The 139,712-nt window shown below is 42.0% G+C and overlaps 18 protein-coding genes and 1 pseudogene across 23 annotated transcripts in view; 10 read left to right on the forward strand and 9 right to left on the reverse strand.

Moving 5' to 3' along the window:
* Positions 1-1,186, reverse strand: part of LOC127760719 (DNA replication complex GINS protein PSF2) — a 4,093-nt gene extending 2,907 nt beyond the window's left edge. For 2 of the 3 annotated variants that reach the window (XM_052285025.1, XM_052285019.1), the window contains exon 1: positions 937-1,186. The gene's annotated coding sequence lies outside the window, so the exon portion shown is untranslated. Of the gene's footprint in view, positions 1-778; positions 836-936 lie in introns of all 3 variants that reach the window. The other variant, XM_052285033.1, reaches the window with a different exon arrangement.
* Positions 1,187-8,544: 7,358 nt separating this feature from the next.
* Positions 8,545-9,977, forward strand: LOC127768165 (geranylgeranyl pyrophosphate synthase 7, chloroplastic-like). The gene has a single exon (XM_052293705.1). The coding sequence runs from the start codon at positions 8,553-8,555 to the stop codon at positions 9,801-9,803; it is 1,251 nt and encodes a 416-aa protein (XP_052149665.1). The 5' UTR covers positions 8,545-8,552; the 3' UTR covers positions 9,804-9,977.
* Positions 9,978-10,824: 847 nt separating this feature from the next.
* LOC127759878 (uncharacterized) lies at positions 10,825-12,136 on the forward strand. Its single transcript, XM_052284093.1, has one exon. It carries the CDS (start codon positions 11,061-11,063, stop codon positions 11,697-11,699), a length of 639 nt encoding a protein of 212 aa, XP_052140053.1. The 5' UTR covers positions 10,825-11,060; the 3' UTR covers positions 11,700-12,136.
* Positions 12,137-13,538: 1,402 nt separating this feature from the next.
* LOC127763455 (expansin-A8) lies at positions 13,539-14,770 on the reverse strand. Its single transcript, XM_052288161.1, has 2 exons — positions 14,577-14,770; positions 13,539-14,455 (listed from the first exon to the last, which is right to left on the reverse strand). Exons 1-2 carry the CDS (start codon positions 14,701-14,703, stop codon positions 13,827-13,829), a joined length of 756 nt encoding a protein of 251 aa, XP_052144121.1. The 5' UTR covers positions 14,704-14,770; the 3' UTR covers positions 13,539-13,826.
* A 6,447-nt stretch (positions 14,771-21,217) lies between these two features.
* LOC127782411 (expansin-A9) lies at positions 21,218-22,319 on the reverse strand. The gene is made up of 2 exons (XM_052309596.1): positions 22,174-22,319; positions 21,218-22,062 (listed from the first exon to the last, which is right to left on the reverse strand). Exons 1-2 carry the CDS (start codon positions 22,304-22,306, stop codon positions 21,431-21,433), a joined length of 765 nt encoding a protein of 254 aa, XP_052165556.1. The 5' UTR covers positions 22,307-22,319; the 3' UTR covers positions 21,218-21,430.
* A 1,197-nt stretch (positions 22,320-23,516) lies between these two features.
* LOC127782422 (germin-like protein 5-1) lies at positions 23,517-26,627 on the reverse strand. The gene is made up of 2 exons (XM_052309605.1): positions 26,377-26,627; positions 23,517-24,321 (listed from the first exon to the last, which is right to left on the reverse strand). Exons 1-2 carry the CDS (start codon positions 26,513-26,515, stop codon positions 23,777-23,779), a joined length of 684 nt encoding a protein of 227 aa, XP_052165565.1. The 5' UTR covers positions 26,516-26,627; the 3' UTR covers positions 23,517-23,776.
* Positions 26,628-32,013: 5,386 nt separating this feature from the next.
* LOC127764707 (uncharacterized) lies at positions 32,014-34,643 on the reverse strand. The gene is made up of 7 exons (XM_052289624.1): positions 34,487-34,643; positions 33,266-33,374; positions 33,063-33,125; positions 32,934-32,981; positions 32,769-32,831; positions 32,566-32,626; positions 32,014-32,472 (listed from the first exon to the last, which is right to left on the reverse strand). The coding sequence occupies exons 2-7, from the start codon at positions 33,368-33,370 to the stop codon at positions 32,432-32,434; spliced, it is 381 nt and encodes a 126-aa protein (XP_052145584.1). The 5' UTR covers positions 33,371-33,374; positions 34,487-34,643; the 3' UTR covers positions 32,014-32,431.
* Positions 34,644-39,841: 5,198 nt separating this feature from the next.
* Positions 39,842-44,278, reverse strand: LOC127759868 (uncharacterized). The gene is made up of 13 exons (XM_052284085.1): positions 43,653-44,278; positions 42,691-42,784; positions 42,459-42,601; positions 42,108-42,382; positions 41,896-41,992; positions 41,560-41,687; positions 41,387-41,468; positions 41,131-41,242; positions 40,874-41,025; positions 40,319-40,754; positions 40,175-40,228; positions 40,023-40,093; positions 39,842-39,935 (listed from the first exon to the last, which is right to left on the reverse strand). Exons 1-13 carry the CDS (start codon positions 44,276-44,278, stop codon positions 39,842-39,844), a joined length of 2,364 nt encoding a protein of 787 aa, XP_052140045.1.
* Positions 44,279-56,669: 12,391 nt separating this feature from the next.
* Positions 56,670-58,022, forward strand: LOC127760363 (heavy metal-associated isoprenylated plant protein 2-like). 2 transcript variants are annotated; one of them, XM_052284600.1, is made up of 3 exons: positions 56,670-56,801; positions 56,950-57,025; positions 57,120-58,022. In XM_052284600.1, the coding sequence occupies exons 1-3, from the start codon at positions 56,793-56,795 to the stop codon at positions 57,497-57,499; spliced, it is 465 nt and encodes a 154-aa protein (XP_052140560.1). In that variant the 5' UTR covers positions 56,670-56,792; the 3' UTR covers positions 57,500-58,022. The 2 variants fall into 2 exon arrangements, with proteins under 2 accessions (XP_052140560.1, XP_052140561.1); XM_052284601.1 differs by having other exon boundaries at positions 56,953-57,025.
* A 1,984-nt stretch (positions 58,023-60,006) lies between these two features.
* LOC127760362 (heavy metal-associated isoprenylated plant protein 8-like) lies at positions 60,007-60,993 on the forward strand. The gene is made up of 3 exons (XM_052284599.1): positions 60,007-60,099; positions 60,249-60,324; positions 60,581-60,993. The coding sequence occupies exons 1-3, from the start codon at positions 60,091-60,093 to the stop codon at positions 60,991-60,993; spliced, it is 498 nt and encodes a 165-aa protein (XP_052140559.1). The 5' UTR covers positions 60,007-60,090.
* Positions 60,994-61,746: 753 nt separating this feature from the next.
* Positions 61,747-63,253, reverse strand: LOC127760361 (probable transcription factor At3g04930). Its single transcript, XM_052284598.1, has one exon. It carries the CDS (start codon positions 63,195-63,197, stop codon positions 62,034-62,036), a length of 1,164 nt encoding a protein of 387 aa, XP_052140558.1. The 5' UTR covers positions 63,198-63,253; the 3' UTR covers positions 61,747-62,033.
* A 412-nt stretch (positions 63,254-63,665) lies between these two features.
* Positions 63,666-67,112, reverse strand: LOC127765482 (uncharacterized). The gene is made up of 3 exons (XM_052290399.1): positions 65,273-67,112; positions 64,325-64,489; positions 63,666-64,225 (listed from the first exon to the last, which is right to left on the reverse strand). Exon 1 carries the CDS (start codon positions 66,863-66,865, stop codon positions 65,438-65,440), a length of 1,428 nt encoding a protein of 475 aa, XP_052146359.1. The 5' UTR covers positions 66,866-67,112; the 3' UTR covers positions 63,666-64,225; positions 64,325-64,489; positions 65,273-65,437.
* A 4,570-nt stretch (positions 67,113-71,682) lies between these two features.
* Positions 71,683-72,425, forward strand: LOC127771793 (uncharacterized; annotated as a pseudogene).
* An 11,494-nt stretch (positions 72,426-83,919) lies between these two features.
* LOC127759882 (uncharacterized) lies at positions 83,920-84,705 on the forward strand. The gene has a single exon (XM_052284096.1). The coding sequence runs from the start codon at positions 84,316-84,318 to the stop codon at positions 84,703-84,705; it is 390 nt and encodes a 129-aa protein (XP_052140056.1). The 5' UTR covers positions 83,920-84,315.
* A 2,469-nt stretch (positions 84,706-87,174) lies between these two features.
* LOC127766694 (uncharacterized) lies at positions 87,175-96,171 on the forward strand. 3 transcript variants are annotated; one of them, XM_052291828.1, is made up of 17 exons: positions 87,175-87,603; positions 87,862-87,959; positions 88,901-89,020; positions 89,258-89,347; positions 89,434-89,549; positions 89,631-89,730; positions 90,521-90,592; positions 90,667-90,714; positions 90,806-90,883; positions 90,985-91,104; positions 91,209-91,314; positions 92,287-92,450; positions 93,116-93,250; positions 93,479-93,609; positions 94,580-94,642; positions 94,732-94,810; positions 96,129-96,171. In XM_052291828.1, exons 1-17 carry the CDS (start codon positions 87,258-87,260, stop codon positions 96,141-96,143), a joined length of 1,881 nt encoding a protein of 626 aa, XP_052147788.1. In that variant the 5' UTR covers positions 87,175-87,257; the 3' UTR covers positions 96,144-96,171. The 3 variants fall into 3 exon arrangements, with proteins under 3 accessions (XP_052147788.1, XP_052147777.1, XP_052147785.1); XM_052291817.1 differs by lacking the exon at positions 96,129-96,171 and adding an exon at positions 95,000-95,178; XM_052291825.1 differs by lacking the exon at positions 96,129-96,171 and adding an exon at positions 95,185-95,676 and having other exon boundaries at positions 87,176-87,603.
* LOC127766713 (protein TRIGALACTOSYLDIACYLGLYCEROL 4, chloroplastic) lies at positions 96,160-100,745 on the forward strand. The gene is made up of 5 exons (XM_052291840.1): positions 96,160-96,499; positions 97,263-97,494; positions 97,744-98,101; positions 98,572-98,909; positions 100,111-100,745. Exons 1-5 carry the CDS (start codon positions 96,234-96,236, stop codon positions 100,306-100,308), a joined length of 1,392 nt encoding a protein of 463 aa, XP_052147800.1. The 5' UTR covers positions 96,160-96,233; the 3' UTR covers positions 100,309-100,745.
* A 2,283-nt stretch (positions 100,746-103,028) lies between these two features.
* Positions 103,029-107,904, forward strand: LOC127760591 (50S ribosomal protein L3-2, mitochondrial). The gene is made up of 5 exons (XM_052284874.1): positions 103,029-103,458; positions 104,309-104,518; positions 105,572-105,676; positions 107,123-107,236; positions 107,329-107,904. The coding sequence occupies exons 1-5, from the start codon at positions 103,093-103,095 to the stop codon at positions 107,491-107,493; spliced, it is 960 nt and encodes a 319-aa protein (XP_052140834.1). The 5' UTR covers positions 103,029-103,092; the 3' UTR covers positions 107,494-107,904.
* Positions 107,905-109,330: 1,426 nt separating this feature from the next.
* On the forward strand, positions 109,331-114,087 carry LOC127754328 (E3 ubiquitin-protein ligase hel2-like). Its single transcript, XM_052279818.1, has 6 exons — positions 109,331-109,721; positions 109,842-110,162; positions 111,718-111,926; positions 112,002-112,050; positions 112,361-112,450; positions 112,558-114,087. The coding sequence occupies exons 1-6, from the start codon at positions 109,368-109,370 to the stop codon at positions 113,746-113,748; spliced, it is 2,214 nt and encodes a 737-aa protein (XP_052135778.1). The 5' UTR covers positions 109,331-109,367; the 3' UTR covers positions 113,749-114,087.
* A 3,352-nt stretch (positions 114,088-117,439) lies between these two features.
* LOC127766212 (MFS18 protein-like) lies at positions 117,440-118,268 on the reverse strand. The gene has a single exon (XM_052291298.1). The coding sequence runs from the start codon at positions 118,164-118,166 to the stop codon at positions 117,804-117,806; it is 363 nt and encodes a 120-aa protein (XP_052147258.1). The 5' UTR covers positions 118,167-118,268; the 3' UTR covers positions 117,440-117,803.
* Between the last annotated feature and the right edge of the window lie 21,444 nt (positions 118,269-139,712).

Below are 139,712 nucleotides of genomic sequence, written 5' to 3' on the forward strand. Positions count from 1 at the left end.
CCTAAACGTAGAAATATCTGAAGTTATGAACTGAACAACTGATATGGATTCAAAAGTGTTCTTTCCACATGTTTTGTCAGCATAAGGTGTTCTTACCTGATCTACTACACTATTATAACAGGAGATCTAATTGAGAAACTCAGAAGATCAGTACACATTTCGTGTGGAGAAATCGGACAAATTTTGAGAATGTCTTGCCCCTGGGCTAGGGTATAATTCTTAACTTGCATTATCTCCATGACAGCCATCACCAGTCCAATTAATAGAACTTTGGGCGCCATAATAAGGATACAAGTAGATGGGAAAGACATGGGACTAGTATGTTCCTTAGGTCTGGCTTCAGATGGTGACACCAGGAGGAACCAAGGAGCCAATCCTGCCGCCACCACTGAGGGAGGCTGTACCCCTGATGGGGCCGGAGCAGTGCACGGTCCTGTCGCCATCCGTGATGGGGGACGATGGTGTACGACCATCCTGTCATTGTCGACGGCGTCAGGCAGCAGGGGCAGTGGCGTAGCCATGAATTTTACGTTGGTAGTCCTCGGTTGCGTAGCCAAGAAATTTTCGTTGGTTAGTCCTACTTCACAAGTTCAATCACATACCAAAATTTTTCGAATACAGCAAATCTCATATACGGGTACAAATTTAGTTAAATAACAATAATATCTCATAACATCAATGATCGACTAATTTATAACAAGCAAGTTCAAAATGTGCAAATATTACAATATTATATAGATATAGTTCAAATACAAAATCCTACAAAGCGATGTAATACCCCCATTCATCTTCGTGTTTTACAAATCCTACAAACAGCGACTCCGCAGCGCATTCACTGATTCATAAATCAGAAATCACAAATTGGCAATGGAAAATACTTCAAAGAAACATAGACTCATTTCACCATCATAGTTCTAGTTCACCATTTCATCTCACCTGAGCAAATGGGAAAGGGAAACCCACAAATCGTCAAGCAGCCCGGCCGCTAGCAGCCAGAAGGGGCAGGCAATAAACCGGGGCCAGCCAGCTAGGGTTCCCGAGGTCCCGGTGCCCGAGTGCGGCTGCCTCGCGGTGGCAGTGGCCCGCGCGCGCCTCCACCCTCTCCGCAGATTGAGCCGGAAAGACGAGGAGAGGCGGAGGCTGCGAGGCGAGGGGAGGAACAGCGGCGACTCCAACCCTAGCTGCCGCCTGCTTCCGATTTCTGACTTCTTGCTTGCTTAATGGGCTTGCTTCTTGGGCCTCATTGAGGATTGGGCTGAAGTTTATCTGGGCCCAAATTAGTCCTCGGGCCACTGATGACCCCTAATAGAAAGCGGTGTTGGGCTCCATGTAATTTACTAGTAGTAATTTGGTCATAATAAAGCTCAACTATGGGTTCAGAAACATGTCACTCAACCACAAAAATTGGCAAGAAGCGTTGCCTAATTTTTAAATCAAGACATGTAAAGTGAACTTTTTCATAATTTCGTAGGCTGCGGTTTGACAGAGGCATAGCTGCGTCCGCTGAACAAATCTCTCGAGTATCTAAAATAGGGATTCATTAGCTTATAATTAATTAAGTATTATTTTTTTGAAAGTATTAATATGAATTTTGAAAGCAATTTTCGTATAGAATTTTTTTGGACAATTTTGTTCCTACTCCTACTCCTACTTCCATATCCAATATTGATTTAGGGTTTTCGTTTTAATTTTACCCCCACTTTTTTCAATTGAGTGAGGCGTTCACCCTGTTTTTGATGGAAGGGACTGGAGCTAGAGTTATTGAGGTAAAATAATAGGGAAAATAATTTTTCAAAATATTGATTTACCTTTTTGCCCTTAGAGAATTTGGTACTACTGTGATTATCTCCCTCCACTCCACGAACTCCGACTCGAATACTATTCCCTAACCTAGCGGTGGCGCGGCGACCCGTGCTTGCGGTGGTGGCGACAGGCGGCAGCGGTGGGCTGCCCAAGTGGCGGAGAGCAGCAGCCGTCGGCGGCACCCTGACCCGAGGCAGGCTGGAGGTTGGCGACAGGAAACAGCGGGGGAGCAAGCTACACGGCAGGGAGCAGCGGGCAAGGCGGCGGCCTGACCTAGCCGCGCCGAGGAGGAGACCAGGTAGCAGAGAGGAGCTGAGGAGACCGTGCGACTCGGTTCAGCTCCAAGCAGGCGGCAGGGGAGGAGGTGTGGGGAGGCGGCAGCAGCCCAGCAAGACGATGCGGCGGCGGCGTTGCGACACATCGAGGCAGGCGCAAGGCTGCGGTGGGTCTCCGTCCAACCATCGTGGCGTGCACGGCTTCGGCGTGGCCTTTCCTGCTAGGCGGCGCGATGTTGACGAGGCGTCGTGCTCAGGGGCGGATCCAGGAATGAAAAATTGGGAAGGCTCAACATACTGGGAACACCGGCAGAAGCACATAATGTCTCATACAATACTCCCTCCGTTTCTAAATATTTGACACCATTGACTTTTTAGCACATGTTTGACAGTTCATCTTATTCAAAAACTTTTGTGAAATATGTAAAACTATATGTATACATATAAGTATATTTAACAATGAATCAAATGATAGGAAAAGAATTAATAATTACTTAAATTTTTTAAATAAGACGAAGGGTCAAACATATTTAAAAAAGTTAACGCCGTCAAATATTTAGAAACGGAGGGAGTATTACAATAGCATAATATTACTCTAAAGAAGTTTCATATGGAAACAGAGAGATAATAATGAGAAATACATCACAACTTCACAAGACAATTGGTTATTTCTCAGGCGTGACGCAAATTATCCTTCATGAGGCAAAATCTTTACATGAGAGTATGAGACAAAACATTGCATACCTTGTATTTTGCACCTGTCGGCCAGCTGCTCGCCTGCGGCCTGCCTCTTGCTCGCGTGCTGCCGTGGCGTCGCCGGCGCCGGCCTGCAGCCTCCGCCGCCGCTGGCCTGCTGCTGCTCCTGCTCGGCTGCTCGCGCTCGCGGCGCCGCGCGCTTCCGCCTGCTGCCCTGCCGGCGCGCGCTCCGCTGCGCCGCTCGTCGTTACCTCGCCGCCGCGCCGCTCGCCTCTTGCGCCGCCGCACGGGGAGCTCACTGCCTTGGCTGCTAGGGCTTTGGGGCTAGGGATTGGGGGATTAGGTATTTGGGCACTTGGGCTGGGCTGCTGGGGGCTAGATGTGGCCTGTGGGCCTGCAACCTATTCTCTAGGGGTAAGTCCACTTTGCCTCCCTAACTAGTAGCCGAATCTAATTCATACTCCCTCAACCACAATACCGGATATCACGACCCTCCAACTATTAAAACCGGTCTAATTTGGCATCCTTAGCGATTTTGGAAGGCGGTTTCGCTGATGTGGCGCCTACGTGGCGGTGTTGACCTGATCTTCGTTCAACGTGGCGTTGACATGGCACTTATGTAGCATTAGAGTTAAAATATATATATTGTGGGACCCACCGCCATGTGGGCCCACCTGACATGTGCCGGCCACCGCGCGGGCCATGGCCATGCCAACGACACTGCGGCTACTCCTCTCGCCATGCCAACAACAGCCGAGGGAGTCAAATTGTACCGGTTTTAATAGTTGGGGGTTGAGATATCTAATATTGTGGTTTAGGGATACGGATCAGATTCGGCAACTAGTTAAGGGAGTCAAAGTGAACTTATTTCTATTTTCTAAGGCAATTCCTTTTCTAAGTGAGCCTGGCCCAACTACGTTCGCCAGCCTAATTTCACGCTTTCTTCAACCTCTAGCCATCCAGAGACTTTGATCACCTCATACTCTATCATCCATGCCGAAATTTTTGAAGGGAGGCTCTATAGGTCCGGAGAGGGTAGGGGGGACTCAAGGCCACCCTGCTCCTACGTTGGATCTACCTCTGGTCGTGCTGTTGTCTCTCACAGCCTCACGGCATCGCCGCCAACACCCAACTGTCTTGCTGAAAGAGGTGAGTTGCTGCTGCTTGCTTGCTAGCTCAAGAAAAGAAGATGTAGAGCTGGTGCTTGCTTTATTGCTTATGCCACTTATTGCTGCGTTACAGTCAATCAAAATTTCGTTGATTGATTTGAATATGCCAAATTTTGGAACATACAATAGCAAGTAAGGGTACGGATGTCCTTTTACTAAAAATTTAAAACCATTAGTTAACATCTCCATCTAAAGTAGTGGTAATACTTGGCTTCGCTTAAAAAACCAGGGGCATAAAAAAAACCCTAAAAAAAGCAAGGACAAACTCAATATTGAACATTAAAACAGGGATAAGAATAAAATTGTCCTGATTTTTTTTTTAAAACCACAACATTCGGTAGTTTGAGAAATGCACATAAAAAAACAAGATAAGTTGGGAAGGTCGAACAAAATAACACAGCTATAGTGATGGTGTCTATACCTTTTTCTTTTTTCTCTTTTAAGGGGCTCCTTTGAATTGGAGGAAAAACATAGGAATTTTAGATAATTTTAATCCTATAGGGAAATTTACTATGAAGCCCTTTAAATCAAAGGATTGAATTCTATCCAATCCTTTGAAATTCCTATGGAATAGACGATCCTATAGAGATTTTGGAGGAAATTTAGCAAGAGCTTCAACCTCTTGCTAACTTTCCTTTGAGTTTATCTCTCTCATCTAATTCCTGCGTTTTTCCTGCGGTTCAATCAAACGATCATTCCTGTGTTTTTTCTGCATTTTGTAATTCTCTGTTTTACACTTACATTTCTATTAAATTCTATGTTTTTTCAATCCTGCGATTTAAAGGAGACCTAATTCTGTCCTGCCCGTGCTGCTCGGTACAGGCTGCTATCTAGCCTACAGTGACCCTCGTTGGCTCGTTGAAGAGTAGTATAATTGTACGTGCACAGTGACCTTTTGGTGGTGGAGCACCGGACGTACAGCGACGTACGACCCAGACCTTGTCGCATGCATCGGCGGTCGACAATATTCTATGCCTGCACGCGCACGGCAATAATCGATCGATCGACCGCGTGTTCCGCGTGATCCACGCAACAACATAAAAAAAACAGAGAGAGAGATCCATCCATCTGCAGCTAGCGACGTCCTACGTAGTACTACTCGATTGTCACGACTCAGGACACTTGACTTGTACCTCGATTGGTATCGATTGTGTTAAATTAATATACTTCCAGAATCACCAGACCTTAGATCCGTCACTGCATCATGTAAGACAAAACCAAATAAATTATACACATGCATGCAACAAATCCTCTCTTATTATAATAAAGTTGTAACCCACTAACTCCTAAAACTTAACATGTAAAGATACCACATCATTATCCACTAACAAGATGCCACATCATAATCCACTAACAATCATTAAATAATTTAAACACCATACAAACATGCTATATTATCTATAAATTTATAATTTATTAAATTTTAGAGGTTTTAAAATGCACGCATGTTAAATCATCATCGCACATAATTCGCGTATTATTTTAATTTATATCTTCATTATTTTTTCTAATATGCTATGTACCTGTATAGTTCATCATCACTAACTACTTAGTTAATGTTGTTTCTTTCTTCTTTTATTAAGCCATATCACACCAATTTTTTAGTGCTTAAATGATTAATCTATGTTTCAATTTATCTCTCTCATTTTCTTCTCTCATTAATTCATATCATCTCAATTATTTTTACCCTTTAGATAATTAATCTACGGTCCAAATTATCTGAGTACTTTTCTTCTTTTATAAAGTCATATCACCTTACTTTTATATTTGAATCATCATTCTATATATTATTCAAATTTAAATTATCATAAACCACGTTAATTTATATAATCTTATGTTGTTTAGCTATTTTACATATTATTTTTACTTATTATCGTACTCAACTCCCGCAGCAACGCGTGGGGTTTCACCTAGTTAATTTAGTACATAAAGACTGCAAATATACAAGATGGGTACCCCGCGTTGCTGCGGGAGCATTGTGTGATAATATAATAGATATGGGTTTTAAAAAAAAATTTCTTACCTACTGTACGATTTTTTTCATGTGATTATATATATTTTTTACCTTTATCAATTATTTAAATGTTATAAATGATTGGGTTATATGGTGTGCTTTTAGGGAAAAGAGATGCAATTTACATCCTTGATGTATCATCCAAAGGCTAAAAACAATTAAAGTGATGTGGCTTCATCAGAGAAGAGAGAATTAGCATTAACTATATTTAGTGTGGATAAACTTTACAGATATATGAGATATGTTTTAGACCTTTAGAAAAACAAAAAAGCGAAATACACCTAATAGACCTTTTGAAAGGGAGGAAGTACAAACCGCAGCACATGCTCAACTGATGTCAGCCGAGAGCCACAAAGCTACTAGAGGTCAGTAGCATGCATTGCACGTTTGCAACCTCGCCGGTTTAAAATTCGCACTGCACCGTGGGACCGTGGGTCGTCGTCCGACTTAGGCCTTGGCCAGAGAGGACCCACCGGACGAGCGCGACGCGTGTGCGTATGGGTGGTCGGTCAATCGATGGAGAGGCGAAACATAATAGTAGCTCACCTCGGTACAGGACGGAACCCTGAGAGACCGACCGAGTGCGAACGCAACGTAAGGTGATCGGCCTTCGATCGGCCGACACGAACCATCCATTTATGGCTCTCTTTATTTAGGTTTATAAGCTAATTTTTAAGTCAAATAAAATAAGCAGCTTTTTTATTTATCTTTTTTAAAGCCATAAGTCACTCTAACACTATTAAGCCAAAAGCTAGATTGGAGAAGTTTTTTTTTACTTATGTGAGGTAGACGTATGACTTCATCACTAAACTTAGGACATTAAATCCACCGGCTTATAAATCATATAAGCCAATAAGCTGACTTAAAAGTTTAGGCTAATAAGCCTAAGCCTAAACAAAGAGGGCCTATGTGTGCGGCGCGAGCGACGACTTATTAATTTATCATTTCTGATATTTATCATGAATACAATTCATTATATTTTTTTTGAGGGAACAATACAATTCATTATATCAGATGCTCATACATTCATTTTCTTTTAAACTAAGCACTTTATGAGAGTTATTGATAGCTAGAATTTCAAAATTTTAACCGAATTTTTCATAATCGGAAGGATTACTAGGTCATTTCCATTTATTCATACCGTGAAGATACTACACTTAGACCCTCTTCTAACCTCAAACTCCAAATTACAACTTACTCAATTTTTTTTAACATGTTTTCCTCTTCTTCTTTTTTTGGGTGTTAACATGTTTTCTAAACTGCTGGTTTTTACAAAAATTCTATATCAAAGTTCATTTAAAAAATCAACCAAAATCCCTTTTCAATTTTATAATAATTAATACTCGATTAATAATGTGCTAATAGGATGTCTTGTTATGCGACATGCCGCAAAACCTAACCTCTAACTAATACAGCCTTAGCTCATAGTACGACACAGTAGATTATTTAGTACAAGCTTAGCTTGTCTCTCTTTCTTTCTTACTTTTTCGTTGCTTGTCCTTTTAGTAGCAAGTACTAAGCTGACGTTTTGAAGAACCAATGATCAATCCTCTTCTTCGGTCCTCCGTCTCTTGAGTAATGTAACTAATTAGCTCTTATTGTCTCCTTGTTGATATATTAGTTATATCTAAAATTTAGATTTTGAAATAAAGTTAATTAGAATTTTTTTTTAACATTCAGTCTATTTTTCATGTCACTTTTCCACTAATAATACATATATAAAAAATGACTCTTACTACGGTGCTCTCTACTGATAGTAGAAACAAATCTAAACAATTTATCTGTTTTTATCTAATAGTTCAGATTTAATTATACTACCACCTAATAAATTTATAGTCATAAAAACGTAGGAGGGTATAATCATCCATAAAAATAGTGATGTGGAAGGGGTAGAGTTGTAATTTTGCATATGTAACAAACCCTTCGATTTTTTGCCCGTGCTGGCCGAGCTTTTTGGGTGATCATTCCTGATGTTGCAATTGCCATCCTCCGTCACCCATTCACATCTGATCACAGCTGCAGCCTCCCCATTTGCCCGAACACACACCGCTACGACATCGCCCTTCCTTCCTCTAGATGTGGCATTGGATGGTACCTTCACTCCCAATCCATCCTCCTCGACAACATCCAATGACATATCTAGAAGAAGGAAGGGTGACGCTGCAGCGGTGTGCCTTACATTTTTTGCTATCATTTTTTTGGGAGGCTTGTATGCCATCACGTTAGTCACTGAAACGGCGGATCGATGCTACGCTAGAGCCTAGAGATCGAGTATATTAGCGATTAAAACAACAACAAAATATTATGAACACCAAAATTACCCCAATCCATTTACTTAGGGAAGCACTAATATATTCTCATAAATCGACGAGTCAGATCATTTATACTGATAGTATAATATTATTAGTAAAGGGCACCACAATATTTTGACTGTTTCGTTAATTTTTATGCCGTTTAGCTAACATTCAATCGATCACAAGGTCATGTACTGACAGTACTTGCTCAATCCTACGCCACCGGGCGGCGGCTGCGCGAAATTAAACCTCGAAATTGACTTTCAAATTTAAAATCCGTACTGACTCATCTACTCCCCTTATGACTTTTCTCTATTTAAACACCATCCCCGACTCAGTGATACCCGCCAAGCTCACCCCAAACTCTGAGCTTTCTTCCTTCTCGTGTCGTCTCGTCCCCTTCCCGCGCGCAGCAATCGACATGCACGTCCTCGCTCAATCCACGGCCGTGGCCAAGGTCGCCGCCTCCGGCTGCCTCCGACGAAGCCCGAACCCCTCCGTGACGTTCCAGAGATCCCCTTCCCTTCTTCTCTCGCCGGCCGCGTGCCGCCGCCGCTGCCGCCGCGGGTGCTCCGTCTCCGTCGACGTGAGGTGCGCCCTGGGCGCCATGGTCACGCCGGAGCTGAAAGGCGGCGACGTCGGCGTCGGCGTCGGCGGTGGTAGCTTCGACTTTCAGCAGTATCTGTCTGCCAGGGCCGACGCCGTGCACGACGCGCTGGACCGGGCCATGCCACGCGGCTTCCCGGAGCGGCTCTGCGAGTCCATGCGCTACTCCGTCCTCGCCGGCGGCAAGCGGGTGCGCCCCGTGCTCGCGCTGGCCGCGTGCGAGCTCGTCGGCGGGGACGCCGCGGCGGCCACGCCCGTCGCTTGCGCGGTCGAGATGATCCACACCATGTCGCTCATCCACGACGACATGCCGTGCATGGACGACGACGCCCTCCGCCGGGGCCGCCCCTCCAACCACGTCGCCTTCGGCGAGTTCACCGCCCTCCTCGCCGGCGACGCGCTCCACGCCCTCGCGTTCGAGCACGTGGCGCGCGGCTGCGGCGACCACGGCGTCCCCGCGGACCGCACGCTCCGGGCGGTCGCCGAGCTCGGGAGCGCCTCGGGCACCGGCGGGGTCGCCGCCGGGCAGGTCGCCGACAAGGAGAGCGAGGGCCTCCCCGTCAGCCTCGCCATGCTGGAGTACATCCACGTGCACAAGACGGCGAGGCTCCTCGAGGCCGCCGCCGTGTCCGGCGCCATCGTCGGCGGGGGCGCGGACGCCGAGGTGGAGAGGGTCCGGCGGTACGCGCGCTGCGTCGGGCTCCTCTTCCAGGTGGTCGACGACGTGCTCGACATGACGAGCACATCGGAGCAGCTCGGGAAGACGGCCGGGAAGGACGTCGAGGCCGACAAGGCCACTTACCCGAAGCTGCTCGGCGTCGACAAGGCCCGCGAGTACGCCGCCGACCTCCTCGCCATGGCCGAGGCGGAGCTCGACGGGTTCGACGCCGAGCGCGCCGCGCCGCTGCGACACCTCGCGCGGTTCATCGCCTACAGGCAGCATTAATTGATGGCTCGATGCGGCTAACAGTGCAACGAAAATTCAGCGCTTTCAATGATTTGAGCGACTCAAATCGAGACATATTTGTCAATTTCTGTACGTATATGATGGTAGCTTGGAGTACGGTGTATTTGTATACCGTTTGGTTGCTCAAGGAAATAAGTTCACTTTAGGTCCCTCAATTTATCACCGAGTCTCAAATACGTCCCTTAACCGCAATTTCAGATACTTCCTCCATCCCAAAATATAACTATTTAGTATGGGATGTGACATCACCTAGTACTACTGTCCAAATTTGTAATACTAGGTGATGTTACATCACGTACTAGGTAGCTACATTTTGGGACGGAGGTAGTATGATGCATCCCTCAACTTTCAAAACCATTGCAAATAACGTCCCAAAACGGTTTGGACTGTAGTTTCGGCTACATGGCTTCTACATGACATTGACAAAGACAGAAAAAAACAATAGGACTTATATGTCAGTGAGTGTTCGGTTAAAACAAGTTTTACAATGGGATTCTCTTCTCTCCCTCTTCTAGTTGGATCCCCTCTCTTTCCCCTTTTCTCTCCCTTCCTCCTCTCTCTCTCCCTCTTCTAGTCAGAGGAGAGCGAGGCACGTCCACATCGCTACGGCCTACGGGAGACTGGGAGAGGACAACGTCTACTCGCTTGTGTCTGCCTCTCGGCAATGTATGATTTGATCGTCGGGGGACGGCAATCCTGTAACCATGTTTTGCTGAGTGCGAGCGGTTCAGGGACCACCGTCCAAACCGCGGTCCATCGTCTCGGCAACAAATTGAGAGATCAAAAGTGAACTTACCCCGTTGCTTAGAGACGGAGATTTTCGTGTAGTTTTAAGCCCAAATGGTCAAAATGGACTGTTCCAACCAGCCCATTTTCTGCATTGTCTAGCAAGTGTCCCCAAGAGGTCCATATCATTAGCTTCTCACTGGCCCAGCACAAGTGGGTTTAATTTGTTGTCCCTGATCAAATCAAAGCTGCCTTAGCTTTTCTTCCGTTTAAACACAACAGTGTGCTATATTGCACTAGGCTGAGTACAAGATTCTTCTATCCTCAATTTGCAAAAAGCAAATGATGCAATGCCCCGACACATTGTGCTCAGCGAATATGATTCTCCTCCATAAACCAACCATTACGCATTGCATGCACGGCCAATTTCGCGAAGCTTAACACAATTAATTTCCTCGCAAAACATCTCACGAAGCAGCAGCTAGCAAGCTAGCTTGCCAAGCCACAGCCATGGCGGCTTTGCTCGGATCTCTCCGCGGCAAGCTGCACGGCTGCGCGCTGCGCCTGCGCGGCGATTCGCTGCCCGTCGTCGTCTCCGTCCTCGCCGTGGCTGCTCTGTGCGCCACCGCTCTCTCGAGGGTCGTCGTGTTCTTCCTGCCGCTCGTGGCGTCCACCTCGCTCTGCTGCGCGGCGGCGTACCTGCTCGTCGCCGCCTCGGAGCCGGACCAGGAGGGCGCCGCCGGCGCAGCGGCGGCGAAGGAGGTGGTGCTCGTCCGCGGCGACAGGGCGGAGGTCGGGGTGCTGCAGGTGTTCGACGGCGCGAACGCCACCGTGTACGCCGCCGCCGCCGACGCCGACGCCATGCGTGTGGGCTGCTTCCTGCACTACAGGCCCCGCGGCGCGGGCGGCGGCGGCGGGTGGACGGAGCGCGGGGTCGACGAGGACGGCGAGGAGGTGGTGTTCGCCGGCAGGCTGACCGCCGTCTGCGGCGGCGACGGCGACGATGTCGAGGAGGAGCTCGCGGCGCTGCGGGTGGACCGGCTGGCGGAGGGCGTGTGGGACAGCTACTTCGGCGGGTGGTCGAGGTGGAACTACGTGACGGATGGGCACTACTACGACGAAGACGCCACCATTTTTCTGGACTCTTAAGCACCCCTGAGCTGATGTAAGTAGTGGCTGGCCATTTCGGACTAATTAAATTTTGGAGCTAATCTGAATTTTGAAGCACCATATGCCTAATACTTTGGTGGCGTTTGTTTCTACTGATGATGAAAATAAAGTTAGGGCACGAAAAAAATCATTAGCGTATAATTAATTGAGTTTTGATTGTCACAAACTTGAAAAATAGATTTATCTGGTATTTTAAAGCAACCCTATATATAAATTTTGCATACAAATATACAGTTTAACAGTTTAAAAAACATACTGATGAAAACCGTGGTAAAGTCTGTATCTTAATCAGAAAAAACATAGCCTTTGTGAGTTTATTTTTAACAAATGCTCGGGTGATATTTTTACAGATCCAAAGCTTTGGCTCCATCGTTAACAACAGAATTTATACATGAATGATGTAGGTGCATTGTTATACAGAGATGTTTAGATTGGTACAACATATATCCGGTCAAATTTGGCTGTGTACATTTGATTGGACGTAGAGATCGTGTTTATCCCATTTTCTAAAATCTATCCGGTCAAAACTCAAAATAACAACCAGTGCACGTGGAGAACGCAAGTACGGAGACCTTTGGGCATGATCGAACTACGATGGCAATGGTCGTGCGTACGCATCTGCAGGAATCGGATTCTTTTAAGCGCCTTTCTCTGCAGAAAAAGAGAGCAGTGTCTTCACAGCTTCAGCACCCCCACAAATCACATCTATCAGCTGAACGTAAACCTGAAGCCTCTCTGCCTTTATTCTTCCACAAACTGCACTCTTCGCACAAATGTGTGCCATGAAAAGCTATATGAATCCAGATATTATCCAAGTAAAAAAAAAAAACGGTGAAAGGAAAACAAAATTCTACTGCAACCTTTTGCCCCCTTTTCGCTTGCCGCGGGAGGCCGAGGCGTACTGCTTGGGCCGGGCTCGTTAGATCTGACAAAATTGGCCTGTTTCCTTTGCTTTTCTTTTTCCCTTTTTTCAGGTGGAGTGGGTCGGAGTTTTATACGTACTTCTCCAAATAAACCAACTTCTCACGTCTAAAATTTATCCTAAAATAAATCAACTTTTACCCTTTAGTCCCTCCATACCATTTTGGTCATCCCATAAGGTTTTTAAGATCTTCCAAAATAATCATCATCTTTTCGTTTATTTGTGCAAAAGTAAATGTGCATCATTGAATGTGTTGCATCCGACCAATGAGATTAATTTCTATTGGTGCAATGGTATGCAATATTTAAAACATGAGTAGTTCACAGAAGACGAAGCGGTAGAGCACCTTAGCCAATAAGGATTAATTTGAGAATAATAAATACTCCCTCTATTTCAAAAATGATCATCGTATATGTTTATTCACCAAGACCAATGATAATTTAAATCGCATCAATTAAGACACACATTCTCCCACAATGCATGCATCGATTAAAATACCATACCAATTACGCCATAAGATGCACATATTCTCTCATGCTGCATTATTTGTATTCCGATGAAATCCATATTATGTGGTTATATAATGATTAATTTAAGAAATTTTGGATTACATTATATGATGATCAATTTAGAAATGATGGAGTATTTTGGTGTCATTGATTTTTGTGCTCTTTGCTAAGAGATGATCAAATTGGGATGGAGGGAGTACCTACCGCCAATTCGCAAAACAAGAAATTTTATTACTTTAATATCTCTCACGTACCATCAACCCATACAACTTTCACATTAACTAAGGATATTATGGTTTTTATTTTCTCTCTTTAAAATTTTCTTGGAACGTTAGGGTTTGAGTTTTCTTAGAGAGGGAGTATGCCGAATGTTTTTTCCCCGAACAATGCACTGCTTAATTCAATGTTTTCTGACTGGAATTAATTAAAGCAATCTCCACACGATACTTCCATGTGCCAATACAAATACAAGAAAAAGCACAACTTACGTGCGTATAGTACAGTAGCAAATCAAAAAAGAAAAAAACAAAGTGCGGTACAATGATATATACACAAGTCCCAAATTTTCTTCGTGGGCGGCCTCTTCCATCCTATGCCACGTCGATCAAAGCATACAATATACTACATCGAACGGTCCAGATTAACTAAATGAGATAGGCATGCAATTAATGCTCATCAGTAGAACTGAGCCGAGGAGGTGTAGGTGGCGCCGAACGACCACCCCGCCGGCGCGACGTCGGCCGCCGTGACGACGCGGCCGTCGTCGGCCTGCACCCGGAACGACAGCGCCTGCCCGTCGAGGCGCGCGTTGCTCTGCCAGTTCGCGCCCCAGTTGCGGCTCATCGCCATCCACCCCGTCCCGGACCCCTTGATCCACATCTGCGCCACCGCGCCGCTGCCGCCGACGTTCGTCACCAGCACCAGCTCGAAGTAGCTGTGCCCGTTCACGGCGAACCGGATGCCGCCGCTCCGCTGGCACGGCACGCGGCGGTAGTTCACGGGCACGATCCCGGCGCGGTACACCGCGATCGTCTCCCACGCCGGCTGCGACATGTCGAAGTGGCGGCGCGGCGGGTTGCACCACCCGCCGGCGTCGCCGGACAGGGCGTAGTTTGGAGGGCAGAAGTTGGTCGCCGTCACGGTGATGGACGTCCCCGGCTTGCACCACTGCGTCTTGCGGGTGTCGCAGGCGATGGTGAAGCAGGCGCCGCACGACGCGCCGCCGTTGAACAGCGCCGTGCTCAGCGCCGCCGTCCGCGTCCCGTACCCGGCGCCGTACAGGTCGCCGTACCCGCATGCGCCGCCTGGATATCACACACGAGACGAGAGAGAGACCAAACTCCATTATTGTAAATGCCAATTAAACTTTGCAAAAGATTAATTAACACATGCATGGTGATTAGCTGAGCTTAATTTGCTACTAACCCATGGTGCCGGAGGCATCGCTGCCGCCGTAGAACGTCGCGAAGGCAGGAGTCCATTTGGCCGCGGACGCCGTGAGCAGGAGAGCGCAGAGAGAGGCCAGGAGCACGAGCATTCTGGCGGCCGCCATTGTCGCGTCACTGCAATGCAAGCTCGGTACAGTTTTTCTTTTGCTTCTAAATTATTGTAACTGGCTTCTTGTGTTGTGTGGAGAAGTAAGCGTCACCACACCTCGGTATTTATACTGTATTTGGCTGCAACTGCCGTGCTAACTGATTCGGTTGATAACGGCAGAGATTGTGCCTTTGATAATTCAGGAGGCTGTTCATATTCAGAATGGAAGATTTGCAGTGAGAAAGCGACTGGTATTTTATCCGTTAAAATTCCTTTGAGTAGGGCTTGATTAGCGTGTAATGGTTGGCTAATCTTGACTTTTGCGCGCATCTGCACGTTGTGTTCATGATTGGGTGTCGCGAACTGATTTCTTCAAGAGCAAAATTTGTTCTGAAACTAGTAGTAGCTGACTAGCTCGGCCTGCATTTGCTGTGTAATCCCGGTGCTCATGTGGCATGTGCGTTCCCCTGTTACGGCGATATTATATAGTATCACCCTTCAAAATTGACGTCATTTCAGGATGAAATCACTTGGACGTAATGATCATGTCATATATATATCGTACGTGCCTTTGTTTTTCGTCAGAAAAAGATCGGCATGTGTGCACCAGTGATCTTCTTCAGAAATCGCACAAATTCTACATTACAAACTGGAAATGCTTAAGAAAATCATTGTGAATTTTCAACGTTAGCGAATACTGTGTCAGATCATGGAAGCTACAGTGGTAACACTGTAACACTACAGGAGCATTGTACTAGTAGCAAGTATAGCAAACTAGTAAGATCTTGTTTAGTTTCCCAAAATTTTTTCCCAAAAACATCACATCGAATATTAATCGTTGGACACATGTATAAAGCATTAAATAAAAATAAAAATAAAAACTAATTGCACAGTTAGGAGGAAATCTCGAGAAAATGATGGACTAATTAGGCTCAAAAGATTCGTCTCGCGGTTTCCAGGCGAGTTATAAAATTAGTTTTTTTATTCGTGTCCGAAAACCCCTTCCGACATCCGACCAAACAAATTTTCTTTTCACGAACTAAAGAGGGCCTAATCTAATGCGTTTGCCTAACGATCGGACGGCTCATGACATGAACGCCTAAATAAAGTCAAACTACCTTCCTTCTAATGCGTTTCTTAGGCAACTCAGATTAGTCAGCTTTTCACTGCCCTAGGGTGCTGCATTCTTGGTTAATACTCCAACTGTCTTGCATTACGTTCTTGGTTAATATCACTGGTCTGCTCCTAGTGTGTTGTGCGAGTTATATGTCACATTCCATGCGTTCTAATACTGTATCGAGTTGACACTTTGTCAGAGCAATGCATGCAGGCAATCGAGGAGAGAATAATATTCGATCTCTGCCATGATTCAAGGGCCGGCCGTACCTAATGGTACCATCTGAAACCGTTGATTTGATTCCTTACACGAAACCGCCATTCTTGAGATTGGCAGAAAACAACGATTGATAATGTAGAGATGAAATTGTTTATGGAGAATGCAATGTTTGTCAGTTAGGTAGAACATGCTCATGCGGAAAACACGGCCGCTAATCACCCGTGATGAACACCATGCATCTAGCTAGGTAGTAGTTCGTTCGTTGGGTACGACTTGGTGTTTAAGAAATTTTTAATCTGCTTTCATGCAACTGCCAATCACTCAGAGAGACGAGAGATTTTAAGGTCAATTACGCAAAGATTTTAGTATAAGCAACACCCTGTGCACGTTATCGAATCGATGTTTCAAATATTTGAGAACCGCTACAATTCCCTTAAAATAATATTTGAGAAACTACTTTTGGTTGGGACGGTAGACAAACGGATTGGATGATGAGATAGCGTTTTCTTTTCTGAAGTTGATACGATCGATTCTTTGGTTTATCTCACTATTACAGATTGTGAAGTTTACAAGTACTCCACTCATGTCTTATGAATCCTGGATGGGTGGATCAAGATACAGTCGTTTTTTATTAATCTTAAGGCATTACTGATGTGGCAAACATTCTTCTTCTCACTTTCTTGTTAACTAACTAGAACATGTTTTATTTTGAAAAGTTAACAGGAGTAACATGCTAAACGTCCTTAAATCAAGGTAAGCATAAAGTCATAAGCATGGACAATTATTTTCAGGTCAATCGGATAGAATAAAAAAAAAATCCTCCAGTTATTCTAAGGGTCAGGCATGCATGGTGAACTGCAGATATAATATACTCTGCTTTTTTTCCTTCATCCAACAAGAGATTAACCAGTCTAAGAAAATATAACAATAGCCATGTAGAGCCCCCCACATTGAGAGAGAGGCACAGAGTAGCGTTTGTCACTGCCGAGAACATAATCCATGTGAAAAATATAAGATAACTCCTTTTGCAACCAGGAACTTTACCGAAAGGAAATTTATTGTAGTTAAATTGATCCATAAATTCAGAAAAATTTCTGTCTCAGTTACAAGTTTGAAACATAATTTAGAGTTGATTTTTTTTCACCAGTCCATTTTCAGCTTTTATTTTTTAACTGTTAATACTTTTTATTCTTTAATTATACTCAATTTTTATTTATTATGACTTATTAGCTGTAATTCAATTGATCCGAGGAATAATTAATTATTTGCCACTCTTACGGATGGTGATAAAGGATGTGCCACTAGACCCACATCATATGGGCCACATGTCATAGTCACATGAGGACCCCACATGTCATAGACAGCGAGTGGAAAATAATTAATTGCCACATCTTAAAAGTGGCAAGAAGTTAAATTTCCCTTGATCCGAACCCAAGGCTTTGAGCAACCATGTGAGAAATCAGCACTGAGAATGATACTCCATCCTAAAATATAAACACTTTTAGAGCTTTTCACATGAAGATTAAAATGTTTGTAAAATTAAACAAGAGAATTATAATTGGTTGAGATAAAAAGGTGCAAAAATTAAATGATACTCCATTTGTTTGGTTGAGAATTTGAGATAAACAAATGAAGAAATAGTGTTGGCCCAAAATACTACTTATTCCCTTTCACATTATAAGTCGTTTGACTTTTTAAAGTCAAACTTTTTAAACTTACAAAACCAGAGAGGAGAAAGGAAGAAAAGAAGGGGGGAGAGGGTGGTGATGACTGTTGAGTTGTGATTCAAATTCATTTGCATTTAATAAAGGCCAGCTTCTGCCGTAGTGGAGTGAAGGCTGAAGTTGGCCCATTGGGCTGTGCGCCTGGGGACGCCCGGGGGTGCGGGGGCGGAGCCCCCGCGGTACGGATCATCATCCCTTTTAAGGTTCCACTATATATATACCTCTTGTAAGCCGTCGTATGGCGATGAAACCTCACCTCAGATATAGTGAAGATATTTTGCTGGCTGGCGCCCGTGGTTTTTTTCTCTCCTATTTTGGGAGGGTTTTCCACGTTAAATCTCGTGTCTTTTGTGATTGATTTATTGTTCTTTATCGTTTGTTCGCCTATCGTTACCTAACAAGTGGTATCAGAGCTGGTTCCCAGATTAGGGTTTCGCGATGGCATCGATAAAGTATGATCTACCGCTGCTAGACTACAAGACGAGATTCTTGCTGTGGCAAGTCAAGATGCGGGCTGTTCTGGCGCAAACTTCGGATCTTGATGAGGCGCTGGAAAGCTTCGGGAAGAAGAAAACGACTGAGTGGACCGCTGAGGAGAAGCGGAAAGATCGTAAGGCTCTGTCGCTAATCCAACTTCATCTATCTAATGATATTTTGCAAGAAGTGTTGCAGGAAAAGACTGCCGCAGAACTTTGGCTCAAACTGGAATCGATCTGCATGTTTAAAGATCTAACCAGTAAGATGCATATCAAGATGAAGTTGTTCTCGCACAAGTTGCAGGAGAGTGGTTCTGTGTTGAACCACATATCGGTCTTCAAGGAGATCGTTGCCGACCTAGTGTCGATGGAGGTACAGTTTGATGATGAAGATTTAGGTCTTTTACTGTTATGCTCACTGCCTAGTTCATATGCAAATTTTCGTGACACCATACTTTTAAGCCGTGATGAACTAACCCTAGCGGAAGTTTATGAGGCGCTCCAAAATAGGGAGAAGATGAAAGGTATGGTTCAGTCTGATGCGTCGTCCTCTAAGGGCGAAGCATTGCAGGTCAGAGGTAGATCTGAGCAGAGAACCTACAACGACAGCAATGATCGTGACAAGAGTCAGAGTAGAGGCCGTTCTAAATCCAGAGGTAAAAAGTTCTGTAAGTATTGCAAAAAGAAAAATCACTTCATTGAAGAATGTTGGAAGCTGCAGAATAAGGAGAAAAGGAAATCTGATGGTAAGGCCTCTGTTGTTACCAGTGCTGAAAACTCTGATTCAGGAGATTGTCTTGTTGTTTTTGCTGGTTGTGTTGCTAGTCATGATGAATGGATACTTGATACTGCATGTTCGTTTCATATCTGCATTAACAGAGATTGGTTTAGTTCTTACAAGTCTGTGCAGAATGGAGATATTGTGCGCATGGGAGATGATAACCCACGTGAGATCGTGGGCATTGGCTCCGTTCAGATCAAGACTCATGATGGCATGACACGCACGCTGAAAGATGTGAGACACATACCAGGGATGGCGAGAAATCTCATCTCTCTCAGCACACTTGATGCAGAAGGATACAAATACTCCGGTTCAGGTGGAGTTATAAAGGTATCGAAAGGTTCTCTTGTTTACATGATTGGTGATATGAATTCTGCAAACTTATATGTCCTTAGAGGAAGTACATTACATGGTTCTGTTACCGCTGCTGCTGTTACTAAAGATGAACCTAGTAAGACTAACCTGTGGCACATGCGTCTTGGACATATGAGTGAACTTGGTATGGCAGAATTGATGAAGAGGAACCTGCTGGATGGCTGCACTCAGGGTAACATGAAGTTCTGTGAGCACTGTGTTTTTGGTAAGCACAAGAGGGTAAAATTCAATACCTCAGTTCATCGCACCAAAGGTATACTTGATTATGTACATGCTGATTTGTGGGGGCCTTCTCGTAAGCCCTCTCTTGGTGGTGCTCGTTATATGCTTACCATTATTGATGATTACTCTAGAAAAGTGTGGCCTTATTTCCTGAAACATAAAGATGATACATTTGCTGCTTTTAAGGAGTAGAAAGTTATGATAGAAAGGCAAACTGAAAAGGAGGTAAAAGTACTTCGCACTGACAATGGTGGTGAATTTTGTTCGGATGCTTTTGATGATTATTGCAGGAAGGAAGGCATCGTTAGGCATCACACCATCCCGTACACTCCAAAGCAGAATGGTGTAGCTGAGCGCATGAACAGAACCATCATCTCCAAGGCTCGTTGCATGTTGTCCAACGCTTGCATGAACAAGCGTTTTTGGGCAGAGGCTGCTAACACCGCCTGCTACTTGATCAACAGGTCGCCTTCTATCCCACTTAATAAGAAAACTCCTATTGAGGTATGGTCTGGTATGCCTGCTGATTATTCACAGTTGAGAGTTTTTGGATGCACTGCTTATGCTCATGTTGATAATGGAAAATTAGAGCCTAGAGCTATTAAGTGTCTATTTCTTGGTTATGGTTCAGGAGTAAAAGGATATAAGTTATGGAATCTTGAAACAGCCTGTTGTTGCCCAGTCTACCACTGAAGCAGAATACATGGCTATTGCTGAAGCATGTAAAGAATCAGTTTGGCTGAAAGGATTGTTTGCTGAGCTTTGTGGAGTTGATTCTTGCATTAACTTGTTTTGTGACAGTCAAAGTGCTATATGTCTCACCAAAGATCAGATGTTTCATGAGAGGACAAAGCACATTGATATCAAGTACCATTATGTTCGCGATGTAGTCGCGCAAGGTAAGCTAAAGGTATGCAAGATAAGTACTCATGATAATCCTGCTGATATGATGACAAAGCCTGTTCCTGTTGCTAAGTTTGAGTTTTGCTCAAGCTTAGTTGGTATAGTGGTTTAGCCCGAGAGGCTATTTGGCGCCGAAAGTGTTTTTTTTTTGTCTTTGTTGTGTTCAGGGTGAATGATTGATTCATGCTACAAGAAGGAATTTGTCTCAAGGTGGAGTTTGTTGAGTTGTGATCCAAATTTATTTGCACTTAATAAAGGCCAGCTTCTGCCGTAGCGGAGCGAAGGCTGAAGCTGGCCCATTGGGCAGTGCGCCTGGGGACACCTGGGGGTGCTGGGGCGGAGCCCCCGCGGTACGGATCATCATCCCTTTTAGGGTTCCACTATATATATACCTCTTGTAAGCCGCCGTACGGCGATGAAACCTCACCTCAGATATAGTGAAGATATTTTGCTGGCTGGCGCCCGTGGTTTTTTTCTCTCCTGTTTTGGGAGGGTTTTCCACGTTAAATCTCGTGCCTTTTGTGATTGATCTATTGTTCTTTATCGTTTGTTCGCCTATCGTTTCCTAACAATGACGTGGTCACCCTGACGCGTGGGGGCCACATGGGTCCCACGCAGACTCAGCCGTCACGTTGGACAAAACCGGGGTCAATACCACCTAAGGACCCGGAGTGACCTGGTTTTGTAAGTTGAAGGATCACATATATCCGGTTTTTTGGTTGATGGATGATTTTGTAATTCGGTGACAAGATGAGGGATCTTAGATGTACTTTTTCCTTTGAGCAAATCAAGATCGACCTTGCCGTCCGGCCCAAACTAAAATACAGGCTTTGAAATAAGCGTAATTTCCCGAGTTGCGAGGCCCATCTAATTTGTATACCTGAACTAAGCCCAATTTGGCCCAAGAAAAAAATTCCTTCACAGGCCTAGTAGGAGAAGTTGACGTCGGATTGGTAGGTGGACCCGAACTGCCAGTTCGCCGGAGCGACGTCGTACGCCGTGACGACGCCGCCATCGTCGGCCTGCACCCTGAACGACAGCGCCTGGCCGGTGAGGTACGCGTTGCTCTGCCAGTTCTCCCCCCAGCTCCGGCTCATCGACAGCCACTCCGTCCCGGAGCCCTTCACCCACGCCGCCGCCACGGCGCCGCTGCCGGCGACGTTGGTGACGAGCACCAGCTCGTAGTAGTCGTGCCCGGCGATGCCGAACCGGATGCCGCCGCCGCGCCTGCACGGCGTCCGCGCGTACCTGACGGGGACGATGCCGGCGCTGTACACGGCGATCGCCTCCCACGCCGGCTGCGACATGTCGAAGTGGCGCCGCGGCGGGTTGCACCACCCGCCGGCGTCGCCGGACTCGCTGTAGTTGGGCGGGCAGTAGTTGGTCGCCGTGACCGTCACCGACGTGCCGTTCTTGCACCACCGCGTCGCCGAGGCGTCGCAGGTGACGAGGTAGCACGCGCCGCACGACGCGCCGTCGCCGTACAGCGCCGAGCTCAGCGCCGTCGTGTTCGTCCCGTACCCGGCGCTGTACATGTTGCCGTACCCGCACGAGCCACCTGCGTCGCACAACACAGAAAGCAGCTAAGCTAAGCGATGCGTGCTGCATTTGCTAAGCGATGCGTGCTGCATTTGCTAAGCGATGCAGTCGAGGTGTTCGTCCAGGTTACCCATGGTGCCGGACGCGTCGCTGCCGCCGTAGAACGTGGCGGTGGCCGACGTCCACTGCTGCGCCGCCTCGCCGCGGAGCCGAGGCGAGCAGCACAGGCTCAGGAACAAGACGACCAACAGCTTCTTCTCCATCTCGCTGCTGAAACTTGACCTGAAGACCAACTAGCATTTCTTCTCCTGCTACTTATAAGCAAGCAAACGTCCAGCGAGCCGACGGGTTGACGACGAGAGATCACGCGCGATACGCGTGCATGTGGACCTCTCCGTTTTCTTTCGATCAATCATGGTTGTCGTCAACTCGTCGTGGATCATCACGCATGGTCACATTCTCTTATTCTCTCAGTTCCATAATGTAAGTCATTCTAGCATTTCCCACATTCATATTGATGCTAATGAATCTGGATAAATATATATGTCTAGATTCATTAGTATCAATATGAATGTGGGAAATGCTAGAATGACTTACATTGTGAAACGGAGGAAGTAGCTAATAATCCTACACAGGACGGCATATGGGAGGAAATTAATCAGTAGATGATCAACTGATGAATCTTCCTGACGTGACATGATTAATCCTTCTTGTGAACCATGATGTGGTTTTTAGAGTATGATCGATGTCACGGCCAGGTGGTTGTTTCTTGGAAGGGAGTTTCACCGGTGCTCATCACGGGAGGCTGATTTTAGGAATTGTACAGTTTCAGACGAGCAGAGTTTCAGTCCGTGACCCCTGCTGTCATTTTATTTTTGGCCAAATTGGTCTTTTGAAAGCTCAGGATTCAGTAATGCATCCTTCCGATTCTTTGGAAAATGTGCATAATGCCATATCTAAAACAGAAGTGCAAGTTCAGAGTTTAAGAACTACTGTTACAGACATTGTGAAATGTTCGTTTTGTCTTCTCCCCTGTCTGAAGAACATCCATATCTGAAATTTATATAAGCACTATCCTTTTCTTTTTTGTTTTGCTAAGCAAATGTTACATACCTTTGCTAACAAATGCAGGTTCACATGCTCATTCAGCTTACTGGGGTTGCAATTACAGCAACCTAGAAGTTCAGACGTGCAGCAAGCCTGCAACTGAGATACTTGTCATGTCGATTCTCCAGACTACTTCAGTTATCCTCAAGTAATTAGAAAAAAAACATTGTAACTGGAAGACACGTTTTACTTCAATCATTTCCTGAAGATAAGGATTCTGCTGTGATCCTCGGACATTCCAGTGTTGCAGGAGCAGTAGACAGCCATGAAATTAATCAACTATGCAATGATCGAATCAAGCTGAGCTGGACTAAACAGGGAAAAGTAAAGCATTTCATATGGTTCACAGATAGAATCTTCCTCATCTTCCAGCCAAAATGATTGTACTAATCATTAACAAATCATCATCGTTCTCCCCAGCAACTTATTACAAGAAACTTCTCTATTACTACTACATTTTGCATGTCGCTCTTACACAAATAAGTGTCATCAAGATGGCATTATATCATCGACAAGTACATATAGTTAATCATCAAATCACAGACAAATCAATTCAAATTTTAAGATAAGTTTAAAACCTCAAATCTCTCCAATGTATACGTCGTCTTATAGTCTTATACTATCTTCTAGGTCTTCTTGGGGGCAAACTTGGCCTTGATCTTGTCCACCTCCTCGTCGTCGATCTGGAAGGCCTTGGCGAGGACGGCGTCGGGCACCGCCGGCGAGGCGGCGAAGAGCGTGGCGGCGATGGACTGCGTGCCGGGGAGCTGGCTGTTGAAGGCGGAGACGACGGCGGCGGGCTTGCCGCCGGTGTTCCTCTGGAAGTGGACGAGGCCGCGGGGGAAGACGAAGACGTCGCCCTGGGAGATGGTGCGGGAGAGGAGCTTGTTGGCGGTGGTGACGAAGCCGACGTCAAGCTCGCCGTAGAGGACGAAGACGACCTCGGTGGCGCGCGGGTGGGTGTGCGGCGGGTTGAGGCCGCCGGGGGCGTAGTCGATGCGGGCGAGGGAGACGCCCAGGGTGTTGAGCCCCGGGACCTTCTCGACGTTGGCGCCGGTGACCACGGCGCCGGTGGTGGTGTTGGCGGCGGCGCCGGGGCTGGCGAGCACGCCGGAGAAGAAGTCGTCCGCCGTCGCGTTCGCCTTGCACGGGAACCCGTTCACCTTCACCTCTGTTATTGATGATAATCCCGTTACGTTACAGAGAAAAACCGGTAAAACTTGTTGGTCAAAAGAATTTTACTGAGATTTGGATTTTTTGGTTTGAGTTTTTTCTTTTGGACTGGGCCGATTTACCGAGCAATTTGTCAATTCGCACAGATTTTTTTCAACACAATACAAATGTAAGCACTCACAACTATAAGGTTTTCCTTTACCGTCGGAGATGGGATTACCGCACCCCAATGGTAAGCACGGTTACCGCGTGGTAACCGCGATAGCCGTATAAAATTTATCAAAATTCTCACTATTTTTAAATTTATTTAGATTTAATAGGATTACCGCGGTTTTACATTTATCGTCGGCGATAAGCATGATTACCGTCAATTTTGTAAACCCTGCTCACAACGCGCGTATGCTTATCTCCTATGAACGTGCGCGCACATATGCATACAACCTATCCCCTATGAGCACATCCAAAAAACTGAGTTGGTATATTTTGAGATTAATAAAATCATCATTAAAATAAACCTAACCGGTTACGTTCATTTTACGATTTATTGATTCATACTAACTCAAAAAAACCGCTAATCCTAATATCAAGCGGTTGCGATTACATTTTAGGGCTTGTTTAGTTTATTGTCATTGTGAAAAAAAAATGGTAAGAATTAGCGAGGCTTCGTTTTGTTTTGTTTTAAAACACACGGCACAAAACCATTAGCGTATTGAGTATAAACTATTTTAAATTTTAAAAATAGATTAATATGATTTTTTAAAGCAACTTTACTATAGAAAATTTTTGTAAAAAATACATCGTTTAGTAGTTTGGGAAGCGTGCACGTGGAAAATGAAGTGTTTTCTCACCCTATCTCACACAAACGAACGCAGTTTGGGCACATGGTCTGTACGGTTCCGTGTTCAGTAGGCAGGGTCCATTGACGCCTTTAGCAGATGCACTAACAATAAATTGGCAGATTATGGATGGACTGATGGCTACCCCTAATATGCTCTAATAACTAGTAGCTAGTATTCCTTTTTCTTTTGAAAGAACTCTAATAAACTAGTTTCTGGATGGACTACATCAATCTTAATTGTATCCAATCGACCAATTGTTTGCAGGATCTACAAGGAGAGGCAAGAAAACGCATATATAGGTGATAAATTATATTTTTAATTTAAGAAGAAAATGAGTCTGAAATGGAAATGCAATATATAGTACACCATCCGTCCATGAAAATGAGTTGGCGTTGGATTCAGCAATAACTACGAAACGTGCGTGGAGTCTAGCCTACGCAAGACATGACAAAATCGTAGTACTAGCACGCTGTATACAGACATTCTACCCATCGATGGCGAGCTTCGATTCTCTTTATTTTCTTAAAAAAAGATCCTTACTCTCTTTTTTCATAAAAACATTATTTTTTTCAAAAAAAAGAAAGTAATTAAACGCTGAGTAGCAATAATGTAGCATATCTCTAGCCTTAATCTGAACCATCGTCAGGCAGCTCCAGTTCGCAAAGCCCATGCATAAGCAGGCTAAGCAGCAGTCGATCGGTGATCTTCCCATCAGGGTTTACATTACTGTACCGCGGTTACTGCCCTTGCCGCAGGGTACGGTAATAGAAATATTACGGTAATCTTCTTAAATTTAAATAAATTTAAAAATTAATTTAAATTTTTGATAAATTTTAAATGATTTAGTATCGTTTTTCACAGTTACCGCGGTTACTGTGTTTACCATCGGGGCGCAGTAACCCTGGCCTCGACGGTTTGGGAAACCCCGGGGTACGGTAATAGAAATATTACAGTAACCTTCTTAAATTTAAATAAATTTTAAAAAAAATTTAAATTTTTGATAAATTTTGCATGATTTAGTACGGTTTTTCACGGTAACCTACCGCGCGGTAACCGTGCTTACCGTCGGGGCGCGGTAACCCTGGCCTCAGCGGTTTGGGAAACCCTGCTTCCAAATTAAGATCTTGCCAAAACACACACACACACCCCAACACACACACACACACACACCCCAAATTAAGATCTTGCCAAGAACGTGGACAGATCATACTAACCGGAGTTGAGGTCGGCGACGCAGATGTCCTGGAGGTAGTCCGGGTCGCCGGCGAGCGACGGCGCTGCGGCGACGGCGAGCGCCACCGCCACCGCTCCGAGGAGCAGAGAGGACCACGACGACCCTGCAGCCCCAGCCATCCTGCTCGCTGATCTCTCTCGCCTGCTAGCTGCGCCTCTGCTCTTCTTCTGCTCGCCGATGGTTAATTGATTGATGTGTGTTGACCACTTGTCGTTGAGCAATCAGAGAGGAAGAACCCGGTGCTACTTATAGCTGGGGAGGGGGTGAGACGAGGAGAAAAGATTAGGCTGGTGATTAATTACCGGAGTGATTGATGATCATCAGCTGTGAGTGGGTGAGAGTGTGTGTGGGTCAAGGAGGCTGACTGGCTGCTGGTGTGTGTGCTTTGCAAGTGTACTTGATTTCATGTCAAGCAAAGTGTGTAGATTTAGGGTTGGTGATGGGCAGTAGATTATTTGACTGCTTACCGCGGGATTAACTTCATGCATGGAAAAATAATCAATCAGCCATTGTTATAAAGAACAATGGCAACCATTTTCTCATGTAAAAAATTGGGTGAATAGATAGGGTCTCTAACGTTTCGCTTCGGGCTCAATTTAGTTCTTAATATTTCAAATCGTCGAAACAAATCCTCCAAATTAATTATTTAGGGTAATATAGTCCTTGGACCTATAAAAAATGCCACATGAGCATGCTAAGTCATCCTCTCATGCAGTGGTATGAATAAAATGACCATTCTACCTTATATACCATATAAAAAAGAAAGAAAAGACACAGACAGAAAAAATAACGGGCCAGCCCAGGCCCAACATTGTTGTGGAGAAAGGAATTTATACGATCAGTGCTTGGTTGCAGCAATCATAAGTGACAATTCTAAAACGATCATACACGTGTGAAACATTTGTTTTTTTTTTCTTTCTTTTCTATATGGTATATAAAGGTAGAATAATTATTTCATTCATACCGCTCCATGCGAGGATGACTTGGTATGCTCACGTGGCACTTTTTCTGGGTCCAAGGACTATATTAACCCAAATGATTAATTTGGAGCTTTGGACGATTTGAAACCTCAAGGACTAAACTGAGCCCGAAAAAAACTTCAGGGACCATATTAGCTATTCACCCTAAAAAATTGGCATGATAGACGTGATTATTTACCGTCGTCAGATAAATATGATTAGAAGGAGAAATAACAACCCAATATATGATATATATTTTTGATTATTTACTGTTTATTCATATACGTAGTTAAATATTGCTATAATCTTTGGAGGAAGTGGATTTTAAATTTACATGACGTGTAAATTATTTGTCAAGACATACTCTCCTGTCTAAAAAAAAAAACCTTCCAGATTAATAAAAAAAACCTTCCAGATTAATAGTAATAGAAAACGTCACATCATGTCTTTGGATTGGTTTTTATGGGACGGGGGATCGGAGTATATATGAAGCATGGTTAATCTAGAGAGGATAGAAATGGGGTACCATGGAAATCAAAACGAGATTATTTCTTCCTATAGTACTCTCTTCGTCCCATAAATAAAACCAACTTATAACAGATGTATACTCTCTCCATTTCAAAATAAACCAACCTCGTATACATGCTAGTAGTGCTAGAATGTACCCCATTCTTTATGAGGCTGGTTTATTTTAGGATGGAGGAAGTAGTCAGAATTTAGTTTTTTTTATTGGAAGAAGAGGGTACTTAAGAGAGGAGTGCTTAATGCGGATTATCACTCTGCTAGTCTTTGCGATTAGACTGATCAGTTAATCCTTTGCCAGAAATCCAGAATGCCCATCGTCACTAGTCACATGATGTGACGAAACCGAGGTTTTTCTCTTCTGTTCTTTACGGAAAGCTCTGGTTTTCTTGCTTGGTAGAGGCACCCGTGCTGCAGAAAGAGCTATGCAACGCCCTCTAGTTTCCACTTCACCTCAATGGTTGGAGAGAAATGGCTCTCCATGAGACACTGTTAGCTCACATGTCACTAATCTTCTTTCTTTCTGTCTCTGTCCTCTCCTGACGCCTAATGCATATGCTCCTACTAGAAAATGCATATTGTATTCCTGTTGAAAGATAAGGCCTATCTGAGCTAACCGAAGTTCACTAGAAGAGAACATATCCTGTACACACAAGATTTTCGTGCACACAAACTAGCAAATACTAAAAAATTCTAGAAAAAATTGGACACATCATTTCAATAGTAGTACATCTATTTGTGAAATTTCATGTTTAAATTTATTATAATTTAATCATAACAAAAAAGACAAAATTCTGACATATTTTTATTCTTAAAACTATTATATTTTTCATTTTTTGTTACAGCTAAAATATAATGAATTTGAATATAAAACTTTGTAGATATGTGTAATACTATTAAGAGTACATGTTAGATTTTTTTCTAAAATTTTCTGTGATATTTGGTAGTTGGTGTGCATGTGCACGGGAAATTTGTGTGCATAGGATATATGTTCGCTCACTTCAGTTCCTACCATTTTGCATGACATGTATGGTTGTGTGCATGTTTAATTGGTGCAGACATTGCAAGTTATCACTTTCATTATCTAAAATTTTGCATAGCACAAGCTTCTTTGATCTCACACGAGGAAAAGAACTCTTTCTCTCTGCAGGAGAGCCAAAGTTTAGTATGGTTGTATGTTAAAGAAAGAGCACTTGTGCGATATAGTGTAAATGAAGAAAAGTAGGAGGCTTTACCACTTTTTATTGAGAAATTTGAAGATATGCCCATCCCTAATAAGATGCTTTAGGATTTGCCATCCAACATGTTTCTATGACATTATGGATCCTGGTCATACACGTCATAGACACATGAGTGGCAAATCTTAGATTGCAATTAACTAATGGAGTTGCAAATTCTCAAATCCCCTTTTTATTGGTTCATTATTTTGTATGGCCCAATTATTGTAAATTAATCTGCTGGAACAGAAGGGGATATGATCAGCCAAGTAGAGCTCTCAGTCTCAGACCTAACGCGAAAGCGAAAGGGAAATACTTAAATCTTTATGGAAGAAAAAAAAACTAGACTAGATTGGACATCAAGATAACAATCCAACATCCTACCTACTCAAAGAAAAATCCTTTCTTAACCTAACCTTGATTGATGCAAGTCTCCTATAGCAAGGACTGATGGCCCTAGAACAGGACAATGAATGAAGGAGCCCGTCGACAGATACTTGGGTAATTGGGTTGGGTTGCTATGATTTGATGAGTTGTTTGCATGGAGCATCATCTGCCTCTCTGATTATTATTTCATCACAATTTCAGTCTGTCACACTCGATGTGTTTCATAACTGGACAAAAAATCAACCATGGCTTATTGTGAAAAAAAAGAGGAAACGAACAATGCAAAAGTAAATATCATACATCTCTTTTTACTTTCCGGGGGCTCCTAATAGGCGCGTGTGCGCCGGCTGGCTTGCTCGCGCGCGCCCCATCCTGCTTAGTGTTTAGAATTAATGACACTAATTAGTTCTAAGTATAATTTTAGTAGTAGTATTTCTTTTAAAAAAATAATTCAATCAACATTTGAAAACTTTCATGTTGAAATTTGAAACTTTAAATGTGGATTTGAAAACTTTCAAATCAAGATTTTTTGAAAACTTTCAACTCAAATTTGAAAACTTTCAATCTAGATTTAAAAAAACTTTCAACTCAAAATTTGAATCTTTAAAGTCAAAATTTGAAAACTTTCAACTAGGGTTTGAAAACTTTCAACTCAGATTTGAAAACTTTTAACTCGAGATTTAAAAACTTTCAACTCGAGATTTTGACAACTTTCAACTCGAGAATCAAAATTCGAAAACTTTCAACTCAGATTTAAAAACTTTCAACTCAGATTTAAAAACTTTCAACTTAAGATTTGAAAATTTTCAACTCAGATTCGAAAACTTTCAACTCGAGAATCGAGATTCGAAAACTTTAAAATCTAGATTTGAAAAATTTGAAAACTTTTAATTTGAGATATGAAAACTTTCAACTCAAGATTTGAAAACTTTCAACTTGAGATTCGAAAACTTTCAAATCAAGATTTGAAAAAAATTAAAAATTTTCAAATCGAGATTTGAAAACTTTCAAGTTCTGATTTGAAAATTTTCAACTCAAAATTTAAAAACTTTCAAACTCAAAACATGCTAAAAGATTAAAAAAATAATCAGAAAAAAGTGGGAAAAAACGGAGAAATCGCTAAAGTGGGGAAAAAGAGGAGGCGCGCGCCGCCGGCGCGCGCGTGCGTTAGCTTTTCCGTTGGTAGGGTGAGTTACTATTCAAAACGTTTCACGGATTTGCCTCTCCCTGCGGCGCAAAAAAATCGAGCGAGAAAAAAGGGAAAAGGAACAGATGGGCTGCGCGAGGGGTGGGCCGAATGCGACCATGGGCCAGAAACGCGCGTTGTTAGCGCGTACGTGCTAATTAGGAAATCTGCTATTTTCCTCCCCGAAACTGGTCCAAATTATGAGGAATGCAACCATCGGGGCTTGTTTTGGTTATATCCCGGCCGGGCCCAGCCCAACCCAGAAGACATGCTATAACACATGTTTTAATCAGCAGAATAGCGCACAAATAATCAGCTGTTGCTAGCTTTACATTGGACTGTAGGAATGAAAATAGTTTGGAAAGTTTTTGGTTTCTGTATGTGTCTTTGGAAACGAAAAGTATCGGTCAGAATTTTTTTTGGAAATTTCTAGAAACGGAAATTAATTCAGATTTTTTTTCTCGGAAACAAATATGGTAAGAGAGTACTGTCTGTCGGAAACCAAAATCGATAGGAACCTTTTTGAAATGAAAACTTCTCATATATATAGCTGCTTAGATTTGGCCTTCTCTACTATTCAGATTTCTACTGAGGTGGTTAGCTGAGTGGAGATATTTTTTTTTTCTATTGCGGTGCTTTAGATATGTTTTTGTTTTGCCTAATTACTATTTTTACTAGGCCATGCCATACTAATAATAGTTACTTACTCCGTTTCACGATGTAAGTCATTCTAGATACTTCTCGTTATTCTAGGAAGTGAAGCGTAAACTAGTTGTATTATTATTAGAACTGATAAAAATTAGAAGTGTCGAATTATTATTTTTTAAAAAATAACGAGATGCATCTCTTCATGGATTCGAGAAGTTCAGTTCGAGGGGTTTTATATTCTGATAAATATTTGTTACCGTATTCATTATGATAATATCCAATTCTGTTTTTCTATCCGGGATTTTCGATTTTTTTTTTTAAAAAAAACAGAGACGGTAGAGGTGGTTTCCGTCCGTTTATCCCTAATGGATCTGGATTTAAAAAAAAATTGCAATATTCCTTGGTCTTAAACTAAAAATATATTCTTGTACTACTCCTGCATACATTTGCACTTTCTCCAAATAAAATATTAAGGGTTTGGTCAACAAGTACCAATGTACCATCGACTAATTAAGCTCCTGCCTCCCAACCTGTTGATCACAGCCTCTGATGATTTCAAATGCAATTATTTTTCGAGGCTCATATATGATGCCTTGGCAATCACACGAACGTCACAGATACGTGCTCATATAATTATTGACCCTGAAAGACGATTTCAGCTTTTCCTTTTCCTTTGTCAATTGATGGATCAGTTCGAGTTCATCACAAGTCACCTTTTATTTTCAATCACATGCTGCCCTGAAGGCAACTGCATGTTTTCAGCAAGTATTTGCGTTGATATCCAATTGTTTTCTGAAAGCATGGGATGATCCCATCTAGAACACTGTAGATTTGCCACTGTTTTGTACAATACAAACTTGTTTAAAAATATCCATTGACAAATAGGCCGTAGCACGACTGGAGTGCAACGCCGTATGCAAACAATGGTTTAGTCTATGCTGAAATTTGGCACAGATATAGGTAAGCAGTGCGATGAATTAACATCGGTCTTTGAAAAATACAACATTTCTTTTCATATCTATGGAAACATCAAAGACATCATATCCTTCCCTGCGATCCACGAACAATGAGCTGCTTTGAATCATGAGGTTCCCAACAGAACACTCCCTGAGCAGGTCAGTTGATGTTCATATCCTCAGCACCAGCACCGTCTCCATCTGCATGTTGTGAATAGATGGTTAGCGAAGTTACATAACTTATACACAAGTGTTTTCTGAGGCCATTTGGCAAAACCAACCACGAAAGCATACCCTCGTTTTCTGATGAGGTGTTAATCAAGCGCCTGGAACGCTGCTGCTGTTGTCGTGTTGGCTGAAATAAGAGCAATGTGATGGCAATTACTTTGTTTTGAAATTTGAAAATAGTGTAGAAGTTTGGAAGTCAGAGGAGCTGAATTTGAGCAAACAACATGCTCATTTCAGGTGCTAAATATGGACATGTATAAAGAGAATACCTGCAACTTTGGCCTAAGTGCCTCAAGAGGTCCTTTGGGTTTCGCAGCGCCTTGCTGTCCAGACTGCAGAGCCAAATGTCAGAATATCAATATCAGCATGGTTGAATGTGGAACTCAGGTAATTAGCACCCAGAATAAAATTGATGCCACAGAAAGAAGTGATACCTTTCCCAGAGCCCAGTCAGCAGAATCAAAATAGGCCCGTTCATGATCCTTCAATTACAGAGAGAAATTTAATCACTAATAACTGCTGATGTCTTTGCACATAGAAATAAGGCTAGGCAGACTCATTACCTTCGAGATGAGTGGTGGTTTTTTTGGCATTAGTCCTCCAAATTTCTTCTTGATTGCTAATTCCTACAGAAAGGAGTAGATGGTGTGTTTAACAAAATTGGCCATGCCAGTTATTTAGAGTAATGTTGCTATACGTTGCACTTACAAGGGCATAGGGGTAACAATGAAATGACTATATCATAAGATCTAGCCAAGGAAATGACCTGTTCTTGAGCTGAGGGCATGGAGTTATCTTCAGTTTGGTCCATAGGGTCAGGATTACCAACAGTTTCAGGTCCAGCAGCATTGGTGTCCTTCATATCCGACATGATGCTAGAAACGAGAAGTACTATTGTCAAAATTCACATGATAAAAGATGCCGACAGCATAAAAAAACATATCTAAGGCATGATTTCTTGGGGAACAGAATGTCAAGACAAAAATGAGCCAGAGGCTGAGGAAAATTGCCCAATGTCAATTCAGTTCAACTCAGCAATCAGCATCTTCAAATAACTGGTGCTTTTTAAACATGATGATGATTAGGGAAGTAATATTGATAACAAATTATTAGTCTGTTCCTAGCCTTTTACAATTTTACCTACAGGCTAAATGAAACTGAGTATTAGTTGATCCATTAGGATAGTCAATTTGATAGCTTCCTTTAGTTGGCACTTGGCATTGCTGAATCTCAACAACTGTTAATAGGTCTTGGGCCAAAATGCCAACTGTACTTACACTAATGCTAGATATGGAAATTACAGAGTAATTTAATCACCCCTGTATCCTTTGTGCCCTATAGAACAAGTTAAGGGTGTGTTTAGTTCACGCCAAAATTGGAAGTTTGATTGAAATTGGAACGATCTGACGGAAAAGTTGGAAGTTTGTGTGTGTAGGAAAGTTTTGATGTGATGGAAAAGTTGGAAGTTTGAAGAAAAAGTTGGAAACTAAACCAGGCCTTAAATGTTTACATCTTCATCCATAGCCAACTAATAAGAAGCAACGAGAAAGGGGCATGCTGACCACTCTACCTGCTCCACAAATATCGAAGACAAAATATCACTAGACTGGCCCTGAATCTGAATGCCAGGGAATTACACTAAGAACAAGGGCGGAGACAGCTCCCAGGCAGGTCGGGTGGCTGCCCGGGCTCCACTACGGACAGCCTATAAAAATCAGTCGATCACCGAAAAACACTATTAGTCGCTCGGACTCGACGGTGGGGTGCTGGACAGGGGCGGATCCAACTTGGGAAACTTTTGGGTGAACAAACAAACTGTTATTACTTGAATTAAGAGAGGTTTAAGGCTATCAAATTAAGGAGGAGGAGAAGAGCTACTTCCAGATCTAGAAGAGAAGCTAGTAGGGTTCACGAACGCAGGCAAATTCCAGTCCCGGTGGGGTGGGGGAGAGAGAGAGAGAGAGAGAGATGAATCGCGGATGCTCACCAGGATCCCCTCCCCTCCGCTGCTCTGCTCTGCTCGCCAGATGGAGATCGCCGCCCGGGCCTCCCCCTGTTCGTCTTGGCGGCGGCGCAAGGAGAGGAGCGGAGGAGACAGTAACGAGAACGAGACGGGAGATTTCTTTTCTTTTAGAGCAGGTACAATAGCAGGCTATAAGCCAGCTGCAAACATATTTTAAGAAGATAAATCAGGAAAGAGAAGAGCAGCGGGCTACAGATTTGTAGCCAGCTGTAGCACGGACTCCAAGACGCAGTGTGTCTATGACAGGTGGGACTAGATATTAATAGTGTAGTATGTAACTATTGTATGAATGAGCTATTAGATTGGCTATAGATGAATTGGAGCTAGTAGTTGGCTATATTATTGAACTTGCTCTTACGCGCTAAGAGAGAGGATGCGCGTGAGCGTGACGGATAGGATGCTCACCGGGATGTGATGCGGCGGAAGCAGCAGGACGGCGGCGGAGATGGAGATCGGCGGAGGCGGTGCGCGAACTCGTGAGGAGAGGAGAGGAGAGGAGTTGACACTAGACGAAGAGAGGACGGGGAGACGGGAGATGGATCGCGTAATGATTGGACGCTGAGATTTCCCTTGTGTAGTATTTTTTTAAAAAAATAAATAAATTTTATAAAATCATACTCCCTCCGTCCCATTGCAACTCTCCTAGCGTGACTCTTAGAATTAATTGTTATCCTAAAATAAGTGTAATTTTATCATATTGTCTTACTTATTATTTAAATTCTGTTTCATCTTGCTCTCAAATAGTCTCCCGCTTGTACTACTACTATCTTTTTCTACCCCGTCCCAAGAAAAAAACGAATTCTAGCAATGAATTTAGACACGCATATATTTAAGTTCATAGCTAATTCTTTTTGGGACGAGGGGTATTTAATAAGGGTGCGTGGGTAATTTTTTTCTCCCTCTTATTTTTCTCTCACTCCAAAAAATGTGCTTATAGTGGGACATAGGGTGTACTCCTATTATTATTTTGGTACAAGTTGCAAAAACCACAGAAATTTTATCACATGATACATAACCCTAAGTATTATGAATCTAAGGTTTCATAGAACTACACTATTAACCATCTATATAAAAAAATCAATAAAGTTTTGCTTACATGGATGTAACATTTGTATAATAGATAAAAAAACTTATATATTTGAGACATGATGGTAGAACTCAAAAGTTGAGAAAACTCACATTACACACTATTTGTAGAAAAATAGTCATGTCGTGAGAACTAAGGAGTCGCGTCAAGGTAGTGAAGGATATGACTGTGATCCAATGGTTCATCTTTCGAGGAGGAAGTGATAGGAGTTCACGCGAAAACCGATGGTAATAGATGTTGCTTTAAACATATCAAATAAATTTATTTTTAAGTTTTTAATAATTAAAATTCAATTAATCATACCCTAATGGCTTTCTGTTTTTTGTGAGTTTGACTTCATTTTCATCTTGATCTATATCAAACACCACCGTAGTTGAAAACTTGAAGTAATGATGGGAGAAAGACGAAACGACAACACCACAAACGAACACTAGCAGTACGACGCCTGAATAATAAAGTTTATATGGGCGGCCATCTAAGATGCGCCACCCATGTAAATATATATTTCTTTTTGTCAGCACCTCGAATAAATTACCTATGTGTATCGTGTTGTTATGGGCGACTGGTGTCACGGGTCGTCCATGTTACTATGTTTATATAGACGGATCTTTAATCCTTACCCTGATAATCATAAAACAGGTCTTTCACATGTTTATCTGCCTAGAAAAGTAATCGTGAGGGGCTTGCCAAAAATCCCTTTTAAGTAGTGTTATGCGAAAACGAACAAGGCAAATTTAAAGATCTTACATGCATATTTCCTGTTTTTCACGAAAAACAGATGGTGCTCATGAGAGCCTCATTTTTTTCGTTTATGCTTATGTTTATTGGAAGCACTTATTAGCAACTAACAAATAATTCTATATACGTGCCCTTAATGATTTAAAAGTAAATATTGTAAAATAAACTATGATAAGAAAACCACCAAATAAACTTTAAATTTAGTTTTAAAATTTATTTTTTTTTTGAACGTATCCTACATACACCCGGGTTTAGCTGCACTCATATACACATGCATCTGGAGCCATTCGATCCACATCCCACGGCCAACTCTCCAAGCGTGGCGATTTTATGAATACCCGCCCGCCTCCGCCACTTCAATTTTGCAAAACACCTCCTCTGGTACTGCATCTTGGGCTGACACCATCAATTACGGCAAAATTTCAGAGACGCGAAGGGGACTGCTCACGGGCTCACGGCTGTTCTTCTCCTCAGATTCTTCCATTCATCGATACGCCCCAGAGATGCCACGGTATTATCAAGTCCTTCCCATTCATACTTTTCCTACTGGCTGATTAGGTCTAACCAATTGCAAGATAGATGGCGTTGGCGTGCGGCTGCTCCATGTTGCTGTGTCTGAAGTGATTAGATTAGATAGTACTCATTCATATCTTCTTTTATTTCTGGCAGATTGAATCAATAAATAAGCAGAGTGGGAGAAGCAGAAGAACAAGACGCAAGGATGATAATACTGGTAAAGAAGCAGAGTGGTAGGGAAGGAACACCACGGCTTTGCAAGATTTGCAAACAGATGGTCTTTCATGATAGTTGTGATTGTCCAGAAAAAAATGTACTCCCTTCCCTCTGTTTCACGATATAAGTCATTTTAGCATTTCCCACATTTATATTGGTATATGTCTAGATTTATTAACATCAATATGAATGTTGAAAATGCTAGAATGATTTTGTGAAACGGAGGAAGTAGTAACTAATTAGTGCAAAGTTCATATATGCTCATGTACAAATTCTGAACTAATTTTGTTCTACCGTGTCTGCCTTTTTCATATGACTGAGATGCTTTAAAGTTACTAGAGCGGTTACGCGCGCTACGCTGCACGGCTGCTAAGAGATGGGTTTTATCTGGTACGTACCGGTGCAGTATATGGAAAGCGTATTTTTGGTAGTGGAGGTATGTCAAGCTGTTATTATGGGCTGATCGTGCTATGCCATAGAGGAGTTATGGCCTTTTCCTTTTATGTTTGACATTGGGCTTTTAAAGATGTACAGTCCCATAATTAGTGGGCTGGTTTTGGGATTTATGATGCACGACCTTTTTGAGTTAAGCTCGGTTGTCCCAGGGCAACGTGTCATGGTGGGATTGAATCTGCTTTGCTGAGGCTGGTATATATGTGGTATAACTGGCTGCTTCTTTATGCTGAGTGGTTGCGGCGGCGCTGCTACTGCTTTGTTAGATCTTGTTGCTGTAAGAGGGACTATCCAGTTGGTATGGAGGAACCTGCACAAGGTATGTGTATTAGTGTATTTGTATATGCTCCGATTAATCTTGGGGACCTAGGTATACTCTTATAAATTTATGGTGCTAGTTTTGTTCAGTCTCTTGCATCTTGTTTGGTCTGAAGGAGCTGTGTATGAGGGGCTTGTTTTTTTAGATGTGTGATTATTTTTTAGTTGACCCGTGTTGATCTGGATCTTTATAGCAGCATATGGTGATTTGGATGATTTATATATAAATGCATGATTATAGGAAGTTTTAGGAATAGGGGAAGAAAGGGGATGGTTTTATGATGTCAGTATGGTTAGTGATGTTGTTTTTGTTATGGTTTAACAGAGCAGCGTTGGCTCGTGCAGATCAGGTCGAAAACGTTGCTGTCTGAAGTTTTGAGAGGCATAGGCGCAAATGAGGCACGATACAGTTGCCGTGCTGTAGCAGATGGCTATGTTGGGTTTGTTGAGGCAACTGTTTATGGTGCAAGAGGAGTTGGAGAGCCTTTTGTTGTTCGTGCACAGGGTATTTTAGCTATAAGACCATGCGATGCGGAAGAAAGCGCTGCACATGCTTTAATTTCTGTTATCAAGAAAGAATGTAGTGTGGAGTTCGATGATATAAATTGGTTTGACATGAATCGCTATCATGTTGAGACAGAGCGACTGAAGAGAGCTCTTGGGAGAGCTAGGAAGAAATGCAATACTCTTGCAAAGAAGGCACGGTTGCTGGAAATCGGCTGGGATAGAGCTTTAGATTCATTGGGTTCTGTCAACCAAATATGTGATGACATATGTTCTTCTGTTGTAGGAGGTCCTGATGCTGATGATCTTAGTCATCGTGAGGTTGGAGTATTATACGATGTGCACCGTCTTGGTGAATATGCTGAATCTTTTGTGGATGAAGGGTTGGCTAATCTTACCAGTGTTGCTGCTAGATATATCTAAGCCTAAGGAGACCTGCATGGATTGCTTTTGGGAACTAAGCTGAGCGAAAACAACAGATGTTGTGACTGATATTATGTCTAGTATTTTATCAGTAGGGATCCTGCAGTTGATTGTAATAAGTGTCTGTTATATAGCAGCAGTTGTGTATAGCTGGGTGTGTATGCATGGAACAGCATGTAGGCATGATATATGGTGGTTATGTATTTGTCTATAGTATATAGTCAGACATATGTAATCTGTGATGGAATGGTAGTGTAAGCAGTAAAGCCCTATAATTTCTATGTATGGTGGTTAGCTATGTTTGTCGGTATCTGGAAATTCTTGAATACTATAACAGCGCGATCAATTAATATGTACATGTAAATGGTCTGCTGCTCTCAAATGGCACGGGTGCTTGTTCTGATGAAAAGAATTGCTGAAAAATAGAATAGTGCCTGACCACATGCTTTGGACATAAAAGGGAGAAAAATAGAGTGTGCCTATGGTTTCAGGAATATGCAAGTATGCTTTTCAAGAATAAGCTAATCGATGCACGGATCATAAGTATTTGGTAACACATGGTTGACTACAGCCCTGCATATATAAGAAACAATAGGAAATGGTGTTTTTCTGGCACAAACATAAGAAGACTTTGGGAAACAGTGTGCAGCGAATAGATATAGCACCAATTATAAGAGTATAAGTTCTGGCGATATTTGATTAGAACGTGCATATTGTACAGACACCACATACTATTTATACGAATTCATTTATCGTTCTGCTAGCCACTAGGGCTCGCAAGCCTGTAAGACGTAGAAGTAATGTCATTTGGTCTGATGGCTTGCACAAAAGAACACATCCCCTATTTATATTCCCACTGCAAAATACATTGGGCAAAATATGTGAGCATTAGTCTTGCTTGATCAGGGACAGGAGTATACGCCTTGGCATGCCAGGTGCAAAAGACCGCTTTGGTGGGGTGATATTATATGGAGCCCTCAAGTCCTAAAGGGCAAAATGTAATGTAGAGTCAGTTTTTCTGTAACAAATGAGCACACAGGTAATATATAGTTGGCTAACAATGTTTACATACATTTTGGGGGCTGCGGGGGCAGTTTGTCTACGAACAGCGCACGCACAACTGATGCTTTCTGACAATCATGTTCACGAGGAGATGAACTACAGATGCAATTTGTTTAAGCCATGAGAAAACTCAAAGAAAAAAAAACAAGGAACGTAAATATGAAACTGTGCATTGTCACTTACCCTTCCTGAGCAAGATCCTCATCAATTACAGAAGATTTACGTTTTTTGTTTGGTTGTGCCATAGCCAGGACCTGATAAAGCATTAGTGGTCAGTTAGGTTTGATAAGGGACAGACATACATATTTGCTCTAAGTACAGAATATAGTGCTAGCCTCTGAAGTAGGCGGTGTTGTCCCATGCTGATCATCACGGCTATCAGTTGTGGCCTATGCACAAGCAATATTAATATAAGAATTTACAATCGTCTATATGTAAGAGAGTACACATTGCTGCAGAATGAAGCTATATGATTATACCTTTGGATCTGGAAGCACCAATGGTGCGGAAGGTGTCATAGATTGGAGAGAAGAGCCAATTATCGTGTGCAGTTCAATTGCATCAGCTGGTGATGAGCCATGTTGAGAAGATGCCACAGAAGCATCATGACTAGGCAGAGTACTTGTGTGGGCTGCATCTGGTGAGGCTAGCATAAGGGAATCCACTTGGTAAGATATTCTAGTTCTTTGCAATGAGCCACGTGACACACTAGTTCTAATGACATATTGTTTCCCAAAAACTGCTTTGATTTCTGATGGAACTATACCTCGTGCTCCTTGGACAGATGCAACCAGGTTAAGAATAGGGATGCCAATCAACTGGTAGCCAATTTCTCCAAAGAAGGTAAACTCAGCTGTTTTGGCGTCATGGTTCGCTAAATCTGATGGGTCGACACCTACGATAGCCACTCTGTACCTATTATAGAAGGTAGCAGAAGTAGATCTTATGTTCTATAGCTCAAATTGTAGCATACTGAATGGTTTATTATGTAAAACAATCGAGAAGAGCTGAACGTGTGTAGGTGGTAAGAGTACCTTGTTTCAATTGCATTAGTGATGCACCTCGAGCATTTATATGTGTTCCCTTCTCTACCTGCTCCTCTCTTACAGGTGCTGCATGCTATGTACCACCAGGCTTCAGCAGGGACTAAATCCTTGATGGCTATCTTGACAATATAGCTATTGCCCTGGTTCACATGTGAGAAACAGAGGAAGTAAAGGATGGCACTCATAACACATGGATAGAAATTATACAATGTAATCATTAGGTGTGGGGAGGTACACTATATTACCAAGGCTTCGTGGGGATTAAGGTCACAGATATCAGAAACTTTTACATGTACAGCTTCTTTCTGACCGAAGTTCGGCTTTATTGCCCTTACCGCTTGTGGGTTACCATGGAGGCTTCAAATATGAAACAAATTAGTGTTTTGGTCTGTAGGCTAGGGAAATATGGTTGATCCATATAACACATAAACTAAGGAAGATATAAGTTGAACAAAGAAGAAGCATGTTTATGTGTATGGAAAGAGTGCAGCAAAGAGATGCCTGCTTATGAGAGAAATTGTTTCCTGGATTGGTGCATTGGGATACCACCTACAGACAGTGCTACCTTGTAGGGCTAGTTGGTCTGGCAAGCATGAAAGAGTACATTATTTAAGCAAGAACAGGCAAATATGTAAATGGGAGAGGTGATAATAGGGTAAGAATTTATTTCTTACGATCTCGGAATTTAACAGTTAATCCAACAAACAATATAACAACAGGTCCATGGTCTGCTTGCTGCTGTAAGTTTTCAGCGTGGAACTGTGTAGCATGGGCACCCCACAATGCAACGACAGCAGTTTCGCTGTAGGCACATAGAAGAATGAAGGGGTGGAAAATAATGTGCATGAATTAAGATAGTATTCACACTTGCAAATAAGAGAGTTGTGAAACAATGTTGATATTATAAACAAAAAAGAAGGACTGTACATGTGTAAAAAGAAACTGACAATACATGTGCGGACAATTAAGTCATTTTGTATCTAATACAAAAGCAGCTTACGCATACATACCTTCCATTGGTTATGTGGACATTAAGCACAGCTTTCATAACACCTCCACAAGAAACAGTTTGCACTGGTCCAATGGCTGTCATTATACCTATAGCATCTACAGGAGTAGTATAAGGGATAAAATTTGCACATGAGTAAGTGAGGGCAGTAAGCAGGGAATGGACAAAGCTAATAAGGAATGAGATAGATTGATCTGGACCAAACAGAGTCACCTGAAAGAATATCTTTCCTATGAGCACGACCTCTGAGTTCATCAAAAGAAAGAACCTTGTAAGCATGAGATGGGAATGTGGATGGTGCCTCAGTGTCTTCTCTAACGGTTGTGTGGGCAGTGAATTTTGCCATGACCATCCGATCAACAGGCCTGTACTGAGGGCGCGCCTCAGCAACTTCAAAGTACCTGATGTAATACACAACATCCTCCTTCAGCAAAGGCTTGAATTGAGAAACATGACGTCTTGGGATCTGCGCATCCATCATGTCCCCCAGTTGATGTTTGGATGTGTAAGAGACAAATAGCATGGAGGTAAAATAAGGCATGACCATGTGCTTATTGCTATACCTGCTCATCAAGCAGGACTAAATCAAGTCGCAGAATCTTGTCAGGTTCATTTGCTGCAGTGAACTGCGAGAAGCGAGTGACTCGCACTCGGACATGCCAACGGTGTGATTCCTGTGTTACATCCCTTAGTATAGTGTAATCCATCTGCAACACATAAAGAAGGCATTACATAGGTTAGAGGGAAACTATAATAATAATAATAATAATAATAATAATAATAATAATAATAATACCTTGCATGATATGAAGATATAAAGTCCTAATTGTTGAAGGAACTGTGGTGCAGGATATATCTTTTTCTTTTTCGAGGTGGGAACTGTTTCCCAACTGACAGCGTTTCAAGCAGGCATGTTTAAAAGCAACTGATTGCATCCAAGAGAAGAATATGCAAAAATAAGAAAGAACAATTAATATGCAGATATGGAAGACACTGCAACAATCAACTGGTCAAATAGGAAGAACACAAGCATGAACAACAACTCATTGAAGGGTAAAAAGAAAGCAGTAACAAATAGCGAAAACCAAAAATATGGATAGCCATTGTGGATAGAACACTATATGACGATGAGTTCTTGCTTAAGTTACACAAGCAAACGGTAACATGGAGAAATGGGATCATAGAAGAAACTGGTGAACAAAAGGAGCAAAGATTCCTAGCTGTAGTCACAGTGACAAACTGACAATAAGATTAATCTACAGCAACGATAATATTTCAGTGTAGACGATGTTCCTGGTAGTGGAACAAGGCTTGCCATCATCATCCTCTATCAACAACTTGAGGCCTTGCTTCGATGTAGCGCGCGAAATAGCGACATATAGCTGACCATGTGTAGACAGGGTTTCTGAGTATACACCAACATTCCCCAAAGTTTGCCCTTGGCATTTGTTTATTGTCATTGCATAACATAGCCTAATTGGGAACTGCCTTCGTTGGAGCGTGAAAGGCCACTTTGGACTGTTCCCACTTAGGACAATTCGTGGAATACAGACCAGCTGGCCAATATTTGTGCCAGTCATGATTTTGGACTCAAAAACATAATCACCGAGTCGGGTGACCATCAATCTTGTCCCATTGCAAAGGCCGAGTGATTGGTTAATGTTGCGAAGCAGGACTACAGCTGAACCAATTTTGAGGAATATGCGATGTTCCAGGAAATTGTTTATGGATATTGAGTTTAGAAATTCTATGGGGTACAATAGATCAAAATCTGCAGGCTTTTCAAGTGTATTTGAAATAGTGTCGCTGCTAAGATAGTCTTTTGCATCCCCAGGCACTTTAGCAAGCATATTATCATTAATCTCATCAACAACTGTATTGACGGGACAGACAATTGCACGCTGAGAAAGGTAAGGAATGCAGTCATAGTTCAATTCAAAATCCGAGTACACAACATCAATTATAGCTGTAATCTTGTCACCGTAGGGAGTAAGCAGCAACTCCTTAGGTATCTCTATCCATGTCCTCTCAACCTCACCTTGTCTTTTGTTCATGGGAACACGACCCTCACCAATGTCAAGAACCCATTTAGCAAACTCTGCCAATTCACCCCTGGCTTGCTGCGACAGGGATGGATTGTGTAGCCTCATGTTAATGGTAAGGTGTAAGACTTCAACATGCTTCCATAGTGCAGACCTAACCAGCGAAGCATCTACCACATCAGCTCTTGTACCTTTCTCAATCACTGGTAAGACTTGCCTAAAATCACCACCAAGTAAAATAGGTTTACCACCAAAAGGCTTATATTCATTAGCTGGCTCATCAGCGGATTGAATATCTCGTAGAGTTCTATCCAATGCCTCAAAGCACAGCTTGTGTGTCATAGGCGCCTCATCCCATATAATCAATGATGCTTTCCTAATAAGATCTCCTAGGATTGTCCCTCTATGAATAGCACACATCGACCGGTCATGTATATCTATAGGTATCCGAAACCGTGAATGAGCAGTCCTTCCACCAGGCATGAGCAGAGCTACAACCCCAGAAGAGGCAACTGCAAGAACAATTTCACCTCTTGATCTCAGGTTTGCCATAATAGCATTCCACAAGAATGTCTTCCCCGTTCCACCTTGTCCAGATATAAAAAAAATACACTTTTCGTGATGGTCTATCCTGTCAAAAATCTTGTCATATATCATCCTCTGGTCATCGTTCAAGCTGGCATACATGGACAAAGATTCTTGATGGAGGCTATGTTGGTTAAAGCTAAGCTCTTCCAAGATAAGCCTATTTGCTGCACTGGATCCTGAACAATCAACTGGTGTTGGCAAATTGTATGATGAGATTGATAAGCCATTATTTGAGAACATGGCATCCAACTCTTTGAGCAAGGTATCCTGCAACATAACTTCTAGAATAGCTGTGCGCTGTACTCCAAGAGCTTTGGTTAACTTGTAAGCAAAATCATCTACCATGTGTCTCTAGTACTTATCAAACAAAACCCTAACATCACCTACATCACAGTGTGCTAGTACAGTCATGAAAAAGTTCCTGAGCTGGTATGAAGTAGCCCAGATAATTGCCTCCTCAAAGAGGTGATCCCATTCAGCATCATCACCAATGAGACCACGTGCCCGACAGGCTTCACGATAGCTGCCATACAGCACACCTTCATATGTCCTAATATCTTCAAAACTCATACATCCTCGAACTACCATGAGCAACATTCTAAGATAGAACGGCTCCCCAGTACTTGGATGGATGTGCCTTAATCTCTCTATCTTGGTTCCTCTTTTACGCTTTGTCCAAACTTTCTTGTTAGGATCCCAGCTAAACTTGGAAGGAAATTCACAATAGGTGAGATCCCTGGCAAAGATGTGACGTTGGTTGGTAGCAAACCATTCAGTAAGCGTTGTTCTAGAGGAATCAGGGTCTTCTATGACCTCTTCAAGGTCAGCTCCTTCATGGTATGTCACGAACTGCATGTTCGGCAAGTGCACAATGAGGCGTTCAACAGAAGGACTCCTTCCATGGATCTCAAAACCATATAATCTCCAGAATGATTCACAAGTTGATAAGTATCTGGATTTGATGTATTGCATAACCTCATCTATGCCTCCATTGCTAGCAGTATGAGCCTCTGTCTTTTCTGAAGTCCTGTGGCTGAAAACGAACATAGTCGAAACAAAAAAACAACGATTATCCTAATGACCTCGCTAACTCTCAGACTATTGAGCGTACATACCTATGGCACATGACACACCACCCGTGAGCTCTAAGTGCTTATTGGCAGCAGATGATATGGAGGACCCATCTATTGGTGAGCAAAAGTGTGAATCAGGAAAAAAAAGGATCGCTAATGGCCTTGCTAACTCCGAGGCTTGCATACGAAACTATAATGACATCACCAAGTACCATGTGGACGCTTCCGCGGGCAGATGCGAACGAATCTGGATGGCTCCATGTCATTTCTATACACCAAGAAACGAAAGGAGCAAAATATAGACACATTCAGAAAAACATATGGATGAATATATAATGGAGAGGGAAAGAATAAAGAACAGAGGCACGAGCTACTATAGAAATATGGAAGAAAGATAGATGCATATAAGCAAGCACTGAATAACTGGACATAATATGACATATCTAATAGCAACAAAGTGGGAAATCATCAAGGGCTGAACCAGGAGCTCTCGGATGCTTAGACTGGAACATACAAATATTTGAAAATGCGTTTACGAAAATGGTAAAACACCAAAGACATAACCACATTGAAAGGCTAACCCAAACATATAACTGTATAAGGTCCAGCAAAGGAAGAAATAGATGGATGCCGAACGAAATCAACTGGCAACAACACAAGCGATCGAAAAACAACCAAGAATATATATCACAGCGGAACAATGTAAAACAAAGTAATCGGTAATTGAAGGAGGGAAAAAAAGAGGAGCGAATATATATCATAGCGGAACAATGTAAAACAAAGCAATTGGTAATTGAAGGAGGGAAAAAAGAGGAGAACAATATATACGAAATCCACCGAACAGCTATACTGGAGACAAAAGCATCTCGGTTTATACATATCGCAGCATCGCATATGTGAAATGAACTAAACATGTATCCCACATAAGAGATAAAAAAACCAACCTACGAAAGAATATGTAACATAGCAGGACAATACAAAAATGAAATAGTGTAAATATATGCCAAAGCACAGCTAATTAGCAATCCAAGGGAAAAAACAGAGGAGCACCATATATGCGAAATCAAGCAAACAGGTATTCGCTGACATAATCATCTCAGTTTATCCATATACCACAGCTCCACACATATGTAATGAACTCAATAGCCATCCCAGTGATAAAACAATGTGATCTTGTACTAAATACCTTAGCGAGTAGTAGATGACGAAGGCAAAGATGCCCCCCTCCCTGCCCCCAAAAGAAGATGCGATGTGTGGGAGAGACGCCAATTGGAGCCCGCAACCTGGAAGGCAGAGAAAAAAAATACACTGAGCACACGCATGGATGGAACAACGTCGGCATTGCAATGGGGAAATCGACAGCGAGACACGGCAGGAAAGATGAAAAACGAAATAACATAAATATATGCCAAATCGTAGCTAATCAGGAATCTAATGAAAAAAAAACAGAGGGGAACCATATATGCGAAATGAAGTGAACAAACATCCAGTGACATAATCATCTCAGTTTACCCATATACCACAGCACCACACATACGTACTGAACTGAACATGCATCCCCGTGATAAAACCAGGTGATCTTATACTTAATACCTTAGCAAGAAGTAGCTGAGGGAGGCAAAGATGCCCCCCTCCCTCCCCCCAAAGCAAGACGCGATGTGGGAGAGACACCAATCCAAGAGCGCAGCCTGGAAGGCATAAAACAGGGAAAAAACAGTGAGCACAAGTATGGCTGGCACAACATCGGCACTGCCATGGGGAAATCGAGAGCTTGCAATGGGGAAATCAAGAGCGAGCACAGCAGGAACGGTCGGACCACACGAGACGATGCGGTGAGGGAAACCACCGAGCTGGAAATCCCCAAGAACTAAGCGGGAGGAGCAGCAAATAGAACCAGCTCCATATATGGAAGAAAAAAGGGAGTGGAAGAAAGAAGGAGCGATGCAGATTACCTCCCCTGGTCCTCATAGGGCTCTCCGCGTAGTGGAGCAGCAGCCGTAGCCAACCCCGTCGCCACCGTACGCCCATGGCAGAGCACTATCGTCGCTCCGTCGCTGATGGTCAGATAGGGGATGGAGAAGGGGCACGCGTCGAGAGGATAGCGGTGACCGACGGATGATCCAGCGCATAGGAAAACCAGGACGGAGCAAGGTCACGGCACCGATGCCGCGATGGGCTGCTGAGCACTAAAAGGCTGCCGTGCATTGGGCCAAAAAATCAGCTGGCCCATAGAAGCGCTAACCTGGCTTGGCAGCTGATCAACTGTAACAAAACAACGTGTCATGATTGTATTGGATAACGGCTGGCTCAATTGCCCGGAAGGCAGCTAATCCAGCATCTTTAAGATATTTAGTATATTGAATGTCATTTCTTAGCCCAGGAACTATTCAAAATCACAGCTTAAGTACAAGCTCTGCAGTCACTACATAGAAACTGAAACTGTGATCATAACTGAGCAAGATGTGCAGCTCTACCACCACAATTATTTCTGATCTATTTGACAACATGTGACCATCGCTTTAGAAAAATCTGAATGCTCCCTGGCAATTCACTCAATCCATTCACTGAAAAACTCTCAAGTAACCTGAATGCTCAATGACCAGATTTTTTTTTTCCACAGCTACTACAAGAGTATATGCAAATCAAACATCCACGATAATATAGTTCTTTCAAGAGGAATAGCAATTAATTTCATTAGCTTGATAGACCAGACAAATCGTCGGCTACCCTTACAATCTTTAAGTTATTATTAAACCACACACATATTAGAGCAAGTTCAATAGTATAGCCCACTACAAGCTTCAATTCATCTATAGCCAATCTAATAGCCAATTTATACAATAGTTACTTACTATACTATTAATATATGGTCCCACCTGTCATACACACACTGCGTCTTAGAGTCCGTGCTGCAGATCTGTAGCCCACTGCTCTTTTCTCTCATCTTTTATCTTATTAAAATATATTAATAGCTGGCTAATAGTCTGCTAGCTATTGTACCTGCTCTTACATACATATTTCGCCAAGGATAAGACTCCAAATCGCTGGCCAGCTTTACGGCGTTTTCTGCTTCTTCGCGCCTTTACTGCAAGCAGAACCAAGCGAGAAAGAAATTAGAAACAAAAAGATCAAAACGGCAAGAACATTCAGAATTCCAGATACAGCTGCTAACCTCGAGGATGGGGATGCACGCATCTGATCTGATGTTGACGTCTCCGCCGGTGGCCCGGCGACGTCGAGGATTGGGGATGCACGCGGCGCCGCTGTCACCGTCTCTGCCCTCGAGTTGTCGTCAACGCCTCCGAAGGTGAGACGCCGCTCGAGCTCGCGGCCTCCGCGCCGCGCCATCTCTGCCGGTGGTGTTTGGGGCCAGGAACTAAAGTTTAATCCCTGTTACGTTGGACGTTTGGATATTAATTTGGAATATTAAACATAGACTATTTACAAAACTACTTACATAAATAAGAGCTAATTCGCGTGACGAATTTTTTAAGCCTAATTAATCCATAATTAGCACATGATGGATTAATTAGGTTCAATAGATTTGTCTCGTGAATTAGTCCAGGATTATAGAATGAGTTTTATCAATAATCTACGTTTAATACTTCTAATTAGTGTCTAAACATTCAATGTGACAAGGACTAACATTTTTTAGTCCCATCCAAATAGCCCCGAAGATGATGAGTAGTCGTCGCTCCACCTCCGCGCATCGCTGGGCTGGCCAGGCGCTTTACGATTGGGATTGGTCCTCAACTCCTAATCCAGAAAGTTGTAAGGAGTGTTTTTGTAAAATTGAAGTGGAGGAGGCCGGGGTTATTCGTAAAATCGCCAACGCTTGGAGAGTTAGCCATGGGATGTCGATCGAATGGCTACATATACGTGTGTACATGAGTACAGCTATACCCTGTGTACATAGTGTACGCTGCCTGTATAGATAAGTACAAACCAAACAATGGGGCTGTGACATTCTGTAGCCCAGGCCAGCCCGGCGGCCCAGAAGAAATCTCACAACGTATGTTTCTCCTCACGAGCGCGCATCATATGGCATCAATAATTAACTTTGCTTATTAAGATTGGACCGAAGTTGGTTGTTGTTTTCTTTAGAACATAAACAAATCAACTTGTTTACTGAAATTGGACTGAACATAGCTGGTTTTCTTCTTTCTTTTTTTTCCCTACACCAGTAACCAGCTCAATTATGGCATATTCCTTTCCTGGCACCAAAAAAAAAAAAAAGAAACCCTTGATCTGAAGACTTAATGGAGACTAAGTGCCTAAGTATATGATCCTTATTAAGGCCTAATTAAGTGCTTTCTTCCTTGTACTCCGCTATACATTTGTATTTCTCTAATGAAATATAAGGATTTACTAATCTGGCAGGTGCACCAACTTGTGCTCCGGTGTACCATTTGCATGCAAGTACCAAATTAATGTACTACCTGACTAATTAATCTCCTACCTCCCAACTTATTGATCCTATCATACGTGCTCCATCGCCATGGGCATGACAACCAACCCTGCATTTTTTTTTTCATCAAAGAAATGAAAGTACTGTACTATTCATCACAGCTTCTGACTATTTCTTGCGTCAGAAAAAAGAACACATCTTTTAGGGGGGGAATAGCTTGCAGTGACGATTTCACAAATGCATTGTTTCTTTGGTAACCACACAAATGTCACAGATATATGTGCTCATCGAATTATTAGTTCTTGTTGTTGCTTGACATTTTCTTAGTCAACTGCAGATCAAGAGCGTGTTTTCATCAAGTTTTTGCGTGGGCATCCTCTTGTTTTCTCAAAGCAGTGGACGATCGATCCCATCTAGAACACTGTATAAAACAAACAGACTAAAGGCCTCATAGGAGTACTTAACTAGCTAAGCTAGTTACGTCTGGCTAGAAGCAAAATCCAAACTTAGCTATTACTCCCTCCATTTCATAAATATAAGTCATTATAGCATTTTCCACATTTATATTGATGTTAATGAATCTAGACATGTATATATGCCTAGATTTATTAGCATCTATATAAATATAGACAATGTTAGAATGACTTACATTGTTAAACGGAGGAAGTAGTAGTAATTACTACAGCAGTTTTTAACATGACTATTTGCAATATTTTCATAACTAAACATGGCTACTTGCAAAATGGACTGATCGACTAAGTCATATCCCTTGTTGCCATATAGGGCATTATATACTGTTGCCACTTGAGTTGACTTCTTGGGTCTCCATTGTACAAAAATGGAACTATTATTTGTTACGGACAATCCAGGAGCTATTAACAAATTAAATATTGGCACGGATTATATCTATTCGATTATAGGGATAAATTAAATATTTTTGAGAAAGAACTTAACAAAAGTCAACGGCAATAATCTAGTAAATGATATGGCGTTTTTGATAAAGATCTAACTAAATCTTATGTATAGGTATTTTTTTTAGGACAACGTACCGGCGGAGGTTCTAGAATTAACTAAAATGTGTGACGAGGATAAGGAATTAATATAGTACATGATGAAATCTCGAGTTAATTGTCAATTGTGGATAATTATATACAATTAGGGTCGAATAAAATGAATTTCTCCTTTTGAGGCAAAACTTTATGATAAGTAGTTATATCTTTTGTTGATGAAATGCCGTATTATCCATTATTTTAAAAGGGCCAGATTGATTTTTGTTTTTAAGAAAATATTTTTGGTGTGTCTCCTTTATCTATGATGAAGATCCAAAGACCGTGCCATTTCCTTACTTATTTTGATGGTTCATTAATTCTCGGTATATTATGAACTATGGATTATTGCGGTTTTGAACTTCTAAATAGTACGATTTTTTATGAAAACTTTCTTTATATCGATATTTGATAGGAACCTTTTCAAATCAACTTATCAACTTTTTAATCTTTGATATATATTGGTGCCCTCGAATAATCTATTATATATTAAAAGTTCATTAAACTTCCTAGAAACACTCCCTAACTGTCACGTGGCACTCTACAAACACTTATACGCCACTACATGGTGTTCTATTAAATTAGAGAAAATAAAGTAGTAAAACAACCAACCGTCTATTTTTTACTTAAATAGGTGAACCAATTGTACGTTTTGGATCATTGGATTAGATCTATTGGAAAAAAATAATGCTCCTAGATCGAAAAGAAAAATCTGTATGTATAAATACGAATTACCGTTCACGGGAGAAAACATTGAAAAATAAATCTCCCGTGCACTGAATAAAAACGTATGTGCGTAAGTTATGTGAGACGTGCTTCTATACCCTCCTAAGAAAAAACTACATGAATTTTAAAAAGAAGATAAATGTCTCAGATTAGAAGGCACTTAACATTCTATAAACGTTCTTTAGAAACGGTAGTTTCATCCTTAGTGAGAGTTAATCACGTTTGATCCTATTAGAATATATCACCAATAGTGTCCCTCCTCCGTTCAGTTCCCATGACCTTTCTTTCAAAATTGGTATTCCCTTCTCCTTTATTCTCACTCCCAGTTTCCGTCTTTTTAGCATCCGAGAAAAGAGGTGATGGGGAGGGTGACACTGATGGGCGATCGGCGGACGAAATTCTTAATAAGCGATCAATCGCTGCCAGCGATCATTTTTTTTCTTTTTTTTCTTTTCCTCTTATAGTAAGTTTATACACCGAAAGTTTGTAAAGCGAATGTTTATAAGTTAAAAGTTTATATACCCGATTCAAATTCAAATATTTTATATTTTTCCTCTTTTAGTAAGTTTATACACTTAAAGTTTACACATCTAAAATTTATCCACCTAAAGTTTATAGAGCGAATGTTTATAAGTCAAAAGTTTATATACCCGATTCAAATTCAAATTCGGATTCAAATATTTTATATATAAAATATTTCTATACATAAAGTTTATGTGTGCAAAGTTTACGATATAAAGTCTATGCACATGAATGAGAGTATTAGATTTTTTTTCTATTTTTTTACTAACTTTGTGTTTTTTTTAATTTTATGATGAAAGGAAAGAAGGGAGAGGAGTATAGGGGGGAGGGGCGGGTTGATCGCTACCAGCGATCACCCGCCCGTTAGCCTCTACCAGATGGCATGATCTGATAAGGTCCGGGTGGAGAGAGGCCCATCTTTTTATTTTAGAAGTTAAATATATACTTTCTATTGAAAGAAAATATATTTATAATCCTTCCTTATTAGAGAATCTCAAAAAGAGATTCAGAGAGAGATTTTTAGGCATATCTTGGCCATGCTCTTAGTTCAGAGCCCATATCTAGAGTGCTTTTCTACATTGTTACCACCACACATAAAAAACACCATGATCTCATCGCCACATTTGCATCGCAGTACTTTAGTTTTACAAAAAAAAAACAGAAGATATAAAATGAGATTATGAGTACATCCTATATTAACTATATTTTTATTAAAAACCATATATAACCATATTAAGTTATTTATATCTTTCTTATCCAAAGAAATTATTTGAGCAATGTCGTTTTTTTAAATTGTTGTATAAATAATCCGGTTAATTTTACGTCCTTATAAACGAAGTGTAACATGCATACCCGCGTATTTGCACAGGCTACCTTCATAGTTGTTATAAACTACACTCATCATTCATTAGCCTTGAAATTATCAGCTGAATGAAATTATATAGTGAAAAGGATATATTATTGACTGTAAAAATCGTCGTTTCATGAATCATGGTTTTCAGCTGTTCAGTTAACAACAGACATCTCGTCATTCATCATGGTTAAGGCTTACTATCAAGTTTATTTTTGTCGACTGCAGCACAGTAGTCTTGCATGCAATCCATAAGCAAATAATGAGTGTAACTACTAATTAGAATCTTCAAAGATTGGGGCCAAAAGGGTATCACCAACTTCAACAAGGAAAACTGGTCAGTTAATTAACTTGCATCCTGATGATTGCTGAATAATGCTTGGTTTTTAAAGGGAAAAAGGAGTATGGAAGGAACCTCTGCAGTGTTGGTGGCCTCTCGCTTTTCACCTTTTCAAGTAAGTTAATTTATTCAATGCTTAACCTGGATCGACAAACCGAACAAAAACAAGAGGAATATACGTCGTGCTTACTAACAAGGAGAAGAAGTTACTAAATTTCGAGAATACATGCATATTCAATTAATTTCCTGGTTGAGATATTTTAATTAGAGTAGTAGTAGAAAGCAAGACAAGACATATACTAAGTTCACTCGAAGCCTATCATTTGCGTTATACATATATTCGTGTGCATATCCAATTGGTGGAGAATACTAAAGAGTAACAAAGAAGGAAGTTATAATGCTTACATTATCTAAAATTTGCATGATATACAGTACTTCATACGTTTTATATTATAAGACTTTCTAACATTGCACATATTCATATATATATTAATAAATTTAGATATATATGTATGTCTATATTTATTAACATTTATATGAATGTAAATAATGCTAGAAAATCTTATAATCTGAAACGAAGGTAGTATCACTTAATCTCACACAAGCGCAAAAGAACTCTGTTTCTCTCGCTTCAGGGGAGCAGCAGTAGGATGAGTAGAAAAGTAAGAGGCTATAGGAGAGTTTATTACTTCCTCCCAGACAAAAGAAGAATGTCAATTTGGATTTTCCAAACTCAACAAGGTACAAACAAACTAGATTGAAAACCAAGATAACACATCCTACCTACTTCAAAGAAATTAGATACATTCTTAACCTACCCTTTGATTCATTGACATATTCATGGCTCCCCAGTGCAACAACTGATGGCCCTAGAATACGACAATGAATGTTTATATGGATCAGGAGCCAAGCCAATGGATACTTGGGTTGCAATAATGATTTGATCGGTTGTTTGCATGGAACATCATCGGCCTGGCCGTTTCATCACAGACTTGGCACGCACATTATTAGACTCTTAACGTTTGCCTAACTTTGTTTGTCATAACTATGGCTAACAAATTTGTTACCTAAAATATCGTGGCAAGCCATACTTTTTAAGGTGAGTATTTGATGACTTCAATAATTGGACCGAAAATTTGCCCATAGCTATGCAGGGGAATTAATGATCAATGCAACAATGCAAATGAAAGATCTCACATATGTTTCCCTTTTTTTCCCCGGAAACTGGGACAAATCAACACAAGAAGAAATACCATAATGAAGGGTTTAAATCAGCAGCACACATCAATACAACGATGCGCCGACTTGTAAAGACTGGAGATAGCTGGTAGCACATCCATAATCAACTTGCTTACTAAGATTGAACTAAGTATAGCTGGTTTAATTTCTGTTTTCTTTTTTATTCAGTAACAGCTCAATCATCATATGTAGTCCTTTCCTGGACACCCCCCCCCCCCCCCCCACCCAAAAAAAAAAAATCATACTCCTTGGTCTTAAAACATAAAATTGGGTCAAGTGCACAATTATATTCCCTCTTTTTTATAGGCCCAAGTATATTCTTTCTTGTGAGCCAGTATACATTTGCATTTCTCTAATGAAATATTAATCAAGGGTTTGTTCTGGCAGGTACAGCAAAGTACCAACTGATGTAGGAGTACCATTGACTAATTAAGCTCCTGCCTCCCAACTTGTGGTTCTCATGCATGGCCTGCATACAATACAATATAATTAATATGGACACGTAGCCATGAAAACGTTGGCAAGCATCCAAAGTTGATTAGTTTTTATATGGCGGTCGAGTGTTTTTTAATAAAACGAAAGGCTTGCATCACGGCTTCTAACTATTGTTACGTCACAAAAAAGCAGCTTCTGATGATTCTTAGTCAGAAAAAGAAGGTTTACGATGGTTTCAAATGTATCCTTTCGAGCCTCATATATGATTTCTTGAAGTTGTTTTTTTTTCACTAACCACACGGTACCGTAATTCTTTAATCGTAGTTCTTTTACTAAACTCATTTTACAAATGCATAGTCAATAAAACTAATGTGAAAAGCAAACCTCTAAACTAGCTAGTCTGACCCATTATTGGCAATGTATAACGTGCTGGCTCGAAGCCATGCCATCGGCATCGCTATGAAATCGGATGATAAAAGACGTTTGTTAGTGACCAATAATTTTATGTGTTGTTGACGAAGGACGCTAGCGGTAGAGCCCGAGCGATCACCCGACCTACCTCTACCTCGCTGGTGGTTTCAGTACCGCTCATCGTCCTCGAACTTGAAGGAAACAAGGGTTGTGTTTACTACCTGAAAAAAATTGGAAGTTTAGGGAAAGTTAAAAGTTTGGAAAAAAAAAGTTAAAAGTTTATGTGTGTAGGAAAATTTTAGATGTGATGTGATGTGATAGAAAGTTGAAAGTTAAGGGTAGTTAGAGGTGAACTAAACACGACCTAGCTAGAGCTGACCCTGACACCCATGGTCCCCTAGCCACAGTGTTATTTGACTTGGTTTAGAGGTCGGCACTGCAGACATCTCATCAAATTATTGGCCCTGAATGGAGAAACTACTTGATCTCCTGTTGTTGCTGACATTTTCTTTAGTCAACTAATACAGAGATCGAATTCATCACACGGCACCTCTCCTCTTTTCTTTCTCTTATCACATGCTGCCCTGAAGTTCAAAGCGCGTGTTTTCAGCATGTTTTTGCGTTGGCATCCTCTTTGTTTTCTGAAACCAGTGGATGTTAGATCCCATCTAGAGCACAGTAGCTCTGCCATTAATTGTTTTGTACAAAACAAGCAGACTAATGACCATAGCTAGGCTGGATACGTCTGACCATAAACAAAGTGTATTAGTCTATATATATACACACACACTTAGCTAGCTAATTATTCATAGGCACGCATGAATCCCAGCACCAATTTGCCATATTTTTGCTCCTATAATTAGCCCATAATTAGCAAATTTAACATGACTACTTGCAACATATTTTTCAGAAAGGGAAAATAAAAAGGCATATGGCTATAGTTGCTATCTTGCTGAACAGAGTGACCACAATCACAAATTAGTCCTAATTAAGCCCAAGTTGCATTATACATTGTTTGCCAGTCGAGTTGACTTGCTGGGTCGCCATTGTATAAAATGGTATTCAGACTTTGCAGAGATAGCATCTGCATAAAATTCCAGTAGCAAGTGACACAAGAACAAACGTCCCTTTCTCTCCGGTTAGCTACACAGAATTTCTGTCCACCTGTCGACATCTCTCAAAAATCCCAAGGGTGGTGACATAGCTCAGATCAAGACAATGTCCAAGGTTTGGTCTTCATCGATCGATCTCTGCATCAATTATTTGCCTAAAAGAAAACTAGCTAATTGGTGTGATGACAGTAAGTCGATCTAGCTAGGTAGCATATAGATTATGCTTAATTAACTGTATCCTGTCAATTTGACAATTTTTGCAGAAGACGGTGATCAGAGCCGATCTCATCGGCAGAAGCTGCAAGAAGGACATCTTGCATGCTGTCTCCAAGCTACAAGGTAATTAATTAACAAGCTACAAATTCTACATGAGTGCAAGGGCCCACTTGGCAGTGACCTGACATGTCACTGTCTTCTTCTTCTTCATATGCAGGGATCAAGTCGATGGACATCGACGAGGAGAAGTGCACGCTGACGGTGCTGGGACCCGTGGACCCGGTGAAGATCGTGCACCGGCTGAAGAAGAAGTGCTTCGCGGCGGCGGTCGTCAGCGTCGAGGACGACAAGCCGCCGGATCCGCCGGCGCCGGCGCCGGAGCCAGAGAAGAAGAAGGATGACGATGATCCGTGCCAGTGCCAGTGCAAGGAGGCGGAGTGCGCCTGCGTGAAGGTGTGCGTGGCGAGCTGCTACCACACCCCATGCTCCCTGCCGGACTGCTACTTCTACAAATCCTACAGTTACAGTTACAAGCCGTCACCTTCCTTTGGCTTTGGCTATCACCTAGAATCCGGAGGACACTGCATCATTCAGTAGACTTTGCCACTGCTTCAACTTCAGCTTCAGCTCCACCTCTTCTAAAGCTAAAGGCTAGAGCCCACCTAAAATGGGAGCGGAGCTGGATGAAGCGCTCTCACAAAATGAACTAGAGAGGTAGAATTGGGTTTAGGTTGTTCCTTCAAACCTTACTCCTGTAGCTAAATTTAAGAGTTTGAGCTCTACCAAACAGACACTAACAGATCTAGACCGGTCACGCATGTACTAATTTTTCATTATCTCGGTCTATTATGGTGAAAATAAGTTTCGACCTATGGACTTTCAATTTCAGGCACCGAGCTATGACCTTAGGGTGTCCGGGATCTGGATATCCAGATCAGGATTCTCTCTATATGTAAAATCATGGTAACTTTGTAACTTAGTTATTTTACTATTCTTGAAAAAGTACCGGAAGGTAATACATTAGGTATACCTTGAGGTAATTTTTCAAGAACCATTTCTCTTGTAACTTAAACACAGGCGAGAAAGTTACCGTGACACTCTGGAGTTAGAGGATCCTGATTCTAAGTTGCTGGGATTGGATGGATCCAAGATTTGATAAATCTCTCGTGATCGGATCAGGCATACGAATTCCATACAATAGTTTAATTTCACTACTTGGATTTTGATATGCGTTTCTGTAATTCGTTCGTGTCCATCCTTGGATTGTACACACATGCAGTACTTCTTCTTCTTTTTTCTCTTATTATATTTCTTAATTGACCTGTGCACGTACGTACATGTGCAAGAATGCAAGATCGATCGGAAGTACTAAGTCTTTGGCTGGTTGCAGTGTTTTGGTTCTGACTTTGGAGGTTGGGCTCGGTCACCAATTCGGTTTCCTAGTGTGCAACAGTATATGCTTAGAGTGTACTAGCCAGGGGCCGGTGATAGTAGGCAGACGCACGGGCTCGCCACCAGCACATAGCAACTAGGTCAAGTGCAGCCATGCCGTTGGTGTCGGACAATACTGCAGGGTTAGAAGTTGTGTAAGTAGGTTGACCCGTTAACCCAATCATAGATCATACTTTTATGGGCTAGTAACTTAGTGCATGTAGTCTAATTAATGGTTATAGTGACCTGAGCAGCACCTTAAGATCCTGAGTTCAAATCTCATATGAGCGAATTTTAGATTGGTTTGTTTGAGAGGCTAAGTTCCCAGTTGGATATAGAGATCGGTAAAAAAAACTCTTCTCTTTAAAAAAAAAGTAAGTAACTTAGTGCATCCCTAGGGCTCCTTTGGAACCAAGGGATTCTGTAGGGAATTCAAAGCATTCAATTCTTATGGAGAATTTTTCTTTGGAGCCCTTTGGATTGTAGAGATGGATTCTAAAATTCATATAGTATTTCTTCCATCCCTTCACTTTTTGGAAGATTCCAAACATTCGATGAAACTCATGTTTTCCATCTTCTTCTAAAATTTCTGTGTTTCTATTTTCGGTAGGATTGAGCCTGAAAATACACTCCTTTTTGTGTTTTCAAAATCCTGCTTTTCATAGGAGCCCTATGTAGGCGTGGGTTTGGTCCGGGCTTCAGTATTTTCTTGGTCTACTTTACTGTGTCCTCTGCCATCCGACAAAACTGAAAACACTAGTATGATCGATCCCTGCAGAAAAGAAACAAAATGATATGATTGCAACGATCGTTTCAATGAGTCGTGTTTAAATTTTAATAATAACCATGTCGTTCTTGATTGTTGTTACGGCTAATCAGGCTGATTACTCCGAGCAGCACAACAGCTTTACATGCGTTCCGTAAGCGAGTGCAACAAATTATAGAACCTCTGAATATTGTTGGTTTGTTGCCCAGTAAATTGCATCATCTTCACCGCTGAAAGAAAGGATAATTAAAATTGACTTGTACCCTGATCCCTGAAAATGCTTGGTTTTCTGGGGAAAGAAGAAGAGAAAAGTTAGGCAGAACCGGTGAACTCTGACTACCTGTCATTTTCTTATGTAGTTTATGCTAAACCTGGACAAATCAAGCAAAATAAAGATAATGTGATGTCAGTGTTGTGTGCTACTACTAAAACACGAACACGAAGGTGATATGCAAATTCGAGAATAAAACATTGCTGCATTGAAACTTCCACATAAGAATTAAAAAAAAAATCAAACCTAGAAAACGCAGACTGACCAACCTGACAACTGGCTGCTATAATATAGTTGCTCACCAGCACAAGAACTGCCCAATCCCTCTTCACTAATCATTGCCATCTCGCAAAGTTTTATCAACCGAATGGATCATTATCTAAAAAATGATCAACTGAATGGATTGACTAGGCACTGAAACAAACAAATTGCAGCCCCCCCTGTTCGCACTTTCCAGAGCAGAATTTTGTGACAGCGGGTTAACCACTAGATTTGTTTACAACACATGTTGTGCACACAAACGCGGAAATGTTCCCCCATGACTTAGTCCCAGCCAATGGCGCCATGGCAGTTGCCGAGTTGACTTCAGTAGTGAGCTCCTCTTATATAAACACCTTGAGATTAGACAGGCTCCGCAAACTGCAAACCCTTCCATTGCAACAACCTCCTGTTCTCCATCACACAGGCATAGGCAATAAGTGATTGATTGCGTTGGCCACAATGTCGAAGGTTAGTGGTGACCTTGTTGGCTTTCATGTTGATAGTTCTTGTTTGAAACAAAGATCTCATTCTGCAGTCATTAGCTGGCCGTACTGATCGGTTTTAGTTTTCATGAAGCATTTGTCCCGTGTGATTTGATCATTGTAAATTTCTTGCAGAAAACTGTTATCAAAGCTGACCTCATTGGCAGAGCATGCAAGAGTGAGATTTTGGCGATTGTTGCCACGATCAAGGGTATTTCTTCCTGTCTCTCCAGCAACGCTGTGACCTACGTGCACAAGAAAATCATGAAAAATGGTTTATAATAATTGAAAATCATGATCTGTCACTAAATATTACTAGCACTTTACCCATACTTTAATCTGTTCCGCATTGGAGCTGAAGCAGCGAAGAAGAAGGCTGTTCATACATAGCCAACCTGTCATCTGCATGAGGTTGCAGAGCAAATTGCATTTCTGTTGGCCTTACATGCTGTTACCACCTTCTTCAGGGATCAAGTCCATGGACATTGATGCGGAGAAGTGCACGCTGACGGTGGTCGGGATCGTCGACCCGGTGCGCATCGTGCGCAAGCTGAGGAAGAAGTGCTTCTCCGCGTGCATCGTCTCTGTGGAGGACGACAAGCCCAAGGAGGAGAAGGACCCCTGCAAGGAGGCCAAGGAGAAACTGGAGAAGGCTTGGAAGGAGTACTGTGAGAAGTGCAACGTCAAGCTCAAGCCAGGCTGCCCCTGCTCCTGCTCTACCCCCTGCCAGCCGTGCTTCCCCCCCAGAAGCCCCTGCTCGTTCCCTCCCATCAGCTGCTACGACCGCGGCATTTGCCCACCACCTTGCCCGCCACGGGGGTATGGCTATGGCTGCTACTATGAGGAGAGATATCCCGGGGGAGAATGCGTCATCCAGTAACCAGGACCTGCAAGCAAACTCTGAAGGAGAATGATTGGTTTATAACAGAAAGTTATGTCACTGTATATGGATTCCAAATGTACTTTTCAGTTCTTGCTTCACAGATTTGATCCCAACCCTTTTTTATGATGCATATGTTATATTTGGTTAGTTTGTTCCTCCTTTTCCTCTGAAAACAAAATGGATTCTCCATGGTTGATTCATATTTGATTCTTCAATCATCATAGGTGCAAAGTATACCGAGCAGCAAAGATATTGTTGCAATTTCCAGAGTTATTCTGCAAGAAAACATTGGGTTGCACTATGCAATCCAATGGAACAGGCAGACTATCTGTCACAGGAAATGTTCACAAAAAGTTCAGCAAACTTCACCAAGTGCTCAATATAAGATACTGAAACTTAACAACAGAAGCTGCCAAAGAGTACAAGCACCAACAACCTTTGCTTAAATAGACAGAGAAAAAAATCACAAGCTGTTTACTTCGAACCTTCACAAAGGTTGAAAGCATTTTTTTGTTTTCCAGAAAATACAAGTTTTCTTTGCAAAATGATGTATCATCCCAGGAATTCAGAGAAACGAACTTTATTGATGAAGTAGAAAAAACAATAGAATAATGATTGCAGATTTAATAGTTGTGTGATTTTATTTGATTTTCAATTCCTTCTGTCAATACTGACAATACACCAACAAATGCATAACCAACAACCTATTAAGATTGATCAAGTAAAAACAAAACAATATGGATCATAAAATTCCTGACTCAAAACTCTTCATTGCATTTTATAAAAGGGTTAATTTATAAAATTATAAGATAAAGTAGAGCTACAAGTATTGACCAGCTTTGATCCTCATTTCATCTACATATCGATGTTCTCACCTCTAACCTTATGGGCAACTACCTGCAGCTAAGCTAGATCCAAGTATACAATCAAAATTTTATAATACATCAACTAATAGCACACACTACAACAGAAGAAGTTGAAAGTACTCCCTGCTAATGAGAGAAAGTATCAACAGGACTATGAAACAAGAGAACAAATCAACCTTCCGATGACCTGAGCTCATCTAGCGCGGCAGTGACTTGCTCACGCACAAGCTCAATCCTCTTGAGATAAACCTCCAGCTCAAGTATCTGCTGCTGCCTCCACCTATCAGCACTGGGCACCCCAGGGTTCGGCCCGGCAATGCCGAAACCAAGTCCAGCAATATCAGCGTTTAATCCAGCACCCCCAAATCCCATGTTTAAGCCCATTCCTGGACCAGTCTGCCCAGCCACAGCGAATGAGGTGATGAACTCCTTCAGTAGAGGTGATAGAACGCTCCGGACAGCCTCCTCATTGGCACCATTGGCAGTCACTGGCATTGGCGCCGTCTCCGACACCGGTGGCAGCTGCGCGATCTGCGGAAATGAGTTCTCCATGGCCGCGACGAGCGGCTCCTGATGAGCTCCATCGGTTGAGGTCAGCGCCGGCGCGGAAGGCAATGCTGCGGCCTCCTGCTCTTGCGCCATTCTCCGCCGTACGCGCCGCCCTCCCCTGCCCCTCGGCGTCGGCGTCGGCGTAGGGGCGCTTCCGCCAAAACCATCCTCCATCGCAACGGGCATCGTAACGGCCGCAGTGGCGGCGGCGGCGGGGTTGATGTCGTCGTCGTCGGAGGCGGTGCCGTCGCGCTTGAGGGCGGGGGGCCAGATGTGGCGGGCGAGGTCGTAGATGGCGCCCTCGTGGGGGGTCCTGAAGGCGAAGCCGGCGGCGGCGGCGTGGGGGGAGGAGGCCATGCGGGCGGCGCAGAGGCGGTACTTCTTCTTGAGGCGGCGGAGCTTCTCGACGAGCTGGCTCTTGGTGAAGTCGAAGGAGAGGCGGCGCCGGATCTCGTCGTAGAAGGGCCCCGTGTCGTACTGGTGCGACGCGAACGTGGTGCCCCGCCGCGCCGTGAAGTCGAGGAACCCGCGCAGGATGAGGAGCTCCTCCTCGTCCGTCCAGAGCCGCTGGAACAGCCGCCTCGAGTCCTCCGCCCCCGCCCCAGGCTGCGGCTGCGGCGGCGGCGGCGGAGGCGGAATCGCGGCGGTGGGCTCCGGTGGGGGGTGGGGGGCGGCGGCGTGGTCGGGGTTGGAGCCGTCGCTGTCGATGCCCTCTTCGTCGTCCTCGTCGGCGGGGGAGGAGGAGGAGGAGTGGGAGGCGGCGGCGGCGAGCTCGTCGGCGGCCATGGGGTTTGGGTGGGAATCAGGTTCCGGATAGGACTGACCAGCTGGGTGTGTGGCAACGTGGCATCATCGCGTGGTTTTCTTCGCTCACTGCTCTGTGTGCGGTGGGGCCCAGCGTGCTGAGGAGAAAAGCAGTCAATCCGAGTAACGTGGGTCCCACATGTAAGTGGTCAACCTAACAAAATGGGCCTGGGTGTTTCGGAGGAATCTCATTTGCTTGGGCCTTGGTGTTTCGGAGGAATCTCACTTGCTCGGCCCATATAAAGCTTGCCATCAAATATCAATGTATAGCGGAATAAGTTCACTTTGGCTCCCTTAACTAGTGACCGAATCTAATTCGTATCCCTGAACCTCAATACCGGATATTTCAACCCCCAACTATTAAAACCGTTGCAATTTAACTCCCTCGGCGATTTTGGGGAGCGGTTTCACTAGCGTGGTGCCTATGTGGAGGTATTGACTCGGTCTTCGTTTCACATGGAGTTGACGTGAAGATGATGTGCATTAGAATTAAAAAAATTAAGTGCGGTACCCATTTGTCATTCACACAAAAATACCGTGGGACTCATCATTTGACTTACACTTAGCCTCCTGGAGCATCTTCCCTACTGTGGGACCAATTTATCATTCACACAAAAATATTGTGGGACTCATCATCTGACTCACTTCTCAGCCTACTGGAGCATCTTCTCTACTGCGGGACCCATTTGTCATTCACACAATATTTGACATCATCTGACACTGCACTTCTCAGCCTCCTGGAGCATCTTCTCTACTGCTGCTTCGCTCAACTTGTCGTCATCATTGGTGATGGTAATTATTTTATCGGGTAACGATCGTTGCCAACATACCAAAGTAATTTTCTTGAGATGAGAAAATGTAGACACCATCCTTACTATCTCTTTCTCTTCATTTGTAGCTCTAAAGTTCTTTAGCATGAATTCCTTCAAACTAGGCATAGGCAATAAGATTTCTTCGCCTCTCCAACTTGCCAGTGTACAGGGACAAGAAGAAAAGCAATCCTTGTGGTCCTAAAATAAAGAGAGTACTAAGATAAGTTGAATTTTATAAAACAAGCAGACTAGCAAATCAAAATAGAGGATAAAGAACTTAGGTTTCAAGAGACATACGCAGTTCAGAAGAATGACATGTAGCTTTCTCATTTCATATGTTTTCTTCAGAAGATGAAACAGTGTCCCCCTAAACCCATGTCCATTTGTTGTCAGGTACACCTCCAGCATTTTAGTTCCCGGAAGCTGAATATGCTCCATGAACTTTTGGTGTTTGTTTACATCCTACAAGTATATATCAAATAACACAAAAGTCATGATCCTTAGTATCAAATATAAATCTTTACAAAATTAACTGAACACAAGTTAAATTTACTTGTTATTAAATAATATATGCACAAAAGCGAATTGCAATCAGACACCCAACATGTTATTATGTACAAAAGCATCTTAATATTCAGATGCATACGGCAGTGACATCCTTACAAGGTCATAACCACCAGCAACATTACTAGAAACCTTACTACTCTGTTTGAATAAAGCTAGTAACGTGTAAGTAATATACCACTTCAAATGGTAGCATACTGCCACCAATCTTTCTCTACTTGGTTATAACTAAGTAAAGACAATTCGATTTGTGTATGCTAGAACTTGTTAATGAATAAGTAATAAGTTGTAGTATTGTACGCTTTAAACACATAAAAAATAAAATTGCTCCAAAATCCAAACCCTATTCACGCTGGCTCAAATATGGCAATATTAATAAAACTAACTAGTTAATTGGAACAAATTGCTTTATTTTAGGGACTATGTATATGACACTAAGTCAGTAGCCAAAAAAGTGATATCAATCAGATTTGTAGGCAGACAAGAAAATCGAAGTCCAAGCCCCACTCATACATAAACAAAAGAAGTTGTGTCCCTCAAACCTAACTCATCCCCTCCCCCTTGTCTTGAATGTTCAATTGAATATTGTTTAGCAAATCCAGTTATTAAATCTTCTTCAGCCCATAAGAGATAAACAAAACAATAGTAAACCAAGAATCAAGATTAAGCAAAGGTGCTTACTTTTGATATTGGCAAATGTATAGTCAAAGAATCGCTGTATTTGAACTTCCGCATAATCCTTGAATAAGTAGAATGCTCACGGACACCAGAAGAAATCTCTCTAACACACAAACTTTGCAGGAACTCATTCTCAGAGAATAAAACATTCATAGGACTTGGACCTTGCTAATCAACAACCTTGAGCATTGGTGCCCGCACCTCTGGATTAGGAGTCTTCTCATTCTCTGCAAGTGAGTTACAGTTTCTCACGTGAAGTATCTGTAGCTTAGAAGCCTTTACCACTAACCATTCTAACTCAACCACTTGAATAAGCTCCAACACAATCAATGAAGGGGTGTCCAGTAAAAGGTCTCTTAAGCCCCGGACATTAGACACTTGCAAAACCTGTAGTTTTGGACAACAAACTGACACCACATGCCCAAGGCCAGCCCCCAGCTCTCCGAAGACGACGCCACCCAAAGCTAATTGGCGTAGATCATTAAATACTACATTGGGTAGCCTGATCTCCACTCTAATCCCCGTCAGGGATATCACCTGTGCTGACCGAAAGCATGGAAGATCTAGAACCATCTGATCACCCTCCATCACGGCAGGCAACTGCAGCGAAAACATTCCAGTCACCTTCCAGGAAGCTATTGAGAGCCACTCGGCCAAGCGATCGGGATTATTATTTGCACGGTTTGTGATATAGAACAGCAAGCGATTGATGTATCTGCTGCCAAGGCTCGCCAGTGTGCCATTGATAATGTCACGGAATCGCCTAGAGTGGCGTGCTTCCAAGGTCATACCAGCGCCAGCGGGTGGCATGTCGCAAAACACCAGACTATTCATGTCCATCCATAGGTTGTGCCAGCGCTTGGCGAGGACGCTGGTGCGGACGGCCTCCTTGATAGGAAGGCACTGGAGGATCTTCATGATGCAATCGTTTGCGAGGCGGTCTATACCAGGACGATTGTGGCGGATGAGAATGCCCTCCCCGGGGAGTTCGCCGTCCATGTAGGGGTCCTCGTCGCCATGGACAGGAGAGTCGACAGCGCCCTTGGCGACGAGGTCAGCAACGCCTTCCCGAAGGTCATGGACGCCCTTGGAGGCGACGTCCGCAACGTGTTCGGAAGGTTCACTGGCGCCATTGGCGGCGAGGTCGGAGGCGCCTTCCGAACGGTCACTGGCGCCCTTGGCGACGAGGTCGGAGGAGCCCTTGGCGGCGATGTGGGGCTCGCAGTCCACGACGGGAGGAACCTTGGAGGCCTTGGCAGCCAGGTCGGAGGAGCCCTTGGCGGCGATGTCGGGCTCGCAGTCCACGACGGGAGGGACCTTGGAGGCCTTGGCAGCGAGATCGAGGTCGCTGTCCGCGACGGAAGCCTTGGCGTCGACCGGAGGATGCTTGGAATCCTCGGCGGAGATCTCGGCGACGTGGTCCATGACGGGGTGTTCCTTGACGACCTCGCCGCTCCCCATCCCGGCCATGGCGGAGTAGCTATCCATTTGGGAAACGGTGAGGGGCACAGATCCCTTCCCGGCGCGGCCGGTTCCGCCCTCCGGGGGTAGGTCGCCGGCGGCGAAGGGCGCGGGCCCTTTGTCGCCGGGGGCCATGGGGATACGGCGGCGGCGGCGGCGTGTAATTTTGGGATTTCAGATTCGAAAGGGAGGAAGTGAGGAAGACGGCGTGGGGAATGGCATGGCAGCTGCTTTCTCTCTCGTGGGCCGCGCAGCTGTTTGCTAGTATTTCGGCCTTTCGCTCGGGCTTCTCTTGTCCCAGAAGCCGTGAGTTACTTTGGGAATAAGTCCATTTGCCTCCCTCATCTCTTGCGCTTGCGTAAATAACATCCTCAACTGGAAAACCGGGTATAACGCCTCCTTCTTCTCTTTTTTTTTTACCTAAAAACAGTGAGGGAGGCCCCACGGTATGATTTTAAATAATAACCAAAATTATTTACAAAGAGAGTAAAAAGGGAGGGACAGGAGAAAAAAGAAAGTAAAACAGAAAATTATTTACGCCTCCTTCTTCTTTGAAAACCAGAGGAAATCACCTCCCTCGATAGTTTGGCTGGCGGTTTCATCCGACGTGGCGTTGTTGACCCTGTTGACGAGCTGACTCAGCGTGGTGGGACCCACATGTCAGTGCAAACTCTCCTCCCTTCTTCCTCCTCTCTCTCTCTCTCTCCCTCGGCCTTTCTCTTCACCTTGGCTGGAGCAGCGGCAGCGGCGGTGGCGGAATATCTGCTCCTAATACAGAGGCGTATTCCGGTGACTGGCGGGGAGAACCAGAGGCCCGCGACGGCCAGCGGTGGCCCTCGTTGGCGGCAGCGATGCTCGCTAGCGACGGACGGAGAGTAGACTGACGGAGAGGAGCTGGGCGCTGGTGGCGGCTAGCGGGGAGAAGCGCACGGTGGCCGGCAGCGATGGCGCTCCCTGGGTAGCGGCAAGGTCCCCACGGCGAAGACGGCGGCCGGTCGTCGGTGGTGTGGGTGCTACTGTGGCTGCAGCCGAGGCAGAGGCGGGTGGCCGGAGTTGTCGAGGAAGGCGAAGCGAATGAGCGTCTCGCCGGACTTGAGCAGGCTGCGGAAGTTGTCGACGACGGTGGGGATTGTCTTCGGCCTAGCCTCCGACGGCGGCGTAGGCAACTGACATGTTGGCCCAATAATTTGCTTTTATTTTTTTCACTGACACGTGGGTCCCATTTACATTTGTTTTTATTTTAGTGCCACGTAAGCGCCACGTCGATGCCACATGGGAAGTCAACCCGTCACGTAAGTGCCACGTAGAACAAAGCCGCCTCCGAAACCGCCAAGGGAGGTGATTTGCTATGGTTTTCAGAGAAGAAGGAGGCATTATAACCGGTTTTTCGGTTGAGGGATGTTATTCACGTATGCACAAGAGACGAGGGAAGTAAAATGGACTTATTCCATTAATTTGTGCCTCGGCTACGTTGTGCGAAACAAAAAGCAAAATTACAATTAAGGAGTACTACTACTTTGTTGCAGGATGTAAGTAGTATAGTACTAGAATGTAAGTTTCTCTCGTGTCAAATATTTAGCCTTGTCATCAGCGGCGACATGGAATTCAATTTTAATTGGCATTGTGAATTGTGATTCTATGTTTGGTTGGTATACCCATATTGTCAAAGCTTGTTATACTTTAATTAACTAACATGTTTAACATGTATCCAATAAAATTAAAGCCACATTTTGGCCACAAAAGAGCAAACTTGCCACACTTTTATATATCAGTAGCATGTGGGACCGATATTATGGTGAAGAAATCTTACCATCAGTGTGCCACGAACCAAACAGGTGTCTAACATAATCAAACCTGCCTAACCTGAGTTGTGGCATGGTGAGGCAAATTGTGGTAGTAAACCAAACAACCCCTAAATACATGAATTGACTCCCAATTGTATTTAAAATCATACTATATTTTTTTCCTTGCACTGTACTCTATCTGTAAAAAACACTCGCACTAGGCTGTGATACATCCTAGTAAAATGAATCAACATTGTTTATTTTATTACGAAGGGAGTAGCTCTTTTATTCAGTCTAATAGTTCTAAGTTCTAACATATATGACAATTGCCTTTTACCTTCCTTTGGATGTCGATGGCCGTTTGATGTAGTGCAAACCATCTTTGCTGAAGAACATGTGAGCTGGAAACTTAACTACTCTTTTCATTCCATAATATAAGTCACAACTACTTTTTTCATATGTTTAATAATATAAGACTTGCATGCATACATATAATTAATTAGCACATCTTCTTCACTAATTATTATTTTTAAATCTTTTACCTTCAATATTTTTAATTCTATTGGTGCATGCATTATATTTATTAGGACGATCCAACTAGCATGTAATAATAATTGTCTCTTAACTTTTGGGTTAAGAGTGATTGTACTGAGTATTTGCAACACTTATAAGTGGCCGCTCTCTAAATGGTAATCTTGTATTTGACCCCATATATTTGTCAATTACACCCATGTAGCAGGAAATGCAGGCATGCCAGCGCTGATTACAGATGTGAAATGTCTGTTTTGCACATGACCCTCTCAACGAGTCTAGCTGTTCTCCCTAGCGTCGAGTTATCGATCCCTTCGCTCCCTCCACGGCTTCAACTGCGTGCAGCCGTTCGCGCATCCTCGCACCCACTGGTGGACACAGTCCTGGCCTCCTGGGTACCGGGTATACCCAAATTCTTTTCAAAAACAATAGATGTAGGTACAGTATATACGTGTATATAGTTTACTCTTAGTCTCTTTCCTCAAGAAATCTCTTCTTGTAGGCTCTTTGCTCACACCACTTCTAGATCAGTAACCAATTACCATAAATTACGGCTATGTTTAGATCCCACATAAAAATTCTACACCCTATCACATTAATATTGAAAGCCCTTGATCACCAGGTTACCACGGTTATGGTCAATAGTCCGAATATTTATATGTGGAAAGTAACTTTGTAAAACATGCTTAGAGTACATGTTGACGTTTGGCAGTATCGGCCACAATTATTTTTTTTTAATTTTTAGTGCAGTTTAGGGCATTTATATTTTTTCGAAATTGCTAGTTTTCAAGTTTTCAGTGACCTTTAACCTAGCATTGGACCGAGAGAGAGAGAGAACTCACCGGCGATTGCGACTCCTAGTGGTGGCAGCAACAACAACAAGATCCACTTCTCCAGTGATGGTGAGGTTAGAATTTAGAGTTTTGGGGTATGGGTTGGGGTTGGGGTTGGAGGGGAGTAGGGGGGGGAGGGGTTCCCCCTGTTAAAGGTATAGCTTTAGGCGGCAGCCGGATTGCCAAAGCCATGAGAATGGAGAGCGGCGGTGGGGGAACTCATCCAACAGTGGCAAGGTAGGCCATGGAGTTAGGAGGCGGTGGTCGACGGGTGGTGAATTTAGCTGCTGGCTTTGTTGAGGACGAGCCGCACGGGGGAATAGCGCCGCTGCCAAATTAGGGAGAAAGAGAGGGGGGAGGCAGCCGGTCTGGCATGCCTTGCTAGCGCCGTTGACGGCTTCGATCAGCTAATTAGGGAATATATTTAGCTTTATTCATGAATTTTTCAAATGTTGCACCTATTATATTTAAATGTTTCAGCTAGTATTCATATGGTGTTTCACTATTTAATTTGCAAATGTTGCACGTGGTGTTCTTGGAATATTTTAGCAAGTATTTTATAATGTTTCAATAATTATAGTTTAGTGTTCATATGTGATATAAAAATATTTCAACAATATCGGGTTTTTAATATTTTGTATCTCTGATATGTTTTATTTGTTTCACTCATTAGGACAGTAGGACTAAGTGTTTCATATAAGTGGTTGCTAGTGTTGCAGCCTGTATTTTTAAATGTTGCATTTCTCTTAAATATTTTATAGAGTGAACTGAAACAAACTTTTGTAATGGATGAAACATCGTCTGATTTTTTTTTATCAAAATATAATCGTGTAATATCTTGTTGTTAAGATTTAACTGTAAGGAATACAATGATGTAATCATATTATAGATTGGATAATTATTTTAGGAGAAAAAAACATTTAAAGGCGGAGAAAAGGGTGGAGATGAGTAAAAAAATTACGTGTGGACATGTATGAATAGACATGACATGACATGTGCAGCATACACTGTGAATGAGAAAAGAAAAAATGTATAGAGAAGCTATTGACGGGTACACTCCGTAGTCTGTATAGGCTGAAATATACGAGTAGGTGTCCGACGCGTCCGATTGTTTATTCGTGGATCGGACGTCCGACTTTAAGTATTTTCCGCATATAAGTCTGAGTATCACACCACCAGGCTACGTTCACATATAACAAACTTGATGATACTTTTGTATTAATTACCTTTTACCCCCAAACGTGGTTTGCGCTGAATCTGTTTATTTTTGTCATTAATTTTTGGTACGGGTTATTTTTTAAATAAGTTTTCGGATAAATTTATCAAAAATTTTGGCTAGGATCTGGAGGTGATTAATTTGTCTCCGACCCGACCTAGCAGTAGTTAGCGTATACGACTATAAGGCCCTATTTGTTTAGGCTTATAAGCCAACTTATAGGTCAAAAAGTCTAAGCCTAAACAAATAAGCAGCTTATTTGTTTGGCTTTTTTAAAGCCATAAGCCAGTCTAACACTATTAAGCCAAAAGCTAGGTTGGAGAAGCTTTTTTAGCTTATGTGAGGTTGATGTATAACTCCACCACTAAACTTAGGACATTAAATCCACCGGCTTATAAATCATTTAAGCCAATAAGTTAACTTAAAAGTCTAAGCCAATAAGCCTAAACCTAAACAAAAGGGCCTAATACCATTACCATACATGGATAGATGGACTCCGAATCCGGCTTAACCGCAGAAACCGCAGTCGCGCGTACATATACAAGGCGGCAGATCGAAACAATCGAATCGATCAGTTGGGATTGATCGATGGCGTCCTCATCGGCGGCGGCGGCGCCGCCGCTGGCGGAGGAGGACATGAAGCTGATGCGGATAGGGAGGACGATCTTCCGATCCCAGGATTTCTCCGGGACGTGCCGGAGGGACTCCTACTGCATCCGGTGCGGCGTCGCCTTCTGCTCCCACTGCTGCCGCTACCACCACCGCCACGCCGCCGTCTCGCGCTGGTACGACCCGCTGCTCCGCGTCGACCTCGACGGCGGCGGACGGCGGACGGGCGGCACGCGCTCCCGCGCGGGGTCGCGGCCTGCATGGCCGCCCAGGACTACACGTCCCGGCTGCCCAGGGACGCCTTCTGCCTCCCCTGCGGCGCCTCGTTCCGCGCCGACCTCTGCTCCCACCACGACGCGCACGCCGACGCGGCCACCGGCCAGCCCCTCGCCGACGCCGTGCTGCGCGGCATCGAGGAGCACGGCGACGGCCGGCACTGCGTGCGCTGCACGGGGTCCGAGTGGTGGGCGGACCTCATGGGCGTCGTGCTCGGCGACCCCGTGCTGACGGGCGTCGACGAGGAGGGGGCGTACTACGAGCTGCTCCCGGTGCTGAAGGCGACGGAGAGCAACTGCCTCCGCTGCGGCGACGACATGGAGGGGAAACTCCGGATTGGGTTTTACTGCTCGCTCGACTGCTTCCGGGAGGACCAGCGGACCATCGAGGAGAGGAGGCAGCGGAGGGTTGCAAGGCACGCCGCGCGCCACTCCCGCGACAACTGAGAGCTTATTTTTCAAAGCCCCTAGGCGAAATCAACCGTTTAGGCCCGGCGGCAGCAGCATGTGGCTGATTTTTTTTTTTTTTTTTTGGAAAATTGGTTATATAGCATCGAAAGTTCACTTTTTTTGTTTTATAGCACCGAAAGTTACCGGTTCACTTTAATAGCACCCAAAGTTCACCATGTTCTCATTTCTAACACTTCCGTCAATTCTCGATCGTTTTCCGTCTGTCTTGATCCAGCCACACACACGATATGACGTTTCTACCCCTCACAAGTACAAGTATAATGCATGTCAATGAGGGGTAGAAATGTCATATCATATGTGTGGCTGGATCAATAACGATCAAGACGGACGGAAAAATTGACGGAAGTGCTAAAAATGGGAACAGGGTGAACTTTGGATGCTATTAAAGTAAACCGGTAACTTTCGGTGCTATAAAACCAAAAACGTGAACTTTCGATGCTATATAATCAATTTTGCCTTTTTTTTCCTTATTAATCTGTGAATGATTGTTTCCTTTCTGTGAATGCTTATTAATCTGTGAATGGTTGTTAGTTCAGAAGATGATTTTGTGATTTGGGAATGAATATGTTGTTGTGGATGATTTGATTTGAGAATGTTGTTGTGGATGATTTGGGATGTTGGAGATGATTTTTTTTAATGATTTAGAGATATTAGACGTGGGGGATGTGAAATAGAAAAATAAAAACTTACTCCCGGTTGGTAACACCAACCGAGACTGATCCGGTTATTTTAACCGAGATTAATTCGTAGCCTTGGTTGAAAAACGGGAACTATAAAGGGTTCTCCATTGGGATTACAGAGCCTAGTGTTAGTTAAGCCATGCATATATGCATTGGATCAACACATCATGTGCGTGTTTCCTGGCAGCAGGCAATGGCAAGTCAATGACGAAGGCGGTGAGGCCTCTCGGCGGGGTAGGGACAAGCTACGGCGAGGCTTCCCGGTGCCGATGGTGTTAGCTGGTTCAAGGACCCGGTCGCCCGATCGTGGCGGAGGCAGTCCACGTCGAGGCGAAGCCCCTTGTCGGCGGCAAGGATCCCGGCCGTGTACCCCGCGATGCTGATCCAGCAATCACGACGGCTCTGGCGTGCATGCAAAACCAATAGCCAAGTAGCCGACCAATCTCTACTACTATAAAAATTAAATATATTTTTATCGGAACTTTGATACGTTATCCGTGTTTCAGTCAATTTTTTAATTTTATGTTGTATCAACCAAAATTTTTAATAAAGAAAAAAGTCCGACTTAAAGAGGTAAAAACGAAAAAACAAAGTCCAACTCAAAAGCAATAAAAAAAACTTCTATCGACAGTAAAATAGAAAAAAAAGCATCTTGCGTCCGACTTCCATAAAAAAAAAAAAGTCTCGCCACTAAAAAGAACAAAAAAAAAAAGTCCGTTTGGTTCCTTTGCACGGATATTCTTTTCAACTTTTTTCTGCATGTGAAAGAGTTTTTTTCGTACGTGCTTAGGCTCTTTGTTTTTTTCGTCCCTTTTTTTAATCCCATCGCGCCTCCCGGCCATTTTTGGTTTTTTTATCAATTTTTTGTCGCCGGTTTTTTCTCCCGTGCACTTTTGGTTTTCTCATCTGGTTTTTTAATCCGATCTTTTTACCACACGCCTCCCGAGTTGAACCCTGTCGCGCCGCCACTGCCATATCGATTATGCGTTTTCTCCTCCATTTTAATTGAAAAATCGATTCCCCACTCCTCCCTCATCATTTCCTCCATTATTTTCCCTTTCGATTCAGATTTAATTTGTCAAATTTAATATCCGTTTAACAGTTGCCGATGATAACGACGATTTTCCCCGGTCGTTTTTATCCTGAGTTTTACACTGATTTTGGAAAAAACGGAAGGCGATCTTCCCCGGTCATTTTTATCCCGAGTTTTACACTCTCATTTTGGAAAAAAAAAAAGAAAGAGTAGATCGAGTGGATCAAACACCCTCAACTAATTTTGGGTTATCCAGAAAGATTCGACCGGATTTGATGAGGAATAAAGAGTTTTACACTCTGATTTTGGAAAAAAAAATGAAAGATAAGATTGAGTGGATCAAAAATCCTCAACCAATTTTAGGTTATCCAGAAAGATTCGACCGGATTTGATAAGGAACAAAGAGTTTTACACTCTGATTTTGAAAAAAACAGAAAGAGAAGATTGGGTGGATCAAAAATCCTCAACCAATTTTGGGTGATCGAGAAAGATTCGACCAAATTTGATGGGGAGATTTGCTCCAGCAACCATCCAGCCATGGGACTATCTTTGAGGGGTTGAAGATAGTAGTAGACTGTGCGAGCTGAGCTTACGGCTACTTGGCTACTTGTGGCTGGATCAAAGGGAAGCAGGCCAAACAGAGGGACGTAGCAGACTGGCTATGGGCTAAAATGGAAGGAAGGCTATCGACCCTAGACCTAGGAAAGATTTTCATTGAATTTTTCAATTATAATGTATATAGCGATCTCAATATTTCAATTTATTGCTTAGCTCTTAATATATAAGTGAAAAAACGTCTTTACCCGTTGCAACGTACGGATATTTTTTTCTAGTAGAATTAAAAGTAAAAGATTAATTAAACATGTAAATACATGAGCCATGCATGTATCGATCACATATATGCATTTACGAAGTAGATCGATCGGTCTACTCGTGGGACGGGCATGCATGCTGATCAATCTCGATCGTGCCTGGCGATGGTGCGCAGTTGCCGACGGACGCGTCATCTCGCAAAACAAATTAACCATCGATCAATCTGATAAATCTATCTATTAAATTATTAAAGGAAAATAGAAAAAGGGTCTCCACGTTCGCTCTCACGGCTTAGAAATTCTCATATTAACTAGAGTCCATATAGAAATATAATTTAGAAATAGCTAAAATTCGAAATTAAAAAATAAGGAATATTATAAGAGAAGACTAGAGTCCATGCCGGTATAACTTAGAACTAATGAAAACTCAGAGTTAAAAAAAAGAAAATTAAGATTATGTTAGAGTCTATATAGAAATACTATTTAGAATAACTAAATTCGGAATAAAAAAAGAATATTGAAAGAAGAGTATAGAGTCCATATAGAAATACAATTTAGAAATAACTGAAATTCGAAATGATAAAATAAAGAACATTAGAAGAAGAGTATAGCGTCCATATAGAAATGCAATTAAGAAATAATAGAAATTCGGAACTAAAAGATAAGGAATATTAAAAAAAGAGTATAAAGTCCCTATAGGAATTTAGAATTAACTAAAATTCAAAATGAAAATAATAAAATTAAAAGTAGAGTTTAGAGTCCATATAGAAATACAAGTTACAAATAACTAAAATTCGAAATTAAAAAAAATATGGGAATAAGAGTCTAGAGTCCATATAGAAATACAATTTAGAAGGAACTGAAATTCAAAATTAAAAAATAAAGAATATTGAAGATGAGTTTAGAGTCCAGATATACGATTAGAAATAATAAAAATTCAGAATTAAAAATAAATAATATTAAAAGAAAAGCCTAAAGTCTATATAGAAATACAATTTATAAATAATAAAAATTCGGAATTAAAAATAAAGAATATTAAAAGACGAGTCTAAAGTCCATATAGAAATACAATTTAATTATAAATAACTAAAATTTGATATTAAAAATAATTAATAACTATTACATATATGCAGTACAATATGGATATTACACATTTGTAGTTTGGTAAAGTTAGTATAAAATTTAAAATTATATTATCATTTTAATATATTTTAATAATAATTTGAGAAATATATATGCTATTATATGAGAAAAATATAATGATACTAGCCTCGTAATCTACACGGGCCACCGTGCTACCTAATGTAATGACAAAATAGATTGGAGCGTCAAACCTCATAACGTTGGTGCGGTGCAGTTTGGCTCGCACACACATATGGATCTGTGCAGGCTTGGTCAGTTCGTTGGTGCATGCATGCGTGCACCACGTCCGCATGCGTATTGCTTGCCTGTTTGTTCCACCCAAATGATTTAGCTTCGTGCGTGCCATCTAAATAGTTATTAAATAATTTTAAAAATTTAGTACCATAGATTAATATAAAATATATCACTTCACAAATATATAAATTCAAATGATCAACTTTTATAAATTGTAATAAAAATAACAAATTAAATTATCGTACATTCGCTGATATTAATCCTCTGTGCCATGTGATTTTGGGGGTGTGCCGCCGTGCCGCGCTATGCGAACTTGCGCAGCTAACCGGCCACGGCCACACACATTCGTGCTTTCTCCCGAACCGACATTCACCTTCTTGTCGTCGTTTCAGCGTCTGCAAATGCAAGCAAGAGGGAGGGGCCAATGACCAATCGAGAGTCGGATATCAAATTCACTGAGTTAGATATATCACATTCTATATTAGAATATCGTAAAATCTAAATCGAGAGCGCTCTCGATCGGTTTAGTCATAACAAACAACGCTACCAACCATTGTCATTGTCCAGATATGTGTCTTCAAAAATCTTATTTTACTATAGTACTAATTGATCAAGCAAATAGAAAAAATATTCCTACCATCTATGCTTCAAATACAATTTTCTCTTAAACTACTCATCCGATCTACGATCCGACTACACCGTTGTGTTCGTAACAATTAAATCTTTACAACAAGATCTCACATGATTATATTTTGATAAAAAAAATAAAAAAATACTTTTATAATATATCTAAATTACTTTGAGATTTCACTAAGTTACTTCTTAAACATATAAAAGTAAATTCAATAAAGTTTTAAAATAATTAACATATATTATATAAGTTACTTTCTTTTTGTTATAAGTTACTTCTATAGTATATATAAATTACTTTTAGACTTTATTGAATTACTTTTATATGTCTAAGAAGTAACTTAGTGAAATCTAAAAGTAATTTAGATATATTATAAAAGTAATTTATATTCTTTCATCAAAATATAATCATTTGAGATCTTGTTATAAAGATTTAATTGTTACGAACACAACGGTGTAATCGGATCGTAGATCGGATGAGTAATTTAAGAGAAAATTGTATTTGAAGTATAGGTGGATAATGTCTATCATAGATGAAGTGGTACCTGGTATAGTCACGTCCTATATTTCGGGACTATCTAGGCAAAAATCACCCAAATTTTTTCTCTCCTCAGATCTGCATCCAACGGTAAAAAAAATAACAGTACAGAGAAACCATTCAAATAGCCTGTGATTGTGCTTGTTAGTAGAGTAGTATTCAGTAAAGATTAACACAAATATTGCATTTATAACTAAAACTACAGTATTTTATAACTAAAATTACATTTATAAAAATAGTAGATATGGCATATAAGTGCACTGTAATTTTAGTATAAATGCACTGTAAATTTTGGTAACTATAATATTTGTCGTTTTAGAACAAATATATTGCTTGAGAAACCGTGCAGATATCTGAAGTGTTAGATGTTGCATTTATAACTAAAATTACAGTGCTTTATAACTAAAATTACATTTGTAAAAACAGTAGATATGGCATGTAAGTGCACTGTAATTTTAGTACAAGTGCACTGTAAATTTTGGTAACTAGAATATTTGTCGTTTTAGTACAAATACATTGCTTGAAAAACCGTGCAGATATCTAAAGTGTTAAATGTTGCATTTATAACTAAAATTACAGTGCTTTATAACTAAAATTACATTTGTAAAAACAGTAGATATGGCATGTAAGTGCACTATAATTTTAATACAAGTGCACTGTAAATTTTGGTAACTAGAAAAAGAAGAAAGAAATAGATAGAAGAAATAAATGGCTACTGACATGCGTGATGTACAGGACAGGTTGACTCAGTCATGGACTCAACTAACCCTGCTGTTGCACAAATCTTGGAAAACATCATGCGGCTAGAAAAACGTTAAATACTATAGAAAAAATCACCGGACAAATATTTAGCAAAATCGATATATTTCGTATGTATATGAGAAAATATAGAAAAGAAACTATTGATAGAAAGAAGCCCAATAGAAAAGCCTGACAGGCTGGTTCCCTCCTCCCTCATCTCCTCATTTTGTAGGCGGAAAAAGTACACCGAAGGTCCCTCAACTTGTCATCGAGTTACAAAATCGTCCTTGAACTGCAAAACCAGATACAACGCATCCCTCAACTTACAAAACCAGTGCAAACTAGGTCCCTCGGTGGTTTTGCCTCCGGTTTTGTCTGATGTGGCAGCTAACTTAGCGTGGGACCCACGTGAGTCCCAAATGTCAGCCTCTTCTTCCACTCCACCTCTCTTCCTCTCTCCTCTTCTTTACTCTCAGGGTCTCAGCAGACAGCAGTGCAACCGGCGGGTGGGGGAGGCGGGAGTCCGGCGGCGGCGACGACGAGGCGGCGGCGACGAAGCGGGAGCAAGAGGGCTTCCCTCCACGCCGCCGCCGCCGACGGCGCGGGACCGGCACACGGTGGCGAGGGACCGGCACACGGCGGCTACGCGCACGACTGGCACACGGCGTCCTCGATCCGTCTTGCCACCATGGACTGCCGCCCGTGGCGGTGGGATCTGGCGCCCACGCCGTCAGCGGCGGGATCTGGCGCTTGCGCCATCGGCGGTGGCGGCGGCGTCCGCCTCATCGCCCATCGCCACGTCGCCGCCGCCGCCACCTCGTGTGGGCTCACGGGTGGGCTGGTGTAGGCCTCAAACGCGAACCCGGCGAGCACGACGGCGAGGTTGAGATCGAACGGCAGCCGTGGCGGGTCCTCCCCGACCAAACCCTCCCCGGCGGCGCTCTTCGATCCGGGCTTCACCACGGACTGCGGCCATGGCGCGGTGGAGGGCGGAGGCCGCCATAGCGCGTGCCTCCACCCCGCCGCCCGTCACCGGCCGCCCAGGTGCTCCCCCGCCGCATGCGTACCGCTCTTCCTTCGTCGTCCGCTGCCACAACGCGTGCCTCCACCCCCCCCCCCCGCCCGTCGCCAGCTACCTAGGTGCTCCCGCCGCATGCGCACCGCTCTTCCTCCGTCGCTCGCCGCCACAGCGCCTGTCTCCACCCCGCCACCCGTCGCCGGCCGCCCAGGTGTTCCCCCGCAGCCTGCGCACCGATCCTCCTCTGTCGCCCGCCGTCGCTGACCGCCCTTTCCCACCTCGCCCCACCAAGGCGCCGTCGCCGGCCGCCCAGGTCCTCACCCCACCGAGGAGAAAACTGAGAGAGAGGATGAAGGAGAGAAGAAGGGAAAGAAATGATGACGTGGTCACCCTGAGTGTGGGGCCCGCGTGGGTCCCACGCTGAGTCAGCTGCCACGTAGGATAAAACCGGAGTCAAAACCGTCAAGGGACCTAGTTTGCACTGGTTTTATAAGTTAGGGGATGCGTTGTACCCGGTTTTGTGGTTCAAGGATGATTTTGTAACTCGATAACAAGTTAAGGGACCTTCGGTGTACTTTTTCCTTTTGCAGGCCCAATAGCCAAAACGAAGTCCCAAAATCAAGTAACCCTAGACCACTTGGGCATCTCCTGGCCTTCCCCCTCGCTCGAACGCGCGGCGCGGCGCGGCGGCGCACAGACGCCGTCGAGGCATCGCCCTCGGCCGGTTGCAGACGCCGTTCTCTCGCTCGGTCGGCCATCTCCCCTTGCTCACCGCGCGCGCACCGCCGAGTAGTTCTGATTCGATTCAATCGATTGCCAGAGGTAAGCCATTCGATCCTCACTTTCCAATTCGTTGAATGTGAAGTTTGAATCGCACATTTGTTAGATTGTTTCCTGTTGAACTGCTTAAGTGGTCCATATATAAGAGAAAATTTGAACCCAATTTGTTGTCTAATTTTGTAGACTGGACAAGTGTACACCAGATTTTAACGCAAGAGAGCTGTACTTTGTTTATTGTAGTGAATGGCTGCCTAATTTTGTGCATTAACCATGGTGTGATGGCGTGATGTTGATGGATTCGTGGATATATACTTAAATCTGTAGATTGTAGTGCATATATTTTTCACAAAGTATCACAATAATAACTCAATAAGTAGCACTGAAATACCATATTGTTGATTATTTTTTTTAATCTGAAACATGAAGAGGAAAAATGATCCCGCTATTTTTAGAAAAAAAATGGTACTTAAATACCATATTGTAAGATTTCTTTTTATCATATTTGATATGTCAAACGATTGTCAATCAGTAGTTTAGTACTTCCATATATTAAACACATTAAATTTATGACTAATTCTGCTTATATCAGTTATATATTATACAACTATTAGTTAGAACTATATGAAATTATAGATATCAAATGTTAGGCTTTGGGTTGAATTTTGTTTTACCTCTTCCTATTTCGCATACCAAACCTTAAAATCCTAGGCCTGCCCCTCCATGTCAACAAGTTGATCATAAATATCCACAAACAAAAATAGAAGGCGCGAAGAGGAGCTTTCAGAAGTCATATGGTTCCAAAAACACAATTGGTTAGAGTATAGTGTTTCAGAAGTCAGAGGAGCTTTCTGTTTTTATTGCTTTCTTTTGAATTATGGTTTTGAATGCTACACTGGTGAAGGGTTCTGGTATTGCAAAAATGCAACTCACTCCTTTGATGCTCAGTCTTGCATTTTTTTTTCTGCACTTGTACTGTACTTCAATGTATGAATTGCCATGGATAGTTTTAGCCTTCAATTTGAGCCCTAGGCGTGTAGAGATCCTGGTTCCGCCACTATCAATAAGTAATACTGAAATACCATATTGTTGTTTTTTTTTTAGTCCGAAACATGAAGAGAAAAAATGGTCCCGCTATTTTTTTTAGGAAGAATGGTACTAAAATACCATATTGTAAGATTTTTTATCATATCTGATATGTTGAACATTTGTCAATGAGTAGTTTAGTACTTGCAAATGTTAAACACATTGAATTTATGGCCAAATCTGCTTATATCCGTTATATAAGTCACCCATATATTGTTGTTCCGAATGCATTGTTGTGTTGATGCAAAAGTCTCATACAAATATTCTAAACCTATTCGCTATTTGAGCGTAAATATTGTAAACAGAAGAATAACCAAGGGTTATCATTGTCCATTTCCTCCTACTCATAGGATTTCTAGAGCTAATATTTAGCCAAATGTTTTTTCAATCACCTCCAAATCCTAGAGGATTTGTATCTAGGATCTAGAATTTAGGATTTGAAGCCCTATCAAACAGGTCCATAGATTTTTATCAAGTCTTATCCTCCGGGATGGAGGTCTATGGGTAGACAAGCAGACCTTCTGTTGTCTGTGAAGGCCAGCATACACAAGAGTCAGAATGGAATACAATTATACTTAATACATTTTTTTTCTTTTCTTTGAAACTAGCAGGATTGCAGGAGTTTGGGTATTAGTATGTGCTGTTTATTATAAATTGATTAAGTGATTGTCAAATAGATGATTAAGTGCTGTTTATTAGATGGGTGACGCTCTAATAGATGAGAAATCAGTGAAGTGCGTAAGTCTATGTACATTGATCCTCTCAGACTGTCGATACTGAAATTCCAAAACTAATTCCAAAAGAAGAGTTAGGTTTTCTTGTGAGCATTTCTTTACAGTAGCACCTTAGGATGACATAGCCTTAATGGCAAGGTTTAAAAGAGGAAAGGAATCTCTCATTCTTTATTAAAATAAAAAATGAATACTATGTAATGCAGTTACAAATAATTGTATTCTAGGAGCCAGGAGGTGTTGAAATTGGAAACCCCTGAAGTTGATCAGCTGAACCAGTTATCAACTCCAGCAGAACAGCAGAATCTCTAGCTAGCCAAAGAAGCCAAGGATAGCAATGGCACTCCGGCGAGCACTGGGATGGTCAGAGGGGGAGGTAATGCGTCCAGAGTCTAAGCCTTGCTCCCGGTTGATGCGACAGACTGCTGGCGTCTTCTCCGTTGGCGGTGCCCTTTCTTTCTGGGTGCTCTGCCGCCTTCACTATGGTCATTGTTCTTATCCATTTAATTCTCTATGATTCATTCTGTTCTATATTCTACCCGTCTTGCCAATGGTAGTTAGTACTGACCATGTGTTTCTTTTGTAGGTCCAAGAATAACAGTTCCAAGGAGTCTCAGGTGGGCATCGTGCGGAGCAATCTCTGTGAGCTCAGCATCGGCATTGCTCGTGCGACTCTTCAGCCCAGAGTGTGAACCACAGAATATAGCAGCTTATGACAAACTTGGACACAAGACTGGATAGTATTATAGAAATATTAGGTATTGATCACCATCTAAAGAATTAGAGCTAGATAGCAAAAGCTATGTACGTTTGCTGATTCAGTCCAGGAGATATCATTGTAGATATATTTGGATGTCTTTTCTGTAAGATGTTTATGCATGATGTAACCTGGCCTGAAGACCTTCCCTCCATAGGAGTATCCACTTCACTGGCTGCCGTCATGTTGTCTCAAGAGCTATGAGCTAGTAAATTCTCAAGTTGAAGGCATGCATCGTGGACAATGATTGTTATTATTTTACCTGAAACCTGATGGGTTTAATAAGTTTAAGGAAACACGCTAGGTTTGTTGTTCTGTGAGTTTTATTTACTTGATAGTAAGATTCTTCTTTGAAGAGAAAAGGACTGTCAATGAGGATGTATTTTTGTGTGCTTTCTGCAAGATGTTTACGCTCAATATGGCCTGCCAAAGAACTGCACTTCTGTTCATAGGCATTTGCTCTAGCATTCACCTCAAGTTCTCTCTGAAAATATGAAATAACCTGTTTTAAACATCATAAATTAGGGGTTTTTTACTCATTCAAATAGAATTCGTCCTTCATGTGATCATGTCTGACAACGCGAATTTATTGGATTTGTTGTTTTGAAGAGAGACAAAGTAATCTTTGACCCGCCATTAATAAAATAATTTACCCTTAATAAAATGGTCATAACTCATAAGGTAGAGCTTCTCTACCTTTTCGAGTAAAAAGAGAGAGACAAACGTATTGAATTTGTTTGTTTTGAAGAGAGAGAGAAGGGGACTGACAATATTTAGGGCTCGATCGGTTCACAGGATTTTCAAAACGTAGGAATAGGAAAAACGTAGGAATACTATAGGAATACATGTGCAAACCTATGGATTGAGAAACACATGAATTTTTCCTATGTTGTTGAGCAAGCCAACCAAAGGAATGCAAACATTAAGTTGGAGTGGATTATTTTTTCCTATGCTTTTCCTTTAAAAATGGAGGAATGGAAAACTTTTCTATAGTTTTTCTATGGTGCATTCCTATGAAACGAATGGTAGTTTAAAACCTATTCCTATTCCTATGCTTTTCCTTTGCAATTCCTTTGAAACGAATAAGCCCTTATTTTGTGAATTTGTATTTTTGAAGAGCAACAGAAGGAATCCGGATCTGGTGCAGTTATAGTTGTAACAGCAAGTTAACACTGCACACAACACCAGCCATCCTCCGTTTTTCTGATCAACGGTTTAGATGCAAAGCTACAGTTGCCATGTGAACAGTACCCGTGCTACAGTATTTATTGCTACAGTGTTATGAACAGTACGGTTCGCGATCTGAGCTGTCCAGTTCGCATCCAATGGTGCTAATGCTACTGGTTAAGTTGCAGTCACTATTGTGACTGCACCTGATCCAAATCCGTTTCGGGTTGGCTGGAAAATCCGAGTTGGAGTTGCAACCCTACCAGCGATCCTTCGCCGCCGCCCCGGTGCACCTCAAATCAAATCAAAATCAAACTGCATCCAGATCCTGACTTCGAAATTCGAATCGCGCGCATTACAAAAACTTGCATCGCTTTCTCTCCCAAATCGAAAATCAAACTTAGTCCGAAACTGTGCTCACCAACGAAACGCGCGATCGATCTCTTTGGTGGCCTCTCTCTGCTGATTCCTCCTTCCCGACGAGATTGCCATCGCCTCTGCCTCTCGCGCGTTCGATCGATGCCGCTAAATCTCGCGCTGTGCTGCGCGCGCGGGCGCGGCGCGTACTGCTGCCCGCCGCCCGGCGACCACCCGGCGCCGCCGTTACGCGTGGACGCCGCCGCCGCCGACGGCGGCGGCGACTGGTGCTGCTACGAGGAGCTGCCGGTCTCGACGCCGCCGCACGTGCCGCGGGGGCTGGCCAGAGGGGGCGAGGACGAGGACGAGGACGACGACGATGGGCTGGAGCTGACGATGACGAGGGGCGCGCCGGGGGTCAGGGACGACGCCGACGATCAGCAGCTGGTCTCGCCGGCGGCGGCGGCGGCGGGTGGCGTCGGGTTCGTCGCCAAGTCGTGGATCGCGTCGGTCTACGAGAGGCTGTCACGAACGTTTTCCGTGCTCCCGTGACAATCCAGTTCGGGTTTCGTGAAATCCCGTTGTTTTTTTTACCGGGTCAGGGATAACTCAAACCACTCGATTTTCGGTCAAGTTTAAAAAAAATTCAAATTGGATTTAAATTTTTTGATAATTTCATCGGGTTATTAACAGATTATGTGAAATTCGATGATACCATTATTGAGCGGATTTTGATTCTGTATCGAGATTGTGAAACCCTGGGACTGACAAAGTGACAACACGTCGTGTTCGACAAAAAGACGTGATCAAATCACGATCACACTTTTCCTATTGTTTGTTTTAATTTTTGCATAGTTTTTTTAAGGAAAAAAGTACGAATTGCCCCCCTGAACTATCGTGGTCATATGAATTACCCCCTCAACTCAAAAATAGACATTTTGCACCCTCAGCTACTAAAACCGGACAAATAACCCCCCTACTCAATCTCTGGAGTGGTTTTTGATCTACGTGGTATACATGTGGCAGACAAGCCAGCACTCCTATAAAAAAAATTCGGTGGGGCCCACCTCTGCACCCCCCCTCTCTCTCTTCTCCCAGATTCATCCCCTCCCCTGGCTATAGCACGCAGCGGCGGGGCGAATGGTGGCAGCGGCGGCGGTGGCGGCGAGCGCGGCTGGGTGAGCGAAGGCAGCTTCGGCGGCGACTGGCTGGGCGAGCGGCGGTGGCGGTGGCGGCGAGCGCGGCTGGGCAGGCGGAGGCGGCTGCGGCAAGCGGCGGGCGCGGCTGGGCGGGCGGAGGTGGACGCGGCTGGGCGGGCAGAGGCGGCGGCGGCAACGGCTGGCTGGGGGAGCGGCGGCGGCGAGCGCAGCTGGACAGGCGGAGGCGGCTGCGGCAAGCGGTGACGACGGCGGGCGCGACTGGGCGGGCGGAGGCGGCTGCGGTGAGCGGGCGAGGCTGGGCGGCCGGAGGCGGCGCGGCTCCCTCACGCACCAATGGGAGCAGCAGCACGGTGTTGAGGCCCTCGCGCCCTCACTCTCTCCCTTCAGCTGGGCGACGGAGGGGTTCCGAGGCGAGGCTGCGGTGGCGAGGTGAGGTGAGGTAAGGCGGCAGCGGCGGAGGGGAGCCGAGCACTCCGGCGACGGCGCGCGGCGCGAGCGACGGCGATGGCGACCGCCCCTCCTCGAGTTCCTCCGCGGGATCGACAAGCCGCCGAGCGTGCGTGCGCGTGAGAGAGAGAGGGGGAAGAGTGAGACAGAGAGTGAGAGAGAGAAGATAAGAGAGAGAGAGAGGAATAGTGGAAGAGGATATGACATGTGGGTCTCATATTTTTATTTATAAATTAAATGATAACTGGACTGCCATGCGTACGCTACGTAGACCAAAACCACCGCGGATTGGGTCGAGGGGGGTAATTCGTCCGGTTTGCATAGTTGGAGGTAAAAAATGTCCGGTTTTATGGTTCAGGGGGATAATTCGGACGACCGCGATAGTTCGGGGGGTAATTCGTACTTTTTTTTTTTCTTTTTTAGATGACTTTTGAAGATATATGAGTATGTTTTTTTTTTGGCATCTGACACGATATTTATTTGCGCAAAGTGATGAACTGTACTGACCGGTTGTAGCGATAGGACTAGCAAGTTTTACTGGCACCACAGATGTAGCGATCATGTTCTGCAACGCCGTATCTCTGTCCATCTGTCGTCTTGAAAACAAAGAATCTATGCTGCGTGCTTTGCTCCGAGCCTCCGATGGAACATACAGGAGCAGGTTCGGTGGATCAACCACTCAAACGACGTGAAAACACACAACCAGTTATTACTCCTTTTGAGGAAAAGGGAAACAAAGTTATGTGGCGTTTTGAATCCATCACAAGTAATTAAAAACGCATGAAGTTTCACATCTCGCAAGGATGTGTTTTCCTCTCAAACTTCTGTTAATATTTTGTCTGAAATTAAGAGATGGAGTATGTGATTAACCCCGTGGCTAAAATGCCATCCACTTAAGTACTACTCCGAGGGGTGAAAACGGTCGGAGTCGGTAACATATCTTCGACAACAACGCTCGATCGATCGGTAATTGACTATATTTATGATTTAAACTACTCAGTATCAGCATTAATACGATATAGAAATAAATTAAAATTTTTTTATAAATAGTAAAAAAAAGGTACGGTCAGAAAACAGGACCCTTATATGAAAACGAGCTTGGTCAACCGGGAATTTCCGTGGCCGTTTTTCTACTCCTTTCGTAGTTATATTTTGGGACAAAGGAAATACCTTCACGCTAACAAATTCAAACTTTGATAACTTGTTTCTAAAATATATTATTAAAAACATATAACAAAATTTGTTCACTAATGCTACTAACCGTATGAATATTTATTATCCGGAATCAGAAATCTGGTGTAACTGTGGGCCCCACGCTTAGGCTCTTTTCTCCCTATTTTCAATTTCCACGGTCCACGGGCCGGCCCCACTGCCCAGTCAGCCCGATCCGACGCCCCCATCCCACACCACCACCACTCCCCCCCTTCTCGCGGAGGCACGAGGCTTTCCTCGCGACGCCCCAAAGCCGCAGCAGCAGCAGCGCCGCACGCGGCAGCAATGGCGGACTCCATCGAGCTCGCGCGCCGCCTCTGCCTCCAGCCTCCGGCGCGGAGGACGGGAACGGGAAGGTGCAGGCCGCGGGGCAGCCTCGGAGCTCCCTCCCTCCGCGTCCCGCGCCCTCCCCTCTCCCTCTCCCTCTCCCTCTGGTCGTCGCTCCGGTGCCGCGCGCTCGACTCCACCAGGCCGGTCGCGGTGGAGGGGGGCCTGGGAGACGAGGAGGACGAGGATGAGGAGGGGGAGTCGTACTTCGCCTTGACCTCGTCGAGGCTCTCGCGGGTGGACTACCTAGGGGAGAGCACCAAGGGGGATTTGAACGTGCGGAGGGAGCATCTCGACGCGTTTGGTGAGCTACTGGTTTCTTCCAACCTCCACACAAAATAAATTTGAGCTGTTTACTTGCAATCCCCTGTTAAGAGGAGATGTTGTGTTTGTTAACCCGTAGTTGTTAATGATTCGATTTATGTTAGACACTTAGACTAAACAAGCAAATTAGCAGTACTACGATGTCACTAAATTACAGCATCAGGCATCCTCATATGTAGCACCATCAAAACCGTGCCAGAGTCTTTGCTATAATTAATCCGAAATGCTTGCATTCTAGGTGGGAATGGCAAGTCGACATTGCATGGCCCTATAGAGGAGATAGCTTGGCAAGAAGCGAGAGAAGCTGAATCGTTGCTCCGTGAGTTGGGAATTGCAGTAATATTCTACTCTATTAGCATTATTTTTCCTCCTTGTTGATGTCTGGTAATTGGTATGCTTTCTTCCATTTCTATTCATATTCTGTTAAATATATTCGGTAGGGCACCTATTGTTGCTGTGAGCCTGTGACTGAAGTAACTTAAAACTTGGCATTCAATTTGCTTCCGGCATGATGATCATCATCTCAAATCACTAGCATTGAAATAGAACTTTCATGACTGTGTTCATCAAATTGTTGTAACTTGTAACACTCATGTTGCACTGAGAAAGTCAATTACCAAGACGAAGTTAACTTTGAAGAATGGTATAAAGGTGATAATACTGTAATATTGTTCACTTCTGTTCTTGGAAAACAATTTACAATTGAATAGCAGAATATGTAGAAGTCTTCGTCTATTGTAGAAAAGCTTAATAAAATTTATTTTTCTTTCCAAAGTGAAAAAATCACTAATTTCGCTTGAAAATGTTTTACGATTGTTTTGAAAATACATGGAGTTTTCTATAAAAATCCAGAAAAAGGCATGCCTTTGTAGCAACATGAACTCCAAATCCCAATGTTTAGTGATATCCAACAGTTCACATGAATCATGGCAAAAGCCAAACAATTAGGGTGAAAAGAGATCCAAGAAAATTCTGAACACTTGATGGCATGTTTTGTTAAAGTCTACCCAACATTTCAGCATGAACTCTTGAAAAGGCTCCAAGAGTTCAGTGTTTAGCCATTCACTCTGAATTTCTGTATAGTGGATATCAGAATATAGTTTGCAATTATCTTTTTACTGCTAAACGTTTCCTTCTTTAACTCCAATGATTTGTTATTCCTTTGTCTATCGATGTATCTTGATTGACTATCGCGATGTATCTTGATTGATTATCTTCTTGATGAAGAAACTAGCTTTATGATGATACAATATTAATGAATGGTTGTTAACACGCAGGATCCTTTTTCCGTAAGACACTCTCCTCGTGGAATATTTTGCACCAGGACACTAAATCTTCGATCCATCAGTGTCATTGGCTATGATATGGACTATACATTGATTCACTACAATGTGATGGTACTTCAATATCTATATCATCAAATTGTCTACGAATCATTCTAAAGTAGATGATTACATATGTACAAAATTTTACATATTTGTTGAACTGACATGACATGATACTAGCTGATAATTTAGGTATGGCCTCCTGATTCTCACATCAGACATAAAAAAACAACATGAGTGCTTTGTGTCCTTCCATATGGTCCTTGTGGTAAATTGCAGAAAAACCAAATTGTTGTTACATCTATGCAGGCTTGGGAAGGGCGTGCTTATGATTATGGTATGGCCAATCTGAAGGGCATGGGTTTCCCTGTAGATGACCTTGAATTTGATCCTGACCTGGTACTGTACTGTAGTATTGGGTACTCCATAATTCATAATATCTCAAGGCACATGCATAAGCCCTAATGATACCATTACTCTCACAGGTCATCAGGGGTCTAATTATGGATAAAGACAAAGGGAATTTGGTCAAAGCTGATCGTTTTGGTTACATTAAAAGGGCCATGCATGGCACCCAGATGCTTTCTACTAGTGCTGTGAGGTATTGTTAAGACATTTTGTCAGCTTTACTGTGGTCCTGAGCTGAGAGAAGATAATAAATCTTATTCATGTCCATGAACAGTGAAATATATGGAAGAGAATTGGTGGATCTACGGAAAGAAAGTAGATGGGAGTTCCTTAATACCCTTTTCTCTGTGTCAGAAGCTGTTATGTTCATGCAGGTCAATTACCTGTCTCTCTATCTAATAGTGTTCATTTCATGCTTGTGCTGGGTGGCGACCTAGTCTACGGATTGATAGTCACTAATATCTATGTTTCGTGATGGGGGTTTAGTTTTGTCCTTTTATTGGCTGTGTGCATTTTATGCAGAGGCCGGGGTTGGGCTTAGTTGGAATGTATCATCTTGGTGTATTTGACAGAGTCTTAATAAAGCTTCCATTATCTAAAAAATTTCATGCTTGTGCTATGATACTTGACATCTCATCATCCATCAATCCAGAACCATCGTTCACATGTGTGTACAAGAGTAGTTTCAGTGTTAGTAAAACACTTGATAGGAATTGCAGTCATGGGATGACAAATTCAGATAAAAATCACGCTCAGTTCTGGCCTGGTTAGAGTTCTCTTTGCTAGGTTTTTAATGTTCTTGTCTTTTTCATTCATGAATAATGCTCCTTTGTCTCTGAGTGCTTGGAGTTTGGACGTTTTACATACATTATGTAATACACATATGGTTTGCAAAAAAGTGTCCTGTGTGATTACAGAGACCAGGTTGTGATCTAAGAAATCCAGCAAACATACTCTCATATCACAAAGGACAGTATCTACTCCTAATACATATAATTTGACATGATCAGTCCTGTTTGATTCATTGATAATATTTTTGCACTTTTAATTGAAAATTCAGTGTGGTTAGACTGTCTGACATTTACATTTTATAGTGTGCTACCTTGAATGTCTATTGAAGTTTGAATTGATCCATATTTATATGGGCGTGGGTCTTCTGTTCAGATGGTCGACAAGTTGGATCAGGGGTTGGTGCCAGCTGAACTTGGGCCACTGGATTACAAAGGACTGTACAATGTAATTAGCCTTGCTACCTCTTTTACCGTTGTGCACGTTTGTTGTTGTAAAATTTTAAGGCTTTTCTTTTTTAGGCTGTTTCCAGGGCACTTTTTCGAGCGCATGTAGAAGGTCAACTCAAGGTAATGTCTGGTTGTCATTACTCATTAGATATGACAATACTCTATATGATCAATATTGGTCTAAAAAATTCTTTAGCTGGTTGAAATGTAGAGTGAGATAATGGCTGAGCCGGAACGATTTGTAGAGCCTGATCCTGAACTGCCTTTAGCTCTTCTGGATCAAAAGGAGGTTAACACACAATTACCTTACAAGTTCATGATCCATTAATAATATTAGAACTTTTGTACTTCTCTGCATTACTTTGCTGATTTCCCCTTTCAACTCATCAGGCTGGAAAAAGGTTGCTTCTTATTACAAACTCAGATTACCACTATACGAACAAAATGATGAATCATGCATTCAATCGCTTCCTTCCTAATGATATGGCATGGAGAGATCTGTTTGAAATGGTGAGTAATCAAGTTGCTGGTTCTAGATTGAACTGTTTGTCATTCGTTGCTTGCCTGCCATGCTGAAAACTTTACTAAGATCACTTGATTTATTCTTACTGTAGGTTATAGTCTCTGCAAGGAAGCCAGAGTTTTTCCAAATCTCTCATCCGTTATACGAGGTTGTAACAAATGATGGATTAATGCGTCCCTGTTTTAAAGCTAATTCAGGTGTAAATCTTGATTTTTTTCTTCTATGGCCAAATTTCTCTAGAGTCTCTTTGCTTTGTTTCTTTTGTTGATTTCTAAAACGATCAATTTCAAGTTTCAACCAGCAAATACACACTTTATGGCATGTTTGGTAGAGCTCCAACTCCTAAATTTAACTCCCAAGAGCTGGGTCTGAAGTGGAGTTGTGGAGCAGTCTGAACCCAGCTCCACCTCTCTTGTTCATTTTGTGAGAACACTCCAGCCAGCTCCACTCTCATTTTGGGTGGAGCTGAAACTGTTTGGCTGGGCTCCAACTCCATGAGAGGTGGAGATGGAGCTGGAGCTCTGCCAAACAGGCCCATAGTTTCATTTAAACTCTAGGCAGGGTAAAACGATAAAAACGGTAGATGGAAATGAAACATAAGGTGTAAAAACAGCAATACAAGTTCATTCATGCTATGAGAGGAACAGGACACTGATTTGCATATCAGTTATCTACAGCTCTAGCTTATGACTTTCTGTGAGCTGAAAGCACATCTAACCTCTGTTAGACAATAATCCGAAGTGATCAGATTTTCTGTAGTTCTGTAGGTGGATCTTATGTGCCATATGCCCACAACACAAGTAGGTTTCTTTGTGAAATTGCATAAGAGATCAAGAGGCATGTGCATATGCTCGCTTGAGTGTTGTTATTTTATGGCATTATAACATAAGGTGGAACAAGAGCAAGTGCATCACACAGCGAAGAAAACACTGTTCAGTCTTCTGTATCTAAGACGATTTCTTCTCCCTATGCCATTGTTCATCAATAATTGAGATACCTCCTTTCTCTGCTACCTCTCCGACTTAGGTTGTATTTTTGTTATATATCTTGAAACCATAAAATATTGTTTCATTTCTAAGCATGTGTTTCTGATGCACTAGCAGCTAGCTTGAAAGAAAACATTCTTTTCTGCAACTGACTTGTGAACCTTTTCTTAATTGGGTATTTAGGTGGATTGTACTCTGGTGGCAGTGCTCAGATGGTTGAGAAGTCACTAGACATCCATGGAGATGAAATATTATATGTGGGGGATCATATTTACACAGATGTAAGCCAGTCTAAAGTTCATTTACGATGGAGGACAGCGCTAATCTGCAGAGAACTAGAAGACGAGGTCAGTGTACTCTTTCTCATGCATTTACCTTCAGCACAGGATGAGAACTGTCAGCTGAGGGGCTTTACCATAAGAAAATATTGATAACACTAAATTTATGCACACTGGCGATCTATATATATGAGTATATGACTTAGCACTAAAATTTAGTTTTCCAGCTATATGTCTGTGAGGTTGAAAGTCTTTTCTGATACCCTTTTTAATTACATAACTGATCTTTCCCCTGTTCTTTATTTGATTTCTTATACTTTCTTGAGGAAAACATATTTTGAATCACGGATTGTCCTCTAATTATCAGTCTTTGGTCTTTACGCATGTCCTATTGTCTCGCTTAGGTCCATGACTTTTAGTTTTGGCCTATTAAATACCTAAACTTACACAAGGGTGCCACTTATCGGAGTTCTCTGTTGGTGAAATATTGAAGTGACAAAACAATGCCATGGAGGATCTCAAGTCCTGGAATATATGATCCCATTATGTAGCTGATGCCTTTACCCTTTAGACCATTAACTGGCTTATCTGCAATATTTGTGTATATATTGATTCTGAATTCGTTTGAAGACTAACTGGTAAGGGCAGCATTTAGTTTCTATGCATGCTCTAGTTGCTGATAGAGGCATGCTATCATGTCCTGTGACCATTTTGTTCTCTCCTGTTTTCTGCAGTTTGATGCACTAATTCGAAGCCATGTTCAGAAAGAACAGCTTATCACACTTATACAACAAAAGGAAGTCGTGGGAGATCTTTTTAACCAGCTTCGGCTGGCTCTGCAGAGACGAACAAATTCACGCCCAGCACAGGTATTAATGTCTTAAATTGGAACAATGAAGCTTTTGTTAGCTTTAACATGTCTCAATTTTCTCTCTTGAGAAACATGAGATTCTGCCCTATACATTATGTTGGTAACAGTATAATTTCAGCTGTTCTAATCTATCATGTAGTAACTATCTTAATCTTAAGCCAAAAATAAAGATAGTTTGGTGATTTAGTTTATTTTCTACTGAAGTATCAATTGTTTTCTTTTCCAGACGCTTGCTGCTACTTGTATGGATGATCAGGAGCTTACAGAAAGTATGCAAAAGTTGCTCATTGTTATGCAGAGATTAGATGAAAAAATTGCACCAATGCTAGAATCAGATGGAGAGCTGTTCAATAAAAGGTAAAGCAGGCATGCAGTCATTGCGTAATTCCTCATGTCTTTGAATGCAAGAAACGTCTGAAATTCGTTGCTTCTAGATCTGTTGCCCTATGTATTTTTGCAGAAAAATCATATTTTAAAGGCCATGTTTCAGACCTCTCATTCAGAAAGGTTTGTGAATCTTAAAGAAAAAAGCAGTTACTAATGATAATGGGTATTCTTGTATCAGTAATAATAGGCTGGCCTATTATGAAATGACTCTTAGGGTGCAATGAGGTGTGAAAAGTTAAATATAAGACCGTGCTAAGATAGATTGCTCGAGAACCCACTTTTTTCTTGCTGATGCTTTGCTTCCCTTCTATGATATACTGTCGTTACTTCACTCCAATTCCATCCATTGGACACAGTGGATATGGGAATCCAATCAAATAAGTAACAGTTAGTTGCAGTTGTAATTCTTTTTCGTAGTTGCATTTGTAATTTGATGATTGAGAGTTGAGAATATCAACAGGGTTAACTTGCAATTAGTTTCTCATATCTTCCTCTTTTTCATTAAAGAATATCTTCAATCTGAGGAAATGAGGAGTATGCTAGGACCAACCCTTAGTGCTAGGACCATAGCCTTTTAATCTATGATTGGATGGTTAGATTTGATTTTATGCAATGAGGTTGGGTTTGGCCAATCACATTTAATCATGCTTTCATGGGGTTGTGGTTTTGAACCATACTGAAACAAACTTGTGGAATCCAGACACCATAATTTATCCTTATTTGCCCCTAATCATTAGTAACTACTTTTGGTCTAACGTTCATTAACACCTTTTAGAAGAGCGGTTACGACGCGAGGCCCTTTGCATTTATATGTTTTGTTGCTTCCGAATCCCAGTGAATCTTTGATATTTGCTTTTTGTTTATAATGCCTATGCCAGAACTACAGAATTATAATACCTTTGTAAGCTAAGCAAGCATTTTTTTTTTTTTACCTGTTAAGATGGGGTTGGCTATCACGTACGGGCCTATGGGATAAGAGTCATCTGACGAGGCAAATTGAAAAGTGAGTGGTTATGGTTTTGCAGTGGTGAATATTATTTTATGAGCCCAAATTTTATCTGTGTAAATGCAATTATTTTGTCCTCGGTGCAGATATGCTGATATATACACATCAAGGGTTTCAAATTTTCTACATTATACTCCATTCATGTATTTCCAATCACAAGAACAGGTAATTGCAAAACTCTAGATGATTTATTTCCCTTTTACCTTCTACATTTTTATCATAGTCATTTCGACTGATTGAGACCTGATATTTCTGTTTCCTTAAAACAATCAAAGACAAAAATTTGAGCAGCAAGTAGAGCTGTGTCTTGTTTGCTAAATCTGCCAAAATGAAAAACACTACATCTGGTTGCAGAATGCAGCATATGTTCAGTTTGCTATCACCAGTTCCGTAAAGACAGTAGAACATCCAAATGCTCTGACTTCCATGCTATCGTCTCTTTAGCCCACTGTTTGATGTCTCTTCATAAGATAATCACTGCCGCACTCCCCGTCTCATCTGTTTTACGACCTTGTTTATCCTCTGAGCACATGTTACAGACTCTTGGGCATGACGTGCATTCCTATTCCCGGAGGCAACAACACTGACATTCGTTCGATTCATCATTCATGTGGTGGAGTTGGGAGAAAAATCGGTAGAGATAGAAAGGCAGCTGGATGGACGTGCTTGTGCCAGTGTGTGAGCCGTGGCGATTGATCTTGATGCAGCGAGGCAGGCCATTTGGAACGTTTTCGCGTTACGTAGCAATTATGTCGTGTATAGCAGTGTGTACTTGGGGTGTAAGTAGAGTCATTAGCTTGTAATAACACGATTGGAATAAGCCCGTGCGGTCGTTTTCTTCTTTCTGCTCGCCGACTCAAAAGAAATTTGGTTTGGTTAGGCAGAACGACCGTGGAAAGTTGGGCATGTAATTTGTAAACTTTTAAGTTTTGTAAGATTTTCATCTGATCATCTCAGCATCTGTCTAAACTCTGGACTGTCACTTGAAACAGTTAAATTCCAGAAAAATAAGAAGAAGTCCCATTGTTGTATGCTTTTTTTTCGTATGTTTTCATAAATTAGTTGAGCTGCTCTGATCGTTTGAGCTTGGGCTATGTGGAAACATGAACAAAGCAGCCGAAAACAATTTGTAAGTAAAACTTTTATATTTTTAGTATGTGTTATTTGTAGTTTAAAAGTCAATGCTGAAAAACAGACTTGGATAAAAAAATCCAAATGAACTCCAAAATTAAAATTCAAAATTCACATTTAGTCTATGACTGATAATAATCTAAAAACAGATGACTGGTTGAGAACCCAGATTGCATGAAGCTTTTTTTTTTTAAAGAGCTTTTTCATCACCTAACAAGTGAATAAAATAAAGAGGGATTTACATCTGAGATTGGAGAAAAAACAAGTCCAACTCCATACTTGTATTTGAGTTTTCCCTAACGAATTTGTATTTCGAAATTTTTGACAAAATACGCTTGTACTGTGTGTGCAGTTCGATCGAGTATAACCCGCACTTTCTCAAGGCAAACCCCCTATCCTCGCCTCGGTCACCAGCTGCCTTTGCGCCGCCCGCGTCCGACGCGCGGCGGCGGCGGAGATGTTGCGGCGGATGCGATGGATGGCGGACGGGGACGGGCGGTGGGAGCTGGACGTGGAGACGCCGGCGACGATGGAGGGCGCGGCGCGCCCCGTCCCCGGCGACCCGCTGCCGCTCGGCCTCTCGCGGGGGCCCCGGGTCACCCGCACGAAGCAGCTCGACTTCCTTCACCGCTTCATGGCCTCGCCGCTCGTCCCCTCCTTCTCCGCCTCCGGCGCCGGCCTCTCCGTCCACCACGCCCACCTCGTCCACCTCTCCCACAACTTGTAAGTGGTAACTGAAAGTCACTCCCGTCTCCCCCCACGCACGGTCGATCTTACGAGAGAGAGATAGATAGAGAGAGAGAGAGAGAGAGAGAGAGAGAGGAAGTGCTCGTATTTAGGCTGCTGCGGTTAATTAGATAGCGAAATGCAGGCTTGCAATGTTGCAAAATTCAAGTGAGAAAAATGGTATCTGTACATATCTACGCAGCTCAAGTTTATGCGGTTATTAGATTCTGAAATGTGGTTCGCAACGTCACGCCGCTCAAACTTCTAATGAACTGACGATGGATGTGTTTTTGTGTGCTTGGTTCCTGTAGGTTCATTTGAGGTAACCGTGGAATCATTCTAGCTATGTAGTCTGCTTTTTTCTTAAATGGTTCGAGATTGGTTTCGGGATTATGTAAAAAACATCTGCTTGGAGCCATCACCTTCTAGTCCATATATGCCAATGTATGTGATTGAGTATGTGTCAGGAGACTCAGGATCTCAAGGGCAATGGTTTCTGTACCCGCTTACCAATCATCAACAGTCTGCTAGATAAACCATCAGTAGTAGATTTGTCCAGTTCTGTTTCTAAACAGAATTTGGATATTATTTTCGTTCATTCCAACCCTTTCCTGTCATAGGCAAAAAAAAATCTGTAAAATTCAACGATTGCTTGCCCCTGATTGTGACATATGCACTGGCATTAACAACCCGGTGTGTAAGATGTATCTGACCAAAACACATGTGCACTACCATTAACGACCCGGCGTATTCTTTTCAGGTCTTTTACTATCTTGGAGCAACTTCATGTACAGAAGCTTGTAGCTGTTGTGAAAGAGAAGTTATCAAATCGGCAAGAGGTCTCCTGGTCCAATGATATCAAAAGGCACCTGCATGATGTTATGTCTCTAGGTGTTGGCACAGAACTCTTGATTACACCAGATACCACTTTGCTACTGGAGCTGTACAATCTGAAGAAGGGGGATCGGGGCAAAGCAATATTTCGACACAAGGCAAATTATCTGGATACTTTTTATGCTATTTGGTATATATTAGCTATTTGTGGGTATTCATGGTGCTTACACTGGGATTCTCAATAGAACACATTATGTTCCTATATTGATTAGGTATCTAGTTATGAAGGTTTGACTTGACTCATGGAAAATTTCATCCTTCTTTATGGAACAATCAGTTTACTTAACTAATGATAGTTGTTACTAAATTTTTTGGATTAAAACTGAAGATTTCTTCATTGATTCCAGCTTCCTCATCAAAATATTACATTAGAAGCATCTTGGCCTGGATTATTCATTGATAAAAACGGGGTTTACTGGGATGTGCCATTGTCATTATCAGCTGACCTGGCTTCAGTTGGCTCCGAGTCTGGATTGAGTTATCATGTACTATTGCAGCAGAATAGTGGAGAACCAAAATGTTTTGGTGGTGGTGAAGAAACCAGTGATGTTCCTGTTGCTCTGTTACCAGGGTTATGTGCTAAGGCAGCTGTTTCGATTAAGAAAAGCATTGATGTTTGGAGGAAAAAAGAAGATAAGCTAAAAAATGTCCAGCCGTATGATGTATTTCTCTCAGAACCTCATGTTTCGTTCACCGGGATCATTGGTAAGCATTCACCTTTCCTGTTGTTGATCTTCGGAAATTAGTTATGTAAGCTTATTTCAAGGAAACACTCTTGCTTCTACTTGCTTAGAGGTCCTGCTATTGCTTTCCTAGCTGCCTTATAAACGTTTTCATTCACAAGTCATGCTGTCCTCTTTGTTGACACATTTTCTGGAATATAACTTATTGATCAATGCATATGTTTCCTGGCATTGTGATGCATCTTGAGATACCATATGTCAATAGTAGTGTTCATTCTCAATGGCTGATATACTATCTACAGCTTGGTAAACCACCTGTCCTGTATGATTTACTGCCAAGTGTTTGGAGCTATGTCCATTGAAGAATCATGAACACCTATAGTTGCATGGGTACATGAATTAATTATATTTTTAATTCTGTAACCCTCTCTATTAGATTTACGTGTTATCAGCTGTGCACAAAATAACTATTTCTACTTTCTTTTTGTTCAGGTGCAGTAGCCAGTGGTTCTTTTGGGGATTGCTCAAAAAGAATGTCCATGCAAAATGAAATACAAAAATCCAATGCCTTTAAATATTTTGATGAGAGGAACAAGTTTGCTGCCTTTGCAGACCTCTTTGCGTCTGTTAATTTTACAGCTCAACACGGGAATTTTCAGAGGCTTCTCCTGGATTTGACAAGGGTAAGCGCCCGGTTAGATATATCCTCAGGATCATTGTTCTTACGTGGTACTTCTCAGCTTGCACAAGATTTCTTCTTCTCTCGACGCCCTGATTTAGAGACATTCTGTGATGTTTGTCCTGATGTGATTGTTTCTCTTCAACAACAGGTGAATCACATCTTCCTTTTTCATCAGCTTGTGCTTTTATACCTAGAAAGCTAGAACTAGAAGGCCATTCTGTATGAAGATTACCCTGACACAAATTCATGTGATCTATTTACTCTTTTGTTTTGCTTTCATATTTTCAAATGGATATGGTTCGTTGTTGTTCAACCAATAGGTGGATGTATATTTTTCCCGACATTCTTTACTATAATAATTAGTCGATATTTCAAGTGATAATAGAAATAAGGTATGAAGACTTCAATTGTATTGCCATTTTCCAGCAAGATAGAAAACATTGGTGGTACTTTATTATATACAAAAATATTCTGACATATCTAGTTTATCGATGTTTCTGTAGAAACAATTGCTTGGTGTCCTAGATATTCGCTACTTCAGTTCAGATATCAGTTTTCCTTGAAATCAATAAACTACTTAGTTATGAGGGTCAAGGGATGCTGCTCTAGCCTGCAGCATCCGTATCACCGTTTTCATGTTAAAATCAACTTTGGAATTTATGATGTCTATCCAAACTGGCATAGATAATTACTACTAATTTCATGCTTTAAAATAGGTAATTCCCCTACTTAGTGTTTTTGTTTATCACCAAATAATATCATTTACAAAATCTCAGTGCTGCTTGGCACATTTTCTGACTGATGATTGCAGACTTGTGGTATTGACGTCTGGTTTTTACTGTTCCAGTTACATGTCGAAATGTGTAAAGTGATTATGAAAACCGGTTAGATACTGGGGCAAACGCCAAATATTAAGTAAAGCTCTCATATAATCATTAACATAAGCCAGTGAATGTAAGAGAGCTTAACTATATGTCATCCAATTGTGTTTAGATATATAGCCCCATCTCCTAGTTCGTACTGTGACAGAAGATATCATGACATGCAGTTTTAGTATGTAAATCCTATTGTACTCTACTTCTGACATTAATGAACAAATTTCATTTAATAAAATTTTGAATGATAAGGTAAACATATCATGATTACATCCAGGTCGTCTAATTGCAGACGGATTCTATTGTATACCTTTTTTACCCTTTTTTTCCTTGTTGCTAGCTTTTTCCTTATTTTCCGAGAAGATAAATTAACTAGACAAGATGATTATGTTACATAGGATGCTATCATAGAAAATTTCAAGTTCACACTATTCTTTGTTACTTTAAGTTCACTCTTCTTTGTTCTTCTTGCAGATAGTTGGACCCTTCAGCTTTCGTGTTGAATCCACAGTTACCATTGACCCTAAAAAACAAGACCATTTCGTTCGTGTGGACGACTCAGTTTTTGCAATCGACTGGGCTCTGAAGGTCCTGGGTTCCGCAAAGGCCACTGCTTGGTATTCTCCTAAGCATCAGGAGGCAATGGTGGAGCTTCGGTTCTTTGAGACCTGAAGAGGTTGGCTCATCGTATCACATAAACATGATTTTCAAAGGCTTTCTTTCTCGTATTGGTGCCAATGAGAACTAGGTCAGGTGACTGTAGATGTTACGCAGTGTGCTTCATCAAGGCAGTTTGTAGATGTGATCAAGTTTATCTCGGTGTCTTGCATTCACCTGTTGAAGACTGTTATTCTTGTAGGCTGTAGTTCTGTTCATTGGTTAAAACAGCTTGCTGTTTAACAGGCAATGAGCCTTGACGGAGGGCAGTTCTTAGATTGTTTCGGTTCTGTAGAATAGTGTAGTTATGCAATAAGTCAATACGTGTCGACGACAATATATTTCTAGTTGTGTTTCATACTTGCTTTGGGCATCAGAAGAATACTTGCTGATGTAAGTGATCGTCATCTGAATGCCGTCTGTTATATATTCATCCACTGATTGCTCGGTCAGGCCTGAAGAGTAGTTGATCTATCTTACAAGTTGAATTGTTGATGCGAATCACATCTGATAAATGAAATCTTCTCAGAAATAAGCTCAACATTACTGGCTCCATTGTTTCGCTTATCCTTATACTTAGTCATAAAAAAAAACACTCGTATAAAAAACTTTTATTTACATGTCCTTGGTGATACAAAAGCAAATGTTGAAAATAAATCACGATTAAAAAAAATCACAAAATCAATTTTAAAATTAGGTTTTAAAATTTAAATTCTACTTATAAGTATAAACGAAACAATAGTAAGCTGTTTCTTTTGAATTTAAATATGTTTCATGTTTGATCTTTTTTGGTGCTTCGTTAAAATTTGAGCATCACCATAAGCAAAGTGTTGCTATCAACCCAAAAAGGTGTTGAGTGAGGCAATTAACAGTTGTTTCCTAGTAACAAGTTAAAAAAAAAAAGCTACATTTTTTTAGTCGAAAATTGCGAGTACTTGTTTCCAAACAAAACTTGGGTTCTAACAAAATTTTGAATACTAGACTTGAGACAGGTGTTCGCATTTATAGCTATTTATTCCTTCAGTAATAGACATCGTATTTGGGCATGTTCGGCTGCTATATGCAGCCGCTACGCTGCTGCAGCTAGAAATACAAAGGGGCAATTGTGTTTCTGCCCTTGCTTTACATCTCAATTGTTATTTTACCCCTACTTTTTAGGGTTTGTGATTTTGCCCCTGTTTTTATGAAACGAAGCAACCGCCTGCCCCTACTCTGTTAACTAATGGTAACGGTGTTAAATATGTGATGAATGGACAAATATACCCCTGGACATGTTTTTGGCTTGCACAGGATACATGTTTCAAGTTAATTTTGTGCGAATTTCATACGGGACCTAAATGTTTAAAATTTTTATAAAAGTTGACAGAACACAATATTTTGGACAATTTTGATAGAATTTTCGCAATAATTTGAACACAGTTTATAAACGATGTCAGAACACAATATTTTTGACAAAATTTTGACAACAAGGGCAGAAACACAATTGCCCCAAACTTCAGACGCTAATAGGTGCAGCCCTATCGGAGCATCAAATTCAGCAAAATACAAGAACTGTCCTCCTAGCTTCAACAGAAACAAACAACTTCAGCTGCCTACTATACTTTACTTACAAACCTGGAACCCAAAGCAATCCCAAATACCTGCAGAATCTCCCTCTGGCTCGCATTCAGAAACAGATTAAACACCAACTGTGAGACTTGTCCGACGATAGAATCATCTGTCCATCTGACCACATCCTTCTCAGATGTAAACTGGCTGGAGAACTCTGGAAGAGCTCAAATCTATATCGACGGATCGAGCAGTAAGCAGCAACAATATCATACAATTTCGTGGAAGAAGTAATGACCACATCACCAGATCACCTCAGAGCTGGCTGCCCTATTTGTTTTTGCAGCCTGCTCTCACAACTTATAGAAAGCATGTAATAACCCAGAGTTTTTAGCCGAGCAAACGCCGACGCGCCGACGGAGCCGCCGCTCCTCGGGGCCGCCGCGCCCGACTCCACCGCGCGCTGGCCCGAGCCGCCACTCCTCCCTGCCGCGCGTCGCCGCTTGTTGCGTAAGCGGCCGCCGCCGCCGCTTGCAACCCAGCAAGCTAGGGTTTTCGATTGGATCGGGACAGCAAAGGTTTGGGGATTTGGTTGTTTCATTGAAGAAGGGTAGAATAGTCATTCACAAATTATAATAGCATTTTCTTTCTTCGTTTAATTCGGAAATCCCGGGTCCACCAAACTACCGTCCAAACCAGAGGTAGACGGTTGCTTCGTTTTAAAAAAGCAGGGGCAAAATCACAAACCCTAAAAAGCAGGGGTAAAATCACAATTGAAACATAAAGCAAGGGTAGAAATACAATTGCCCTAAATATAAAACACTGTTCCTGTTGGCTGCTGTATAGTAATAAAGATCGCTGTCGAACAAGCCTTTGTAGACAGTAAGACACCCATGATAACTTCGTCAATATTAAGGATACGTCGGGTTAGTTTTCTAAAAATGTTTGTGTATGTATTTATATGAGTGAGAGTACGCGTCTTGCGAACACCTACATTTGGAGAAAATTGTAGTGTGATTCTGAAAAGAGTTCGAAGGAACGCAGAGACGGACAGAGAGAGGAAAGCCTCAAGCCGTAAGAAGCCCACCTGCAAGTGGGCCCGTGCTTGTGCTCCGCCTCCGCCGGCCCACTGGGCCATTTCCCCTCGGCCTCCGAAGCTCACTAAACCCTACCCAACCTTCCTCCTCGCCGCCGCGTAAACCCACCACCACCACCATCTCCAGCCTCGCCGCCGCCGCACCCGCCTCCACCATGGCGGCCGTCTCGAGGGGCCTCCTCGCGCGCCTCCGCCACCTCTCCATCGCGGGCCCACGCCTGCCCCCTTGCCGCCGCCCCTTCTCCGCCGAGCCCCTCGTCTCCCACCCCGACGACGACGACGCCGCCGCCGGGGGCGGCGGCGGCGGCGGCGAGGGATCGGGAGGGGGACGGATCATAGAGGCTCGGGCGGGGGTGATGGGCCCGGACTCGCGGCGGACCGGCGTGATCGGCGTCAAGTGCGGCATGTCGGCGATGTGGGACAAGTGGGGCGCCAAGGTGCCCATCACCGTCCTCTGGATCGACGACAACGTCGTCTGCCAGGTCAAGACCGCCGAGAAGGAGGGGTTCTTCGCGCTTCAGGTGCTACGCGTTTCTGATCTCTGTGTGAACTCTTGTTTCGATGACATCGCGAGCCAGTGGATCAGCTGAGTTCGTTTCGCTGGAAATTATTAAGTGCTGGGGTCAAAAATGAAAGTAGTGTTTCTTCACTCTTTCGTTGGAGTCATAATAATTTAGAGGGAGATTTTTCGGCTTCCAAGAGTGTTGAGGTTCGATTTAGACATGAAATGATATATACTCCCTCCGTTTCATATTATAAGCCTTTCTAGTATTGCCCACGTTCATATAGATGTTAATGAATCTAGACAGTATATGAATGTGCACAATGCTAAAGTCTTATAATATGAAACGGAGGAAATAATATAAATCTGATCACACATTGTAGGGCCTCTCCAATACCTGGTTGGTAATTCATTGAGATGTACTGTAAACAGTAACTGAAGCATATCCCTGCAAAAGAAATGAAAACCATGTAGCAATTTTCTGCGAATGTCTATTCCCGTTGTGGATAGAAAAATGTGTAGAAATGACAATGTTGAAATTTTATAGTAGCATTGTTTTACCTCTGAGGCCCTGCCACTTCCGAAATTCATCACAACAACTTATTTATAGATCAGGCACCTGGTTCTGGGATTTTGGCATCAAGGAGTACATGTCTTGTATTTGCTTTACCTGTAGATGACTCTTCTCCACCGTGAATAGTTCAGATACATAACGTAATAAACGTGTGCTCTTAGACTTTATTTTATTGGCCCAAACATAAACTTGTTGGTAAATCTCTAGAGTTATTGATCGTTAACTTTGGTCCATTGCCTTCCATTTTGCAAGATCTGTTCCTAACTTCTGGAACTCTTTTCCTGGTATTTATCAGCTTGGAGCAGGCCAAAAGAAGGAAAAACATCTAACAAAACCTGAAGTGGGCCACTTCAGAGCACAAGGAGTCCCTCTAAAGAGAAAACTAAGGGAGTTTCCTGTTACTGAAGATGCACTTATTCCTCTTGGAACAACAATCACAGTTCGCCATTTTGTGCCCGGACAATTTGTGGATGTTACTGGAATCACAAAGGGCAAAGGTTTTGCGGTATGTATTATTTTCCTATCTATGTTTGTTAAGCCAGCTTTGTTCTGCATTTAATAATGTAAAAAGAGAGCATCAGCAATTTGTGCATCTACTTGAAATTGAATTGTATGGCGTAATTCCAGCTCATAGTTGTTATCTGATTTTGTTCCAAACAATTACTTACAGAAATGCATTGCTGTGACTCTATATGTAACTTTCTAATAATGTAAGCAGCATTTACTTGTGTCCCTATCAATTGTTTTGAACATGCAAGCAGATAATGAACACCGCTCATTGTTGAAATTGGAGGTGCTTCTATTCTTCGAAGTGCTTTAGGACTTACGCAAGCCCTTGGAAGAGCTGAAGTGTGGAAGTCATTATTAGAATATTGACCAATTGTAATAAAAAAAACCAGTGTAGTTATATGGTAGATGAAAAATATATGGTGTTGTCACTTTTCAGTCACAGTGTTCAATAGTTTGTACATAATGTAATTCCAGTTACTTTGAGTTCTATTTAGGTAGCTGTCTAGATTCGTAATACTAGGAAATGTCTCATCCGGTCCTAGGCTCTTATATTTTGAGACGGAGGGAGTAGTTTTTTTTTTCCTGCTTGATGGCTTAGCATATATACTAGAAAAGCAGAGCTAGGTGAGTTAAGGTTGAGAGGAAGCAATATAGCAACTTGATTTACCCTTCTCTGAGTTGTTATTGTGCTAATGATAAAGAAAAGAGTTGTATAGAGATTTTAAGAACCTTCAGGATCTGTGCTTGGTATTTGGTAAAGGCTAACTCTAACAGTTGGTCCTGGGGACCTTTTTACCACATTAATGCAAGTTGTTGATGATTTTCAATGTTTAAGGCTTTAATATTAATTTCACATTTGACTATATTATTGCAATCAGATGTATTAATTTTTTTTATTTCATTTGATTAACTGTTCATAATACCACAATAGCGTAGCATCCATGTTTGCAGTTATTTGGATACTTCAGAATTTCACTTTCATAATCCATTTGTCAGCACTCCACGGTATGAATATAAGTCATTTCTTTAACACTTTTTCCTTGTGTAGGGTGGTATGAAAAGACATGGTTTTAGTGGGATGCCTGCATCACATGGTGCATCTCTATCACATCGGAGCATCGGTTCTACTGGTCAAAGAGATGCTCCTGGAAGGGTATGTCTCATAATATCCATGCACTGACCAATTGATAATTGGTATACATTTCTCTTCCCAGAAGAGGCAGGTAATTGCCACTATAGAATACGTGGCAGCATAGTTTTTAATAGAACTTTCCTGATATAAGGATTAATCCTGTATAAGTATAACTGGCAAGTTATCCCAATGCTTAAATTGATCAAAAGATAGTGCTTCTTACAGTTCTCTTTTTCCACACTTCTAATTATTATTCCATCATTGTTCATAATAGTTAGTAGATTGCATTGCATATTCTCGTTACTGTTATGGTTATCCAGAAAGCACTATCAAGTGTCAATTTGTGCCTTTTTTTTCCACACTACTAATTATTATTCCTTCATTGTTCATAATAGTTAGTAGATTGCGTTGCATATTCTCGTCACTGTTATGGTTACCCACAAAGTGCTATCAAGTGTGAATATGTTAACATAGTAAATGGCACATACATATAGCCAAAACAACAGTACAGCCTTATTTAAATGGAGTTTTTATTATGTTGAACTGATAACGCCCTTCACTGGAGATGCAGACATACAAGCTAATGCTTTTTACATAAAATTAAAATGCATCCCAAATATTTTTAGCCGTTTAGCTTAAAATGGCTTAAAATTTGTTAAAACAAAACAAGGGTATCTTGATTTGAATGAAACTCAAATGGTTAAAAAAAAAGGGAAGCAGGGCAGCTGCAGCTTTCTCCATCTAGCTATCTAGGTATCGTTTCTAATGGAGAGATTGTTTCTCTTCATAAAAATGAATTAGAATCTAGATATAGACAATGTTGCTGTTGATTTGACTTTATCCTTCCCACCTACTACTGGCCTCAACTTCGGTATACCAACTGCTGGCTTCTTACCAAAGAGTTGCCATTTGATGTCCCACTGACATGTGAGCCTGGGAACACATGTTACTTAGAAATCCTGTGATGAGTCCTAGAGTGCAACAACGGAGCAGCAAATCATAGATTTTCCTACAGCAATAGAGCACTTCTTCCTTGAATACGTTCAAGGGAAACCCTCGGTTGGTTTTGTGGTCCTTATGAATACTCCGGTTTTGTGAGAGTGACTCCTAATGGTGTGAGTGAGTGAATTAGTAAATGTGTGGAGCAAAAGACAAATAAAACCCTGTAAGACCTTATATTTTTGTCTAATGATATGGCATCTTCAAGGTATAACCTGCAGTTAGAAGCGACTTTTCTAGTATTTTCCCTGAGTGACGTCACTTCAAGACTTCCTGTGTTACTCTTGGGCTGAACAAAATATTTTTTTTCCATATCATAAGCAAAAGAAATGCAGTGGTTTAAATTATCATATGCAGTTTGTAATCTGAAGCTGTTGGTTGGAAAACAATGAAGTAGTTAACGGAAAGCAGCCTGCGGCAAGCATTCTTGCATATATAGTTGGTAACATTGCTGTAATATGTTTGCAGGTCTTCAAAAACAGAAAGATGCCTGGACGTATGGGTGGTGTACAGCGCACCGTGAAAAATGTATGGGTTTATCAAATAGACCCTGCCAGGAACTTATTGTATCTGAAAGGCCAGGTAGTTTCATCTGTACCTTTGAACTTAATGGTATGTCTTGCTGATGTATAGAGGTTGATATGCGCAATATGTATTTATCGTTTATTTTGCAGGTTCCTGGTCCTCAAGGCAGCTTTGTTTTTGTTAAGGACTCAATATACAAGAAACCCGACATAGCTAAGCTGCCTTTCCCAACATATTTCTCACAAGAAGGTGAGTCGGAGGAGCTCCTCGTCGCTGATCTTGGTGACATCGACCCATTCATGGTAGCGGATTAAGATTAGGGCCTACTTTGGAAGGGTCCTTTTGTTTTCTGTGCACTTCAGCTTGACCATCCGACAAAATTGTTAAATTTTGCATGGATATATGAGTAGTTGCTGGATTGCGAGTCATCCCATTACTGGCCCGCCTCTGATCAATGTTGTTCCATGTACACTACTTGGCAAATGTGCCAGGGCCCTAACTCGATTAGGGTTTTGAGCTGATTGTTTGACAAAATGGAACTTTTTTGTTCAATAATTTGTGTAATCTAAGCTTCAGATAGATATATAAAATGGGAAAGATTCACCGCAGAGATAGATGTATGTCAGCATTGTATTGCAGTTCTGTATTCTCCAATTCAGGCTAGGTTTTGTGTTCCTTGAAACCAGACAGTAACCTTTGATTGGTCTTCTCTTTTTAAGAAATGAGTTTGAGTGGTGTATGTTTCTTGCTCTAGACCTGTAGATCATCATGTTAGGCCATGTTTAGTTCCCACGCAAAAACTTTTTACCCTGTCACATTGAATGTTTGTACACATGCATGGAGTATTTTTTTTTACCTTGTCACATCGAATATTTGTATATATGCATGGAGTATTAAATATAGACGAAAAAAGAAACTAATTACACAGATTTGTGTGTAAATTGCAAGACGAATCTTTTGAACCTAATTGTGTCATGATTTGACAATGTGGTGCTGCAGTAAACATTTGCTAATGACGGATTAATTAGGCTTAATAAATTCGTTTCACAGGTTACAGACGGACTCTGTAATTTATTTTATTATTAGATTACGTTTAATACTTCAAATGTGTGTCCGTATATCCGCGACACGCTAAAATTTTTCACCCTCAGACCTAGAAAGGCCTTACCTTATATCCTTGCCTTACCTTATATCCTTGGAAATAAGGTGTAACTGTAGTGAAGTTGATCAATTGAAAATTCAACGGTGATCGTCTCTGGAGTTTCCTATGAGTTTCCTATGGTTATGGTACCTATAAATCACGCTAACAAATGTAATTAAATATTGTTTCACTGAATTGCGACGAACCGATCAATGTGTTACTTGAAATAATCTTGTTCTTTCATAAGTTTATTATTGTTTGATTTATAAAAACTAATGGTCAACCGAGAAAGGTAAACACATCGAATTGAAAGGAACGTATGAGCGTTACACGAATCCCAGTACGCTTCGACATGGTTCTGATTCGGGTCAAATATAGACCTAATCATGAAAATTTGTTGTGCTACACCCCATATTTAGGGCCCCTTTAAAACGCATGAATGAGAAATATGAAAAACTCAAGATTTTTTAATAGGAATGAAAGTGTCAAACAAAGGATTACAAAATATAGGAAAAACACATCTATGATCGTTTTGATTGTACCGTAGAAAAACGCAGGAATCGGATGAGAGAGATAGGCTCAAAGGGAAATTCCCAAGAGGTTGAAGCTAAATTTTCTCCAAAATTTTTATAGGATTGTCCATTCCATAAAAATTTCAAAGGATAATATAGGATTCAATCCTTTGGTTCAAAGTCTTTCATAGGAAATTCCATGAGACTAACATACTTGTAATGTTTAAAATGAGAAGGAGCTTTGCCATCGCCAAACGGCTATTAGGAGGAGGAAGAAGATGAGAAGAAGGGTAATTTAGTCCTAGATAGTATTTTAATGTTGAGAGCGATATTTTATGGAAACCTATTCATGAAATGGTATTTTAACGATACCCAATTGTGACAATGGCATAATATCAAATTTTTAAAAGCATATTACTACAGTTACAGTCTACAGTCCACTCGTCAGTCGTGTCCTATGAAAACCAACCGCGGCTGCGGCTTACCACACTTGCCACCAGCACCGCCACCGCGAGCCCACCCCCACCAACCAGCAATGCGTCGCGCACTCGACTGGACACCTCCCCTCCCCGCCTCGCTCCTCACCACCACCCCTCGCCGCCTTCTCGAACCTTCTAGTACCTTCCCCCTCCCCCTCCTCCGCCCCTCTCCTCCTCCACCTCCTCCGATTTCTCCGCCTCCTCCGCCGCCGCCCGCAGCCGCGGAGCTCCCCGCCGCCGACATGGACGACGCCTGCGCCGTCTGCGCGGAGCCGCTCGAGTGGGTGGCCTACGGCGCCTGCGCCCACCGCGAGGTCTGCTCCACCTGCGTCGCCCGCCTCCGCTTCGTCCTCCGCGACCTCCGCTGCTGCCTCTGCATCACCCCCTGCCCCGCCGTCTTCGTCACCAAGGTCCCCCTCCCTCCCCCTCCTCCCCACGAACCCTAGGGTTTTCGCTTCCCCGATTTCCCCCCTTTCTCCCTTGCGCGCGCGCGCGCTCACCACCTGTTTTGGTTTTCTCGATTTGGGCAGGCAATGGGGGACCGGACGAAGGTGATCCCCGATTTCTCGGCGCTCCGCGGCGCCGGCGGCGAGGGGAAGGCCGGGGAGTACTGGCACCACGAGGCCACGCAGACGTGGTTCGACGACGCCGACCAGTACAGGATGATCAGTGCCATGTGTCGGCTCTCTTGTAGCGTCTGTGATAGCAACAAGAAGGAGGAGGAGGAGCGTACTGGTAAAGCGGCCAAGGCGAAGCGTAAGAGTAAGATCCGGAGCGTTGATCAGCTCAAGGGGCATCTCCTCGATCGCCATGGCTTGTACATGTGTGACCTTTGCTTGGAAGGCAGAAAGGTGAACTATTTTTTTTTCTCAATACATGATCCTACCTGAATAACTGATACTTGAGTCATTGCTTGAAGTATGTGATATGTACTTTGGTTTGTTGTATTAAATTTAGTTTGTTACACAAGTTTGATGTTCGTTCTGATGTACGTTTTAACTGGTTCGACAATATTATTCATTGTGAATAAAATTGTTATTTTGTACTTCCAGTTCCATACTTCCATCACTAGCTATTGTGAATATAATTAGGTACATTATGGTCATTTTTCCCCCTTAAAAATTCCTTTGTGCCCAATGCCACGAGCCCATGATACATATGAGACAGGAATTGCCCTGCTGTGCACGATCAATTTATTATTAATTCTTATATCTTTTAGTTGCATGATGCTATAAGTTTTAACTTGCACAGAAATTATTTGATTTAACACCAAAGCATTCCTCTGTAGAGAAACATAGGGTTGACTCTGCACGGGGATTTAAGTAGTGTTGAGATTGAATTACTTTTGCACAACTTCACATGTTTATCCCTTGATTTTACCTACCAGTTGATGTTATATTTAGATCTGTTACCTTATGTATAATAGCCCATATTCTTCAACCTCGTTGAAGTTCCCGTGCTTTTCTGTAATGCAATATTTGAATGTCTAATAATTAAATAGTTGATACCTTTGGACGATGTGTGTATAAATGGACATTTACAGATGCAGGCATACACACAAGTAGTTTTTTACATGCTTAAACTGGTTAGAACAGATATTATATAGTTAATTAGCACTGCTTTTCCTTAGACACTAATTCAGAATGTGCAGCAAACCCTGCCAATATCTGTCATGATGTTTCACCTTATTTTCTTTGCCTGTCATGATGATTTCTACTTATATCAGTACTGCAAAATGTGTATTTGAATATAGATCCTGATATCATGATCATGTGGTAGATGGTGATGATTTGATTACTGTCCTCTAAATAAGTGTGTTCTATCTGGTCCATTCGAGCATTTGTATCAATTTGGAGCACTTTTTTGAAGGATGGCATTGTTGTTGACTTCCATAATTTTGTTAACACCAACTACTATGTTTAGAATGCCTAACATGTTTATAGCCTCCTCCATGAATGTTACAAACTAGTCCATGGTTTTTACTCCCTCCGTTCAACTAAGTAGGGTGTCCTTTACTTGCATGCATGTTCAACTATATAAGGCACACACTGTTTTCAAAGTACTAATTTTTTACTACTTCTGTCTCAAAGTATAACAACTTTTAGCTATGAATCTGGACAAGCACTTGTCCAGATTAATAGGTAGAAATGCTTATATTTTGGGACAGAGGGAGTACTCACTTTCCCTGCTAACCTGGTTCTGCATCATACCATTTAATGTGCATGCATGTAGTAAGTAGTATTCTCTGTACGAGTTAAGGAATGTAATTAAGGCAATAATTGAGGGCAGTAGTCCTTTTCCCTGGATCATTGGTTACTCTACGTGCTGAAAGAATACACCTTATATAGTTGAACAGATAGATTACTTTATAATTGTGGTTCCTGACTTGTATGTTGTCTCTGGCAGGTATTTATTTGTGAGCAGAAGCTTTATACAATGTCTCAATTAAATCAGCACATAAAATCTGGTGATTCGGAGGTGGATGGCTCAGAGGTTGAGCGCCGTGGCTTTGGAGGGCATCCAATGTGTGAGTTTTGCAAAAGCCCATTTTATGGTGATAATGAATTATACACCCATATGACAAGAGAACATTTTTCCTGCCATATATGTCAAAGGTATTCTGCAAGACTGCAGTCATTATCTTATTTAGTGAGGCAACAGCATAATGCTGACTTTGTGATTGTTAACAGGCAACATTCTGGACAATATGACTACTTTAGGAACTATGATGACTTAGAGGTATGCTATATATATCAAGCTGGCATACTTGTATGAAATCAAGTACTGTCTTAAATTCAATCCGGACATGGACACAAACCCTGTGAATTTCAAATCCAACATCAACATTACATTAGAGAAAAACAGGATGAGATGAAATGTTGCATGAAAAGTGACTGGTCCATAACCATATCCAAATAAGTCATACTTGAATTATGTTAATGTGTTCCATCTAATAAGTTGAATTATGGCCATCTTATGCTACTAAGTTTAATGCTCACTTGTATTTGATTTGAGGTTACAATTTAGCATTGTGCTTGTCTGTATTCAGATGCATTTCCTGAGAGACCATTTTCTCTGTGAGGATAAAGGGTGCTTGGAGAAGAAGTTTGTTGTCTTTGAAAGTGAAGCAGAGCTCAAGGCAAGTGAATACAGTTGTGCACATCACTTGCTGGAAATGTCACCATTCTACTTTTTGTGTTGTCTATGCTTAGTTGATCTTTCATTCAATTCTCTTATTCCATCCAGAGGCATAATGGTGTGGAACACGGGAAGCACATGCCTGGTGCTGTTGACAGTAGCTCGTCGTCCATGCAAAATGGCATTGCAGCTGTAGGCCATGGGTTGGGAGGTCAAAGTGATTCATCTCGGGTGCCATTGCAATCATTAAGCATTTCTTCTAGTTCTGGGCAATCATCAGAAACAAGACAAAGCTTTGTGAGAAATCGGGTACTTCAGCAAGCATGTGTTCCTCCTCTTTCCCGTCAGGAGGTCCATGATGCTAGAGTAGGTTCTGTCCTTCAAGAAGCTTCATTCCCTTCCCTACCAGCACAATCAAGGAAGGCACCAGCACATAGTCAGAGCTCAAGGACTGCAGCAAGGATTGGGGACCAGCAGTTTCGTCCTTTATCAGTTACTAGTAACAGGAATGTTGCTTTAGCACAGCAGGGTACAAGAACATTACCTGAAAACACCCATGTATCTGGGCTTGCACAATACAGCAAGAGAACTGAGAACATGCACCAAGCTGTTCAGCCTCAGTTCCTAAAAAATAATTCTTTGATCCCTTCTGGCTCAACAAGCCGCCCTGTGCATGTCCCCAGTTCTGCTGGAAATGAAAGGCAAGACACATTCAGCAACAGCCAGGTGTTATCCAGTGTGGAGGACATTCTTGCAGCAAATAAAGCCCTGGTTGAGAAAATGCGGGCTGCATTAGGAATGGATCAGGATATGTTCAACGCATTTAAAGAGATCGCTGGGGAATATCGGCAAGGTGTTATCAATTCTTCGGAGTACCTTTCATATGTAAAGCAGTTTGGTCTCTTGCACCTTGTTCCTGAAATGGCCAGGTTATTGCCTGATGCTCAGAAGCAGAAGGAGCTTGCAGATGCCTACTATGCCAATTTGCGCCTTACAAGCCTCCAAGAAAATGGTGGGGGTGGAACCGATAACTCGAAACAAGGCAATCAGAATAAGAAGGGGAAGGGGGGAGTTCCTGACGCCATAGGAACCAGTAATGCTGCAACAGATCCGCTGAAAGATAAGTTGCTGAATACTGCCATCAAGTTCCAGTCAAATTACATGCCCCAGGAAGGGTGTTGTGGCGTGCAGCGAAAAGAAGGGAGAACAACAGATGGATCTTCTCAGGGTCTGCCTTTGAAGGGTGCTTGGCAAAGCCGTGGGGGCCAGAGACTCTTCATGAGCAAAGCAAAGAAGTGACGAATTGGTTTTGCAGGTCAAGTTAGTTAGACCTGCCATTTGAGCCGCTACGAAATGTCAAGGTTTGTGTCTATCTGGTGTGTGTCTGATAGTTGAGTACATGAGTGCAGCAATCATGTGTGATGCGTTTGCATTTTGATTTTTTTTTCTTTTTTGTCTATCATGTGTGGTGCGTTTGCATTTTGATTTTTTTTTTTCTTTTTGTCTATTTTTTGTGTGGTGCGTGCGTTTGGTAGACCATGGAACTTGAGACTAGAACGGTCCACACCATACTGCATAGTCGAGTTTTGCAACTTCACATGAGTGAATTTGGGCTATAGACGGTTCTGTTGCTGTCAACTCAAAACTCCTTTTAATACGAAGTTATGGTCAAAATCGTACCTTGATAGAGATAAAAGATAATGTCAAACTCATATGTTCTGTAAATACTTTTGCCGAGGAAGTGCTAATTACTACTCAAATTAGTGCAAGCCATGTCGGTCGTTCACTGCTTTGCCGACAAGTCAGAGTTTGATTTGCATCTTTGCCATATAAATACATTTCATTGATCGATCATCCATAGCCAGCCAGAAGACACCGATGAGGCGTGACCGGACCGCCACCGCCATCACCTCCGCATGGAGCGGCTTGGCGGCGTGCCACGAGTGGTTCCCCTACGTGGAGCACCTGTTGGGCGACGGCGACGTACGAGCAGCTAGCTGTTCCCAGTGCCGATGACGTCGAGGCCGGGCACCTACAACTACAAGCGTGCGGCGGCCGGCCCCTTGCCTTTTTTGTTTGGTTACCTCCCAAACATTGCCAAACCTCCTTGTCAAACCTAACCAAATATGTGGCTTTATTTGGCTTATAAGTTGATGGCCACACTTTAGGTAAGGTTTGGCTTAAAAAATGGGTGTATGATATATGGGTCTTTGAATTAAAAAACTGTAGCAAAGTGTGGCAAAGTTTGGTAAAATGAGGGAATGAACCAAACAGCCCTTAGCCCTAGCCTTGCCTTAAGAGTAAGTCTATTTTACCTCCCTCATCTCTTGCCCCTGGTTAATTTGTCTCCCTGAATTGCAAAACCGGATATAGTACCTCCCTTATTTTCAAAAACCGGTGTAAATCGACTCCTTTGATTGTTTTGTCCTACATGATGCGCGTGGGACCCACATGTCAGTAAGAAAAAAAATAAAAATTTTACACCCGGTACGTGTCAGTCATCCTTTTATTTTTTTCGTCACCTCTCTTTCCCATTCTATCTTTCTCCCTGGCGGAGTCGTCGTCTCCGGCGAGCCCTTCCCAATCGCTCTCAACCCAGTCACGAACACCGCGGAGTACCTGTTCGACATGGCGGGGGTCCTCGCCGGGGTCCCCTGGCCACGGCCCCACCTCGGGTCAGCCCCGTTTGGTGACCAGATGGATCAGCCCATTGGCCTACCCGGTGTTGTACAGCACCCTCTCCTCCGCACCGACGGCCTTGCCGACGCATCGCCACGGCTCGACGACGACGAACGCCGTGCCGCGATGTCCCTCTCTACTGCTGGGTTTGTCTCCATGGCATCATCCTGCTAGTGCTGCGAGGTGGCAGGGTGGCCTTCTCCTCCTCCTCATCGTCGTTCTCGCCCGATGCCGAGCTCCTCCAGGATGATGAAACTCGAGCATCGCCGGGGAAGGCAGCGGGCGGCGTCAAGCTGGACCCCTCCCCCGTAGTCGCCGGCATGGCCATGCAGCTGGACACCTGAGCACCGACGACGACTCCTACTTCTTCAGCACCCCTTACGCCATGTCGTTCAGATATAGCTCCGTCATTAAGAAGCAAGCAGGCAGGCAGGCAGGCCAAAAATCGCTGTAGCAGCTGCTAGCTAGCTCTGGTCACAACTCGCTAGAGCCAACCGCAATCGATCTCAACAACGAAGGCTTGAATTGGATTTCGTGGCGTGCGCAGGGAGGAGCTCGCCGACCACTACGCCGGAGAAAGAGAGAGAACGGGAGAGAGGATGACTGAGATGTGGGATTGTTATTTTTTTTTATTTTTTTTAACTAGCAATAGGGTCCCATGAGCGCCATGTAAGATGAAACCGCTTCTGAAACCATTTAAGGAGTCGATTTGCACCGGTTTCCAAGAATGGAGGAGGCCTTGTAACCGGTTTTGCTATTGAGGGAGACGATTCAACCAGTGGTAAGAGATGAGGGAGGCACAGTAGACTTATTCCCCTTGCCTTATTACCCCTTCGGCCTTCAAAAAGATGTCGATGTCCCTCACGAAGGAAGAAGATGTCATCGCTCCTCCGCCAAAACTTGTCGGCTAGCTCAAGGACAAGCCGAGCCAGTACTCTTTTAGCTCGATATGCTAACCAAACCATGAACCAATCCCAAGCTCGGCTTGGCTTGTTTCCATCCCTAGGTCTAGGTGTGCCAACTCCTGCTAGACAGTGGGGTGGCTCGAAATCAAGCTCGCCTGCTTTATATTCACGATGGTCGCCATTGCCAACACCATGGGCGCTGGGAGGAAGAAGCTAAAGTAGTCCAAGGGCACTTCTATCCAGGATGGCTTGTAATTGTACCATGTACGGCACGCAATGGTGAACAAGAATAAAAATTATTGAAAATCCTATACATATCAATTAGCAAATTATTAACTACTATACTAATTAATATGATATAAATTAGCTAGCATTGAGTAATTTACCTGTGGTCCTGTGACCTGGTAAGCACTAGGCAGGTTCGCCCATTGACACCGCGCTAGTTGTCAGTGGTAATTTATTAAATCCCATTTAAACGATGGTGTTTCAATAAAACCATCTTTTTGCAATGGCGTGATCTCAAACTTCTCCGTGTCAGCGTACGTACGGAAATATGGAATTATTGTTCTCAACTTGTTTTTTAACCCTTATATATGGTCATGGACTAGTACTCCTTGTACGTTATGGAGGAGTATTTATTTTCTCTGGTCTGCCCAGCTGTGTTGTTCAAGGAGTACATGGTTGCATCTGATTGGAGTAGTCATCAGCTTTTTTTTTTATCTTCTCTAGACCGTGTAGAGTGACTGTAGAGTGTAGACGTAGGATACAGTACTACACAGGAAAGGCGTCCATAAATGCGAAAACGATAATAACTGTACCACCTATAGAACAGTGAATTTACTTCCTTCTGACCCAGAAGTAAATGTCTGTGCAATAGCATGTGGTAAATTAAAGTCTTGCATCTGCCTCAACATTACTGCTAGGTTTTAGTACCTTTTTTTCTCTTTTTCTTTTTTAATACTGTGATATGTTCATGTCTGTCCCATGATTAGTATAAAAAGCTCTTAAGTTCAATCTTCAGTGTAGTACTAGTAGTTTGTAGGGTTGATTTGCATGCATGGCATGTTGTTTTATATTAATTAACTTGCTTCTAAATTCCAATTGATATAGTCAATGAGAGCTTCCTGGCTAGCTTCCTCTCTCTCATACACACAAGAGACACCATCATAAGAATGTCTTGCAGGTATGTCACTTCTCCAAGGGATAGTGTAGAACCTCAACTCTGACCATATTCAAACACATAAAATGCTGAGCACGATCAGTAATTACTTCTACCTCTGTTTCAGAATATAAGCATTTCTCCACATTTCTAAAATTTATCTGAAACGGAGAGATGTGATGTGACACACCAGAAATGCTTATGTTTTGAAGCAGAGATAGTAATATATATAGCCATCACCATACAATAACACAATAATGATCACATTTAGCATTATTCATGCCTCGAGCTCGAAACAGTGGTAGTAATACTACATGATCACGAACTTAATTAAAACACAAAATATAAGAAGGGACCTAATTAAAACAAACAAACACAACCAACCAACAAACAGATAGAATAATCCTCCTCCAAATGCATGTAAAGAAAAGAGATAGAAGAGACACTACTCATAATAGAACGCTAGCTAGACACAGTGCAAGCTAACTGCACATATGAAGATATAACGCGCGCGCGTCATATAGCCATCCATATTGCATGCAACGCCGTGCGCTACATAGAGCACATTACCCGCGCAGCAGCGGCGACGCCGCCGGCGACGGCGAGGTCTCTCATGGCTTCTTGGCCTGCTTGTCGGCGGCGGCGGGGGAGCCGGGCATGCCGCCGCCGAGGCCAGGTGAGCCGCCGCCGAGGCCGCCGAACATGGGCATGCTGCCGAAGCCGCCGAGGCCGCCGGGGGTGGAGCCGCTGCTGCCGGGGAGGCTGAACCCCGGGATGCTGCTGCCGGGCATGCCGCCGAACGCCGGCACCGCGCTCCCGAAGCGGTCGAACGGCGGGAACGTCGTCGGCTGCACCACCGTGTCCTTGCTCTCCGCCGCCGCCGCCGCCGCCTTGATGTTCCTCGCCTCCGCCGCGCCGACCACCGCCAGCACCACCACCGCCGCCACCGCCATCATCTTGCTCGACTTCTCCATCTCTAGCTCGATCTCTCTTGCAAAAGCTAAGCTAAGCTCGAGTGTGCAAGCTGCTGCTGCTGCTGCTGATCGATGTGGAGTTGGAGGAGGAGGGAGAGAGGAGGGGAGAGGATTTATAGCGGAGGAGGAGGAGGAGAAGCTCATCGTCATCGATCGGCAGAGAAGACGGTAGGTGGGAGGCGTAACTGCGGATGTTAAAGGAGGGGGTACCTGCTGCTGTTACTGCAATCCTGTGATCCCCATTAATACTTTTGCTCTTACAGATCATCAATATAAATGTAGTACACATGTAGGAGTAATATGATATGGAGTAGTATGGCTCTCAATGACTTTGGATGAATTGGCACAACGGAAAGGAGGAGGAGAGAGGAGAGAAATGAACAAACCCTAGCTAGATCTGTGGTTGTGGTTGGGAGCTAGTAGTGGCATTCAAAATGTTGTGAAACCCTTTTAATTAGACAGCTTGCATTGCATGTAAGGGGGGTTAGTGTACTAAGACCAAGTATAATAGCAGGCTATAAGCCAACTATATGCTTATGTGGAGGAAAGAGAATTTAAAAAATGCAGAGGATTGGCTCTCATGCAAGAGCTAGCTATTCACATACTTCAAGACAAATACATTAAATATTAAATATATAGGTAAGAGATAGAGAGAGGAGGAGAAAAAAAGAAATAACCTTATAGCTCATTTACTATACATGTTTACTCCAATATAAATTATAAGCTTATAGTTGGCTCTATTATTAAACTTGCTCTAATAAACTAGTTATGGATTGGTGTGCCTGATGATGATATCATATGGCACTTGGTAGGCAATGGAAAACAAGAGAGATGGCATATTAATGGCATTGCTTTTTTTTTTGTGTGTCCTTCAACTGTGATTAAATGTGGGATACTACTAATGAAGGACTTAGCATCTATTACTGATATTAATTTAACATAAAGAAAAACTTTATTGATCTCAGATAATTAATTGCATCAATGTGATATTATTAATCGATCTAAGAGACAACCTGTCAACCTCTGCATATAGCTAGGATATGGATGCCCTAGGATATGCATAGAGCCTGAGATTATTAAAAAGGAAAAAGTACTAATTACCCCCCCCCCCCCCCAAACTATCGCGCTCGTCCGAATTACCCCCCTAAACCACAAAACTGGACATTCTTCACCCCCAACTATGTAAACCGGACAAATTACCCCCCCTCGACCCAATCCGCGGTGGTTTTGGCCTACGTGGCGTACACGTGGCAATCCAGTCAACATTTTATTTTATTTTTAATGGTGGGACCCACATGTCAGACCCCTCTTTCTCTCTTCCTCCCTCTCTCTTTCTCTCTCTTCATCGGTCAGCGGCAGCGGTGCACACGCCGGCGGCCGGCACGCATGGCGCGGCGCGGGGAAGGGCGATGGGCGGCGGCGCGGGGGCGGGCCGGCGGTCGGCGCGCACGCGGTGCGCCGGGAGGTGGAGAGGATGGGGGAGAGGCGGGCGTCGGCGGCCATGGCCGGAAGCGTCGGGGGGAGGACGGGGGACGGCGGACGGAGGCGCGCGTTGGGAGCTGGAGCGGTGTCGGGAGGAGGACGGGGAGGAGGAGCAAGAGAGGCGGAAGAGGGAGGAAGCAGCGGCAGAGGAGGAGGCCGTTCCCGCGACCAAATCCGTCGGCGCCACACGGGGGGACGACCGTCGTCGGATCCGCACGGCGACGGCCACCGCACCTCCCCACTACCGTCAGATCCGCACGGTTGCGCAATCCACCTTGCCGGGAGAGGAGAGGGGAGGGAGGAGTGGGGGAGAAGAGGAGAAGAAGGCCGTTCCCGCTCGTCGGGTCAGGGCGGGGCAGCGGCTGCGGCGGCGGTGGCAACTGTGGTGGAGGCGGCGCATGAGGTCCTGTGGGCGCACGGCTACGCATCGACGGCGGGGCGGCAACTGCGGTGGACGGCGGCGCGCGGGGAAGGGGCGACCGCCGTAGTGCCGGCGTGTCCGAGCTCCACGCCACCGCGACGGTGGGGAAGGAGGTCGCCGCCGCTGCCTTGCTCCACGTCCTGCCGCGGACGGTGCCGTCGCCGCTGCCTCTGCCACCAGAGCCGGCCGAGCTCGTCGACCCGCCTCTCCCCCATCCCCTCCATCTCCCCGCGCGCAGAGATAGAGAGAAAGAGAGAGAGAGGGGGGGGAAGAGAGAGGGGGGTAGAGAGAAAGAGGGGTCTGACATGTGGGTCCCACCATTAAAAATAAAATAAAATGCTGACTGAATTGCCACGTGTACGCCACGTAGGCCAAAACCACTGCGGATTGAGTCGAGGGGGGTAATTCGTCCGGTTTGCATAGTTGGGGGTGAAGAATGTCCAGTTTTGTGGTTCAGGGGGGTAATTCGGACGACCACGATAGTTCGGGGGGGGGTAATTCATACTTTTTCATATTAAAAAGGAATAAGAAAAAAAAGGACGGTATGGGCATGAACATTATGCCGCTACAAAACTATAACACGCATAAGATTAATACCAAAATCCGAGATGATTTGAAGTTTTGAACCCAAACCCACAGAGAACTCTAGGCAGCTCTCGGACAACCGACGTATAAACGTACCCGTTTGTTCTCCATTTAACTAATTAAAAGGAGGACATTTTTGAACCAGGAGAAAAAGAAAGAAAATCTGTTTAGATTTTAGAGCGATTAATCGGTTGAAGCTAGACAGGGAGATCAAAGAACTGTTTGGCCATGACTTTCTATAAGCATGGATACGTACTGATAGAGAATCTAGTTGATCGTGACACTTAACACTAGGAAAGAACTCGTGTATGCGTGTGAGTGATAATTAATGTGTATCATCCTGGCAATTATAACAATTAATAATTATATATCGCCGCTCGATTGATTCATTTCATCGTTGGTATACATTATATATTTATATTGTTGTGTGTTACTACCACGCTAATGAAAACGGACCATATATATGTTCTTGAGTGTTCTTCAACTTTCACGGGGTTAATTATTAATCAATTTATTACCACGGTCAGATCATAACCTCATCGCTGCCTGCTAGTCTTGTGCGTACTAGCAGCAGAAATCCAGTACTGGTTTGACAAAGAATGGTAGGATCAAATATGTCAGACATTACAGCTTGCGTGCATGTGGTGTAGTAGCTCTTCTGTTCTTTACTCCAGTTCAGAGAGAATCAAATTCGCTAGCTGGAGTACTATTTCCATAACTTGGATGGAGCTTCAAATTCGCTAGGTAGTAACAATGGGAGGTTAAATTTCTACTTGACTAATTTAATTTAGTGACTGTAGCAAATGATAACTATTACTGTTGTTTTGTTTGTTATAATTTGCCTTTAGCGGCTGAGGAATAAACACAACTTGGTACTGCCAGTTTATACTTTGCATACATCTGCTGTTAATTGCATGCACCTGCAGATCGATCTACTCCCATAAGCAGATTTATAGCGCTTGGAACTTTGGAAGAATGGTAGTTGGGTGACATAATGCTACTAGATGCATGGGCACGGCCAACATGCCCTGATCAGGGATATGGCCGGGGTCTTTTGGCTCATAGCATCATACTATTACACCTAGCTAGAGATTCCTAGTTAGCTAGAAAATGACAAGTTGATTATTCGTGTGGTCCTTTTATATATCTCTGCTACTTAAAAACATGGTTGTTCTTTCTTCAAACCATCGCGTGTAATGTCAGAAAATCCCGTAGAAAAAACTGAATCGACCCACCTCCCATCATACACAATTTTTCCCCAGCTAAAAATTAGCTAGCTAGAAAAACTCGATAGAAAAAATAAACCCTATATAAAACTATTATTCCTTGAAATCCCGTTGCAACGCATGGGCATAGCGCTAGTGAGTTTGGAAAATTGGTGAGATTTTCCTATTGCCATCATCTCTTGAAACGACTCTTCAAATTAATAAAATAATAAAATGGCGTCACTGTTAATGTTATATGTGCATAAATTCCTTTTGCTCTTAATTTGATTTTAATTGTGGCATTTCTCTAATGTCCCAGTTAAACCATTTTTTCCAAAAAAGAAAAAAAAACCTAAACCCTCATTTCTTCCATGTGATCTAAATAGTTATAAGAGATCCTTCAAAAAATTAGAAAAATAAATATTGTATTGGGTGTCTTAGCCTATAAAAACATGCATAATCAAACTCGTCTATATGTACGGACGAACTAAAACAACAATCCAACTACTTTGGTGCCATTGGAATTGTTATTTTGTTTCTGCATGTGTGGATTAAATTTGAATTTGCATGTTAGTACATGGATGTATATGACATGATTATGTATTTCAATTCATTTTTAAATTTATTTGGACCATGTATATGTGAAAGCGTAAGATTAGGAAGCTTTGTAATAAAGTTGAGGGAATGTCCACAATACCTAAATTTAGACAGATCCAATTTAAAAGATTTTATAGGTTCATTAATTAAGACTTGGCAGAAGAACTAATAAGTTTGAAGCCATACATCGTTATAAGTAATAATTAAGGACGACCTTATAAGATATATATATATATAGTTCTCCATAGTGTGGTAGTACGTACTGCATCAGAATATATGCTAGCTATGTACACTACTAGCCTAGTTTACACGCAGTACATGTACGTATACGCCCGTTGTGAATTGATCACGGTGTGACGACTTTGAGCCATGGATAGCTGTATATATAACGATCCACGGATCGGAGTCACGCGCCAGCCATCGCTAGCTAAGCTGTGTAGCCCCACAGAGGCAAATACTAACCCGTTTGGGATAGAATTTTTACTGGATTATTACTATTTACTATCAATTTCATTATAAAGGTAAAAAATATTATAAACATATATATAAATTTTACAAATAACTCAGAACAATTGGTCTAAGCAATACAGTAGATTTTCTAAAGGCATTCATATTTTTTAAAAAAATATGGGAAACGTGTAGCGTAAAACAAATAATCGGTGTCACTGATTCGATGAAGTATATGAAAACAACATGGCCAACTGTAAATTAGGGGGTGTGTACGTGAATGGTTTAGACGACGCGATGAGGCTTACAATCTTGTAAATGGCCAAAAATTCAGAAATTTTAGGGGTCACCAAAATTTTTTAAAAATATTAAAATTATTTAAATTTTAAATAAATTATGTCTGAATTCTAATATATTTTGGTCAGCTCATAGAAATTTGAAGAACAAAAATAAAATAAAAAATTCAGACGGGATAGTTTCTTTTTTTAGATAATGGATTAGATTAAAACCGGCCTATATAAATTTGTGGGGCGAGACAGTTTCATGCCTAGAGGATATGTGAAACTACCGAAATTTCCATCCTAGCACGATCGATCGAGGGATTGGGAACCTCTGACGAACGTGGTGCCTGACATGTGAACCCCATCTCTCGCGGGCCCACCTGTCAGTGACCATGTTAGGGGAAGTTCACGTCAGATGGTCCCTTTCCTCGATCGATCGAGTTGATCGATTGGTGGCAAGTGGAGAGCGCCGGCATGCATGCTGCGTCACGTACGTCGGTGACATCGATCGTCGTTGCCCATGGATGCATGTCTGATTAGCTCTAAGCTGCGGCGCCCATGGATGAGTGAGCGAGTTAGTGACCACAAGTCCACAACTGATGGACCCAGCAGCTAGCTTAGCTGATGGAGAATTAACGAGACGAGACGAGCTAGATCGACGTGTGAGATGACATGAGACCCGTGCAAAGACAGAGGAAGGCAGGCACAGCAAATTAGCTGGAAAGAATGAGAGAGACAAGGAGGTATCTAGCCGGCCAGTTAACCCCCCAAAACGACCGGTACGTAGTGCACACGCTGCCAGCTTAAATTCCTCACCGGACACCGGACACCGGCCAACCAGCAGGCCCCTGCCCTCCTCCGTGCTCCCTAGAGCTATCGCATTTAGGCCTGGTTTATTTCCTAACTTTTTTTTTCGAACTTTTAATTTTTTCATTACATTAAAACTTTTCTACATACATAAACTTGTAACTTTTTCATCACATCGTTTCAATTTCAATCAAACTTTCAATTTTAACGTGAACTAAACACACTCTTAGCTAATTATCCAAGTACGTACATGGGGTCTTCGATTTCTTGTTTCCTTTTCCTTTCCCCTTTCCCCGATGATTCTTGCTCAGCCAAAGTGTCAAAGTGATATATACTCTGTGATTTATTTCCCGTGAAACTAATCGATCCATCGAGCTAAATCGCTCTCTAGCACATTGGATCCTGCTGGTATATATTCTACCATTCTGGTGCGCTCGCTCGCAGGTGACCACAATTCCGCTAAAATCAATCAAAATGCACTAACCTATAGCCAGCCAGCCAGCCAGCGCGCCCTCCTGGTCCCAGGGGAGTAGTGCACTGTGGTGGTGGAGTTGTACTCTTTAAATTTGAACATAGTTTATATTTAGATTAAAATTTAAAAGTGAAATTCTTTTGGGACCGAGGGTGTAAGTAGCTGACTAGCTGGTGGCGTTGCCATATGCGTACGTATCTGGTTTTGCTTAGCTCAACGCAGTAAATGAGAGCTACGACGACAGCTGAGCAGGGAGCAAAGGAGGGAACAGAGAGATTCAGAGATGCAGGTGTATGGCCCTGTCCTGCCCTGGATCCATCGATCGACAGCCGATGTTGCCTGGCAAATGTCACATTTCTTTGCTAGTTACTACTCCCTCCGTTTCACAATGTAAGTCATTCTAACATTTCTCATATTTAAATTGATGCTAATGAATCTAGATATATATATCTATTTAGATTCATTAACACCAATATGAATATGAGAAATGCTAGAGTGACTTACATTGTGAAACGGAGGAAGTAATACAGTAATTAGGATGGAAAGAGTACGCACAGGAGTGTGTTTAGTTCCTGAAAAACGTTAGAAGTTTGAAGAAAGTTAGGAGTTTAAAAAAAAAGTTAAAAGTTTATATGTGTAAAATAGTTTTTGATGTGATATAATGTGATGGAAAGTTAGGAATAGGAGGAAACTAGACATGGCCATACATATCGAGAATTCTCGAGATGTTTCATTCATTCATTAACTTGGGCTGTAGTTTTTACTTGCTGTCCATTAGCCATTTGCTGCATGCTGGTGTACTCATCACATCGGTTTTCCGCCTCGCCTGGACGACAGCCGGCTAATCCCCATGCGCGATTCTCCAGCCGGTGACAGCCCCGTGAATTTCGACCCCGTGTACTTAACAATACTTACCCCTGTTTGCTTTTATTATTAAACTTCTGATACCTAAAAATATTATGCACATATGAACACGCCCTCGTTTTCAATCAAAAATTTAGGTAAGAGAGATTTGTTGTCGGCCTTCATCTCTCTAGGTATGTGTTCGGTGCACTACTGGTGGGTCTGGTGTGTATCTATGTGGGTACATCTCTCATGTCATAAGGAAAACACTACCTCATATATAATTTCTTATAAAAGACAATATTTAAAACCCAATGTCAGTTTCCACTTAGATTTGAGCCTTCAACGGATAAAATGCATACTAATATCAGGGCGATATTCTTTTAAAATAAAATTAACTGCGTGGAGATTGAATTTCGAAAAAAGGCCGGTACTATATATTGCCAGTGTAATCATCTGCTTGGAATAAAAGTGGTGTACATTCAGAGTGCACTCTACTGTTACTACTACAACTATACAAGTACTTAGATATCTTAATTGCATGCCAATACAATTATACAAGTATAGTATAGTAGTACTAGAACTAGTACACAGTAGCACATAGGAGAATTATAGACCTTTTTATGGTCAGACACCCACCGACTATATAGTAGAAATTTCTGGATTATATATAGTCGGTGCATTGCATAAGCGTAATAATATTCAACAGTATCTGCCGCCTAACTACTTACGTTAATCATACATACATAGGGCAGTTGTTGGTTTGATGCTCCAGCAGTTTTAGTAGTGCACATTATTAAGAATGTTTTTTGAAATAAAATTATTGGACAAGTTTTGAAACTATCAAGAAATTGAAATCAATATTAGACATTTTTTTTACATATGTTCCTTTAGAAAAAGTATTTCTATTTTCCATGTCCACTCACATAATCTAAAATTTCTACAATAAATTAGATAGGTAACTAAGCTAACTAATTCGCTATACGCAAGTTTGTTGTCATTCTACTGTAATAGTTGTACTGAAATAATGAATACCTTGAGAAAGTAGAAATAGAAAAAAAAAACTAAGATGGAAAAAGACTATATCTTTCTAGAGGGAAAAAAATGATGCTAATTTTGATGAGAAATTGGTAATTAGAGATGTTTGGATTGACGCCGGCAAAAGATAAGTATGTGGGTGATGTCAAGATATTTGGTAAGATAATTTTTTTTCACGTAGTGTTTGATTCGCTATCATACACACATACTGACAAAAACAAAAACTGCAATATTGACTGAAGTTTCCGCTAACGATTTTGCCAAAGCATCGTGGCCCATGCACCAGCTGCCTATCGGCCCACTAACTAAACTAATTCTGACCGAAGATGCCGGCCCGCTATCTCAATGTTTTAAATGGCTTTTTGGCGCTTTCGTTGCACAGAAAATCTATCTAAATTGAGAAGCACAACAGGAGTTCTTACTTGGCCATTGCTTCGGTTCGAAAGGAAAACGTCGTATTGTGCAGTTAGTGAGTAAGCGTCTTTGTGAAAAGAGCTCCAAGGTACAGTCTATCTGGGAAATTAGTTATGTTAATTATTTAGTACACTTAAAAAGGCTAGGATTTTTGCGGCGCGTAAACGAAACAAGCTATTGTTATAGTTAATTAAGTATTAATTACTGTAAACATAAAAATAAACTTATTTGATTTTTCTTAGAAAAAGAAACGTATGTATAAAAGACTTTTACATAAATACATTGCTGAGTAGTTTGAGAATGTGTTCGCATGATATAGCGAAGCACTGGCTCGGTCGAACCGCCAAAGACAGGGCATTAATTAGGTGGTCAATACAAGTACTCCTTCCATAAAAAAAACCTAACCTCATACTAGAATATGCAGCGAATCTAAACATATTCTATATCCAGATTTATTATACTATGATTGTCACATCTTAGTATTAGGTTGTCTTTTTTTAAGGATAGATGGAGTAGAGCAATAGCAATAGTCCCAGTACACTAAGTACACTCATCGATCAAAGCTCTTATTTTCCTCATTTTTTTTCTTAATTATAGTCGGTGCATTGCATAAGCATAATAACGCTCAACAGTATCTGCCGCCTAACCGCGTGCGTTAATCATACGTACACAGACCCAGTTTGGTTTGATCCTCTATCAAAATTTCCGTAGTGTCAATTATTGGGTAAGTTTGACGCAATCAAATAAAAATTAGTTGGTGGAGTTGATAAGATGTGTCGAAAATATTTCGAGAGGATAGAACTTAGACTAGCTAAAAATTTATCAAATATAAATACATGACAATTACATTGTACTCTTTCAGTTTTAGGTTATAAAATGTTTTGACTTTGGTCAAAATTAAACTGATTCAAGTTTGACAAAGTTTATAAACAAAATTAGTAATATTTTTAATCCAAGATAAATTTATTATAAAAATAAAATTAATTATTAATTTAATAAAACTAATTTGTTAATGTAAATATTACTGCATTTGTCTATAAACTTAGTCAAATTTAAAGTAGTTTGACTTTGACCAAAGTCAAAACATCTTATAACCTGAAACGGAGGGAGTAATTTGCACATAACTACAATGCAATTTGTATGTAGTTTTTAAAACTCCTATGATAACACGCTATTTTCGTGAAGCGAAGGCTGTGAGATAGAATCTCCTCACCTGTACGCGCACTATGATTGTTTTCTTCTCCCAACATGCACAAATATTGAAGTAAATGTAATGATTTGAAATTATGCAGAAGTTACGTCCAAGTTACAATATAATTATATTACAATTGTACTATATTTGTATTTAATAATTTTAAATAAATTTATCGATAAATATATAGGGAGGAAATAGCAAAACTATATTTTGATACTGTAGAAAAATAAACTGACCAGTGGCAGTAGTGACAAGAAAAAAAAGGTGGGGGGGGGGGGGGGGCAACGTTGACTGCGGTTCCAGCTAAAGCACCGTGGCCCATTTTCTAAACCAATTTCTGGCCGAAGATGCCGGCCCACTGTCTCAATCGGGCCCTACTCATGTAGGCCTTCTCCTCCGCCATGAACAGGGCCCCGTCAAGGCCCATGTGGCCACAGACGAAATAGCAAAAGTCTCCTCGCAAAGATGGCCGGAGACGACGACCAACCACGGCGGCGGTGGCGGCGCAGGGCCGGGATTCCGGGAGGGGACGCTCCTCGAACCGGACAGAGAGAGAGAGACCGTACAGGGCGTTTATTCGGTCGGTCGCCGTGGGGTGGGGGCGCCACGGCCACATGCCCGACGATGGGCGATGGCCACGCTGCGTTGATAGCTACGTCACGGAGCTCGCCACGACGGCATCCCATGATGATTCACGACCGCCATGCACATATGCTTTGCCCCAGCGTATGGCGACGAAGACGCGATTGCGATGATGGTCCTGGTCTTGGTTATGGTTACTAGTACTCACGTTAGATAGGCCAAGAGCGGCGCCATGATGATGCATGTGTCGATCGATCAATCAGGAGATGTGTCGTACATGTGTACTTCTTCGGTTCCAGATTAAAGAAAATATAATATCTAGATTTATAATAGTAATGTTTATTTGTTTTGGGATAAAGAAAATACATGGTACCATCTCCATTCTAAAATAATTGTATTTTTATCATTTAAATTTTATCTTAAAAAAATATATTTCTTGTATCCTACAATATAAAGGATTTTGATTGGATATGACATATTCTAATACTATGAATCTGAAGTACAGATTTGTAGTACTAAGATATATTCTATCTAACTAAAATCTCTTATATTTTAGTATGAATTGAGTATTTCTACTAAGCAACAAATTAGTATTTAGGTAAAGATATAATCCCTATATTTCTACGCACATCACCTTTCTTTAATTAAGTTTACATATAAAATATGTGCATGTCTAGTGGTCATTAAATAGGGTTATTACTATTATTTTTACGGCTGTTTCTAATCCTCTAGTATCTTAGAAATTAATTATTCTGAAATGGGGTGGTACTAGTATGTACAGTATGTATCATGTTCGCCACATCCGTATTCTCTACTCTATTATTCCGCCGATCAGGAGGCAGGACGTATAGTACTCCACGAGAGTATCGACTGGTATAGATAAAATTATTACTCCCTCCATCTTAAAATATAAATTTTTTAAACTTTGACACAGTTTTTGAGATGCTAATTTGATCAACAATAACTATAAAAGTAAAATATTTTAGATAAAAAGAGTTACATATTATGATAAATTGTATAATGATAATTTAGTAATGTCAATTTTACATGATTGCGCTTTTTTATTTTCTTGCTATTGATAGTCAAAATTAAAAATATTTGATTTGATACTATGCTAAAAATTAAGATGGAGAGAGTAATACTGTATGTATATGGGATACAAGTACAACGGCATGATCTACCCCAGTCTGAGGGCCTGTTTGGTACAGCTCTAACTCCTAAATTTAACTCCAGAAGTTGAGTCTGGAGTGAAGTTGTGGAGTTATCTAAACCTAGCTCCACAACTCTAGTTCATTTTATGAGAGAGCTCCACCCAGCTCTACTCCCAGTTTTGATGGAGCTAAAATTGTTTCTCTGCGCTCCAGCTCCACGAGGTGTGCCAAACAGGCCCTGAGAGTCCCATAGACCCAGATCTACTCCGGTAACCAAACTAGATAATGCGTGTCGTTACGAGAAGTAATTAACCGGGAAACAAATCATGGGTTGTTATGTGGACTACAGCCTCGACGACGCAGCTTTGCTAGCGCCACCGGCGCCGGCGGCGAGCGGCCGGGGGACAGTGGCCACGCCGATCCAGGCCACTGTCCCCAAATCCACGGCCACCGCACCGGCCAGCTCAATTTTTTTCCTTTCTCCTTTCCCTTTTCTTTCTCCTTCTCTTTTTCGTCGCCATGGTCCCTGCCTCTGGCTCTGCAGGCAGTAGAAGTGAGCTCCTGCTGCTCAACTAGGGAAGTGATGAAACTGCAACGCTAATCACGGTTGACCGGCCTCAAAATCCGTGCCTGTCGACTGAATTAACTCTCGCTATCTTCGTCAGGAGCCTCAACCTGCAGCATCTGGACATCTGGATCTCAGTTAAATTTACTGAACGGGTCCTTTCTCAAGTCCAGTTCGCTACTGAGAGCAATGATAATAATATAGTTCACTTCCTGATACTACCTCCGTTTTTTAATAGATGACGCCGTTGGCTTTTTCTCACATGTTTGACCATTCGTCTTATTCAAAAAATTTATGCAAATGTATAAGATATAAATCACACTTAAAGTGCAAATGTATAAGATATAAATCACACTTAAAGTACTATGAGTGATAAAACAACTCATAACAAAATAAATTATAATTACGTAAATTTTTTGAATAAGACGAATGGTCAAACATGTAAGAAAAAGCCAACGGCGTCATATATTAAAAAACGGAGAGAGTATTAGTCAATCTTAAAGCCAACACATATAATATATTAGCTATAAGGTTGGATATAGTTTTCTTCTCCTCTCTCTATCTCTCACTTATATATTAATTGTATTTGTCTTGGAGCTTGTGTTAAGCTAGCTCTTGCATGAGAGCTAACACTATTAACTTTTTGTTACATCTCTCCTCCGCATAAGTTTATAGTAGTCTTATAGCTCACTATTTTACTTGCTCTGAGCTTAGCTATAGATAGGAGTAGCACGCAGTAGCTATTGGAGTACTCCTCTGTTAAAAAATAAGACAAACTCTAGGTTTCCGTGTCCAACGTTTAACTGTTCATCTTATTTGAAAAAAATTAAAAAGACAAGTCACGCATAAAGTATTAATCATATTTTATCATCTAACAACAATGAAAATACTAATTATAAAAAATTTTCATATAGGACGGACAGAGTGATATGTAGACTCAGGGTTTATTTTTCTTTTAAGGAGTACTCAAGTTTAGTGGGAGGATTTAAGCAGGGAGGCGCCATCATGAGCTGCGGTGATGATTGGGTAGGTGGCTGGCTAATTAGGTCTTAATTAATCGGGCCGGGGCTCACACCTCGCCTCACATGGGGAGGTGGTCTTATCCGTATAGGAGTACTCCTAGTGTGCAACGCGCCTACGAGGACGCCACGGTATACCCGCGTGATTTGCATCTCATGTGATTTCGATTTTTCTTCGGTTGGGTCATTGGCGAGTAAGAGAAACTAGACCGAAGGTTCAGGTCCCTTTGAATCACATTAATGGAAAAACAAAGCAATAAGTAAACCATAAAATTCTGATAGAAATATAAGTGTAAAATAAAAGATTAGAAAATAAAAAATATATATATGAATTACCGTTTGATTGGAACATAGAAAAAACGTAGGAATCATATGAAAGATAGATTTCAAAGGGATTTTCCAATAGATTGATCTCTTGCTAACTTTTCTTTAAAATCTCTATACAATTAACCATACCATAGAAATTTGAAAAAGTATAAGATATGATTTAATCCTTCGTTTTAAAGGCTTCTATATGAATTGAATCATCCAAATTTTCTACACTTTTCCTACAAATTAGGCCCTAAGCCAGAATTTGAAATATTGTAATTTATTTTATAGTATTGGTTTTTTAATAGTTAACAATATGTATGTAAAAATTTTACTCATAGATTGTTATTTTAATTACTAATAAACAATATAAATAAGCACATGCCGATGGACACGTTTATTTATACATCCTCAACTCATAAGCCATTACAAGGTTTCACTCATGTATCTTTTCACTTTGGTAAATTTTGCTACAAGACATCATGACTTCGTGGTTTTAGCTCCAAGACACCGCACGAAGTTACTTTTTGGGGAAAAACACTCTTAAAACATGGTTATTTGCTAGCGGACACCACGCCACTAAAATAATAATTTCCGGTTGAAGAGGAGAGAGAAATCGCGTGAAATGTCAAAAGTATCATTGGACCCACATGTCAGCTATCTTATCTCTGTCTACGAGGCGAGGCGGGGCGCGGTGCCACCGACAGCCGGAGCGGTGTCTACGAGGCAAGGCGAGGCGACGCGGGGTAACAAGTTTGCGTTTCACTTTTTATATTCTGGGAGTAACAAGTTACAAATAGACTTCATGCTATATACTTTATCCGTCCCTAAATATTTGACGCCGTTGACTTTTTTAAACATGTTTGATTGTTCATCTTATTCGAAAACTTTTGTGAAATATGTAAAACTATATGTATAAATAAAAGTATATTTAACAATGAATCAAATGATTTGAAAAGAATTAATAATTACTTAATTTTTTTTAATAAGACGAATTGTCAAACATGTTTAAAAAAGTCAACGGCATCAAATATTTAGGGACGGATGGAGTATATCTCTACTATTATAAAAATTTTTGTCGGTACTTTTGGTACGTCATCCGTGTATGAGTCAGTTTTGAAGTTCGTTCGCTTTTGGAAATATATATTTGTATTTGAGTCGGGTTTTAAGTTCGTTCGCTTTTTTTAAATACATGAGAAGTTGTATAAGAAATCTCTTTAAAAAAACTTACATGCTAACTTAAGATGATCCGACTTCTAATTGCAGCTCACGATTTCCTAAAAGAATATATATATATCCAAGTGAATTCTCACATTGAATTTCATCTTAACTAAATAGTATAACAATAATAAAATTAAAATAGCCTTTACCGTCGCAACGCACGGGCTTTTTTTTTCTATTTTTTTAAAAAGTGCATCATGTTTTATATACTTCGCTTATTTCATGCCAGAGAAGAGGTTTTTTTATTTATTGAGCTTTGCTATTTCGGGCATGTTCATCAAAATCATTAGGAACACTAAATTTTGACATTGGCAATTTGTTTGATGTGTTTGATTTTTGAGCTTTACCAAGTTAAGTGTTTTTATGAGAGGAACTCTAAGACTACCATTTTGGTAGAGTAGCAACGATAATAACATGTTTAATTTCTGAAACTACTCTGATTTGGTAATGCGAAAATTTGTTATGGTCGAAAGTGACAACAAATTAAACATGCCATCTCATGTGAGTTTTGTCTTTTATTAAGACTTTTTTTAAAAAAAAACTCAAACTTTATTAGTTGTGCGCATCCTAAATACAGAGGTCACTGATGTATTCATCTTCCTTGTCTTTAAAAAAATTGCCGTGAGTGTATCCGGAGATTATTTTCTATATGGTGAAGCTTTAATTCGTTGAGAACAATTTCACTTATGGTCATGAATAAGAATAGGATTCGTCTGTGAAACCGAACTAAATTTTTTGAAAAATCAATCGAGATTGTAACTTTGGATTACAGAAGGTCAATCCAAATCACTTAACATCTCAAGTATAAAATCCATCCTTACTCCCAATTATTGCTACCACATCACAAGTATAAATTCCACCCTTCAGCCTAGCCTGCTCACTTCGAAACAAGCCTATAACATGAAGCTAGTTAGTACGGAGTTCATCACAAGCCTTCCATAATAGAACCATTAATTTTATACAACTGCAAAGAAAGCTACAGTGATCCATGCATTCCGTTGGATCAAACATGAATGCGCGAGATCAACCTCTATATTAATCCACAGTAAACCCCCCTAAAAAATAATCTAGCGGTATATTTCATTGTTTCTACAATAATAACCCCTAACTAGCCTACCGGCACTAAACCACCAGATCCCATCAGAACTTCGAAGTTAAGCGTAGAGGCTATATACACCCCCGTTAATATAGAAGCCGGATTTTATAAATTTCTATTATCTAAAAAATTTAGCCTGCCGGCGGCGCATCACTGCACCTTTTTCCTCAGTTTCTGAGCACTTATGAATCACATATATAAGAGGTTGTTTCCAGGAATGAACAGGCAAACCTGAACAAACCGATACATTGTTGTGTGCAAGAAGCCTGCCTCTAGGCAGAAATAATCAAACACGACGACAAGATACAAGATAGTTGTATCAGCTTGGAAGCCGATTTTCTCCCTTCTTCAATTTGTAAACATGTAACTGTATAACGATGCGACGCTATCATCGTCCAAACAGATAACGTGTAACTTTTTTTCTTTGCTAATGGAAGATTTAAGTGGGGAAGCTCTCCCCTAGATGATTACTCAAAAAATAAAAAATCCATCCTCAGCCCTTAATTTATACCCCCTCCATCCAAAATAAAACAAACTAGAAGAGAATGTTTTTTTTTTTACGGAGGAAGTAATTGTTACCCGTACACTCACGCTACCAATTGGTTTAGGTACTACCTTGCCTTCAACATCAATGATGAGGTCCTCTAGCTTTAATTTCCACAATAATGCATGAATCTTCATGCACAATAGCCATAAATTTGATTGCTCAGGGAAAAATATGTACAAAACCCCTAAAAGCATTCAAGCACGTCATCTTCTGATTCCAAATATAAGGTCGGTCTACATAATTTCTGTAATATATAGAAGTACATACATTGGTGATAGTGAATCTACCGTTACTTAGAGTGGCCATATTCAAGATAAATATATCTTTGTGTGTGGCTTGGTTTTTTTTTATGTTTGTTTGCTATATTTTTTCGGACACAATTATCATTTCTAAGTTAAGAAACTTAAGATTTTTTTTTTTTGAAATCCATTGCAAGTCACAATTATTTTGCTAGTTTAGAGTAAAACCTCTTATCAAAGCTAGCACAAAATGTCTAAACGAAGAAATAATACAATGGTTAGATCACGAGTATAAAGTATAAACACTAAACACCCCGAAACCTCCTAGACTAATAGCGCTGTGACAACACTTGCTATTCAGTTCTCATCCACTCCATGACCATGCAACGGTGGGCGGCCACACATGTTTTGCATGAGACATGAAACAAGCTAGCACTGATAGTGATATGTAACACAACTCTCTCAGTCATAAAATATGTTCATTTTTCACCATCTTACACATAAAAATACAAAACCAAAAATATTAAAAACATTCTTATTTTACCAAATTTCAATGTAGTCATTTCTCTGATTATCTATCCCCAATGTATGTTTTGCATGAGACATAAAACAAGCTTAGCACTGATAGTGATATGTAACACAACTCTCTCAGACATAAAATATGTTCATTTTTCGCCCATCTTACACATAAAAATACAAAACCAAAAATATTAAAAACATTTTTATTTTATCAAATTTCAATGTAATCATTTCTCTGATTATCTATCCCCAATGTATTTTTACCTTACTTTTATAAACTCCGATTCAACAACCGCTAAATATAAATATATTTTAAGATAAATAGGAAGAGCAGAAAGCTAGCTCGGTCAGCGCTCTCGTCGTCCCTTCCTCCCTTCCTTCATTCCCCTTCCTGCGTGCTACGGCAGCATGAAAAAAACGCCCGCCGGCGCTGGCACGTGTTAAACGAGGCTACGACCGTGCCGTAACACTGGCGTATGCGCCAACCTGGTAGTACTAATACTCCTACATCATACGAGTGGATTTGGTTTGAACTTTGAAGGAGCCTCGATTTTTATATCTACTCAACATTATAGTTAGTAATAATAAACATATCTCATATTTTTTATGGGTGGCTGCTGGGGGTGGAAAAAAAAAGAGTAAATTAATATTGGTAGGAGCTTTGCAATTTGTTGGGCTTTGTGATTGTGTAGAAATGATATGGTTTTTTAACAAATCACCATATGTTATATATATGCAGGTAATTTTCAGGGCAACCTATTGGCTCCTGTTTTAGGCACAACTACAAAGGTGTGATGAAGACGGTGAGCTTTTAAAAGCTGCATGTCGTAAGCTTGAGACGACAGTTATGTAACTTTTTGCCAATTATGGATGGAGATTCACAAATAGACTTCAATAATATGTTCTGATCTTGTTTTGGTTAAATTTACCTTTGTGTGGTCATTTCTTCTATCATTTCTGAACTACACTCGTTTTAGAGTGCTAGATTATAATAATGGGCTGTAGCTCTCTTTGAGCAAAGGCCGGGATGACTATTCCATTATCTTAAAAAAAGTAATAATAAACACAGATTGATGTTAATAGCCATTTTCTTGGAACAAGTCAAAACCAAAATGATGAAATGAGTAGCACTCCAATTTATAAGATTTCGAACCATTTGACCCAAAATGTTTAGCCGTGCTATCGTTTTCGGTGGAGAGAAAACTAACTAAATTAAACCTGCGTGCTTCGCTTCCATCTCATTTTAAGGGTGCAGCTTGCTCAGTGTACCGTTAATTAATTATACAGTGAAAATGGTCAAACCTTTGTCTAGCTTGTCTTTACCCAGACGGAAAGGAAAACACGCGGTCAAAATTATTGAGGGTGTGGGTGAAACAACCACCTCGAACTCTATAGTGAGAACTGGAGTACTCCGTATATGTGAAAACTTGTTGACATTGTGTTTGTGTGGATATGTTCAACTCGAATGGTACTTCAGAAATTTGACTGCCGCCGTATTACTCTTTCTTTCTTTCATGGTTTTCTCAAGACGGTTTTTTTCACGGCACGTTTAAATCATTATTGGATTTGTAGTTTGTATACAGCTTACGATCGAATTACGATGAGGGATAGGTGGTAAACAAACAAGGAATAGAGAAGAGATAAAATGAGAAAGAAAGAAGATGGGAGTAGTCAATGCATGATGGCCTTGTTTAGTTCGTGTGCCATTTTTTTTTTTAAGTATACGAACGCACATTTAAAGTATCAAACGTAAAATAATAACAAAACAAATTACATATTCCGTCTGTAAACTGTGAGACAAATTTATTAAGCCTAATTAATCTGTCATTAGCAAATGTTTATTATAACATCACATTGTCAAATCATGGCGTAATTAAGCTCAAAAGATTCGTCTCGCAATTTTCATGCAAACTGTGCAATTGGTTTTTTTCATCCACATTTAATGCTCCATGCATGTGTCCAAACATTTGATGTGATGGAATTTTTGGAAGTTTGAATGGAACACTAGTGGAGAAACCATTTTTGCTCGGTTAGCCAAAATTCACAATAGTCCCGGTTGCAATAAAAACCGGGATTAAAGATTATCTTTAGTCCCGATTCAAAAGTTTAGAGCTGCTTTTTAATCTTTAGTCCCGGTTGGTATTTTTAATCCCGGTTGGTAATACCAACCAAAACAAAAGATCGTGGCGGAAAATACGAAGCATCTGCCATCTGCGAGATCGAGGAGGAGGAGACGGGCAGCCTTATCTCTTCACCTCTTCCTCCACTGACCTTATCTCTTCATCCCATCTCTTCCTCTTCCTCCTCCTCCTCTCCTCTAACTCCTCTCCTTCCCTCCCCATCATCCCTTCCTCTTCCTCCTCTCTAACTTCTCCTCTAACTCCTTTCCTTCCCTCCCCATCATCCCATCGGGCGGCTGGCGACTGGCGGCCTCGCGGCGGCGGGCGGCGCTACGGCGCGGCGGCGGGCGGAGGCCCGGGCGGTGCGGCGGGACGGAGGCCTCGCGGCGGTGGGCGGCGCTGCGGCGGCGCGGCGGCGGACCGCGGGGCCTCGCGGCGGGCGGTGCGGCAGTGGCCGACAGCCTGTGTTTTTTTTCTGTTTTTTTTTAAGAATTTGTGATTCGGATCTGTGTATTTGATTTGTGTGTGATGTCCGTGAATATGTGATGTATTTGTGATGAATTTTGTAGAAGTTGTGATGTAATTTTGTTTTAAGATTTTGTGATCTATTTGAATATGGCCGATTTGGGGATTTGAGGATTGGGGATAATTTATTTGGGATTTTGGGATGGGGATAGAGTAAAATCAATATATTAAAAACACAATAAAGAAAAGAAAATAATAATAGAGCAACCGGATCTAGCTAGCTAGGCTAGCTGTATCTTTAGTCCTGGTTGGTGTTACCAACCAGGCTAAAGATCACTATCTTTAGTCCCGGATTGGTAGTCCCGGTTTGAAAACCAGGACTATAGGGGGTTATGAACCGGGAGTAAAGCCCCTTTCTCCACCAGTGGAACTAAACACTGCCAATATGTGGAGCTCATGAATCTTTTTACCCTGTTCTGTAAAATGAAGTGAACGGTTTCTGGACCCATCCGTTTCGTGGCATATTTGTAAAAGAAAAATAATTTGTAAATAAAACTTTTATATGTGTGTTTTTAGTGATCTAAAAGCAAATGCTGAAAAATAAACTTCGATGAAAAAAAACCCCAAATCAACTCCACATTTAAGGTTAAAAATTCAAATTTTGGCTGATAAGTATAAGCATAAGCGAAAAGATGAGGCCCTTCGTTAGTTTGGGGGCGGGGGTATATCAATTTAATAAATGTATTTTAGATGAATAAGTTAGGAAGCTAACATGAACTTGTTTTCTTAACATATGTGTAGTAAGTTTTTACATGAATGTGATCCATCTGTCGACGATTGAAGTAGACAGACAACCATGGTAAATGCCCATGGCTAGCAAAAAAGAGATTTGGGCATGCTTATGGCATGCTAAAATGTGGACACCCTACGCAAGATCTTTTAGGATTTTCTGTCGACCACTTTACAACGCGATGCTCTATGGAGTGGCCTTCTTCACCATGTAGACTTGCATCTAGCGCAGAGGAAAGCCGTTGCCTTTTAGGGCAAGGCTTAGATAACTAACGTGAAGGAAAGTTATTGCTTTGTAGGATAAGGCCTAGATAGCCAACATAGAATGGAGCGTTTATCTCGTATGGTGTTAAGGTGCCTTCTGCAAGACACGAATGCAGAACTAGATACTTCATGTGCACCAACGCCGATCAAAAAATAGAATATGATGCATATACCTTTGTTGACCGAAAACTCTAAACAACTTGACGACACCAGATTTGAGGTTCACAACGTTGAATTGAAGGTGTGCAAGAATCTTGATGTTGCCTAGGGGAGAACGTGTTTAAATTTTTCGCAATAGATAAGTCTCAAAACTAGAAGCGCGTAGATGCACTTTTAAGGTCGTCGACAACCTAGAGATAGAGGAGCCGACGGGAGGAGAGAGAGAAAGAGCATATGGATGGTGCTAGTTGGGTCTAAGGCAATGACACTAAGTCCAGTCAGCTTTGGAGCCACCGACAGTGAGATGGATATTGGCGACTCAGGTGAGAACAACGACGCTATGACTCTTAATGAGGAGGAGAGATATATGAGAAACAATGTGACGATAGAGCAACGTAGGGAGAAAATGGGTTGTTATGTAATTTGTTCCTTTTCTATTGGCCTTTATCCGTAATTTTTTGCCCTAAACAATATGAAGAAAAATATATTACATTGATTTATATCATTTGAAGCCACCACGTATTATGCCGAAGAAATTTCTTAAGAGCACGACTTCGATACAGTAGGTAGCACACTACTGTATCACACCTTTTCTCCCAGATACAATATAAGAGCATCTCCAACAACCTCCTTATCCCCCTCTCTAAGTTAAATTTTAGCAATTTTGGCTCAATTTCATCCTCCAACAGACTGGCTATCGGGCTGGCCAAAGTC

This window comes from Oryza glaberrima, chromosome 1 (genome assembly GCF_000147395.1).
Source record: "Oryza glaberrima chromosome 1, OglaRS2, whole genome shotgun sequence".
NCBI classification, from domain to species: Eukaryota; Viridiplantae; Streptophyta; class Magnoliopsida; order Poales; family Poaceae; genus Oryza; species Oryza glaberrima.

Bases quoted from the DNA above. Each gene is read 5' to 3' on its own strand.
- LOC127768165 (XM_052293705.1), top strand. From the start codon at position 8,553: ATGACTTTTCTCTATTTAAACACCATCCCCGACTCAGTGATACCCGCC.
- LOC127759878 (XM_052284093.1), top strand. From the start codon at position 11,061: ATGGCGGCTTTGCTCGGATCTCTCCGCGGCAAGCTGCACGGCTGCGCG.
- LOC127763455 (XM_052288161.1), bottom strand. From the start codon at position 14,703: ATGGCGGCCGCCAGAATGCTCGTGCTCCTGGCCTCTCTCTGCGCTCTC. The intron at 14,456-14,576 runs GTTAGTAGCAAA...TGTGATATCCAG, and splicing joins CGATGCCTCCGGCACCATGG to GCGGCGCATGCGGGTACGGC.
- LOC127782411 (XM_052309596.1), bottom strand. From the start codon at position 22,306: ATGGAGAAGAAGCTGTTGGTCGTCTTGTTCCTGAGCCTGTGCTGCTCG. The intron at 22,063-22,173 runs GTAACCTGGACG...TGTGCGACGCAG, and splicing joins CGACGCGTCCGGCACCATGG to GTGGCTCGTGCGGGTACGGC.
- LOC127782422 (XM_052309605.1), bottom strand. From the start codon at position 26,515: ATGGCTGGGGCTGCAGGGTCGTCGTGGTCCTCTCTGCTCCTCGGAGCG. The intron at 24,322-26,376 runs GTTAGTATGATC...CATCAATAACAG, and splicing joins CGTCGCCGACCTCAACTCCG to AGGTGAAGGTGAACGGGTTC.
- LOC127764707 (XM_052289624.1), bottom strand. From the start codon at position 33,370: ATGTCGGATATGAAGGACACCAATGCTGCTGGACCTGAAACTGTTGGT. The intron at 33,126-33,265 runs GTCATTTCCTTG...TCCTTTCTGTAG, and splicing joins TGCCCTCAGCTCAAGAACAG to GAATTAGCAATCAAGAAGAA. The intron at 32,832-32,933 runs GTATCACTTCTT...TTGGCTCTGCAG, and splicing joins CTGACTGGGCTCTGGGAAAG to TCTGGACAGCAAGGCGCTGC.
- LOC127759868 (XM_052284085.1), bottom strand. From the start codon at position 44,278: ATGACACACAAGCTGTGCTTTGAGGCATTGGATAGAACTCTACGAGAT. The intron at 41,688-41,895 runs GTATGTATGCGT...ATGTGCCTACAG, and splicing joins GTCCACATAACCAATGGAAG to CGAAACTGCTGTCGTTGCAT. The intron at 40,229-40,318 runs GTATAATCATAT...GCTTGTGCATAG, and splicing joins TGGTGCTTCCAGATCCAAAG to GCCACAACTGATAGCCGTGA.
- LOC127760363 (XM_052284600.1), top strand. The intron at 57,026-57,119 runs GTAATTAATTAA...CTTCATATGCAG, and splicing joins TGCTGTCTCCAAGCTACAAG to GGATCAAGTCGATGGACATC.
- LOC127760362 (XM_052284599.1), top strand. The intron at 60,325-60,580 runs GTATTTCTTCCT...CACCTTCTTCAG, and splicing joins GATTGTTGCCACGATCAAGG to GGATCAAGTCCATGGACATT.
- LOC127760361 (XM_052284598.1), bottom strand. From the start codon at position 63,197: ATGGCCGCCGACGAGCTCGCCGCCGCCGCCTCCCACTCCTCCTCCTCC.
- LOC127765482 (XM_052290399.1), bottom strand. From the start codon at position 66,865: ATGGCCCCCGGCGACAAAGGGCCCGCGCCCTTCGCCGCCGGCGACCTA.
- LOC127759882 (XM_052284096.1), top strand. From the start codon at position 84,316: ATGCCGCTAAATCTCGCGCTGTGCTGCGCGCGCGGGCGCGGCGCGTAC.
- LOC127766694 (XM_052291817.1), top strand. From the start codon at position 87,258: ATGGCGGACTCCATCGAGCTCGCGCGCCGCCTCTGCCTCCAGCCTCCG. The intron at 87,604-87,861 runs GTGAGCTACTGG...CTTGCATTCTAG, and splicing joins GGAGCATCTCGACGCGTTTG to GTGGGAATGGCAAGTCGACA. The intron at 91,105-91,208 runs GTGAGTAATCAA...TTCTTACTGTAG, and splicing joins GGAGAGATCTGTTTGAAATG to GTTATAGTCTCTGCAAGGAA.
- LOC127766713 (XM_052291840.1), top strand. From the start codon at position 96,234: ATGTTGCGGCGGATGCGATGGATGGCGGACGGGGACGGGCGGTGGGAG. The intron at 96,500-97,262 runs GTAAGTGGTAAC...TATTCTTTTCAG, and splicing joins GTCCACCTCTCCCACAACTT to GTCTTTTACTATCTTGGAGC. The intron at 97,495-97,743 runs GCAAATTATCTG...CATTGATTCCAG, and splicing joins AAGCAATATTTCGACACAAG to CTTCCTCATCAAAATATTAC.
- LOC127760591 (XM_052284874.1), top strand. From the start codon at position 103,093: ATGGCGGCCGTCTCGAGGGGCCTCCTCGCGCGCCTCCGCCACCTCTCC. The intron at 104,519-105,571 runs GTATGTATTATT...TTCCTTGTGTAG, and splicing joins CAAAGGGCAAAGGTTTTGCG to GGTGGTATGAAAAGACATGG. The intron at 107,237-107,328 runs GTAGTTTCATCT...TTTATTTTGCAG, and splicing joins TATTGTATCTGAAAGGCCAG to GTTCCTGGTCCTCAAGGCAG.
- LOC127754328 (XM_052279818.1), top strand. From the start codon at position 109,368: ATGCGTCGCGCACTCGACTGGACACCTCCCCTCCCCGCCTCGCTCCTC. The intron at 109,722-109,841 runs GTCCCCCTCCCT...CGATTTGGGCAG, and splicing joins CCGCCGTCTTCGTCACCAAG to GCAATGGGGGACCGGACGAA. The intron at 110,163-111,717 runs GTGAACTATTTT...TGTCTCTGGCAG, and splicing joins TTTGCTTGGAAGGCAGAAAG to GTATTTATTTGTGAGCAGAA.
- LOC127766212 (XM_052291298.1), bottom strand. From the start codon at position 118,166: ATGGAGAAGTCGAGCAAGATGATGGCGGTGGCGGCGGTGGTGGTGCTG.